Below are 140,716 nucleotides of genomic sequence, written 5' to 3'. Positions count from 1 at the left end.
GTTTCATCTTAACATTAGTTATATAAATTATTCTATCATCTCCATAGCCATAATTTTACTTTATAATCCTATAGTGAAATGTTCTGGAAATGTCCTTTTGATAAGAACTGCCTGATTCTGGTGACAGAATTAGGGTCTGTTAGGGTTTAGCAGGTTGGGAGTCTAGTAGCACCATCGCCTACATAGTCACGGAAACAGAAACTCAAAGCTACTAGGGGTCTGGAGATGCCCTCAGATAAATGCTGGCTTTCCTTCTTGCTTAACTCTTAGGTTTCCCATTTTACTTTGACTTTGGATTTGATAGATACCTTAGTTTTCTTGCTATTTCAAAGAAATACTAAATGTATCTTATACCTTTTTTCATTAAATTGTTTACATTGATTGAAACATTTAAGATAGCAAGTGTTCTATTGTGCGAGAGATCGTACAATTGTTCTTAGAAAATAAAAGTTTGGTCTGGTCTCATAATAATTTACCTCTATTTCCTTCCTGTGTAATATCAAAAATACAAACCTATCCAAGTAGCTACTCCTTTCCCCTCAGTCTGTTTCTGACTTGCAAACTTATAATATAAGAAGGGGACATTTTTGGCTTTTTTTTCTCTGTTTCTTCTAGTATTTGCAGCTCTTGCTTTAGACTCATCCATTGTCAAGCACAAGGGGGAGAGAGAGAGACCTATTTTCATTAGAGTATTGTCAGATTGATAAATTCAAATATGAACAGTCTGTTATTGCATTTGTACTTCGATAAGTCATTTGTACTTTCCTACAGTTGGTGAGAAAATTAAAAATTTTAATTTATATTAACATTAAAAATATAAAATACTTGAGTCATCTGTAATATGACGACTCAAATTACAAATTTAGAAATTTTAAATTATAATAATAATAAAAATAGAAAGTACTTGGGAATAGATCTAAAAGAGATATACAAAATATTTGTGTAGAAAATTATAAATAAATTATTAGAAGAGACCAAAGAACACTTTAATAATGGAGAGATGTTTGTGGATAAGAAGAGTCAATATCAAAAATATGTCTATTCTTCCAAATTTATCTATAGATTTAATAAAAATTCCCAACATACTGTTTTTGTTTCCTATTGCACTTGAAAAAAATCGTTCAAAATTTACAGAGTTGAACGAAAGTTCAAGAGTAACCAAGACTCTCTTGAAGAAGAAAAAGCTATGTCAGGGGACACCTGCCCCGTCAATTATCAAGCTACAGTGAATAACATAGTGTTGGACTGGTACAGACACAGGAGTACTGAGGCAGACGACAGTGCCCAGGCTGACCCACTACTACATGGATTTATGGCAGAGAGAGGATCGAAGACCAGAGGAGAAAGGATGGAGTATCAATAAATGGTTCTGTGACATTTAGGTATCTGTCACGTACCTACTGCTACATGACAATATTTCCTGGCTCCTATTTAGTGCTTAAAAGAAAAACCGTTTGTTGATTTCAACAGTTTGGGCTGGGATCAGTTGGGTGCTTTTCTCAACTGGATTAGCTCACTCACATGTCTCTGAGCAGCTGAAAAATCAGTTAGGCTGATCTGCTTCTGTGTTGGCTGGCTGTTGCTGGAGATGCCAGGTCTTCCCATCTGGGGCCAGGAACTATTTCTTGATTAGGTCTAATTTCATCTCTCTTCTCCAAGGCTCTTGACTGTACCTTTTGAACTCTTGGTTCTAACTTTTGACGTTGTTCCTTTTCCATAAGGAAAGACCCATATTTAGAGCTATAACTTTCTCTGATTGCTTCCTATCAGTAAAACATGAGGGTTCTAGAGGCTATTATGAACTTTGAGCAATCTCAGTTTCTTCAATCCAAGCATGTGGTAATTACACAGCTCTCTTAAAATTTCACGGTTTCTTTATGAGTCTGACTTGAGTCTACTTGGTTAAGGAAGTCCACACCCATAATTCCTTTAAAAGAGGCTCTTGTGGGCCTGTCAGGCCATTGTAGGATAATGCCCTTAAAATACTTGGACTCTCTCCCCCTTTTTTGGTTGAGAAGGCCTACTAGATATCATCTTACTTCTTCGGAATGCCTTAATAAGATTTGAATAGCCACACCTTGGTATGATCTTTGGCCTCAGGCTTCTTTCACTTGGAAGGCTTTTACAGGCTACACTCTCTGGGGTGTCCAACCTGCAGCCCTCAGGCCGCATGCAGCCCAGGATGGCCATGAATGTGGCCCGATACAAAATCATACATTTATTTAAAACATCATGAGTTTTTTTGTGATTTCGTGTCGCAATGTATTTAATATGTGGCCCAAGACAACTCTTCTTCCAGTGTGGCCAGGAGATGCCAAAAGTTTGGATGCCCCTGCAGGGTGAGCGGTGAGAAGCAGTTTTATTGTCTGTATATTCCCTCTAAATTCTTTCTTCAGCTCTTTTCTTTCTCCCTAGACAGCTAAAGGAAACCAATCAATACTTTCAAAATTTTGCCAGGAAAACATCTTGCAAGGTCCATAAAACCATTTTGCCAGTTGTTTTTTTTTTAACTACATGATACATATTTTCATTTTTCTGGCCTGCTACAGAAATTTCCTCACTTTTTTCCAGCTACCACTAATTGTTTGCTTGCTGTTTTTCTAGTTTTTGCTACTGGGTTATGAATGATTTTTCAGTCTCTGCACAATTCAGATATCCGAGGCCTCATGTTTTAGGTTTTTGTTACAACAGCACCCTGCTTCTAGGTACTAATTCCTATATCAGATAGTTTTTGCTGTGTAAGCACTCCAAAACTTAGTTGCTTAAACCAATAATTGTTGATTTAACAGCTCTTGATCCTGAGGGTTGGCATTTTGGCTGGACTCAGCTGCAACATTTTTCTGTTGGTCTCAGGTGGTCTTGCCTGTGCTTCCTGGTCAACTAGTCGTCAATGGCCTCACTCAAGTATCTGGCAGGTAGATGGTTTCCACGTGAGTTCTGGCCATGTGTCACCCTCCAGCAGGCTAACTCAGGCTCATTTACATGGCAGTGGCTACAGGGTTTCCAAGAGCAGCAAGAGAGCTAGTCCCAATGCACAACTACTTCTCAATCTCTGTTTGTGTATTTATTTCTATTATTCCTTTTCCCAAGTCCAGATTCAAGGAATAGAAGAAGAGACTTTATTTACTACTTCTTGGGAGTAACAGTGAAAACAAATTGTAAAGGACATGCATACAGGCATGGATAGACACTTTTGCAATCTATCAATTAAATGAAATAAAAATAGCCCTGGTTGGTGTGGCTCAGTGGACTGAGCACCGGACTGCGACCTAAAGGGTCGCCAGTACGATTCCCAGTCAGGGCACATGTCTGGGTTGTAGGCCAGGTCCCCAATAGGGGGCATGTGAGAGGCAACCACACATTGATGTTTCTCTCCCTTCTTTCTCCTCCCCTTCCCCTCTCTCTCTCTAAAAATAAATAAATAAAATATTTTAAAAAGTGAAATAAAAATAAAATATATAAAATATATATTTATTTTATTTTGTATATAACCATACATCATAATGATAATGCACATTAATTGATAATTCAGTAATATTCTTGATAATTTGTAATGTGTTTGACAAGAGCTTGTAGCAAAAATAGGAATTACAACTGAAGTTTTCTTACTATTTATCTGTACATGCATTATTAGCATTTTCAATTGGTTCCTAGAATATGTTTTTTTTAGTCACCAACAAAATCTTTCTTGGTTAGTCGACTTTTCTTGGTTAGTCAAACTAAAAGGGAATTTATGAATTCCTTTCTCCCTCCCAGAGCCAGTACAGAGCCTAAATTAACAAATTATTGTACCCAGGTCTGGGCAAACAGACTAGGGAGAACTTCTTGGTACAATGACCCTGAGCAGCCCTGATAACTAGGGCAGAGGGCAAAGCAGGGTGGCTGGGAGGCCCTGCGGCCGTCCCCTGCTCTTTAAGGGACTGATTTCCCATCAGCCAGACTGTTAGCACTTTTCAGTCAGTATCTGGCCTCACCAGGAACACTGCCAGCCTGGTTTCCTATTTGGCTTCGCTGTGTAAAGTCCAGAGGAAGCCTGTTTATATCGCCTCTTTCCGGGAACCAGCCACACCACAGGCAGGAATGGCATGGGGGCAGGGGAAACAAGAGCTGACGGCTGTGCGTTGACTGGAAGTGGTATCTGGGAAAGCTGTTTGGAGCAGGTCCTCGAAGGGGTGTAAGAAAATAAGTTAGACTAGGCCCTAAGTGCCTGAAACTGGACAGGAAGTTTGCTGTAATCAAGAGTCCAAGTGCCCTGGAGGAGAACAGGAGGCGGATGTGTCCTGGAGAAGGCAAACTAGGGTGATGCAATCCGTGGTTAGCTGCTGGATTTGGCTCAGTCTCCGCTAGCCCTACTGGCCGGCCAGAAACCCTTGCCCCGTGCTGTTTCCCGGGCTGCTCGGGAATTTATTCTGCCGCAGTAGAACTGACAGTAGTTACAGCTCTGTCCACTTTTATTTTCCCTTACCCCATATGTACATTTCTTTCTTTCTTCTTTCTCTGCTTTCCTCCTGTTACAGAAAAAGTCCATTTACCCGGAGCTAGCAGAGTCAGATACTAGACACCAAGAATTGCAGTGGAGAAGGACTGGCTATTTTATTACGAACATTGCCATTTAGAGAAGGGGAACGTAAGCCTCAAAAGCCCAAACTCCCTGATCCAGGGTTTGGGGCAGGTTTTCAGGGTATATGGGGAACAAGTATGCCAAAGTGCTGATGGGGCTGGTTTTAATTGGAAGACCATGGAACTTGGTCATTTACAGTAAGGGGAGTTAGCACAGTATCTTTGTGAACAGCGGACCCTCTGTTTCTAAAAGGAGAGCAAAGGGACTTAGACATTGAGCTTCATAAAGTGGGGAGCATAAGTCTGTTTGCTTCACCAGGAAACCACAGTTTTCACACTCCAGGGAATCACAAGCTTTGTGCTCTGCTAAGGTGACCAAGACTCTTCCCTTCCCCCACTCTGGTACCAGATTTCTGGGGGCCACAAGAGGAGGTGCTCCACCATAGAGGCCTGTCAGTCTAATTAGAGGGTGTGAACCCAACCAAAGCCCGCAAAAGCCTGGGAAATTGACTGGTCATTTTGAAAAAGCACTTGATCCATCCCAAGCTAACATAATCCCAGGGGAACAAAGAAGGTCTTGTTGCCTCTCTCCACTCCGCACGCCCCCCCCCCATGACCCGCACTCACATGGCATACATGCCTGTCTCCTCCATGGCCATGCAAACTCCACATGGAGGATCCAGGAGGGAGCCTGAATACCATGGCACAACAATGGATTGCAGCTGGAAACATGTGCTAAGCTAGACAGAGGCTGAATTAGACTATATTTTAATATGGAGCAGACACTCTGGGCAGTGGCCTTTATACTGGCCCTACGGAAAACAAGACTGCAACCTTTCCTTGGCAAGATGGACGGAGATGGGGCATTGGGAAGTCAGGAGAGGAACCCCCTTAATTTTATATTATCAATAAAGTGTACCACGGAGCCCCATCCTCCCGTGTGGGTTTCAGGAAATTCTTTTCCTCTCACCACCACAAGAACTCATTTTCCACTGATAACACTAGGAGAAACTGCTAACTTTACCGAGAAATAATGACGACTGTGACTAATTGTATGTGATAGATGCATGGTCAGGGCAGCTGGAGGAAGAACTGATAAAGAATTATGAAGAACAAAGTGTCAGAGTGATGGAACCACGCACACTAAGAATTATGATCAAGAATTACAAAAAAAACAGGATGTTGGAGAAAGCTCAATGTGACTGCTGAAGGTTTACTAAAAAAGGAAGATGATGAATTGTAGCTTCAAGGCCATATAAATAAAGCTGAAATTCCATTAGAGCTCTGCAGCCATTTGCTGGATACCGACATGGATTCAGGTTTTTGTTTTGTTTGGTTTGGTTTGGTTGGTTTTCCTTGATTATAAAATTAGTTCATTTACATTTATAAAATGGCCCATTCAATTGGGTTAAAATTTCTTTTTCCCTCAACAGTGTAGAATAAGTGTCATTATATTTGTTGGTTTAGGAATCAGATGAGCCTGAGCTGAAGTATACTGTTCTGCAATTTACCAGTGGGAATATAGGGTCAATTTTAACCTGAGTTTCAGTTTCCTCATTTGTAAAATCAGGATGATAATAGCTACCTTGCAGCACTGTTGTATGGTTTTAAGGTTGTAGGGTAAGTAGAAGCGGTCCGGCTCCCTCATCCAGATGCGTGGGTAACCGGAGGGAGCAGCTCTTCACAACTTTGGAAGAGTCTGATAAAGCAGTGTTCCCACAGCCTTGAGCCTGGGTCTCTTGGTCTTGAGCTTGGGTACAATAAACTGCCCCGTAGCCTTGAGTAGCCTCGCATGCACCGCTCATGCTAGTTACTTCACTTTCTGGCCTGCAGCCTGCTTTGTTTGGGACTAGTACTTAAGAGGTAGGAGCTTTGGGCGAGGTAGGGAGTGGCTTGTGCCGGTGTGACTCTCCCGAATAAAGTTGTGTCAAGCATCCTCATGGCTCCACGCATCTTCTTCCGTCTACATGAGTCTTGAGTGGACCTGCCCAGCCTAGGGAGGCTGCAACACAGAGGTGCTTTTGTAAAGCCTCTGGCCTATGGTGCTTACTACTTAGTAGGTATTTCATAAATGAAAGGAATGCTGCTTATTACAAGTTAAGTAAATTAGGATGTGGGTTTTTTTTTGCATAGAATAGTATGTCACCATTTAAAATAAAACTTCCAAAGACTATTATTATGGAACAAATGCTTATGGTAAAATATCTTTTTTGTGAGCAGTCATCTGATTTACAAAAAGAGACAACAAACATTAAAATGATACAAAATATCATTTTCCAAGCAACATCAAAAAGTGAGTGTATTTAACTATAATCAGCTCGTAACAGAGCAAATAGGTGAGTGGAACAATAATAATTCATTCTGTACCATGTTTAATAAACTGGCAACAGAGAAAGATAGTTGAAAGAAAGCAGAGGAACTTTGTCTTTTAAGTATTAGAACCGAGGGGCTCCACCATCCTCTGGCATCCGCTCCATGTTGCAGCTGTGGTTAGAAATGTATATGATGGGAACTCTAGGGATCTTCCTGATTCTTCATTTAAGGTCCTGGTCAACTGTGGCCACAATGTAACATTGTGCTGAGTTACTCTCTGTACTAAGCAGTCGTCTGCAGAGGTTCATTTGTGTGTGCACGATAATCGTTCAAATCTTGGATCCTTGGTGATCCTTAGAGCCACTCAATGATTCTACCCCAATTTCTCAACTTCAGCCATTACCCACTCAGTTATACAAGGGACACACTTGGCATAGAAACTCCCCATCACTGACTGCACTAAGTCCAGTTTAGCCCTAATGGAAAAGTTGATAAAGTTGGTATCAACCAGGATGTGGTAATATGGGCCTAGTTGTGTGTTACATTGGGAGAATAGCAGGAAGAGTATTGGGGGACTTCTATTTCCTTGAGTGCAGTAGGATCTTTCTTTTCTTTCTTTTTAGGTTTTAATCTATCCTTTTCTTAAGCCTCTAATCTCTCAGACTAAGCATTCTCTTCATGGCCACATAGTTCCTTCTTTTCTTTTGCTTCCCTGTGTTCATGCTGCACTCTGTTTCTCCCAGAATATGGTAAAATATTAAATATAAAGACAGGTTACAAAAGGGGCTAATCAGTGTGATTTAAACAATGCAGATAAGTCTTTCTTACTTTTGTAAGAAATGGTACTGGTACTGATCAGTATTAAATTGGAACCCTGAAGTTGATCCTAATTTTTGCTGTAAATCCAGAAAGGTGAAATTTCTCCTTACTCTGAGTGGGTCATACTATGATGATATGCCAGACTATGGTAACTTGGTGTTCATTTTTTTAAAAAATAAAAAATAAAAAATGTCCCCTATAAAAAAATTTTTTTTAAGACAACTGAGTTACCAAATAGTTTAAGCAAGTAGTAAAGAAAACGAGTTTGCTTGGGATCCCAACTATAATTTGGAGTTATGTACACAAGGCAAGGACAGGTGAATTAGGGAAATTAGACAGAAAAAAAAATAATCTGGTATTTCTTAGGAGTAGTCCATTGCTTTGGGAAAGAAAGAAGGAGAAAGAAAGAAAGAAAGAAAGAAAGAAAGAAAGAAAGAAAGAAAGAAAGAAAGAAAGAAAGAAAGAAAGAAAGAAGGAAGGAAGGAAGGAAGGAAGGAAAGAAAGAGAAAGAAAGAAAGAAAAGAAAGAAAGAAAGAAAGGAAGGAAGGAAGGAAGGAAGGAAGGAAGGAAGGAAGGGGGGAGGGAGGGAGGGAGGGAGGGAGGGAGGGAGGGAGGAAAAGAAAGGAAGGAATGTTTGGAAGGACACAGACCAACATGCAAAAGGAAGTGTGTTGGCTGCATGCCGCCTCTTCCTTGTTGGCTGGGTTTGGCTCCTGTGAGACAGGCTGGAAATGGCTGGTGCTGCTTTGGAAGATACCTTGCTGCTGGGGCACAGATAGAGCCATTTCTGGCCAGTAGAAAATATGGAGTCTGGGAAAGGCTTTTCTCTATAACAAAAGTCATGCATAGGAAAAAAAAACATCTGTTTTTGGGGGGTCCACATATTGTCAGATTTACACAGGGTGCCAGTAAATGAAGGAGCCATCTGCATGCATGAGGATATGGCGCCAGTGTAACCAAGGATGGTGGATGGGGAGTCCGGCGCCTGATGAAATTGTTGGATTGCTCTAACAAGCCTGGAAACATTTCCTCCAGACTTCTTAGATGTAAAGTAACAGCCCCCTATTTTATTTTTAGCCACTTTTATTAGTGTATTCTGTTACTTGAAGCTGAATGCAAACAACTGATTTGAAAAATAAAGCTACTTTAAATTTTAATTACATTTTTCTCAACTTTTCCACTTTTGAAGATTTTCAAATCTTTACATTGGAAAAAAGTATTTTAAATAGTAAGCTACTGAATCTTAATAAGTTATTGGTGTGATTTGACCTTAACTGAAAGATGGTTTTCAAGAGCTTCTGAGTAATTATTTCCTGTCTTCCTTCCACACCCTGATGACCCTCCCCAGAATATTTTAACTTTGTATTACCATACTGATTGCTATCATGGGAATTGGTAAAATGCATGCAACTGTCTTTTGTTTAAATTAACCATTTTACTTTTTAAAAAAATTTTTTTTTTGAGAGAGGGAAAAAGAATGCACTTGTTTATGCATTCACTGGTTGATTTTTACATGAGCCCTGAATAGAGACTGAATCCACAACCCTGGCACATTGAAACTATACTCTAACCAACTGAGCTACCGACTCAGGACTTGCAACTATCTTTTGATTATCTCAATTTTGACCAAACTGTGAGTTGTAACATGTCTTACACAAAAATATTACAGCATAACAAAGATGAATAACATTCACTGACTTGGCATTTATGGATGACTATTTTGTTTTATTTTGCTCAGTATAATCACCTGACATGTCTCTTGTCATTTATGGTACCAAGTAAAACTCAACAATCACGAGTAACATGTGAAGTTTTTTTTCTAGCAGAGTATTAGGAAACCTTAAAATACCATCAATTTTAAAGTTCCTTATGATCTAATTCATATTACAAGAGCTTCCTGCCTCATTTTTTGTAAGTTATACAGTCCTAAGATCTTTGCAAACATAGTGCCCAGAGCCTCATTTCACTGATCTGAAAATAAGGCCCAGAGAAGTTAGGGGCTGGGGCTCAGATTATACAGCTGACAGAGTGGGAGCTGTGGGTCAGGCCCTCTGACGGCCAACCCAGAAATGTTTTAACTAAATGTTGAGGAAAGAATAAAACTTCACAGCAGCTTCATTTCCTGTTTAGCTTTTTCTGGAAAAATTTTCTCATTAAATGAGTGGTGACACATATGTCAGGTATTTGTGGTGACACATATGTCAGGTATTTATGGTGAAAATCTTAAGACTCTGGGGACAAAGAATTTAATTTTATGCTTTTCAAAAAAGTGTTTTGAGATTTTCTTTTTTATGTCTTAGTAAAATTTTATATGTAATAAATTTGCAATATAATATTTTGAAATTAAGAATTTAATTCTTAGTTTGGAAATACAGACATGGTATTAATGTTGGACCCTGACATTTCTCTATATTAAGTTATTTTGAGCCTTATTGAACCTGCTTCCTTCTCAGGACAATAGAAAATAATAAGAATATAGAGGACATCATACAAGGGACAGATATTCTGTTCATTTGTTTTATAATCTGGGAAGATCTGACATCACACCCACAAGAAGACAAATCAGGCCAAAGTGAGACTTAAAGAGAACTGGGCTTTCCAGGACATATGTCATTAAAGAGAAGCAACATGGAATCTGGAGATAATCACTTATCCTTGAGACTCTTAATGTTCTCATCTGTTAAAGAGGGACAATAGAATAACAATTTTAGATGGTTGTTCTATAAATTAAATGAGACAGTTTTTATAAAGCACTTGGCAGAATGCTTGGCACATGTCAGTAACATTAAGGGGTCCTTATAGATGCCACTCTTCCAATTGTCACTTTCATTTTAATTGTCCTCTTTTCTCTTTCCTCCAATTAATCTTTATATTCCCTTCAATTTTTTCTGTCCTTTACATTTCAGCCTTCTTTTAAATCTTCTACTTTTCTTTTGTTCTTCCTTTTCCTCCCCAGTTCTTTTTTTTTCATTCTTTTCTGCCCACGTTATAACCAGAGCCCACCAGGAGCGGCAGTCACAGCTTAAGAAAGGTTTCAGATCCTTCATATTCTTCTGCCCTATAGTTAGCCTGGATTTTTTCCCCTGTTTCTATTATACTTCATTAAAAACAAGGGCAGGTATCCTTAATATATAATTTAGTGCCTTTGTAGATCTGTGTATTTATTAAGGCTCCTGCCTTTAAATGCAGATATTTTAAATTCTCGATTTATGAAATCAAGGATTTACTTTCCTATGCAGTAAATGTAAAAGCTAACATTTTTTTCAAAACAGACTATGAGTCACATCCTGTTCTATACCTTTCATGCTTGTTAACTCACTCTACCTAGTAGAGCACAACACCTGATAAAACAGCTTTTTAAAAAGTTATTTTAGAAAAAATTACATGCCCATTAAATAAAATTATGAAAATACAAATAAGTGCATGTAAATTAGCATGTACTCATAATTCCATGATTTGGATATAATTAGGTAACATTTTGGTATACATCCTCACACATACATATGTTTTATAGATATATGTACACTCATATATTTGAGATCATACTGCACACACATTTATTTTTATTCCATACACAATTTTGTGGTAAAACAGTATTTTTTGATGTTGACCTTAGTTTGAGGAACCATAATCATGCATATGACTTTACTGAAGAAAGGTCCTCTGTTCTTTGGAAATGTCATTATTTCCTATTGTTTTCTTTTGAAATTACAGTGATCAGAATGACCCATGGTTGTGATAAATGACAGGTTGGCAGAAAGCAGACAAAGGTTACTGTCCTAAAATCTCTGTGAACTTACTGTTATTTTGGAGGAAGCTAGTGAAACATCTCTGGATTTCCATGAGCTATATCATTAAGTATGCATCTATTAACACCCTCCAAAGGGTGATCTTTCTACTTAGAGGCATATCAGGTGCTCTGAGAAGTAGCAAGTGGAATAGAAGACCCTATTTAGAATTCCTAATACTTCCTGTTTCATAGTATATACAAATACTCTGCAGATACAATGGTAAACTTCTATAAGGACTAATGTCTTTGGTTTAACTTGGAAGAGGCTAAAAATTTCAGCGTTCATAGAGGTAAGTAATACTTTGAAACAATAGGTGGGAAGATTCTGAAATTTTTGAAGTTGCAAAGAGTTGAATCACAGACTGTAGGTTAAACCAGAGGTAAATTTGTAAATGAAAAAAGGAAAGGGAGATAATGATCAGTCTGAGTATACATGTATACATGTAAACATGTAACAAACCCTCTGTCTTTGGAATGATATAATTGGTAAATCTGGTGTCCTTCTTATATGGTCCAACAATGATTAGTGCTTTAATCAGGATGGAAATTTCCACTAGATGAGTAATGTAATCAGTGATTAATATGAGGACATCAATAGCAACTAGAGACTGAAAATATTGATTGAATGAGATCCAAAATAGCAGTGGAGTAAGTGGAAGCTATGCTAACCAACTCCCAGGATGAAAATGGAATTACAACTAAATTATAGAAAAATCATCCAAATAACCAACTGAACACTAGCTGGAAAGAAACCTTAAAACCAAGGACAAATGGAAGAAACCACTTCACTACAACATGATTGGTAGGAAGTGTGGAGGTGTGAGAAGGTGGGCTGGCTTCTCACAGCGGTCAGCTAAAGTTCCAAAGGGATATTTCACTGGCCAGGATGGGAGGTTCTCCCTGAGAAGTGTGGTGTTTAAACCCCAAGACAGGCTCCCCAGCCTACAGCACCAGAGCCAGGAAAGGAACCCAGATAACATTCAGACATGAAAATCAACGGAGTTTCTGTCTGCCAGGGAGAGATGGCTAGAAACACAGACATCCTCTGAAAGGACAAATGCACAAAATTTTATTTGCAGCCACTTACCTTGGGCTCAGGTAGAGGGAGGGCAGTGAATGCATACTAGAGATGTGTGAGTAAACTCTGGGGCTGGTGGCTCTGAGGAGAGAGCTGAGAGTCAGCCAGCAGGATACTTGTGCTCAGTCATTCCTGCCAACCCCCATACCACAGAAGTCAAATTTTCAGGCAGAGCATATCCTTCTATGTGGCAATAGTCTGGGAGGAAGCAATAGCTGCACCTAAAGGAATCCCTCTTTCCCCACCCTGTGGAGTTTAAGCCAGGATGCTGAGTACAGCTGGAGGCTCTTTCAGTGATTAAACCTAACAGACAGCCTGCAGGTGGATGTCTGGATGTCTTTAGATGACATGCCCCAGAAACTGTGCTGGTAAAAGCCGGCCTTGGTGCTGAACTTAGTCCTTACTGAATACACCCATGCCCAGCAGGGGGAGCAACAACCTGTGTATCACTGATAGCTCCATTAGGTTGCACAGGGCCAGTCACAGTCAGTGTCTGACATAGGTCTGAACTAGTCTTTGCAGATCTACCTAATATGTAGAAAAATCACAAAGAGGCAGCCAAAAGGAAAGGACTAAGAAAAAGACTCCAAAGAAAAGAATGAGAGAATTCTCCAGAAGAACAGCCAAAAGAAATGGAAGCAAGCAATTTATCAGATATAGAGCTTAGAATAATGATAATAAGAATACTCAAAAGTATGAAAAAAAGACATAGAAACCATAAAAAAGGACCAGTCAGGAAAAAAATGCATTGTCTGAAATAAATAATACATTTGAAGTAATAAACTATAGGTTAGATGAAGCAGAGGTTCAAATCAGTGATTTGGAAGACAAGGTAGAAAAAAAAAACCCACCCAAGCAGAAGGCCAAAAAGGAAAAGAGAATTTAGAAAATGAGAATCTTTAAGGAATATCTGGGAAACATGAAATATAACAACATCTACATCATACAGCTAACAGAAGAAGAAGAGAGAAAGCAAGGGATTGAGAATTTATTTGAAGAAATAATGACTGAAAACATTTTAACCTGGTGAATGAAAAAGACACACAAGTTCAGGAAGTACAGAGAGTCCCACACAAGATGTACCCAAAGAGGCCCACACCAAGACATCATAATTAAAATGGCAAAGGTTTAAGAGAGCAAAGAATCTTAAAAGTTGCAAGAGAAAAGCAGTTAGTTACCTACAAGGGAGCTTCCATAAGACTAACCTCTGATTTTTCAACAGAGGCCAGAAGGGATGGGCATGAAATATTCAAAGTGATGAAAAGCAAAGACCTACAGTGATGCGTACTTTAAACAACAAGGCTATCATTTAAAATTGAAGGAAAAATAAAGAGCTTCCCAGACAAGAAAAAGTTAAGGGAGTTTGTTAACACCAAACCAGTACTCCAACAAATGTCAAAGGGCTTGTTTTAAGAAGAAAAAGAAAAAGAGAAAGAAAGAAAACAGAGGAAAATGGTCTAACAATAAAAGGGCATTAAATACATATCTACCAATAATCACCTTAAATATAAATGGCTTAAATGCTCCAATCAAAATGGATAAGGTAGCTGAGTGGATATGAAAACAAGACCCAATATATGCTGTCTAAAAGACACCCACTTCAGATAGAGATACAGAGTAAAAGTAAAGGAGAAAAAAGAAATTTCATGCAAATGAAAGGCAAAAAAAGCTGGGGTAGCAATACCTGTATCTGACAAAAAGACTTTACAACCAAGGCTATAGTAAGAGACAAAGAAGGACACTACATAACAATTAAGGGACACCCAACATAGGGGCACCTCAATATGTAAAGCAAATTTTTACACATAAAAAGATACCTTGAAACAAATGAAAATGAGAAAACAAAACAAAACAAAACAAAAATCTGTGTGACACAGGGATAGCAGCCTTAAGAGGGAAATTCATAGCATTACAGGTCAATCTCAAAAAATAAGAAAAACCTCAAATAAACAATCTAACTGTACACTTAAAGGAAATTGAAAAGAACAACAAATGAAGCCTAAAGTGAGTAAAAGGAAGGAAATAATAAAGATCAGAGCAGAAATAAATGAAAGAGTCTAAAAAAGATTTAAAATATCAATGAATACAAAGCTGGTTGTTTGAAAATATAATAAGATTGATAAAACTTCCAACAAACTCAAAGAAAAAAAGAGAGAGGACCCAAATAAATAAAATCAGAAATGAAAGAAGAAACCTAACAACTGACACAAAAGAAACACAAAAGATTTTAAGAAAATATTATGAACAACTATATGTCAACTAAGCGGACAACCTGGATGAAATGAATAAATTCCTAGAAACATACAATCTTCCAAAACTAAATCAGGATGAATCAGAGAATTTGAATAGACAGATTACTTCTAGTGAAATTGAAGCAATAATAAAAAAACTCCCAACAAACCAAAGTCCCGGACCAGATGGCTTCACAGTATATTTTTCCAAATATTCTGTGAAGGACTAGCACCTCTCCTCAAACTATTTCAAAAAATTCAAGAGGAGAGAAGGCACACAAACTCATACTATGATGTCGTCATTATTCTAATTCCAAAACCAAATAAACATACACAAAGAAAGAAAATTATAGGTCAAGATCCCTGATGAACATAGATGCTAAAATCTTTAGAAAAATATTAGCAAACCAAATACAGCAATACAACAAAAGGATCATACACCATTATCAAGTGGAATTTATTCCAGGAATGCAAGGCTGGTACAATATTTGAAAATCAATCAATGTGATTTAATGTGATTCAAACGAAATGAAGGATAAACACCACATACTTATATCGATAGATGCAGAAAAAGCATTTGGTAAAATCCAGCAGTGATTTATGATAAAAACTCTCAGCAAAGTGGAATAGCGGGAACATACCTCAATGTAATAAAGGCAACAAATGACAAACAAACAATGCAACATCATACTCAATGGATGGAAACTACAAGCATTCCAGTTAAGATTGGAAATGTGACAGGGATGTCCTCTTTCGACTCTCTTATTCAACATAGTACTGAAAGTCGTAGCCATAGCAATCAGACAAGAAGAAGAAATAAAAGGCATCCACGTTAGAAAGGGAGAAGTAAAACTGTCCTTATTTGCAGATGACATGATATTGTGAATAGAAAATTCCAAAGAGTCCACCAAGAAACTACTAGAACTGATAAATGAATTCAGCAAAGTAGCAAGATACAAAATTAATATTCAGAAATCAGTTGCATATTTTCAATATCAACAATGAAGTATCAGAAAGGGAAATTAAGAAAACAATCCCATTCACAGTTGCTTCAGAAAGAATAAAATTCCTAGGAATAAACCTAAGCAAGGACATAAAAGACCTGCACTCAGAAAATTACAAGACACTGCAGAAGAAATTAAAGAAGATAAAGATAAGTGGATAGATATACCATGTTCATGGATAGAAAGAATTGACACACTACCCAAAGCAGTCTATAGATTCAATACAATTCCAATCAAGGTACCCATGACATATTTCACAGAACTAAAACAAATATTTCAAAAATTTATATGGAACCAAAGATCCCACACAGCAATAGCAATCAAAAGAAAGAAGAATAAAGTTGGAGCAATCATGTTACCTAACATCAAACTATAAGGCCATAGTAGTTAAAACAGCTTGTAACTGGCATAAAACAGATAGATAGATCAATGGAACAGAATAGAGAGCTCAGGATAGTATATGGTGGAGGAGTGAATGGGAGTCATGCTGATCTCCTCCCAAGACCAAACTGGAATTGCAACTAAATAGTGGAGTAATCACCTGGAAAACAATGGAACGATAGTGGGAGAAGAACCTTGGAGCCGTGGACAGTGGATTCGACTCTCACACATCCCAACGGGAGAGAAGTGTGGTGGAGGCTCAAGAGGGTGGGCTGGGTGCCCACGGGCACTAGCACCAGAAGGACATTGAAACTCCCAGTTAGCTTACCCTGAGAAGAATGAGGTCTGAATCATAAACAGGGACCCCTAAACTACAGCTAAAACCAAGAAAATACAGACAAAATGCAACCCCGAAAAGCTTAGGGGCGCTCTCTGCCAGAGATAGGTGGCTGGGGATGCAAAGAGACATTTAAAGGACCAACGCAAAAATCTGCAGGAGCAGCCACCCACCTTGATCTCTGGGTAGAGGCAGCAGCAGGGTGGGCTGGTGCCCAGGAAAAGACTAGTGAGGAAAACTTTGTGAAGAGAACTGACCCGGTGGCCGGTGGAGCCCGGGTGATAACGGACCTCCCATTCTGCAGCTACCATCTCACTCAGGCATAAGGGAATCAATTAACCTGCCTTTTGTGCTCTCCGCTCAGAGCTTGTGCATGTGAGCTGGGGGGCTAAGTGTAGACTGGCTGGGAGAGCCTTGAGGAGAGACTGGAGATGGAGGCGTTGGGGAAAGAAAGGGAGGAGGAATCCGGGTGTCCCGACTCCTTCTCCTTGCCGTAGTCTCCATTGCGTGGGAAGAGGCCACACCCCCAAAGAGCCAAAAGCCGAAAAGCACACATAGACACCCCAAAACCACGCAGTGCAGGTGCGCACACTTGCGCGGAGTGACCAGCGAGGGTTGGCGAGCGTGTGTGTGACCCGCATGGGCTGGCGAACGCTTCCACCAGCAGGCAAGGCCTCCCACAGATTGGCACCCATACGGCCTGCGAGGGAGTGCACAGAGCGGCAAGGGCAGGCGTAAATTGACCCGCCTGGCCGCGATTGCGGAGCGGCCCACAAAATTAGTAGATCCCCGGCCAAAGGGGTCACAGAGCTGCCCAGAGTCCCTGGAGGAGATACCAGAGACAGGATTAACTGGAGAGTCCTGGAGCTGACTTCCTCCCATTTCTGTAGTCCCCATTAGGCGAGGGCAAGCAACGCACCAAAAGAGCCAAAAGCGGGGAAAACACACAATAGAAGACCCTAAACTGACCAGTGCCATGGTGCCCACCAGCCAGGGGGGCCAGATGAGTACGCGAGGTCGTGAATGAGCCCCCTGGTCTGGGCAAGCACATGCGAGCCCAGGCAGGCGGGGAATCCTGCTGCTCAGGGAGCATGCTCAAGGAGTGGGCATGAGAGTGCAGAGAGATCCCAAAAAATAGCACAGCCCTGACTGAAGGGGTCACAGAGCTGCCCCAAGCAGGAGTTAGACACAGGCAGTAGACTCCTGGAAGGCTCAAACAAACAACCCAAGGTCCTATAGGGTCAACAACTGACATCATCAGAGGCAGGCCCAGAAAGAAAAGGACAAAAATACTTAACACACTCTCACAAAAATGGGAAGAAAAGAAGTTCCCCCCAAATGAGTGGAAAAGGGGACTCCCCACAGAGAGAGCTAAATGAAATAGAGGCAAGGGAACTATCAGATATGGAATTCAAAACAATGGTTCTAAGGAAAGTCAATGAGCTCAGCCAGCTCAAAGAGAACTATGAGAAGCTGCAGAACTATCAGGATCTTACAGCAAACTATATCAACCTGGAAAAGGACATAGAAACTATCAAGAAGAAACAAGAGGATATGAAGAATACCATTTCTGAATTGAAGAACACAGTAGAAGGAATCCAAAGCAGGCTGGATGAAGCCGAGGATCGAATCAGTGAGATGGAGGATATGGTAGAAAGAAGCTCCCAGAAAGAACAAGAAATGGAAAAATGACTCAAAAAGAATGAAGAGGCATTTAGGGAAATGCAGGACAACCTGAAACGCAATAATATCCATATAATAGGGATACCAGAAGGAGAAGAAGAGGAGCAAGGGATAGAGAACCTCTTCGAAAAAGTAATGATGGAAAATTTCCCTAATTTGAGGAGAGAAAGGCTCTCATGGATCCAGGAGGCACAGAGGACCCCACTCAAGAGGGACTCAAAGAGGTCCACTCCAAGACACACCATCATTAAAATGGCAACTATCAAAGACAAAGAGACAATCCTCCAGACAGCAAGAGAGAAGGAGAAAGTAATATACAAGGGGGCCCCGATATGGCTAGGAGCTGACTTCTCAACAGAAACACTACAAGCCAGAAGGGAATGGCAACAAATATTCCAAGTCATGAAAGGGCCTACAGCCAAGGCTGCTCTACCCAGCGAGGCTCTCAATTAAAATACAAGGGGAAACACGGAGTTTCCCAGGCAAGAGAAGGCTAAAAGAATACATCTCTACCAAACCAGCACTCCAAGATATGCTAAGGGGACTGGTTTAAGCAGATGAAAGAAAAGAATGAGAGAGAGAGGAACACCGGTACAAAGAGAAAAGATGAGTAAGTTTCTATCAGTAATATCTCTCAATGTGAATGAACTAAATGCCCCAATCAAAAGACACAGGGTAGCTGAATGGATAAGAAAACATGACCCACACATATGCTGCCTACAAGAGACCTACCTCAGAACAAGAGACTTACACAGATTGAAAGTAAAGGGATGGAAAAAAATATTCCAAGCAAATGGTCATAAGAAAAAGGCCGGGGTTGCCATACTTGTATCAGACAAAGTAGATTTCAAAACAAAGGCCATAAAAAGAGACCCAGAGGGACACTTTATAATACTTAGAGGAAGAATCTATCAAGAAGACATCAACATTGTAAACTTATATGCTCCCAATATAGGAGCCTCCAAGTTTATAAGGAAATTGTTGGATGACTTCAAAAAAGATATAGACAGCAACACACTGATAGTAGGGGATTTCAACACTCCACTGTCAAAAATGGACAGATCTTCCAAACAAACATTAATAAACATATTGTGGCGCTGAATGACGCACTGAATCAAAGAGACTTAACTGACATATATAGAACTTTACATCCCAAAGAAGACAAATACACATTCTTTTCAAATGCTCATGGCAGTTTTTCAAAGATAGACCACATGATAGGACACAAAGCAAATCTCAGCAAATTCAGGAAAGTTGAAATAATACCAAACTTTTTCTCGGACCACAAGGGCTTGACACTGGAAATCAGCCTCAAAGAGAAACTTGAAAAACTTGCAAACTCATGGAGACTGAACAGTAGACTATTAAACAATGAATGGGTCAATAATGAGATAAGAGAAGAAATAAAAAAATTTCTGGAAACAAATGAAAATGAACAGACAACAGTCCAAAACCTATGGGACACAGCAAAGGAGGTCCTGAGAGGGAAGTTCATAGCAATATAGGCTTACCTAAAAAAGATAGAAACATTTCAAATAAAAGACCTAACACTACAACTTCAAGACCTGGAGAAACAACAACAAATAAATCCCAGAGCAAGTAGAAGGAAGGAAATAGTCAAGATTAGAGCAGAACTGAATGACATAGAGATGAAAAGAACAACTCAGAGGATCAACCAATCCAGAAGCTGGTTCTTTGAAAAGATAAATAAAATTGACAAGTCTTTAAGCAGACTTATCAAGAATAAAAGGGAGAGGACCCAAATTAATAATATCAGAAATGAAAGAGGAGAAATAACAACAGATACCACAGAAATACAAAGGATCATCAGAAACTACATTGAACAATTATATGCCAAGAAATTAGAAAATCTTGATGAAATGGACAAATTTTTAGAAAAGTATAGTCCTCCAACACTGAAGGAGGAAGAAACAGAAAGCTTGAACAGACCGATAACAGCTGGGGAAATTGAAGCAGTCATCAAGAAACTCCCGGCACACAAAAGCCCAGGGCCGGACAGTTTCACAGGAGAACTTTACAAAACATTTAAGAAAGAGCTAACCCCTGTCCTTCTCAGACTATTGCAAAAAATCCAAGAGGAGGGAAGACTCCCAGACTCTTTCTATGAGACTAGCATCACCCTGATCCCAAAACCAGATAAAGACCCTACAAAGAAAGAAAACTACAGGCCAATTTCGCTGATGAACATAGATGCTAAAATCCTCAACAAAATATTGGGAAACCGCATCCAGCAATACATTCAAAAGATTATCCACCACGATCAAGTGGGATTCATCCCAGTCATGCAGGGATGGTTCACTATACGCAAATCAGTAAACATGATACATCACGTAAATAAAAGAAAAGACAAAAACCACATGATCATCTCGATAGATGCAGAAAAAGCATTCGATAAGGTACAGCACCCATTTATGGTCAAAACACTCAGCAAAATGGGAATAAATGGGGCATTCCTCAATGTAATAAAGGTCATATATGAAAAACCTACAGCCAATATCATACTCAATGGGCAAAAACTGAAAGCTCTCCCACTAAGATCGGGAACACGACAAGGATGTCCACTCTCACCGCTTCTTTTCAACATCGTATTGGAAGTCCTAGCCACAGCGGTCAGACAAGAGAAAGAGATAAAAGGCATCCAAATAGGAAAGGAGGAAGTAAAGCTATCATTGTTTGCAGATGACATGATAGTGTACATAGAGAACCCTGTAGACTCTACCAAAAAACTCCTCAACCTAATAAGTGAATTTGGCAAAACAGCAGGATACAAAGTCAACATTCAGAAATCAAAGGCATTTTTGTACACCAGCAATGCAATAGAAGAAGAAGAAATCAGAAAAAAAAATACCATTCGATATAGCAAGAAGAAAAATAAAGTACCTAGGGATAAATTTAACCAAAGACATCAAAGACCAGTACTCAGAAAACTATACAACATTGAAGAAAGCAATTAAGGAAGACACAAATCAATGGACGCATATACCGTGCTCATGGATTGGAAGAATTAATATCATCAAAATGTCCATACTACCCAAAGCAATTTATAGATTCAACGCAATCCCTATTAAGATACCAATGACGTATTTCACAGAAATAGAACAGACATTTCAAAAATTTATATGGAACCATAAACGACCCCGAATAGCCGCAGCAATTTTGAGAAAGAAACACAAAGTAGGAGGGATCACAATACCGGTCATCAAACTCTACTACAAAGCCACTATACTCAAAACAATCTGGTACTGGCACAAGAACAGACCCATAGACCAGTGGAACAGGATAGAAAGCCCAGAAATAAGCCCAGGTCTCTATGGGCATCTAATATTTGACAAAGAGGGCAGAAGCATAAAATGGAGCAATAATAGCCTCTTCAACAAGTGGTGTTGGGAGAGCTGGACGGCTACATGCAAAACATTGAAATTGGATCATCAGCTGACACCATACACAAAAATAAACTCAAGATGGATAAAAGACTTAAATATAAGTCGCAACACCATCAAAGTCCTAGAGGAGAACCTTGGCAGGAAACTCTCAGATATCCCACGCAGCAATTTTTTCACTGATATGTCTCCTAAAGCAAGGGACATAAAGGAAAGAATAAACAAGTGGGACCTCATCAAAATAAGAAGCTTCTGCATGGCTAAAGAAAACATCAGCAAAATGAAAAGGGAGCCAACCATATGGGAAAATATATTCACTAATGATACATCAGGTAGAGAGGTTTGATCTCCAAGATATATAAAGAACTCACTTGACTCCACTCTAAGAAGACAAACGATCCAATCAAAAAATGGGCAAAGGACCTGGGCAGATGCTTTTCCAAGGAGGAGATACAGAGGGCCCAGAGGCATTTGAAAGGATGCTCAGCATCACTAGCCATCAGAGAAATGCAGATCAAAACCACCATGAGGTACCACCTCACACCGGTCAGAATGGCCATCATAAACAGATCCACAAACAACAGGTGCTGGCGAGGCTGTGGAGAACAGGGAACCAAAGTACACTGTTGGTGGGAATGCAGACTGGTGCAGCCACTGTGGAAAGCAGTGTGGAATTTCCTCAAAAAGCTGAAAATGGAACTGCCTCTTGATCCAGTGATTCCCCTGCTGGGACTATACCCTAAGAATACCAAAAAGCCAATACAAAAGAACCCCAGTGTTCATAGCAGCACAACTTATAATAGCCAAGTGTTGGAAGCAACCTAAATGCCCATCAGTAGATGATTGGATCAAAAAGTCATGGTACATATACACAATGGAATACTATGCAGCAGAAAGAAAAAAAGAACTACTAAACTTCGCGACAGCATGGATGGAACTGGAGAGCATTATGCTAAGCGAAATAAGCCAGGGGGCGAAAGACAAATACCATATGATCTCACCTATAAGCGGAACCTAACTAACAATACAAATATGCAAGGAAAATAAGACCAGCAACACTGAAAGGAAAAGAAACCAACAGAGACAAGAGGGAAGGAGGGAGGGGGGACGAGGAAAAGGAAGGGAAGGGGAAAGTCAAGGAACATATAGCAAGGACTCATGGACAAAACCAAAGGGGAAGAGCTGAGGGAGGGAAGGAGGGAGGGGGCAAGGGAAAGTGGTGGGGGGGAGGCAGAGACAAATGTATTTGAAAAAATAAATTAAAATAAAATTAAAAAAATAAATAAATAAAATAAAATGATATTTGGCATGGCTGAATACAAAAATATATGTGCTTCAGGCATAATTAATTAAGGAGGAAATAATTCATTCCAAGAGGACTAAAACATATGTTAACTGAATTGGCAATTATTTGATCTTACTAATTATTTCATTTATAAGTCAAACCAGTTGTATGTGGAGATAATGAAATGGGCCAATTTATTTACTAAATAATACTGTAATTATCCATTTTGTTCTCTATGAGTAATTTTATACAGGATCAAAGTATTCTATGTTGTTGTAAAGGGCAAAATAAGAATATTTTTCATTAAATTATTTTATAAGCTGTTCTGACATGTTCTTATTGTATCTAAAGCAGGAATAGTTTCACAGAAATATTAATAGAATCAATAAATAGTGATATGTAATCAATATTTGCTGTTGATAACATTTTTATTGATTTTACTGAGTTGATTATAAAGAACTTGAGGGAACACCAGGTACTGTGTTCCTAAAATATCTGGCTTGTTTAAATATACAGAGAACAACACTATACGTTTATACACCAATATTCTAGATTAAGACAGCTATTTGTACAGTGACTTTGGCCTATATTTTTACAGTCTGATGCAACCATTCTTTGTCATGAATCCTTGAACTAACCAAGAAAATATTTCAGTGTCAGGAAAATAAATTTTGGTTTTGGGGGGGAAAGAAAAGAATAGAGAGCTCATATATAAACCCACAACTTAATAGTCAATTAATATTTGACAACGGGAAGAAGCATATACAATGGGCTAAAGATAGTTTATTCAATAAATGGTGTTGGGAAAATTGGACAGATATGTACAAAAGAAATGAAACTGGACCATCTTCTTATGTCATACAGAAGAATAAATTCAATATGCACCGAAGACTTAAATGTTAGACTTGAAACCATAAAAATTATGGACGAAAACATATGCAGTAAAATCTTGAACATGACTCATAGCAATATTTTTTTCTGATATAGTTGTTCAGGCAATGGAAACAAACAAACAAAAATAATAATAAATGTGACTATACCAAAGTAAAAAGATTTTATATAGCAAAAAAAAGAAAAAAAATTAACCAAATGAAAAGAGATCCCACTGAATGGGAGAATGTATTTGCTGATACTTCTGATAAGGGGTTAATATACAAAATGGATAAAGAACTTATAAAACTCAACACCAAAGAAACAAATAATCCAATTAAAAAAATAGGCAAAGGATCTGAATAGACGCTTCTCCAAAGAAGTCACACAGATGGCCAATAGACATATGAAAAGATGCTTAACTTCACTAATCATCAGAGAAATGCAAATTAAAACCACAATGAGATATCGCCTCATACCTGTCAGAATGGCTATCATCAGTAAATCAACAAACAACAAGTGCTAGCAAGGATGTGGAGAAAGGGGAACCATTCTGCACTGTTGGTGGGAATGCAGATTGGTGCAGGCATTGTGGAAAGCAGTATGGAGATGCCTCAAAAAATTAAAAATGTATCTGCCTTATGACCCACACATTCTACTTCAGGGAATTTAGTTGAAGAAACTCAAAACAGTAATTTGAAAGAACATAAGCACCCCTATGTTCATTGTAGCATTATTTAAACTATCCAAGATATGGAAGCAGCTCAAGTGTCCATCTGCAGATGAGTGGATAAAACAACTACGGGACATTTACACAATGCAATACTACTTGGCCATAAAAAAGAAGAAAATTTTACCCTTTGCAACAATGTGGATGGACCTGGAGAACGTTATACTAAGTGAAATAAGGCAGTCAGAGAAAGACAAATACAATATAATTTAACTCATGAGTGTAATCTAATGAACAAACTAAACTAAAAAGCAAAATAGAGACAGACTCATAGATGGAGAGCAGGCTGATAGCTCTGGGGTGGGGGTTGGTGGGTAGCAGGATTGAGCAAAAAGAAAAAGAATCCATGCACACAGACAACACTGAAGTGATGGCATGGAAGGGAGTGGAGTGAATGGAGGTGGAAGAGGGTATAAGGGCATATATGGTAATGGAAAAAACACAAAAAGAAACCTATTAAAAAGTGGTAATAAATTTTATTTTATTTTTTTTAATTTTATTTTAATTTATTTTTTCAAATACATTTGTCTCTGCCTCCCCCCCACCACTTTCCCTTGCCCCCTCTCTCCTTCCCTCCCTCAGCTCTTCCCCTTTGGTTTTGTCCATGAGTCCTTGCTATATGTTCCTTGACTTTCCCCTTCCCTTCCTTTTCCCCACACCCCCTCCCTCCCTCCCTCTTCTCTCTGTTGATTTCTTTTCCTTTCAGTGTTGCTGGTCTTAAAAGTGGTAATAATTTTTTAAAAATAGAATATCTTGACTGAACTCATTTGAAGGGTCACTCTAAGGAGTGATTTATATCTATAGCTGAGAATCTGACACCTGGTGTTCTACCAATTTTTCTGTAACATTAAAGTCAACTAGTTTTAGCTATGTTTGAGTGTTAATGGTACATGATGTTAATATTTTATATTTTTGTAATAAAATCTTTAAAAGATAGCAGTGTTTTTTTTTTCTCTTTTCCAGTAACATGGAGTAGTTTGTTGTGGATCAAACCTTCCCTTAAGAATTAGAAATGCTGGACAATAGATAAAACCATCAGTTTGAAATATTAGGGAACTACAAGGCCATCAAGGGCTTTGAGGGGTCTTGATTCCTCGGAGAGGGTGCACTGGATAAATTTAAAAACCACTTTAAATATTCTAGGTCTGTAACTGGCGAAACTAGGACTTGGCTACATGGTGCCTTGAAATGTGACCCAGCAGTTAGTGTTGAAGGAAACAAGTTTTTATTTACAGGATTCCAACCACGAGGATCTGAGTGCATTCCTGCTCAGAGCTCTCCTTTCCCCCAAGATCCAGTACTTCCCCTGCTCTCTAAAAGGCTATAAGCCAAAACCATGGCCAGAATTTCCCCATATCCTTATCTGTTCTTAAGCCAGTTATGCAAACAGGTCTCCGTTCCTTCCGGAATGTGCACTTGTGGGTTTCAAAATCACCATCATCTCACAGCAGTTCTCTCCTTCAGGATCTGGGGTACATTGCTCTCAGCCTTCATGTAGTGGTTTAGGGAAAACATGTGCCGTGTTACGCTAGATCATGTTGGAGTTGAGGGAAGCACATAGCCCAAGACTGTGGCTTCTCTGTACGTCTTTCTGAGGAGCAGAAGTTTGAGACTCAGTGTTCTTGGTCACAGTTCAGTTCAGCTCCAAGCATCTCCCATGAATCCATGGCTAGGTAGGCAGGTCCCACACGGCTCTTGTCAGCTCTCTCTTTACATCCTTACCTCCTGTGTGATTTCTTCCTTCTCTCTTTCAGATCTTATGGTAGAATCCCTCACACCAGACCACATGACCTCTTTCCTTACTATCCCAGGCCACCTGGTGGAATCTGCTTTTTCCTTCCTACCTCCAGGCTGCATGGAGGAATCCCCTTCTCTTTCAGCCCACCTTTATTTTTAAATGCTTGGCCTAGAACTTCCTATGTGACCTCATATCCAGCCCCTCCCATGATGTGCTACTTTTGTCAGTTCCCTCTTATCTTTTACATTTTTGGGCTGCCATCTTTAATCAGAGCAAGAGTTCTCAGTGACGCATCTGGGTCCTGCCACTTGTGCAGGTGCTATATAAGCTCCCCTGACTATGTTATGGGCCCCTGAATGCTCTGAAAGTCATGTACACCTTTTGCTGGTGGTGGCAGCACAGCTATTAACTTACCATGGTTATGCAAAGTATCTTAAATGCTGTATTATCCATTTTCCCTTCTCCCAACTAACGTTTGTGGGGAATATGCTCTGCTATTTTTAGGGACCCCGACTCTGTACCCCATTACTGGTCCTATCTCCCAGATCCTCAAACTTACCACTGATATGAGCTTATTACCATTTCATCAATAAGTTTAGCTGCAACCTGAGCTTCTCCCAAGGTAAATGGTAATCTCCAGCATGGACTCAATTGTACGTGATGTAGTATGAATCACAGCAGCTATGGCACCAGGCCCCATTGTAACCACTGAGGATCTGACTTCTATCAGTTCTGGAGTTGGATGAAGCATCATGCTGCAGGGTATAGGATGCTGTTAACCTAGTAGATATGAAGAGGCCAGTTGAAAATCTGGAAATGCATAGACATTAATGTCTTGTAAGGTAAATTTTGACCAATTAAATTTATATCAGGAGGGAGTCTTTGCATACATTTCTCTTTCTTCTTCTAATACACTATTTTAAGACATTGTGTTTATATACAGTGACCTGTGTCTCCTGAGGAAGTTGTGGTCATCTGCGGTAACACACTAGTTTGTATTTGCTTCTCCTTTTATGCCCTCTTCTCTTTTTTCTTTACTATTTCAAGTTATATTTCCAGTAAATAACCTATACCTTAGGGTTTCTTTTCTGAGAAATGTAAGCTAAGACAGAATGGAAGTCTAGAAAAGTAAACTCAATTTGGCTCTATTTTCTCCTTTTGGGAATTTGTCTGTTTGTAAGTAGAAGTCAAGAGGCTGAGCAGCTAAGCAGAGTTTCCAGCCCCCTTACAATGCTGGTGGGCAAAAACTGGATTTCAGGCCTACCAAGAAGGAGAGCTCTGGCAAGCACTCCACTTTCAACTTGTAACTCTAGACATCTTCTCAAAAATAAGGAAGACTGGCATCAAATCAATCAAATCTTTGATTGAATAAAAATTAATCTTCCTTTTATCTAATTGCCAAACAAAAATGGATTCTCTCTTGAAGATAACATTTTTTAGAGTCTTAAAATATCTCTATAATTTACCTTATATATTGTGTAGTTGCCAATAAAAAATTACTAGGCATACCAGAAGATGACTGCATAGGCATAGGACTGGAAAGCAAGGACTGTGGCTGAACTAACCCTTGTGGTTCTTATTGCAAAATACACACTAGCAACAACCATCAGGGAACCTTGAAAAGACAAGGTTTATTACTCACAGGTCCTGGAGGGTACAGGGCATATTCATGGCCTCACAACAAAGTCACCAGCAGAGAGAGAGAGAGAGAGAGAGAGAGAGAGAGAGAGAATGGACCAGGGGTTCTGCCTTTATTAGGGTTGAAGGTGAGGCACCTAGGGTTTTCTGGGTTCACTCTTTATTGGTGAATTTAAACATAGGAACTGAAATTAAAGTGTGGGACAGGAAAAGCAAGGTCACTTGAAAGGTCAGTGATTAAATCAACCAGGGCTTCCTGAAAGGGGAACTTTATGGGTGGGGCAGCCTGGATCTTTTCCAGTTGTATGGCTGGCAACACATTTATCCAACAGGGATGTCTTTGAAGTGGATGCCTTAGCAATCAAAATCTTAATCTCAGGCACTTACATTACAATAAAAAAGGATAATTGTCGGGTACTGAAACTACAATGATTCTCAAAATAGCCATAATAGGACTGATGCTGGATATCTCAACAAAGCAAGTAAGCCACAAACATCAAAAAAGCAACCAATGTCAGAGCTAGAAAAAAAATAACTGCATATTCAGAAAATATCTGTCTGACGTATAAGTGAAATAGAGGAAATTAAAAGAAGCTAGTTGTGGTTATGATAGAGGGTAAAATGGGTATGTATTGAAGGCCTTGTACCTATAAGTATGTTTTCCTTTTCTTCTTCACCATAACCTGACAGAAAAAAAAATACTCAATATCTCCATTTTACAAAATAGCAAGACTGAGAGAGAGTAAGCAATTTGTCCAAGATCTCACAGCTTGTTTTTCTGTCTCCACAGCTTTTGTTTTCTACACTATATTTTGTCCATGTAAGAAACGTCCAAATCTGTAGGAATGTTTGAGCTTATCTGAGCCATGGGGAGAGTAGGACCTGAAGCTGTGTTCAGAGGATGCACAGTACAGTGTGGCAGGTAGCATGTGCTTATCTGAAGGGTGACACCACCCTCTCAGAGAGTGAAGTAGAACACATGCCTATTAGAGCTGATGCGTATAACATGTGCCTAAATGTCACAGGTGGGCACAGGTAACCAGGCTCTTGGTGACTGCAGACAGAAAAATGAGAGCACACAGAGTTTATAGCAGAAAGCAAGAGAAAGCAGATTTATTAAGCTATACAGAACATGGGAGCAGGCCAGCTCTGAGCGGAGCAGAGAAGAGCAGAGCAGAGCCTAATAGCCCCGACCTCAGGGGCTAGGGAGCTTTTATTCCTGTAGGGTGGGTCTCCCATGATTTCCTTGATTGGCTACTGGGAAGGATGTCCCATAATGCTAATTTATTATAATGATATTATAATGAAGTAGGGGTCAGGTAGCATCTTCTGCACTGGTGCATTCCTGATTTACTAGGATTCAGTACTTTTCCAGAAAACAGGAATAACCAGTGTTAGAACAGAGTCTCCGCCCTTTATCTTAGCCCTGGGGCACCTCTGGAGTTTCTTCCTTCCTGATTATCTCCTGCTTCTTAGTGGGACTGGGGAAAACAATAGGTGTTTATCCAAATTAAGGAAAACGTGTATAGGAGAAATTGTGCAAAATCAACACGACTTTGCAACTAAAAAAGCATAAAAGCAGAGAACTTCAGACCATGGGAGACACATCCAGAGAGCAAGTCACTTTGAGACATCCTGCACGTTCGGCCTTGGGAGAGAAAGACATTGTGTTTCTGTCGCTCTGACTGCCCTGCAGGACTCCAGCTGCCCAGCCCTGTTGCCTCCCAGACCCAGATTTGATCTGTACTCTTGGGACTCGGGTTCATTATCCCCCAATTCTCTTGTGATATGTTATTACTGATTGTTTCTGAATATTATTGTTATTAGTTTAGTATAGATTGAGATTGAATCGGCATGAATAAGAGCTGGGTGAATAGCATAGTCCCCTGTGTTGGCCCACTGTTATTCTCCAGTGCCGATGTCATCTGTAGGGCTGGTGGTAGTATAGGCAGCCCAGTGCTGTCGGTTCTTAAGGCCTGGGTCAGACAATGCAAACGGGGACCAAAGGCTGACTTATAGGAAAGACTCTATCAAGAAACACACTCATGGCAAGCCAAACTGACGACAGTTACTGGGAAGCAAAATCTCAACAGATTGAGAAACGCTTCAGAGAATGGCAGTTTTGCACCTTATTTTATACATTAGAATGAAAGAGGGAGACTTAAGAGGGTTACATGAACTCGCTGGTGATAGATTAGGGAGGGAAGAAAAAGCAAAGTGGGGAAATCTCTGGGATTGAAGAAAATGTCAAACAAACAGACACATACTTCTTTTACATAGAGGGGTTAATACGATAACAATAACAAGGAGGGGTTCTGCGGTCTCCTACTCTGGTGCAGTGATTGTGCTCTGAGGGGTCTGGGAATGGACTTACCTTGACATTCCAGAGATATGTTATCATAGATGCAAAAAGAAAATAGGTTCAGTTAAGGTAAAGACTGACCTTTGTTAAGGAAGATACTGGCCTAGGACATGACTACCCAACATGACTCCCCTTTAGTTAGAAAGTTTTTAATTTTGGACCATCCTCTGTGGTTACTCTAGGTCACTGACTTTGTAAGGCCACCGTGCAGGCCTCCCTGACTGTGTCAGGTTTGGTGTGTGGCCTGTTTTTCATCCAAAACTTACCGTATTTTGCCACATATAACCACATATAATGCATACCCATGTTTTTGTGCACATTATACACAGGATTATTATACCCATTATTATATATCCAAGACATATAATCATTATACCCATGTAAAATGTACATCCTTATTTTCCCCTCAAAATTTAGACAAAAAGGTATGCATTATACATGGCAAAATATGGGGTGTATCATCTCTTGTATTTTGTTTCAGAGTTCAGAAATTTCCTGGTCAGAGGGTATCTCATTTGAATAACCTAGATGGTGAATATAATCATGTAAACACACTAAAAAAAAAGGATAATTTATTTCACACAAATCTGTCGCTGGTTTTCAGATAATTCCTTGAGAATGCAACTTCTCAAGGTAACAGAAAAGTTAATAAAACTTCTCCATAGTGAGCCTGGGAGTATGTGCTGGAGCTGAAAGAGTTGAATGCAACTGAAGTAGAAAAGTAATCAACCTGATTCATTCAAAGTAAAATGTAGCTTTTTCAAATTTTAATTTTTCTACATCAATCCAACCTGTTCTCTCCACACACATCTATCAAGGTTGGAAGAAAATCCAGTTTTTATCTGGCAGAAAATTAAACTATATTCATGGAGTAAGTGGGTGGGGCCTGTTCTATTTCAGGGTTCTATAACAAATTTTGGGGCTTATTGGAAATCTGAGATGGACCTCTGAGCTTGGTTTTCATTGTCACTGTCAAAATGTTCATTGTCCAAACGGAGCTGTATATGCACACCAGACTTCACAGCCAGGAACCCCACTGCCCCTCGACCATGCCGGCGCCCCCCGTGTGAGAACTGGGTAGCCCCAGCACTTGTGGACCCTTTCCCACCGCTTCCCTCCCTCAAGTCCAGCCACTCCACTCTTTTTCGGCCCTGACCTTTTCTGACAGTTCAGCTTCTAGACACCATGTTAGAATTTTTGAAAACAAAGCCTTTATCTTTTTTGTAAGCTTTCATATACTTTTTATAATTTTATTTTTCAACTAAAGTTTACATTAATATTATTTTATATTTGTTTCAGGTGTAAACCATAATGGTTAGACAACCATACACTTTACAAAGTGTTTCCTCCGATATACCCAGTACCCACCTGGCACCATGCATAGTTATTACAATATTATTGACTATATTCCCTATGCTGTACTTTACACCCCCTTGACTATTTCTGACTACCAATTTGTACTTTTTAATTCCCTTTACCTTTTTCATCCAGCTCTCCTACAGCATCCCCACCCATGTCCCGCCCTGCTCTGACAACCATCAGTCTGCTCTCTGTATCTATTTTATTTGTTTGTTTGTTTGTTTTGTTCTTCAGATTCCATATATAAGTGAAAACATGGATTTTTCTTTCTTTGACTGACTTATTTAACTTAGCATAATAAGTCCATCCATGCTGTTGCAAATGGTAAGATTTTATTCTTTTCTATGACCAAGTAGTATTCCATTGTGTAAAGTACCACAGCTTGTTTATCCACTCGTCTATTGATGGGCAATTGGGTTGCTTCTCATCTTGGCTATTATAGATAACACTGCAATGAACATAGGGATGCCTATGTTCTTTCAAATTAGTGTTTTGGGATGCTTTGAATATATACACAAAAGTGGAACTTCTAAGTCATAGGCAGTTCCATTTTTAATTTTTTGAGGAAATTCCATACTGCTTCTCACCATGGCTGCACCAGTCTGCATTCCCACCAACTGTGCATGAAAGTTCCCTTTTCTCCACCTCCTTGCCAACACTTGTTTGTTGACTTATTGATAATAGCCATTCTGACAAAAGTCTTTAACTTTTTTCCTGGAAAAAGTGAAGCTTGGGCTCTCAATATCCAAAACCTTGCGAACTCTCTGAAGAACAGGAAAAAAATGTTTCAGGGTCCATATCTAAGAAACAGGCACATACACAGACACATACGCCCAGTTACAGGAATGCGGTTAGAAGAACCTGAGGGATTTATAACCAAAATGCTTTGGGCAGCACCTTGGGAACAGCTCAAAACTGTTTGGGACACAATTTAAGCAGGTATGTATGGATAGGAGTGTGGAAATTTCCAGCAAATAGGTTGGTGGTAAGGCAGAAGTTTAACTTTGTCCTATAGTCACAGGCTTGTGTGTCTGGGTGTTTCCCCAAGGAACAAGATCACCCTTTTAAAAGCTGGGGCTGGGGAAATGCAGAGCCATGTGCTCGGGTTGGGGATGGTCTTTTGGCAGGGCAGGTCATCAGCACTAGAGGCAGATCAGTGGCAGAGGTGCTGCAGGTGCAGAACAGCCCTGTGGGCGTGCACGCACGCACCCGGAGGTGGAGAAGGTGGCGGACTCCCTTCTGTTCTGGAATGGAACATGGCCTGAGTGGTGGTGCAAGAATGGTCCTAGAAAAGGGGGGTGGGGTGGCATTGAGATCATTCCTCAGGAGTCATGTGTGCTCTTCATTGGTTTTCTCAGGGTTGGTGTGGTCTGAGAAATAGGGCTGGTGTGTAGTTGGGTTAATGCTAATATAACAGGATTAATAATTACTATAATTACACCAGTGAGTGAACCTCACCAACATTTCAGCTCTTGTGTGCTAAGTGTTTTTTATTCATCACGTCAGTTACCAAACTATATTAACCCAACTTTACAGGTGAGATAACTGGGGCAAGTAAGCCTCAGAGTAGTTAATAATTAGCAGAACGGGGATTCAAATCCAAGACTAACCCCAAAGGCTTTGTGTTTACTGTTATTCCTCATTCATTCTTATGAACAGAGCCAATGCCATTCCCTTCTTCTTACCAAATGCATTAGAGACTGCGGGCCCTGGAAGTGACATTAGAGATGCTGGATTTAAACTTTCAAGGACCAGTTGGTAGAGAATGCAAATCCTAAATGAGTTGGGAAATAAAGATGTAATTTACTGCCAGCAATGGATTTGGATTTTTAAAAAATCCTCTAAAACTGCCTGCATATCCATTTGGACATTAGGCAGAAATGATGTTTGTTGCATGGGTGTAGTGGCAACAATTTTTCAGTAATTCTAAAACAAATTAAAATGTGACTCCTCTTTCTTTGTTTCAGGCAATTAGATCTGCTGATCTCTTGCTTCATCTTTAAAACCAAAATGGAAAGTTTTAGTAATCATAGAATATAAGCACTCTATAAATGTATTTAAAACCATTGAATTATACACTTTAAACAACTGTTTTATGTAAATTATATCTCACTAAACTGTTAAAAATAAAAGTATACTTTCATATTGAAGTCATTCATATCTCTACATAGCTTCTTCAGTCATACAGTATATACATGCATTGACTTTAGTCATAATTACTTATGTTTGTTTGTACTTAAGTTACTTTTGAATTTACTTTTCTCCAATCATGTATTTGTTGTTAACGGTTTGTACAGATTATTTCATATCATTTGTTTTTGCTCAGTCAGCCACTGTGCAGCTGTTGCACAGGTAGATTGTTTCCAGAGCTTTGCCCTTACAAATGCTACTGTTTTACAAAGGTATTTACATAAGTTCCCAATAGTGGAGGGGTGGCGGGAGGGGGGGGTGCGGGGGGCGGGGGGGGGGAAGCTATGACTCTTTAGGTTCTTGTTATTTGTTGCTTGAAAGTGCACTATTTTAAATGCCAATGACATCTTGGAGTTTACAAATACCTTGCAGGTTTTTCCAACCTCTTCCTTGATTGATGTGGCTAATACTCTATAATTTTGGAAAAGTTCAGCTAGTATTGCTTATTTTCCCCCGTATACAAAGAAGTCTTCTGCAAGTAACTATTTTAAAGATAAAGTATTTCTAAGTCTTGTTTGAGCTAAAATGAAACACATTTTTTGTTTGTTTCTATTTTTTTATTTTTTTAAAAATTAATTAATTTATTTTTCCAAATACATTTGTCTCTGCCTTCCCCCCACCACTTTCTCCTGCCTCCTCCTCCCTCTCCCTCCCTCAATCCTTCTCCACTTTGGCTTTGTCCATGAGTCCTTGCTATTTGTTCCTTGATTTGCCCCTTCCCTTCCTTTCCCCTCTCCACCCCTCCCTCCTTCCCTCTTATCTCTGTTGGTTTCTTTTTCTTTCAGTGTGGCTGGTCTTATTTTCCTTGCATCTTTGTTTTGTTGGTTAGGTTCCACTTATAGGTGAGATCATATGGTATTTGTTATAACCTTTCTTGTATTTAAAAATAATAAAAATAATTAAATACTTCCTTTTTCTTTCTTACTGCTTCCCCCACCCCATGTAGTACAGTTCCCTCTTTCTTTGTTGTGATAAAGATGTTTATAGCATCTCCAAGCAACTAAGACAATTCTGAAGACTTTAAAAACAAGCATTCCAGTTTCCACACTGCGTTGAATGTTGGTACAAATGTCACCAGTGTTTGTTCTTTGGCTGTTACCTTCACTCTATGCATTTAAATAAGAATTAGTTTATTAAAAAAGCAGAAGAATAAATTTAAAAAGAGAGTGGGAAATTAATGTGACTTTTGCATTAGGCACCAAGGAGCTTAAGACTCCAGAGGAAATTGTGGCAATGTACACTTAAACAATGTTTTATTCTTATCTTGAAATTTTCAAAGTACATAATAGGTCCTTAATAGGTTCTCATTTTTATCCTTTTACTGTTCTGTGACATTTACCTTTGTCACCTGTTGTCAATCTTTCCAACAGACCACAGAGCACCATAAGATTCTATGGAGTGCACAGAGAATAGATACTTTAGCTTATCTGCACTTTGTGAACATAAACATACTGAAGAAATAGCACTGAACACTGGGGACTAATAAATATCAGTTCTAACTAAATGGTAGCTCCAAATCTTACATAAACACTTACATAGATTACTCCACTAAAAAGGAAATAAAATTCACTTGCTGGATTTTTATTTGGTTCTTATTCAGCTCTCAGCTTACTGTGTGATAGATCCTCACGGTGCTTTAAAATAAAATATTAAAAAATATGCAGTCCCTGTCCTGGCTGGTGTGGCTCAGTTGGTTGGAGTGTCATCACATAATCAAAGAACTGCAGGTTCAGTTCCCAGCCAGGGCACATACCTAGGCTGAGGGTTCCATCCTCTGTCCAGGTGCATGTGATCCCTGGTCTGGGTGTGTCTGAAGGCTTCCAGTCGATGCTTCTCTCTGCCATTGATGTTTCTCTCTCTACCTTCCTCTCTCTCTCTCTAGAAGCAACGAATAACACGTTCTTGGGTGAGGATTTAAAAAATGTAATCCAATTTACTACCTGAGTTAGGAGTTGTCTGTCTCTCTGGGTCTGAGTAGAGAAGAGGAGAAGGTGGCAACCTAGAAAAACCTGGTGGGGCACATGGTTGTGATATCTCCTCTCTGTCCATGAAACCCAGAGGACATCCCCAAACTAGTCCAACAAGTTCTGCTTTCTGCTGTGGCTACTTGTTTCTCTTTATTATTGCCCCTCCCTTTCTTTCCTTAGGGAGCTTTCCTGTTGCTCATTTTTCAAGAGTGCACTTGCACCAGGAATCTGAAATCTTTATCTGTTGGTTTCCCGAATGCTGTACTTAGCTCTTTCCAGGAGATGACACGTTACTGTTTAAGTAAGAGACCACATGGACTGTTAGTGTCAGTCAGTGGCAGCTGGCTCGGCCATTCTTCATCAAGGTCACTGTGCACGGAGCACTGTGGACAGAAAAAGGGACTCTGTAATAAATCTGACTAACATAACCTCACAGGGTGATCTGATCATAAATTCCTAACTGGGCAGGTCATGTGGGTAGTCATGTCCCAGGCTTCTAAAGAGATATATCTTTGCCTGAAGCAAGACCTGTCTATTGTTATTGCGCATCTAGGTTAACACACCTTTGAAACACCAGAGTAAACCTCCTTTTTTCATCCTTCAAGGGAGCACACAGTCTTGTTAATTATCCTGTAACCTCCCACTTTCATGTAACCTTCCTTACATTCTCTCCTTAATTCCAAATGTATAAAAGAAACTGCAAAACTGTCAGTCTCTGGAGCATTTTGAAATCTTGCTTCCCAGCATGTCATTGGTTTGGTTTAAAGAAGCTCATAAAAGTCCCTACAGGTTTGGATGTTTCTTACTTTGACAGCATGGAGCAGTGAACCCGCTGCTAAGGGAAGGGCTGTCAGCCTGCACACATCAGAGAGACAACCCAGAAAGAAAACATACCAATTCATAACAACTATTAAGTGAGTTATTACTTTTAAAATTGACACTGATAGCCTGGCTGGCCCACTGGGAACAAGAGGAGAGTGGGAAACAGAGGGGTCACCAGAGGAAACTGTGAACCACTTGGTGCCATGGTTAGGCAGTGGGAAGGGCCATATTGTCCAGGTAACTAAGTTTATGCCTTGCAAACATTCTGACTCTGTGGGCAGCATCATGCTCCTGGGGGCAGATTCTTTCACCCCCAGGCAAGATGGTGGCAGGAGGAATTGCACTGAGCATGTGCAAGCCTGGTAAAATAATTGGATAGGGGGAAAAGCCCTTCTACCCTCTTCCAGTATGTGACTGGGGGTGGGACCAGGGCAAGGCAGATATGTGTATCATAGAAGTCAGAATGGCAGCAGGAGGAGGTGCCAGACCAAAGAGATCTGTCATTCTAGCCTGGGAAAGAAGGGATTTGTTGGGGGGTGGACCCTCCCAGAACATGGAAGTTTGGGAAGTTAATTAGCTTCCCATTCAGAGAAAGCACATGATCTATCCCATACCTGAAACTTATATAAATCCATAGAAACAAAGAAGGCTCTCTCGTGCTTGTGGCTGGTGCTTGTGGCTTCTGCTTGGGACCTGCACTCAGACAGTGTGCTGGCTTGCCCTCTCCATGGGCCTCATGACTGCACTCCTGTGGCCCATGGCCTCCCTGAAGGAGCCTCTCTTGCAGACCTGGGAGGGCCTTTGCCAGTTCCTTCACCAGCTCCAATGCCCAAGAGCACAGGACCTTGCTGCTAGAAGCTGCATAGCCCACATGCCACCTCCAGGGAGGAGCCTGAAGCCAGAGAGCAGCTGGGAAACAAGCTAACCTACATGGATGACTTCTTAGCTGCCTGGGGCTCCAAAGGACAGTACTCTAAAATGGAGAAGGAATTGTGGGCACTGCCTTTGGTTCTGGTCTTGTGGGAGACAGCTGTGTTTTGTCTGTGTATTGTGGAATGATGAGCCTGGAGATGAGGAGTCCCTCATCCTCTCAGATTGTTGAGCCTTTGAATAAAAACCCCTTTCCTTTCTTACGAGCCTCTGCTTCTAGAGTTTGCCTTATATGGTTGCGCACACCCAAATCCCACTTTGGTTCAACAACAAAATGATTATAACAGTGCTTGGCAACATAGTAAGGGTTTGATGAAAGTAAAACATATCAATTTAGAGAAGACACAGGGGCTGTTAGGGTCTTAGTTACAAAGGGGCTTTACAGATGCTATACGAGGTTAAATAATGTCCCTCCCAAAATTCATATGCACCCAGAACCTCAGCATGTGATTTTATGTGAAATGAGGGTCTTTGCAGATGTAATTAGAGTAGGGATTGAGATGAAATCATACCAGATTAGGGGAGGCCCTAAATCCAATGAAAACTTTAAGAGATAGAAGAGGAAAACACAGGGAGACAGGAGTGGGAAGGTGGGGGCAGAGACTGCAGTGATGCTTCAACCAGCCGAGGAATGCCAAGAATCTCTGGCAACCACCAAAAACTAAGTGGTTGAGCTACAAGCATGAACTGGTATTTCCCTCAGAGCCTCCAGGAAGAAGTAACCCTGCCAGTTCCTTGATTTTGGACCTTTGGCCTACATAACTGTAAGAAAATAAATTTCTGTTGTTTTAAGCCACCAAGTTTGTAGTAATTTGTTGTGATGGCCCTGGAAAAGTAATTTGGATTTCTAGCGTAATTCTAGACAAAGTCTTTGCTAGGTCACAGAAGAGTACACACAAGTTTTGCTCTGGAAGGATGGGTTGAAGAGTATATTATTTTACAAATATTCTTTTGACTTTAAAGAGACTTGTATATGCAAAGGATATCAATGCAGTGAACACATATACCAGTCTAATAATAGATGCATTTTGGGTTTTCTGCCAACCCATACACTTCTCTGAAAACTGAAAACTACCTCCTTCTTTTTTTTATCCCTTACCCTAGAACATGTTCATTGATTTGAGAGAGTGAATGAAACATCAATTGTTGGCTCTCATACTTGTCCCAACCAGGATGAAACCCACAACCTAGGTATGTGCCCTGACTGGGAATTAAAACTGCGACCTTTCGGTATATGGGACAATGCTACAAGCAACAGAGCCATCCAGCCAGAGTGACTGAAAACTATAATATCTCTTTGAACCCTGATGGCCATATCTATAATGTGTAACCTTGCCTTCCTCTCATAGCCATAGCTATTCGTCCCCAGGGGGAAGGGACCCCTGAGTTCTCAGACTAATTACCATATTCTGCCATGTGTAACGTGCACTCTTTTTTGCCCAAATTTTTGAGTGAAAAATAAGGATGCACATTATACATAGGAATAATGATTACATACCATGGATATAATAATGGGTATAATAATCCCATGTATAATGCACACAAAAATGTGGGTGTGCATTATACATGGCAAAATACAGTAAGTCTTTCTCAGAATACTTTGGAATTGGGATTCAAAGCCAGTGGTCAGTTTTTGCTAGTTACTTAAACGAAGAACATAGCAAGTTGAGAGGTCTCAGTTGGCTACGAGTTTACAAGGTAAGAGAAACTGCTAAAAGAAAAAGAAACAAATACACAGAATCAGGTAAAAGACTACATAGCACTCGAGAGCAAGGGAACATGAGATTATCTGCTTTTGTTTCTAACTCAAAATCACTAAGGATCCTCATAACAGATTCATTACCACTGAGAGGCAATTCAGGTGGTGTGGTTAAAAGTGGGGGCTCCAGAGCCAGCTGGCTTTATGTGTGTTACTTGACCTCTCAATTTCCTCACTGTATTTGGGACTAATAACAGTATACTGATCAAAGAGTTGTTCCTTCGATTAAACAAGTATTCAGGATGAGTAAAGATAAATCAAGTGCATTAATGTGAAGCACTTAGAAGTGTACATCATGTGCACTGGTGGTAATCTGAAGTGTGTTTCACTAAAGGGAAACAAGAAACGAGATATCCTTGGGCCCAGTGATAACTGTAGCAACTTGCAGAGAATGAAAGATTAACTGTTCAACCTTTGACATCTCTGTAAGTATAATGGGATGAACATTACTGTCCTGATGGATACAAAGAGCTCTATGAAGGAAATATGGAGACCTAGTCAAAAAATGTAGCGTGCAAATATCAGCATCTGAAGGTTAGAGGAAATTGGCCTTCCTCTGTCCTCAGCCAGATGTTAGGAAAATAACATTGCTCTGTAAAAGCAATTATGTTCTTAAAGTTATTATTGAAAAGTATACAGAATAGTATAATAAGCTCCCAAGGACCCCATTACCAGTTTCCACAATAATCAATCTTGTTTCATTTTTATCCCATTCTCTCTCTCTCTTTTTTTTAAACAGCTTATATATATTTTTAGAGAGAGGGGAAGGGAGTGAGAAAGAGAGAGAGAAAAATGTCAATGTGTAAGAGAAATATCGATCAGTTGCCTCTTGCTCTCTCCCCACTGGGGACCTGGCCTGCAACCCAGGCATGTGACCCAATGAGGATCAAACCAGTGACCCCTCAGGTCACAGGCCAGTGCTCAATCCACTGAGCCACACAAGCCAGTGCTTTCCTTCTTTTTAATTTTATCATTTCACTTATAAATATTTTAGCCTGTATTTCTGAAAAGTAATAATTATTGTTTTATACATAACCATAATATAATGATCAAACCTAAACATAATTGATAACAATTCTTTAATATAACCAAATATTCTATCACTGTTCAAATTTCACTGGTTGTCTCATGTTTATTCTTTGAAATTTTTTAAAATTTGTTTTATTCAGGATCAAATGAAGGTCACTCTGATATTTCCTCCTATGTTGTTCAATATTCTTTTCTCTTATATTTCCTATAGGTGGCAGTTTAATCTTGAGGCTTGATATGATGTAGTTGTACCTTTTTTATTTCTTTTCAAAATTATAAATAGTGTATGTAATTTCATCTTGAGGCACAAAATGTCTGATTGTTTTTTTTTCTTTTCTGTTAATAGTAGCCACTGATTATCATTGTCCAATTATTTTTAAAAGATTGGCAAAATGCTAAATTCGTGCTATTATTTTGTAGAAATTGTTATTAACTATTTGATTATTCTAAGGTAGTTCATGTAGAAAAGACAGGTTAAATTCTTGATTCTTTCCTTCATCAGTTTTTATTTTAATTTTATTAAATTATCATATTACACGTATTTAATACTTGTTTATTATTGTGTATTTATTGCTATTTAATATATTTGATATTTTACTTATAAACTCAAGCGTATTTGGCATGTTTCAATTGTCACAGTTATTTTTCTCATTACAATGACCGCCCTTACTCAAAAGAAGCCTCTTCAAGTTTGTTCTGAGTTATTTTGGATAGTCTTGCTTTCTGATATGATAACATGTTTCATGATTATTTAATGTATTTCCTGACTCAGAACTACAGACAGCCATTTCTCAAAGAAGCCCTTGTTCCATTTAGTAACCAATGGTAATTAGAGACCAAAATTAGGGTACAGGGGTACTGGTTGCTACTTGTTTCCAGGTCTTTTCAATAAACAGGTAGGACTTTTTCATAAAGATAAATACATTGTTAGCTTATTCTGATATTCGCAATTAAATATCTATAGGATTTTTACTTAACTTCATTGATCCTATATTTATATCTTTTGTATCCCAGACAGAAAATCCCAGTTCTCAAAAACACCAGCATAATTACTTATTTGTTTTATCACATGATATACACAAATAGCAGTGTCAGAATACGAATACCACCATCAGCTACTGTGCTACTAGGGTCTTTGTTTTGAACTGCAAATCCGATCAAGTCAAATCTATATCTAAACTCCAGTTGCTTTCCCATCCCCTGAAGAACAAAACCCAAAACATGTTAACATGCAATAAAGGGCACTTCTTGATCCGACCCCATACCACTGGCTAAGCCGAAAATGCTCTACTCCTCCTTTTCATTTTATTGAGTCATCCATCCAAGTTCAGAGCTGAAGCTTTTTCATGCAAGGTGCCCCCTACACGGGAACAAATGGTCACTGTCTGTGTTTTCCTCTACCTCCTACAGGCTCTTATGGGTGCATTTATCAAGCTGAATTTTAATTATTTACATATATGAGTATGTGTGTTCTCTCCTAGATTGTGCATGTCTTGATGGCAAGGCCCATTCCATTTCGTATTTCTAGCATCTAAGTTTTAAGTCCATGATAAATAGAAGGTACTCCATAAATACTTGTTTAGTAGAGCTGATTTGATATGACTAAAGAGGTACAAAATCTAGCAATTTTGTTCTCTCATGTTTAAGAAGCTATTTCTCTGCAGTATTTTTAAGAGATTTCTTGCCTGCTGCTAATACCACATGGATAGGAATTAAACAGAGACACAGAGAAATTATTTGCAAAAGCATAAGTGCTCTTGTATCTTGCATGATTAAGGTAAATACAATGACAATGGTAACGATAATATCTGTGAGCTCTAGCACACCTGCATTCAGTGACTCAGTAAGTCATGTCTGTAATGCTAATAGGCAGGGCATTGAAGGGTCTTCAGTGTGTGTCTGTTGCCCTTTTAATAGACTGCATTTGTGCTTCCTCTGAATCAGGCTCAGTTCTTCCCCCAGGGGACCAAGGCAGAGAATAAAATAAAGTTATTCTCTGATACTCTTTTCTAACAGTTTAAAACATGTGCTTTTGATAGTCATCTGGGAAATGCTGATTTAAATTATACTGGGATGCACTATATACCCACTAGAATAGCTAAAATTAAAGTGTTTGTTTATAGTTTGTGACTGTTCCATATTAAAGTATTTTTCATATGCTAATAATTGTGCTTTAGTTCCCTTCCTTCTTCCCTAGGGACATCTATACAAATGCTATGGCAGGTCTTCTTCCCCTTCACCCTCCTTCTTTTGTATTTCACATTATCGTCTGAGTTGAGAACTTCTGGATCATATATTTGCAAGAGTTTCCTGTAGGTGAGATGAGGCTAGGATAGCAATCCAGACTAAGTGATTTTGATTTTTTTCTAATGCAGTGTCTCTTTTCTGTACTCCTGAAATCAACTTCCTCCAGTTTAGTTTGTATTTATGATCCTTTATGAAGAAGACTTGCCTTTTTGCATTTATGAACATAGTGGTTTCAAGAGGGCCTCCTGCCAGCCCAGTCCTATTCCTGAACCCTCTGTAGCAGACAAAGGATATGGCTTTTGCGCCAAAGAGATATTGCTCCATTTAGGAAGTAAACATTTTAGTGTGTGCGCTTTACAATATCTGTTAGTACTGCGTTCTCTTTTCTTTCCTCTTTTTCTTTGTGTATCTTGGATGAAATCAGCAGTTTTAGCTCAGGAAGCCATGAAAGTGCTACGGGTAGTTCTGAGGAGAACAGGATGTGAGGAAGAGCCCTAGAACTGCCTGGATATCAGAAGTCCACAGTCAATAATCACATGGAAAATGACAGGGTCCCCTTTTCAGTGAGCACTGCTGTGATCAGAGAAGGCTGGTGCGGCCCTGACGGATGAGGCTCAGTTTGCATGGCTCACAAATGAAAAGGTAGCTGGTGGGATTCCCCATTGGGGCACATGTCTGGGTTGCAGTCCCCTCCCTGGTTGGGGAGGAGGCGGGTGAACCGGAGGCAATTCATCAATCTTTCTCTCTCATATACATGTTTTTCTCCTTCTGTTTCTCCCTCCTTTCCTCTCTCTTTAAAATAAGTAAATAAAAACCTTTTTAAAAAGGGGGGGCAGGTGCAAATGGAAAGTTGGGAGACAGATTTAGAGTGTGTTTGGGTGAGAAGTCACACAGCAGTGGCAGATTTAAGTAAAAAACACATGTAAAAGAGAGGAGCATTTATAAGTGGAAAGTTGGAGCAGGATCCCTTGGTGAAAGTAGCTTCTTCACGAAGAGGTAGTAAAGTATCATAGAAGTTTTGAATTGATCATAGGAGCCTTTCTGAACCAAGTTAAGATTTGAAACTTAGGTGAGGTTTGGTACCAGAAGTGGCATTTATTAGAGCAATACAAGAGGGAGGTCTTGAGAGGAGCAAATGGGAAACCTACCCCTTCCTTCCCTTCAAAGGATCCTTCTTGTGGAGCACTTGAGATCTTGCTCCCTGGCATATGTGGTCATTTTGTCTCAAATAAACTCATAAAAAATAATTTTAAAAATTGTCCTTCTAATTAAGAAAAATCCAACCCATTAAATTAAAATTAACAGAGTTATCATGCAACTACAACAGCCAAATAATGCTACTTTAGGAATACAAAAGAGAAAATAAAATGAGCTAAAAATAGATATAAAACTTCCCTGTAGACCAAGAGCGCTCATTAGGAAAGTATTGCTCCGAAGCAGAGGGAAACTGCAAAACTGGAACACAACATTCCAGCATGAGTGGAAACTGCAACACAACATTCCAACACAAATGAAAACTGCAAAACAACATTCCCATGTGAATTGCATCATCAAAATAAAATAATGCAATTGCAGCCGGGAAAGAAGATTATAAAAAAAAAATCAATACAAGAATTCAGGGGAGACATGGCCAAAAAAGGGAAGGCAAGAGTCAGTCAATAGGAGCATGTAAAGTGATGACTAGTAAAATATGGGAAAGACAGAGGGAACAATTATTTTGCAATAAAAACTAAGTTATAAATAAATTCATTTTGTAAGTAAAGACTAGGTTACAAGGAGCAAAAAAGGAAATAAATGATATAGAAGACAGAGCAGGACATGGAGTATATACCTAGGAAAAGGTATTTTTTTTTTTTAAAAGAGACTTGAAAGATGAAAAAGATAGGCAAAGGTGATCCAAAATATGAATAATTAGAGTTTTTCCAATTGAAAGAAAACCAGAAGAATAGAGTAAAACAAAAAAAATGTTTTTAACCTAACAATCATTTATTGCTGCCATGCATGCTGCTGAGGGCTCCACTCCATGTGAGGGTCACTCAGGGGTCCATGCTAATGGTGGTCTGCCTTCGGGCAGGTTCTCAAGGAGGATGAAGCCTTCTCAGGGCCGAGGATAGAAAAATCGCACGTGTGCTTTTCATGGCTTCATCGTGAAAGTGATGACCATCATCTCCACTTATATTTTATTGGTTATCTCTTATTTTCTTTTTTTTATTGTCATTCAATTACAGTTGTCCCCATTCCCCCCCGCGCCGTACTCTCCCCTGCCCTACCCCCACCTCCCACATTCAATCCTTCCCCCCCCCCATTGTTTTTGTCCCTGGGGCCTTTATACATGTTCCTTGACTTGACTCTTCCCCTTCTTTCCTCTGTTATCCCCCATTTAAATTTTAAACAAAAAATTAAAGTATTCAAAATAAGACTTTATTTTTATATTAAAAGGCAATCAAGACATGAGAAAACTGTCTCAGAATGATCAGTACCAGGGTATACCCTATTAATACATATTCTACAACTACCAGATGTATGTAACTAACATTAATAGCAAACTTTGGGCATCTGGGCAAAGATAGTGTATCTTTGGTTCCAAGCTAGTTTTGTTAGAATTATTCCTAGATATTTTTTGTATTTGTGAATATTATAACCAAATTACGTTTTCTAAAATGCTTTTGTTTTATGGGAAAGTTTCATTTGTAGATATTTATCCTGTATTCAGCAACATATTAAGCTTTCTTTTAAGCTGCAATAGTATTTCAGTTCTAGTTATAATCATATCACTTTAATAAGTCTTTTGCAGATAGATTTATCTTCTTTTCCTTTAACTTTTCTACTGCATTGTCTAGAATAGTTGTTCTGAAGCATGGTGATTTTGCCTCTCAAGACACATTTGGCAAGTGTGGAAACAGTTTTGATTGTCACAACTGGAAGAGGTACTATCTAGTGGGTTGAGGCCAGGGATGCTTCTAGACATCTTACAATGCATGGGACAACTCTCCTTGACAGTCATCTGGCTCAAAAATGTCAGTAGTCCTGAGTTTGAGAAAGAGAATTTTCAGAAAAAACACTAAATAGTGTTGAAGATAAAGCAATCTTGTCTTACTCTCAATTTTAATGGGAATATCTGACATTCACTAATACATGTAAAATTAAATACAAACTAGCAATGATTATAAAAGTGGGAATTTATTCAAGGATGCTTTGTGAACTAGTAATTCTGCAGTGGGAACAAGCTCACCATGGTTCTGATTTTCAAGAAGGTGTGGAGATAAAGAAGTTCACTTGTGACTATACCGGGGCTTCCTGTACCCCACCAGAATGCTAAAGTACTATTCAAGGTTAGTTAATATCTGGTGGGCTACATTGGACCTGCATGTAGAAGACCTTATGTTTTACTACTAAAACAATATTGTTCAGTGAAGTTCTTCTTCAGGTTAAAAGCTTCTGTGAGCTTAATAGCTGTATATTTGAATTGGTCTTTTCTGCCCTAACTCTTAATTTTTCCCCATCAGCATTTTGCAGATTTTTTCCATTTTCTCCTTGCATCTAATATTGATGAGAAAGCTGTTGGTAATATGGAAGTTTTCATTTTTTGGTAAGTAATATCTTTTATGGTGAGTTTTTTCATCTTTGAGGCTTTAAAATTTTGCTACCATGGAACTTTTTCTTGATTTCTCTTTTCTCCTGGAGCTCTAAATTAGATCTTTCATTGGAACTCCATGTCTTAAAATTTAAAACACCATTTTCTATTCCTTTGGCTGAGAATGTCTTAGCTTGCTTCAACATCATTTGTTTGATTAGTGGTGTTTATTTGATCATTCAACCCATTTGTTAACTAGAAATTTAAAGATATATCTAATTGGATTTTTCTATGGCTCCATATTCACATTCCAAAAGAAATTTTTAAAACAACTTTTTCGTTATTGTTGACACTGTCACAGATGTTCCCTTCCCCCTCCCTTTGCCCCCTCCTCCCAGCTCCAGCTCCCCTTTTCCTCTGGCTATCATTGCATTGTTGTCTGCGTTTTTTGGCTAATCCCTTCACCTTCCCAGAGATTCTTCTAAGATTAAATGTTCTGAGTGCTTTTACAAGGTTTGGGCTGGAGAGAGGCCTTGTAGGCACAAGCCACTGAGGCTAGATCAGCTCTGAGTAGGAGCTTCTCCTTGGATCTGAACCCAGGGACCCATGCCCGCAGACCGGCACTGACAGTGAGAAAACTGAGGTTTCAGAGAGGTAAGTAACATTTCCAAGGTCAGACAGGAAAAACTGAATATGTTTTAATGATACCACCCAGCTAGAAATCAGAAGATTGGCTCCTTGGCTATGTTTGGAGGGAATCCCTGATGGTGGAGGAGGAAGTGAAAGCTACACTACCTCCCCCACAACCAATCTGGAATTACAACTGAATTGTGGAGAAATCATCTTGAATAATCAACTGAACACTAGCTGGAGAGAAGACTTATAGCCATGGACAGACACAAGAAACCGCTTCAGCACAATGTGACTGGTAGGGAGTGCAGAGAAGATGAGAGAGGGCTGGCTGGACTCCCAAGGTGGGCAGCTGAAGTGCTGGAGGGATATTTCAAAGGCCAGGAGTTTCTGCCTGAGAAGCGTGACATCTTAAACCTCAAGCTGGGCTCTTCAGACTATAGCACAAGAGCTGTAAAGGAACCCAGATAACATCCAGCTGTGAAAAGCAGCAGGGGTTCTGTCTACCAAAGAGGGACAACTAGAGGCTCAGAGAGCCTCTTAAAGGGCCAAAACACAAAATTTCATTTGCAGCCACTTACCCTGAATGCTAGCAAGTAAGGGCAGAGTGGACTAGATACTCTTGAGGAGAGTCTGGGGTTGGCGGCTTGGGGAAGAGAACTGAGGGAACAGCTGCAAGGATCCATGTGCTGAGTCACTGCCCACAATGCAGGAGAAACATTGCTGAGCCACCCCTCTCAGGCAGAGCACTCCTCTCTGAATGGTATCAGCCTGAGGGGAAGCAACAGCCCCACCCACAAGAAATACTCTGCCCTGCCCTCTGGTGCTTAAGCCTAACTCCTGATTAGTAGAACAACTAATTAGTTTAACATCTAAGAAAGAAAATACAAAGAAGGAACCAAAATGGGAAGACAAAGAAACAGATCCCAAATGAAAGAATAAGAGAATTTTCCAGAAGAACTAGATGAAATGGAGGTAAGCAATTTATCAGACAGAGAGTTTAGAGAAATTTTTAAAAGGATATTAACAGCATTAAAAAAGACATAGAAACCTTAAAATAGGATCAGTCAGAAATAAAGAATTCAATTACTGAGAAAAATAATACAGGGATAGGTCAGATGAAGCAGTGGACTGACTCAGTGTTTTGCAAGACAAGGTAGAAAAAAAATAATCAGGCAGAGCACCAAAAAGAAAAAAGAATTTTAAAAAATGAGGAAAACTTAAGAAACATCTTGGAAACATGAAGCATAACAACATCTGCATCATGGCAATACCAGAAGGAAAAGAGAGAGAGAGCAAGGGATTGAGAACCTATTTGAAGAAATAATGACTGAAAACTTCCCTAATCTGGTGGAGAAAAAAGTCGCACTAGTCCAGGAAGCTCAGAGAGTCCCAAAACAGTTGGACCCAAAGAGGCCTATACCAAGACATATCATAATTAAAATAACAAGGCTTAAAGATAAGGAGAGAATCCTAAAAGCTACAAGAGAAAAGCTGGTAGTTACCTACAAGGGAGCACCAATTACACTGTCATATGATTATTCACTGGAAACATCTCAGGCTGGAAGGGACTGGCATGAAATATTCAAGGTGATGAAAAGAAAGGACTTACAACCAAGGCTACTTTATCCAACAAGGCTACCATTTAAAACTGAAGGAGAAATTAGGAGCTTCTCAGACAAAAACCTAAAGGAATCTGTTAACACCAAAGCAGTACTGCAACAAATGTTAAAAGGGCTTGCTTTAAGAAGAAAAAAAGGGGGGAAAACCCCTAGGAAAACAGTTTAATGATAAAATGGCACTACATAGTTATCTATCAATAATCACCTTAAATACTCTGACCAAAAGACAAAGTACTTGAATGGATAAGAAAACAAGACCTATATAGATGCTGCCTCCAAGAGACCCATCTCATATTGAAAGATACACAAGACTAAAAGTAAAGAGTTGGAAAAGATATTATATGCAAATAGAAAAGAAAAATAAGCTGCGGTAACAGTGCTTATATACAACAATATAGACTTTAAAACTAAGGCTATAGTAAGAGACAAAGAAGGACACTACATAATGATAAAGGGAAGACTCCAACAAGAGGACATAACCCTAGTAAACATTTATGTACCCAACATAGGAGCACCTAAATATGTAAAGCAAATCTTGATGGACCTAAAAGGAGAGGCTATCAGAAATACAGGCATAGTTGCGATTTTTAACACCCCATTGATTTCAATGGATTGATCTTCCAGACAGAAAATCAACAATGAGAGAACAGCCTAAATAACACACTAGATCAAATGGATTTTATTGGTATCTTCAGAGCATTTCACCCCAAAGCAGCAGAATATACATACTTTTCAAGTACACATGGAATATTTCCTAGGATAGACTACATGCTAGGACACAAAACAAGTTTCAGTAAATTTAAGAAGATTGAAATCATATCAAGCATCTTCTCTGACCACAATGCTATGAAACTAGAAATCAGTCCCAAAAAGAACACTGAAAAACATGCAAAGACATGAAAGCTAAATAACATGTTACTAAACAAAGAATGGATCAGCAAGATCAAGGAAAATTTCAAAAGATATCTTGAAACAAATGAAAATGAGGAACCAACAATCCAAAATCTGTGGGACACCGGGAAAACAATCCTAAGAGGGAAATTCATAGCATTACAGGTCTATTTGAAAAAACAAGAAAAAGCTCAAATAAGCAATCTAACTTCATATTTAAGGGAACTTGAAAAGGAACAACAAAGCCCAAAGTGAGTGGAAGGAAGGAAATAATTAAAATCAGCAGAAATGAATGAAATAGTCTAAAAAAATGATACAAAACATCAATAAATCCGAGAGCTAGTACTTTGGAAAGATAAACAAGATTGATAAACCTTTAACCACGCTCAAAGTAAAAAAGAGAGAGGACACAAATAAAATCAGAAATGAAAGAAGAAACCTAACAACTGACACCAAAGAAACACAAAAGATTTTAAGAAAATATTATGTACAACAATATGTCAACTAATTGGACAACCTGGATGAAATGAATAAATTCCCAGAAACATATCTTCCAAAACTAAATCAGGATGAATCAGAGAATTTGAATAGACATTACTTCTAGTGAAATTGAAGCAATAATCAAAAAACTCCCAACAAACCAAAGTCCCAGACCAGATGGCTTCACAGTAAATTTTTCCAAATATTCTGTGAAGAACTAACACCTCTCCTTTTCAAACTATTTCATAAAATTAAAGAGGAGGGAAGCCTCCCAAACTCATTTTATGAAGCCAGAACTACCCTAATTCCAAAAGCAGATAGACACTACAAAGAAAGAAAATTATAGGCCAGCATCCCTGATGAACATAGATGCTAAAATCCTCAGACAAATATTAGCAAATTGAATACAGCAATGCATCAAAAAGATCACACACCATGATCAAGTGGGATTTTTTCCAGGAATTCAAGGATGGTACGACACTCACAAATCAATAAATGTGATTCAGCACATAAGCTAAATGAAGGATAAAAACCACGTGATTATATCAATAGATGCAGAAAAAGCTTTTGATAAAATCTAGCACCCATTTATGATTTAAAAAATCCTCAGGAAAGTGGGATTAGAGGGAACATACCCAAACATAATAAAGGCCATATACAACAAACCTACTGCCAGTGTCATACTCAATGGGCAAAAATTACAGGCATTCCTTTTAAGGTCTGGAACAAGACAGGGATGTCTGCTTTCACTTCTCGTATTCAACATAGTACTGGAGGTCCTAGCCTTAGCAATCCGACAAGAAGAAGAAATAAAAGACATCCAATTTGGAAAGGAAGAAGTAAAACTGTCTTTATATGAAGATGACATGATAGTGTACATAGAGAACCCAAAAGATTCTATCAAGAAACTACTTTAACTGATAAATGAATTCAGCAAAGTAGCAGGATTCAAAATTAATATCCAGAAATCAGTGGCATTTTTATATGTCAATAACAAACTAACAGAAAGGGAAATTTAAAAAAAAACAATCCCATTCACAGTTGCTTCAGGAAGAATAAAATGCCTAAAAAGAAATTTAGCCAAGGATGTAAAACACTTGTACTTGAAAATTATAAGACACTGAAGAAAGAAATTGAAGAAGATACAAATATATGTAAGCATATACCATGTTCATGGATAAGGAGAATTAACATCATTAAAATATCTATACTACCCAAAGCAATCTATAGATTCAATGAAATTCCTGCCAAGTTTCCAATGATGTATTTCATAAAACTAGAACAAATATTTCAAAAATTTATATGGAACCATAAAAGGCACCACATAGCAACAGTGATCCTGAGAATTAAGAACAAAGTTGGAGGAATCACACTACCTAACATCAAACTACACTGCAAGGCCATGTAATCAAAACAGCCTGGTGTTGTCATAAGAACAGACAGATAGATCAATGGAACAGAATAGAGAGACCAGAAATAAACCCACACCTTTATAGTCAATTAATATTCAACAGAAGAAGCAAGAACATACAATGGGCTAAAGATAGCTTTCTTAAATGGTGTGGGAGAAATTGGACAGATGCATGCAGAAAAATGAAACACCACCTTCTTACACCAAACACATGAATAAATTCAAAATAGATCAAAGACTTAAATGTTAGCCCCTAAAACCATAAAAATCCTAGAAGGAAACAGGCAGCAAAATCTCAGACATGGCTTGTAGAAATTTTTTGTCAGATATATCTCCCCAGGCAAGGGAAACAAAAGAAAGAAAAATATAGGATTTCATCAAACAAGAGTTTTTTCACAGCAAAGGAAATCATCAACAAAATAAAATGGCAGCCCACAGAATAGGAGAACATATTTGCCAATACCTCTGACAAAGGGTTGATATCCAAAACTTATGAAGTACTTATAAAACTCAATGCCAAAAAAAACCAAACAGCCCAATTAAAAAATGGGTAAAGTACCTAAAGAGACACTTCTCCAAAGAGGATATACAGATGACCAATAGACATATGAAAAAATGCTCAAGGTCCCTAATCATCAGGGAAAAGCAAATTAAAACCACAATGAGATACCATATCACACCTGTCAGAATGGCTATCATCAATAAATCAAAAAACAAGTGCTGGCAAGGGTGTGGAGAAAGGGGAACCCTTTTCCACTGTTGGTAGAAATGCATACTGGTGCAGCCATTGTAGAAAGCAGTGAGGTGTGGAAATATCTCAAAAATTTAAAAGTGGATCTGCCTTTTGATTCAGTGATCCCACTTCTGGTAATATACCTGAAGGAACCCAAAACACTAATTCAAAAGTACAAAAGCACTTCTATGTTCATTGCAGTGTTATTTACAGTCACCAAGATATGGAGGCAGCTCAAGTGTCCATTAGTAGATGAGTGGATAAAACAACTATGGGACATTTACAGAGTGAAATTCTATTCATCTGTAAAAAAAAAAAAAAAAGACTTTACTCTCTGCAACAGTATGGATGGACCTGGGGAACATTATGCTAAGTGATATAAGCTAGTCAGAGAAAGACATATATACCTTATGATTTCACTCATGCATGGAATCTAATGAACAAACTGAACTAACAAGCAAAACAGAGACTGACTTATAGATGGAGAGCAGATGACAGCTAGTAGGACAGTGGCGGTATTTAGAGGGTGGAGGGATTGAGCAGAAAGGAAAAAGCACTCACGGACATGGACAACAGTGTGGTGTTTTCTGGGGAGAGGGTGGTTCAAAGGGTCTAAATGGTAATGGTAAAAATATAAAGATTAAATTTTTAAAAAAGATTAAATGTCTTACAATTCTGTCTGTTTCAGTTATCTGTTGTCCCAATGCAAATTCCATGTATTGGCTTTGCTCAAGTTTAAGAAGTGGCACTATTATATAAACTATAACATAGAATCTGATCTGTTGTAGATACTTTACATATTAATTTACTTAATCCTCTTGTTTGCTTTATGAACTAAGTACTCTTAACCTCACTTTAAAGATGACTAAACTGAGTCAATGAGTGAGGTAAAAACTTTCTGAAGTCCATGGAGCTACTAAGTTTTGGAGCCAGGACACAATGCTATAGAGCCTCCTTTCTTCCCAGATGGTACTAGCCACTCAGACTTGTGTGCCCATTTCTTGCCCCTGAAAGCAATTTCCCAAGTAGCTGCTAGATCGCCCACAGTGGAAGGGGGTAGGCACACCCAGATGCATTTGCTGTCTTGGTTGCCTGTGTGCCCTGCTGTTCCTTATGCATGTCTCAGGCTATTTGAAAGGGCACCTGGGTTGCAGCTGCTTGTCTACTTTAAGTCTTTCAAGTAAGTCACCAGTTCAAGTGAGTCACCAATTCTAGGCCAACAGCTCTTGTTTCCAAGTTTAGTTTTACATTAATTATAAGAGAATCCTACTATTTTGTAAACTTAATATATATAGGATACAAGTTGAGGGGGCAGAAAACAGTGAGAACTAAGGTTTTACTGGTTAATTTCTACTATATCTACCTGGACTGTTTGAAATTTCCGACTCCTGACCCTGCATCTAGGTGTTGTTGGGGTCATGGAAAATGGGGCGGGGAGGAAAGCTTTGTTTTATTAAAGTCTAATGCACCCACTCTCCTCAGGAAGCTTTTGCCAAACCCACATTGATGGAATTATCCCTTTGGGGGTGGTGTGTGTGTGTGTGTTCCAATAGCAATCTCTTTACACATAATTATAATGCGCAAACAGGTTTATTTGTATACACAACAATGAAGAAAAGCAGTCTTCTGCCAAATGGAGATTAAGATTCTTAAGTAGTTGATTTTGGGATCTACTACAGTGGATTTTAGCATCTACTACAGCAGGGAAGACTTGCTTTATTGTCTTCAGATGTTAGTCTTTACCTGACACCTCAGCAGGCTTTTCAAATGGTTCTTCCTGCTGGGCCTGCTTTTCTAATCTCCTATGATATATAAGCTGGTGTTCCAGGTAGCTTGTGTTCCTCCTCTGTTTATCCAGGTACTTTCCCATGAAGCGTACAAGCTACAGAAATAAAATAGGGAAGGACTCTTAAGAACCTTGTCCGCAACAGGAGGCAATCTAAAATCTTGCTACCCTTGCTCTGGCTAGTGTTGCACAGTGGGTTGGAGCATTGTCAAAAGGTCAAGGATTCAATTTCTGGTCAGGGCACATGCCTAGGTTGCAGGTTCAGTCCCTGATCAAAACCTGTGATAGAGGCAATTGATCAATGTTTCTCTCTCCCTCCCTTCCCCTCTCTAAAAATCAATAAGCATGTCCTCAGGTGAGGACAAAAAATTAAAATAAAATACAATCTTGCTACTGAAAGTATAGCTCATGGACCAGCAGTCCTGGAAGCTTGTCACAAAAACAGAATCTCAACTACTGCTCCAGACCTTCTAAATCGGAACCAGCATTTTTTTTTTTTTTTAAAGAACTTGCCTTTAAGAAGGGACTAGGTAGTTCATACACACATAGAAGTTCAAACAGCACTGATCTAAGACATTCATGACCTCCAGGTAAACACAAATATCCTCTTTCAATGAGCATGAGTGTTAGGGCAATTCATCAAAAGTACAGATTAATTTAAACAGGCTACTGCTGCAGTGGTTTTCCACCCTGTTTTTTTTTTTTTAATCACATGGAGCTTTCAAGTTGGTGCCCAGATCCAATTCCCAGGGATTTAGGCTTCAGTAGCCTGGCATAAGGCTCAGGCATTTGTACCTCTCCAGAGTTCCTATATAAGTCCAATATGCATCATAACTTTTGTACAAAAATGCTAGGGGGTTAGTGAGAAAGAAGTTATCAGTGCAAGGTAGAGTATTCGCCATTAATCAGGGAGACTTCAGTGAAGTCTATAGGATAGTAAGTCACCACTGACATTCACTTTTGCAGGGGCTGTCTAGGGCAGTGGGTCTCAAAGTCTGGCCCTTAGCCAGCACACCTTGGATGCCACATGAAACTAATCGAATCAGAAACTGGGGGTGATGCCTGGTTTGTTTTAGTAAGCCCTTCAGGTGATTCTGGTACCCATTAAAGTTTAAGCACTTCTTGTCTAGGAGATTTAAAAGCCAGCAACAAGTTATTTTGTTGTTATTTTTTAAAATTATACAGAGTGCATTTTTCCTGGGATGTCTCCCCCATCCCGTGTTGAGTTGCATTTCATCTAACCAGGGCATCTGCTCCTCCCACCTCCAATCGACTCCCAGAAGTAAGTTCATATGCTTCCTTGGGGGAAAACAAGCACATGCTGGATGGTCCACTGCCTTGGACCCACTTCCCAGAAGCAAGTTCTAACCTAGAAGTGAAAGATGACACTGTATTCAGAACCGGTTAACTACTTACATCCTTATCACTGCTGTCTGAAGCCACGGTCTTCAGGTCCTGCAGAAGCTGGGTTAATTTGTTCTCCAACTCCAGAGCAGACTCTAGAGCCTTTATACCAGTTCCCCAGGTATCTATATCAGGCCTCTGTTGGAGGGAAACAGGGAAGTCACCTTGGCCACAGTGTTATTACTTTCTACATCCTAGGTAGGATGATGACTAGGTTTCTATAGCCCAATAGTTTCTAAACCTTGTGGCAAAATAGAGCATCATAAATACTGATGTCTGGATTTCAACTACAGACATTTGGACTTAATTGGTATGCAACACAACCTCAGCATCAGGATTTTTAAAGCTCCCCGTGTAATTTTAACATGCTTACAAGGCATGGGTGCCACCAGCACAGTTACGTGCACTATTCCATTAGCTTTGGAATTCCATGAAGGTGGTTTAGTTCAGTTACTACCAGACATTTAATAGTTCTCTCTATGAAGCTGGACTTAAAAGTACCCCTCAGATAAGTAGGGACGTTTCTAGATGTAATACCCCCAACTAAGGTTTAGATTAGTTCTTCTAAGTGTCCATCCCAGAGAATAAAAGTTTGTTTCATTACACTGAAGAGGTAGTCATTTTAAACACCTGAATATGCATCTAGATTAGACTAAAGATCTGATATAGGATGCTAATTGTTCTGGGAAAAGGCCATTACAGCTGTGCTTCTCAAACTATACAGAGCATTAGAATCACCTGGGGAGCTTGTAAAACTACAGCTCCTTGGACCCCGCCCCCCCTACAGAATCTCATTTGGTTTGACCATGAATCTGCATTTCTAACCAGTTCCTAGGTGATGCTGATGCTGATGCTGCTGGTCCAGGGACCACACTATGTGTGGCTCATTGAAAAAAAACTAAATGAGCATTAAGTGGCTACAATTTACCCAAAATAATGTGAAGAGGCTACGGAGAAGACATGCGCTTGCCCTCAAAGTCAGTTAATATAATCCCATGTATACTATGAGTAACATAACAAGTTATATGGCACCTAATAACTTAGTTCTCTGGACCCAGCAAAGGCCCCATGGAAATCATTATGACAAATTTCACAGTCACCTTAATCACTGGAAGACAGATTTGACCCTCACGTCGTCTTAGATATCTTAGGAACTGCTTCCCATGTTCCCTTTTCACCTCAGCTTGGTCTTCGAAGAATGCGGCAAAGAGAGGTGCTTCGGTGTCTTCATTGTAATAACAGGCCTGGGACAGGGGTGAGAATGGGAAGACATTGGAGGTGAGACAAGCTGACTTTTAAGACTAGAAATCTTATACAAACTCACTTTACTGTCTCTGTGGTTGTCTAAGAGAGGCCTTCTTTGTTCGGTCGGGGGACCTTGGTTTGTCCTTTTACTTCCAGAAGGCCCCAGCTGTCTTTCAAACCCAGGATACCTCAAAGAGAAGCCACCCAGATTTTAAAATGCTGGGGCCTAATCTTTGGCTCAGATTTGTGAAGCCCATATGCTAGCACATATATCCAGTAATTGTGTAGACACAGCAGAAGTCCAGCATAAATTGACATTTTAAAGTCAATATATTGCTCCAATCCTAACACATGTATATTAACTCTGAAATAGAATATGGCTGAAAAGTGATTTATTCAGTCTACCACCAGTGTCTGATGCCCATAAAGTTTTGGGAACCCACTGAAAATAACTGTAATTCTTCCTATTTTAGCCCATAGTTTGTAATCACAGCTCTAAATCATTAGGCCACAAAGCAGTAAAATCCTAGCCTCTAAGTTGCTGTTACATCTAGCGTCATACCACAAACATGGCCATAACCACCAATACTAAGAATATACAAGATAACAGACCAGAGTTGAAACTCCCTCACAGGGGCTCAAGAACCCATACTAACCATAGATAAATAAGCATCACTGATATGCAGCTCATAAGATGCCACATGATTAATAGCAACCCGACACTCTTCAGAGATGAGGTTCTGGGCCTGGTATGCCATCTCAGCTTTAGAGAAAACCAGGCATAAACAGTGCTACCCAGCAACCTATAGGATTCCTTAAATACTAGAAGGTAGCGAGCCCACTTTCATACAGCTGAAAACTAGATGAAATTCCACCCAGCTGAGGTTAACAGTCACTGACGTACTAATGAGGATATTGTTTCTGTGTGAAAAAACCAATCTAACCAGAGAAAGGGGTGAAAATAAATTTAATTCTCCTAAATATCCCAGCCAGTGTTGAGTGCTCTCTCATGTTTTGGCTGTGATTTGAGAAGGCTGACCTACTTCTTGAATAGAAAGGCAGTAACAGAGTAGATGCATTAGTTTTAATTTATTCCTTTCTTCAAAAACTATTTATGGCACAGCATGCTAGGTCCAATGGGGAATCTAGGAAGACTAAAATACACTCTTTGTCCATAGGGATATAGCTTCCACCCCATAAAGCTGCAACACACGTAATTGATCTTAACACAGGATATGATGAGAGTTCTGAAGTGTCAAAGTATATTTAGCTGAGGGAATTATGGCAGATTTTATTGACAAATTGGCATTTGAAATTGGCCTCGGAAGGTGGGGAGGAATGTAGATAAACAGAAATGGAAGAAGGGAGTTTCACCTGGAGAACAGGGCTTCAGGGTAAGACCTAATAATGGTTCCTCCATGCCACAATGAGACTGCTCCATCTGGGAACCTTTTGTCTCCTTCCTCAAACAGTCTCCCAAAAGTTCGTACCTGCCTCAACATACACCTTCTTTATTAGCCTCCTTTGAGAGTAGACATTGTTTTACTTATCTTGGTAGTCCCACAGCTCATAATGAAGTGTTTTATATGCAATAGGAATGGAATCAACATTTATTAAATAGAATATAGTTTACATGTATGACAGTGTGATTTCCCATAGCCTGGTGGGTGCTGCCACTGTGCCTGTGCCACATCTGGCTGAACTGAAATAGAAGTGGCAGGTCACCAAAAGTCCATCTGTTGGAGGCGGTGAGGAGAGAGGGGGTTTCCTGATGCGCAGCTCACCTTGGGAGAAGGAGCCACGCATTCTAACTTTGGCCCAGTCACAAAGTTAAGGGCATCAAAGGGAAGAGATTATTACAAAAAGTCCTATTATTTGTCACTTTTGTTTCTTGACCCAACCCTGCCCTTTTCCCTAATTGAATTCATGCTTTTAGTCCTTGAAGGTACTTTACCTAGGTGCTTCTCAAACTGTAATTTGTATATAAATCACCTAGGGCCCTTGTTAAGCTGTAGATTCTGATTCACCAGCCTGAGATTTCACATTTCTAATAATTCTGCCAAATGTTGCTGGTCCAGGGACCAAATTTTCAGTAGTGAGGGTTTAAGTATAATCCTAAAAAGTTATTTGAATAAGTTAAGTAAGACATGGGACACAAATGGTACCATGGGGTGCCGCGTAAGAGAGGAGAAGGGGACCCGCCATGCTGCTACTCCACAGACCGCCGCACTGCTTGGCACGTCAGAGCTCCCGAGACCTCCGCTGCCGCGGCCTGGGGCGTGGGGCAGGCAGCAGGGCTGGAGCACTTAGGAACGTCTGGCTTATGAAGGTTACAGCAGAAGAGGAAAGAAGAGGGTGTCTGATTAGATAGTTAACTGGCTTTGCTCATGATATGTTAAAACATCTCCTGAACTCCCAAAAGGATTTGGGGAAACTTTTTAGGAGATTGGGGTCTCACATGAGCAGTGTGAACAAGTACCAATAAGATCTGAATTATTATTATTAACATGACCCCATCTACACGATAGTAAATCTGAAAAATAAAAGCTCCACTTCTGGAAAATATCATGAGAGTTTGGATATTTCTGGGTAGATCATCTTAAAATCTTAGGAAAAGATAATATCTCTTCACATGAACATTCCATAATTCTAACATTCATTCCATCTGTACCAAAACACAGTACAAAATGCATGTGAAGAAAATGTTCTTGTTCTTGTGGGTTAGATATTATTATGAAACATTGCTATCTAATCATTTATTTTAAAATTTTCTTTTCATAATAAGATTAATACAAGTTAATAGAGTACTAAGCTAAAAGTTAAAATAAAACCTATTTTGCTGAACTTTGGAATGAAATGGTTTGATGGAGACATATTTTCTTACCACTTATTAACATCTTCAGTTGGCCTCAACTCTTTCTGAGATAGATTCATGTCTTTAAGGAACTGAATAGTCTAGATGTTTTTCTTTCTTTTCTTTCCCCCACAGATAAATGGCTAATGATTATTTGTTGATGTTTGTAAGTTCAAAGAACTTTACATACACAGCCTGTGAAGCATTAAATATTTTAGCTGGACATTTGGGACTTGAGGTTATTTTACATTTGCTACATAATTATTTGAAAACAACCTCACCAATATACAGGAAAAAAAAGAGAAAAGGAATATACCACCAACATTAGTAACAGTTGTGTTAGTATGGTAGCTTTGCAGGTGATTTTTTTCCCTATTTTCTATATTTTTCAAACTTTTATAATTATATATATATTTTTCATTTTGAAAAAGGAGCCTAACAAATCCTTTTCTAGAGAATTAGCAAATGGAAGCTCCACATACATACATATTTATGAACATATTGTTTTTTTCTTATTACAAGTATAATGCTTTATCATTGTAAAGTATTCCAAAATTATAGAATTATATAGTGTAGAAAGTGAGAGCCCACTTTCTACACTATAAAGTGAGTGCAGCACTGTAGATCCAATATATATTTTAAATTTAATTTGATTCACTATACTGTTATTAAATTTTGATAGCCTTATGAATTGACTTTTGAATGATGGGATATGCTTGGACTGGTTTATGCACTCTCTTCCTTGGAATGTGCTGAAACATAAAGGCACCTTTAAAAAAAAAAGAAATTGTTGAATTTCTTTAAAAAAATTTAACCTAATCCAAACTTTCTGTCCTTACAGTGTTACTTCACCTTGTCATCTCCCTGACAAGTGGCTCTCTTCTGAACTTAATTCTAAACAAGAAATTTTTATCTTTAAAATAAAATATCTTTAGTATTTTTCATCCCCTTTATTGTGTTCCCTCATTAGTTTATAAGCTTCACGGGAAACAGCCTAAGTCTTAGTCATCTTTGTATGTCCCAGAGCATTTAGTACAGGCCTTGTCCACACAAAGCACTCAATAAATTATGTTGACTGGACAATTTGAAGGAAAAAGAAACCTGAAGAAAAGGCAGCACTTAACATAGTCCAGGGCAATGAGTGGGTTCTTCAATGTTTATGGATGAAAGAGTGAATAAATGAAGTAAGTTGCGAAGATAGCAAAATAGCAAGCTTTAAAAGCTAAGATGCCACAAGTGATTCTGGTGACAAGAAGAACAGGCATCTACAGAAATGTGCCCACACACATATCCTGCTGCCTCTACTTCCAGACTTAGTGCAGCTATCTCATCCTCTGCAGCGTGTTTTCTGACTTTCACAGTCTGCGTGTGGTAGCCCCACCTTTCTGCTACTTGGTTATAATAATTCTTCCTAAACCTTTGTAAACCTTACTTATCTGTATCCTCTCTACTAGTTAATGAATTCCTTGAAGGCAGTAGTGTTAGGATGTAGAGATGCTATCATCTATCACAGAACAGGGAACAGCAGGCCACCAATTGATATCCATTTGCTATGAATAAATAAATGGTCAAACATTTAAAGGGAAAACACAAAAATATAGAAGACAAATACATGAGAATAAAAATGAAAAATAAATTATCAGGAAATATAAACTTTCATGTGTATTTGGGGTCAGAATATATATACATATATTTTAAAGCTAACATCAACAAAAAGAGTTTTTTGAGGATAGAAGTAATTTTTTGACCAAAAAGAGCAAAGCAGGAAGAGACAGATTCACTGATGGGACACGAAGTGCAATGTTAGCCAAGGACAGAGGGAAAGTGGAAGTGCTATATCAAAGAGAAACAAGTGTAAATAAACAAAACCTCAGATATTAATAGATAAATGTAAGTAGATGGGTAGGGGAGTAGGAAGTAGTAGGAAAGCCCCAGTAGAGAAGTAGGGAATTAAAAGGTACCTAGGTTGTTAAAATCGAGGTTCATGTTCAGGTTGAGGTGAACTTTATTCTTTGGTTGAAATAATGACATTTAGAAGTGTCTTAAGAAGCACTGTTGGTAACATTTAAACAATATTGGAGGGAAAGACTAAAATGCAACTAAAGACTTTTATGTTTTGATAAAAAGATGCAGACATTTGTACTAGGTGATAATATCATTATGCCAATTTGCATCTGAAAATCAAAGGCAGTCATTTATTGCATGGAAACTAATTAGCAAAAGCTCTGGTGACATGTTAAAGGACATTATATTTTGCCATATCTTCTTTTCCTTTCATCTTTCTGTCTTTTTTTTATCCTTATGATGTCTTTTAACTGAGGACAGACTTGATTTTAGAGGGAGGGGAAGGCGGGGGAGAGCGAGAGAGAGAGAGAGAGAGAAACATCAATGTGAGAGAGAAACATTGATTGGTTGCCTCTCATGCATGTTCCAGCTGGGAACTGAACCTGCAACCTAGGCATGTGCCCTGACAAGGTATTGAACCTGCAATCTTTTGGTTTATGGGAGCCAGCAGAACTTAACAGGATAAATCAAATTGTCTGAAGCTAATATGATGAAATTTAATTAAGATGAACATAAAATCCTATATTTCAGTTCAGTAAATCAACAACCCATAAACAGAAAGAAAAAGACCTTGAGGAGCAGCAGTTCATGTGAAAAAGACTGGTAGAATGTTCAACATGACCAAAGAGTTGACAGAAAACAAAAGCAATTCAACCTCCACCTCTAACAGGCATATAAAAGACTTGCTTTATTGACTAATGGATCTATACAATTGTCAAGTCACTGTGCACATGAGAAGTGAAGCTTCAGTTCTTGGTCTCAGTCTTGCTGATGTCTTTTTCTGTGGCTGGAACTATTCCTCACAGTGCTTTATGTGATTCTTTGATGTTAGACTTGGGGACCTCAGCCTGGTCAGCCAGAAGCTTCTTGCTGGCCTTCCACCTGTGGATGTATTCTATGAGAATTTGTTTGTTTTTTAAACACATTCCCATTCACCTTCAGCTAGATACATGCGCTTGTTGATCTTCTTAGATTTCATGATATCTTCTGAGCAGCCGGCACAAGAATTTTCATCCAGGTTATGTTCTCATGCATTTGAACATAGGCAGTGTTCTTCTGCATGCCATGCCCATATGCCTACCCTTATGGCAGGCCAAGCGGTTTCCAGCATCCTGTCTAGAAACGGACGTCACAGGCTTCCAGATGATCAGCTCATCTTTGATCAGCTTCCAGATCCACCAATGGTAGTTGGCATCGACTATTTCCTTGGTCCAAGCAGATCTTCCTTGTGCCACAGTGAAGGATGCTGAGGGTGAGCCTTTTCTGAAGTCTCATGGCTCCAATTCAGTTTTCATTAAGCAATCTTAGTAATCAGAGAGAAGATAACTAGTCCTGTTGTAACTATGAAGTGACTCATGTTCACAGGGTCCACTATCCAACGTATACTCACCTAGTACCTCCCACGAGCAGCTGAACAGGGCTATGTGGTAATAAGGGTAATCAAGGATATGAGGGGCTTTCTATCTAAAATGTCACCATATTTGTATTTAATTTTGGTGGCACATTTTTGAGATATTGATGAACTGTAGCATAAGGGGATAAAGGAGAGGTTTATTTATTTTAATATTTGTATTATAAAGCAGTAGAATTTACAAATGCTTAAATGCTGATGAAATTGATGGATTAAAAATCCTCAAAAGAACCCCCAAGGGCATATGTTTTCATTCCTTCTTAAGTTGAAAAACAAAATCTAAGAGAGGTCAAGTCACCTGCCTACAGTCACACAACTAGTTAGTGGTAGAGTCTAAATTTGAACTCATCTCCCTTTGACGCTAAAAATCCAGGCTTTTTCTAATGTGCCATTCATCCCATTGCAGTTAAATAAGTGCTTTCTTTTTCTAATTTATTATGTAGAAACATAAAAATACCTACAAACCCAGAATCCAGAAATAAACTAATGCAAATATGGCCAATTAATTTATGACAAAAGAAAGAATATACAACAAGGAAAAGACAGTCTTCAATAAATGGTGTTGAAAAAACTAGACAGCCACATGCAAAAGAATGAAACTGAAACTGTCTTACACCATACAAAAATTAGCTCAAAATGAATTAAAGATTTGAATGTAGACCTGAAACTGTAAGACATTTACAAGAAAACATAAGCAGTAAGCTTCTTGACATAAGTCTTGGGGATAATTTTCTTGAATCTGACACTGAAAGGAAAAGCAACAAAAACAAAACAAAACAAACAAAATAAGTGGCACTACATCAAAATAAAAAGTTTCTGCACAGCAAAGAAAATCATCAACAAAATAAAAAGGCAATCTACTCAATGGGAGAAAATACTTGCAAACCATATACCTAATCAGGAGATAATATACAAAAAATATAAAGAACTCATACAACTTAATAGCAAACAAACAAAAAAACAACAAACAACCAATTAAAAAAGTGGGCAGAAGATCTGAATAGACATTTTTCCAAACAAAACATACATGTGGTCAACAGGTACATAAAAATGTGCTCAACATAATTAATCATCAGGGAAATGCAAATGAAAAACATAATGGAGTATTACCCCACACCTGCTAGAATGGCTATTATCCAAAAGATAAGAAATAAAAAGTGTTGGGAAGGATATGGGGATAAGGAAACCCTTGTATACACTGTTGGTGGAAATGTAAATCAGTGAAGCCACTATGGGAAACTATGGAAGTTCCTCCAAAAATTAAAATAGAACTACCATGTGATCCAGAAATTCCACTTCTGGTATTTATCTGAAGAAAATGAAAACACTAATTCTAAAAGATATATGCATTTCTGTGTTCACTGCAGCATTATTTATAATAACAAATATGTGGAAATAACCTGTGTCTATCAATGGATGAGTGGATAAAGAAATTGTGTGTATATAAACATACACACAGACAATGAAATATTATTCAGCCATAAAAACAAGATCTTGCCATTTCCAACAATATGGATAGATCTTAAGGGCATTGTGCTAAGTGAAATAAGTCCAACAGAGAAAGACAAATGTTGTATGATTGTTCCTATATGTGGAATCTAAAAAAAAACCAAAACAACAAGAACAAAACAAAAAACCAAGCTCATAGATACAGAGAACAGATTAGTGGTTGCCAGAGGCAGGAAGTGGAGGGATGGGTGGGAGAAATAGATAAAGGGAGTAGGAAAGGTTAAACATAAATAAATAAATAAAGTTTGTCTGGAAGGGCAAAGGACCTAGAATAATCAAAATCTTCTAAAAAAATTTTTAGAAGAAAAACGACCTGATTTCAAAGCCTGCTTTAAAGGTAATCAAGACAGTTTGGCATAAAGATAAACATACAGATCAATAGAGCAGCATAGAGTTTAGAAATAAATCTATTCATATATAATCAGTGATTTTCAACAAAAGTATCCAAGGTAATTTTTAAAAATACACTGCAACATTTTAATACCAATAAAAGTTTCTTAAGGGTGTGCCTCAAGAAAACTTTTTCTTGTATAAAGTTTTGAGATTTAAAATGGAAGATAGGAAACGTATAAAAGTATGCGACTACCAAATCATGGTGAACATTGTCTAAAAAATATACCAAGTCCTTGGCAGCACTGGTTTCAAAAGTATTAGATATAAAAAAAGTATAAATACACATACTTTTGTTAGATCAAATATCAAATGCTCTGTTATATGAATAATTGAACTGATGATGAAAGAAACCATATTTCAGAGATTTTCTTTAATAATTTGTTAACATATGATACTTTTATTGCATATCTTGCATCATATTTATTGTACTTTTATCAGATCTGATTGGCACCAAAACATTGACAATGGCATAGAAATTGACCACAAAACTTGGGACGCCCAGGGCAACTGAATAATATGCCTATAACAGGATTGAGGAAGATGAGATGATAAAGTCCACCCAGTGCACGACCATAAAGACACTCACCTGCAGTAAGAGGGTCTGTGTGGCCCTTCTCTCTGGGGAGGAACCTGGGGGCAGGCTGGTGGTGGTAAGGTGCTGGGACTGCCTTGGACGCCTGCACCTGAGAGCATGATAAATCCTGAAAAGGAGGGAGCTCTAAATCGTGGCAGTATGAAACGCAGGCTCCAGACGATGTAGCTTATAAAGGAAAGTGACATAAATTAATTCAGGAAGACCCACCTTCACAGAAGGATGTGTTAACCAGACACACACACACACACACGCAAGACAGTTTGTGGAACCCTGGAACAGGAGAAAGGGAGGCCAGCCGCTGCTTAAAGCCTCCACCAAAACACACACACATACCCCCGCCCCCTGCATCTAGAGATCCAGCCCACTGAGGATGAGATGTGGAAGGAGCAGCCTCCCACTATCAAAGTTTTAGGATCCTAGAATGATTTCATGATGTGATGTAGTTCATTCCACTCCCAGGACCCGGGGACACAGAAGAGGTTGTGAGGAGGCTCCGATGGGGCCCGTGTAGGCTCCTTCTCCACTGTGGAATTGTCAGTGTCCAGAAAAAAATCATCCAGACCTGAGTCCCCCAGGTACCAAGAGCTCAGGGATTCTAAGAAAACTGGATCAGGTTGGGGCAGCACGTCCTTTTGGGGGCTTGGGGGAGCCACTTGATTCTGAGGGGTCCCGGTCTCGTCCATGGAATTCTCCAGCTCCCTGAGAATAGAACCCATGGTAGTAGACAAGGAGAAGCCTTCCTCATCCAGGAAGAGGGGCTCAGGGGGCAGGGCAGGTGCTGGAGCCAGGCAAAGCGCAGCCTGGAGCTACTGGAGGGTGTTGTGGATGAGGCTGTGCCTGCAGAGGCTGGGTGTTCGGGGGGCCCAGGCTTCGCTGGACTTTGTCTAGGGAGATGTGGAGCAGGGCTCACTGGTAGCTTCGCAGGCCTGATGCACTCCAGCCATAATTTTCATCCCCCTTTTCTTCCTCTAAGTCAGAGTGTTTCCTCTTCAAGCCTTCTACTGATATTTGGCAGGTTGGTCTAGTCACATTAGAAGCCACAGTGTAGGAGATAAGTTTACTACTGAAAGACAAACTGAAAAGAAGGAATGGAAGAGGTAACTGGTGGGTTTCTGTTTAAACCTGGCCAACCAGGAGATGGTGGAGTTGATGTTAATGGCCTAGAGCATGCTCAGGAGGCAGGTGTTGCAGATGGAGAGGCCCCTCATCACCTTGTTTGTGTAGAAAAGCACTTAACGTCTGAAGGCGTTCCGAAAACGCAGTGACTCCCAGGCGTCTGGAGACATCAAGGACACTGTGGTGAGGGGCGGCGCTCTGTGGACAAGGGCCAGGTAACAGGGCATCAGGAGCACGGCAGGAGGCCTGAGAGCCAGAAGGAGTGGAAGAGAAGTAGGAATGTGTTGGCTGAGAGTCCAATTCCAGCTTGGAACAAAAGGCATTTTTTAATGGTAACGTAAGTGGAAAGTGACCATCTTAATGGTAAGAGGAAACATTTTATATTTTAGAAAAAATTAGACCCCTCACCATCAATGTTGTTTATTTCATAATAAAATTAACATTGCCATCATCATTTTAATTTTACATATTTATTCTTAGCTTTATAAAATTTTAATAATACAGACTTGGCATGAGTTTATACACCAAATAATTTATTTATATATCAAATACCAACACATCCACAATTTTGCCTAAATTGGCACCTAATGTTTGAAGGCAGGTGATCTATACTTTTTTAATACCTGGGGCTTACTTTTCTGGAAGCACTTCTTTGCTTTCTGCATTCCTTCATCTCATTTGCAACCCAGTATAGTGTCGTGCAAATAAAAATAAATCATTAAGTATTTTGTACAAATGAACTAAGTAAATTTTATGCTAACAGGGAAAGAATCAACAAAGAGATTTCAGGAAAAAAAATGTTCTGTTGAATCTATCTGACATCGCGTCACTTTGACATTTTTCTTTTTCAACCTTCCTCCACATTTAAGTGCCCTCGTATCATTACTTGTGGTTCATCCTGATAATTCAGAATAATTGCCCTATCATAAAGTTAGCAGATTATTAACCTTGATTCCATCTTCGCCTTAATTCCCTCTTTTTCATATAACCTAATGATATGTCAGCGGTCTGGGGTGTGAGGTGTGGACACCTGTTTACTAACTGTATCTTCTGAAGCTGATGTTGGTTCTCTTCCTACGTTAGTTTTCATATCAGAGACGCCTTATGTAAACTCTCTTCATTTCAGAAGGGGATTGTTAAATCCTCAGTTTTCAAGAGGACAAACAAAATCCCTCCACACATTCAATTATACTTATGAACTCTTTTATTTTGGGAAAAAAATGAAAATATAGTAAACAAAATATAAAATTTGATGAATAGCAAATAATCTTGTGTACAGTTAAGATATTTGTTCTTTAATTCTCAAGATGCGTCTATTTTTTTCTAAATTGTTTCCTATGGGCTGAAACTTTATTACATACAATTCTGGTAATAGTATGTAAAATTATAGCTTTAATAATGAATATAGTTTTTGTGGCTGAATAAAAGATCACTGTATAAACTTAATGTATCCTAGGAAAATGATAAATTATCTACTTTCAATAGATTCAAGGAAATACCAATAAGCAGGTATTGTGATTTGTTATGATAATGAATATATACATAAATATACATCATTGGAAATAAAATGCAGAAGGAATAGGAATACATTACCATTTTAGACTGCATAGTTTCTCTGGAGACAAATCACAAGTGCCAAAAAACTTGTATCTAAAGTCACTATAATAGGCCCTGGCTGGGTAGCTCAGTTGGTTAGAGCATTGTCCCCAGACGCCAAGGCTGCGGGTTCAGGCCTTGGTCAGGGCACATACAGGAGTCAACTAGTGAATGCATGGATAAGTGGAGCAATGGATTGATGTCTCTCTCAAATTAATAAATAAAATTAAAAAAATAAAGTCACCATAATAGCCATTTCTATGATTTCAATGGACAAATCTGTGGTCCTTAATTTAAGTGCACAGTTCAATGACAGACAGATATACCACTTTTTAATATTCCCCTCACCTACCAAAAACAACTTGGCCACTTTCCAACAAAAGGGCAAGTGTGTTTCTTAAAAGAAACTTTTATTATATGCAATTATTATATGCGATATAAGTGTCTTTATTATATGCAATTATACTACAATCATTTTTCTTAAAACGAGAGGAGACCATTGCACGAACTTTTCTGCGTGGGTTTTAAACACACTCATCATCATCATCAATCATCATCATCTCCCCACGACCACTCCCACTACAACCACCTACAGCAACAAAAAAAGCTTCTGAGCAACGATCTCCAGTCTGGCCAATACATTCCTTGGTCAGCATCCCTGCAGTGCTAGAGCTCCTGGCCTGCTGGGGACACGATGTTGGGTATTGAATATGAAAGCTGGCTATCTGTTTTTTAGAGAAATATGTGTTTGGTTTTGATTTCAGCTTAATTTGACTCAGTGGCTGGAAACACAAGTGCTGCTCTTACAGCCAACACCAACATGTCTTTCAGCTGAGAGAGGTTCACGCAGGGCTTAGCATGGGTGTTGGGAGAGGGGTCATGAGGTGGGTTTCTGTAATCTATAAGGTTCATTGGCAAGGGCTAAAGTGCTGACTGTTGATGGCAGAGATATGATCTTACACAGATCTAGTGGGGAAGAGAAGTATTTTTAAACATTCTTCAGGCTTTGGTTCCTTCTATCCTCTAAGCAATCTAGATTAATGAATAAAATCTTAAAATTAATTTTTATTTTCCTATACTTTTATTATCTTTATTCTTTTTAAAAAGACTTTAATTACTTATTTTTAGAGAAAGGGGAGGGGAGAGAGGAAGAGAGAGAGAGAAATATCAATGTGTGGTTGCCACTCGCATGCCCCCAACAGGGGACCTGGCCCACAACCCAGGCCTGTGCGCTGACGGGAATTAAACTGGTGAACTTTGGTTTGCAGGCCACCATTCAATCCACTGAGCCACAGTAGCCAGGGCTATTATCTTTACTCTTATAGCCTGAACCTGAATGAGATTTGAAATTAGTGAGTGACATTATGAGCAGTAATAATAATAATAATACTATTAATAATAACAATAATAAGCCTTGGTTAAGAAAGCAGGCTTTACTAGAAACAGTCTGAGTTTGAATCCTGTCTGTCACTTTATTCAATTAAGAGGTGTTTTTCTAGGCACTGGGAATGTAGCTATGAACAAACCAGACAAAAATCCCTACCTTCATGAACAATACTTAACAGCATTAGGACATTAACTACTCTGTAACTCAGCTTCCTCCTCAGTGGGGATACTGTGATAATTTAAGGATGAATAATGTGATCACGAGAATACCATTTTAAAAAAGCAAAGAAGTATAGCTAAAAATACAGTTGAAAAATTAGAATATTAAAATTTTTGATTAACTCAAAAGAAGGAAACAAACTTCCCAGTTCTAGCATTTCCACTTGATAACGGATTAATTTTAGATAGGTGACCATATGCTTATCTGCAGAGATACTTACACTTGGCCAATGTTATAAAATGTATTATATAAAGATAAAAGATGTTCTTTTCGGGAAAGCGATTTTTTAAATTTTATAACTAAAGGTAAACTATGGTATTGAATATGGGTATCTGATTTATTCCCCACTTTTATTCTTTTCTTTATGAGTTAACTTCCACATTAATGAAAGGTGATCATAGTAATTTCAGAATAAAAAGAAAGGAAGAGGAAGGGAAAAACAAAATATAACAGAGCCCTAGAGTGGATTCTAAAAAAAAAGAAAAGAAAAGATACAGAAAGATAAATTTAACCTCTCTCAAATTCTTATGAATTTGACATGGTCTATCAGAGATCCATGCCAGAAAAGAAACTAATAGTTTTAAAATAATTGCTATGTATCAGGCAGTGTGCTAAACACACGGTATCTTATTTCTTCTTATTCACATAAAATCACTTGAGAAACCTTTCTTCTTATCTGTACTTTACAGGCGAAGAGCAGAGGTTCAGGGAGGTAAATAAAGAATAGAAGTTGCTAAGCACAATAATGAACTGAGTCAGGTGGATAGACATTCCTGGACCAGGTAAGTTTTGCGTTTGATTTTGAGCACAGAAAGGAAAGTAAGAAAGTTTGGAACTGGATAGTGTTTCTCCCATGAATCATCAGGAAATTGCCACAAATATTGATTTGCACAGCTGGAGTCCAGGGGGTGGAGAGTCCCTGTGGGTTTAACTTGTAAAGCCCTTTAGTGTATGTTTGACAACACCAAGAATGATGATGACTAATGGCTGGAGGGTCGAAGGTTTCCACCGCCAGGCAGCATTGTAATTAAAAGCCAGCCTGGATTCTAGACAGATAACCAGCTTGCCACATTGAACGGATTCCAGGCCGCAGACTTGGAAGCTCCAAAATTTGCATCCATTTCTATTGAAATCTGTCTCTGGGTCTAAGTTAGACCTTCTTCTCACCCCCACACATCCCAATTTGTCTTGTTCTTCTCCACTCACTGATCTAACTCCAAAGAAACAATTAAGAATATCCTTTCCCAACTCTATTCACTACCATCACTTTGAATTGTAACCTTCCATTTTATTTCTATGCATTCCCCTATTGCTTTTACGTTCTACTCAAATAATTATTGGCTCTGGGACACATTTTTGTCCCCTATAAAATGGAAGAATTGGTTTAATCATACCTTTCAGACTTTGCCTCTCTAGGTTCTAGGTGTTCATAGAATTAATTCACTTGATAGGTTGTTGGAAGTATGACAAACAGGAGAGGCATTGCTCAGCCAGAAACATCCTTGAATGGAGGCAATTTTGCTTTCTGTCCACATATTATTTGGACTTCTTCATAGGATTTTGTTTGAAGGGATTTGATAATAAAACAAACTGGTAAACCATTGGATTAGGTTCTTTCTATCTCAGTTTAAGATAGTGATACCCTGTGATTCTGCAACCTTAACAACTCTAACAGAGGAAAGAGCTCTTCTGTGTACATTTTGCATGTATTAAGAGACTTAGAAACAGATCGGTTTCTAAGAGACTTAGAGACGAGATCTGTGGGTGATACCTAACACTTGGCTCCCTGAACACACAGGAACTGATTCTGACAGAGGGACCTCCAGGGATAACATTCCTTTGCCATGAAATCATTCATAGTCCTTTCTCAGGTACCAGGGAAAACAAAACAAACAAATAAAACAAAAGAAGTAAACTCATGTAACTATTTTCCCTGGCACTGTTGACCCTGCTATTTGATGTCGCAGAACAGGGTTGGTGAATTCCAAGTAGAGCGCAAGAGCAAGGAATAATCTTAGCTCTCCGCTCCTCCTCCGCCACCCCCGCTCCCGCGGCAGACCCTCCCTTTCTGCCTGAGGACAGGAGAGAGCAGAAAAGTTTATTTCAGCACGTCTTAGATCAGACACTCAAAGTTACCATGGTTACTGGAAACCAATCTCAACATGATCGCAGGACTAGAGGTAGAATGTGCCCCTTCTCAGCTTCTGGGCTGTGGAGAGCAGCCCAGTGTTTGCTTGGTGACTGTAGCTCACAGGAGTTCTGCTTGCTGCCTAAAACCTAGGGAGAGTGCCTGCTGGGTACTGTCTACTATGTGGTGTGTATACATCAGGGTGGAGTGGGGGCAGAGTTTTATTACAAACTTGACTCTACTTTAAGCTTCTGAAAAGAAAGAATTTAAAAGGTTCAAATTGTTATTATTAGAATCATTAAATGTGAATAATTGTAATGCTTTCTGAAGGCCTTCCTGAGGATGGAAAAGGAGCAGCATTTTATCTACCTGGGCTCCCCTATCCATCTACTTCCAGCCTCACCTCTCACATTCCACCCCCTGCTTAGGAGTTGATCTATCTTAGGTGTAAATCTGACTGCGCCATCTTCTGCCTCAATGCCTTTGATGGCATTCTGTTGACTTCTGAATAAAGTACAAGGTCTACGGCAGAACATACAAATGAGCAGCCTCATTTTGCTCTGTTCATTCTGCACCATTGGTTCCTGCCGTTCCAGTACCTCTTCAGCTGAACCCAAAATCTTAGCCTGGCTGGGTAGAGTACTGTGAGAGTACTTCTTTCATTCTTTTATAAATAGTCTGTGTTTCTTAAGTCTCCCTACAACAAAATCAATGAATGTTTCTATTAAAAATAATGCGTGTAATAATAGAGTGAATATTTATTGCCAGGCACTAGTGTGTTCTAAGTTAACTCATTTAATCATCACAATAATCCTAGGAGATAGATACTATTTCTAACTTAATCTGTTGAGTGAGGAAAACAAGGCACACAGAGGTTCAATAATTGTCCAAGTTCACAAGTCACAAAGCCAGGTTTCAAATTCCGGCAGGTTCCAGGAGCCATCCTCTTAACATGCTCTTGTATAGCCTCTCATTAGAAATGCAGAGTCACGGGCCCCTCCACAGCCTACACTTTTAAACAAGATCCCAAGATGTCTTCTACACAGGAATTCAAAAACTATTATTGTAAAAATGTGTTCAAATAGAAAATGATGGAAGGTGAGTGCCCTCTAGTGTGTACACATGAGTGTCACACATCTATTTGTAGGTGTTGAATCAGATCTGTTATTTATTTCTAATTGTATTTTTATATCACAATTGTATTTTATACCCTCTTACACTCTCCCCAGTCCCTTACCACCGAATCAGATATTTTACCTGTTCCTTACAAACAAGACAGATTTCATGCTGTACAAATTTTAAGGGCTGTATCAAGATAAATTATTTCCACATCAATGACTTAACTGATTAATACTAACTTAAATTTATTTTTACCACAAAAGCATTATATGAACATTGCAGATAACTGTCATTCTTCACACCTCAGCAGCCTCTGTGAATTCAACTTAAATATTGGAAGACTCTATCACAACAAGTCTGGTTATTAGGAATGGAGCCTCTATCCTTAGTGTACAGAAACTGCTAAATGGGGAACACCAAATCCATTCTGTGCAGGTGGAAGATTTCATTCATCTTCTCTGCAATAGCTGCCTTACACTGTTAATTGTCCTCAGTAGGTGCTTCTCAATTTATTACGTAAGAAGCGAATTAGACTTTGGGCCTTTTGTTCTTCTCTTGTTCTCTTGAAATGAAAGTTGGAAGGGAGGAGAACCCATTAACTATTTAGTATGTTGTGTATAAATCCTCTGAATTACTGTGTTAGGCTATTGTTTATTCCCAAGCAGCAAAATGTCCATACATATTTTAGGTTGCAGTTAAGTGTCTATAACAAAAAGGCATCAAAAATGTAGTGGATAAAACAAGATTGAAGAGTATTTTCTCTGATATAAATGTCCAGAGACAGCAGTCCATGGAGTAGGGCTCTTATATCTACACTCAACACACAGGTTCCATTTCTGGGTTCAAAGTGGCTGCTCCACTTCCTGCTCTCACATCTGTATCCCAGCCAGTAGAGAAAAGGCCAGGGAAGCACATGTCCCTTCCTTTTAAGGACAAACCCAAAAGTGGCATACAACAGTGTTGTTCACATTCCACTGGCCAGAATTTGGTCATAAGCTTCAAGAGAGGGTGAACATGTCTTTAATGAGACAGCTATATGCCCCACTAAAAACTGGAGTACCATCGTTAAAGGAAGAAAGGGAAAATGGGTTTTTAGTGGACAACTAGCTGTCTCTGCCATAATCTATTTTATATATTTGGACATTTTAAATGTGATTCTCTAAGTAGATAGTACTTCACAGAAAATAGATAAGAAAATAAGTACCAGGTATTTCAAGAATGCCAGTTAATGAAATGATGGAATTTTTACAGAGATGCTGCTGATTCAGCTAAGAATGTTGTTTTCTTTCCTTTAAGGTCCTTCATGGTAGAGACTTCTAAATTATGGATCTAGACAATTGGTTCAAAATTTTGAACCAATTGTCTAGATCCATAATTTAGAAGGCAGTCCTTGCATTGCATCGTTTCAGTATTTACAAAGTTCAGTGTTACCATCGTTTAGTTCAATATGCCCAGTTCCCCAACACCACAGTTCAAATTTCAGTTACCATGTTATATAACTGTGGGTAATTGTATCAAGTACAAACTTTGTGCCAACTCTTCAGTCCACGAACCACTACATAAATAACAGAAGCATTTAATGGTCACTGGTCCATCATGTTACTGTTTTCAGTGATTGTTAAAGTCTGTCAGTGATTGGTTGCTACACATCCATTACTGAGTTTATGCACAGAGAGTGGTGTGTAGCTGTGTTGCTTCCTTGTTTACCAGTGATTAAACCCATGTGATATTTTTAGAAAAATGAATAACTGAAAGAAGAAATTGGCCAACCAAAATGAAAGTGCAGCAAGGCAAAAAGTGCTAACACTGGCAGTGAAATTCTAATCAAATATAAATGGAATTATAGAAGAAATAGCTGATCACAGAAATATCATCACTGTCATCCTTTGAGACACTTAAATCTTCAATCAGAGGAACTGTATCTTTCAGGGTTCTCCAGAGAAATAGCACCAACTGGGGGGGGAGGTGTGTGTGTGTGTGTGTGTGTGTGTGTGTGTGTGTGTGTGTGTGTTCAGGAGGGAGAGGGAGAAGGGAATAGGGAGAAAGGCAGAGACAGAGACAGAGACACAGAAAGAGAGAGTTGTTTTAAGGAATTGACTCACCTGTTTATGGAGGTTGGCAAGTTCAAAATCTGCAGAGTGCTCAAGCAGGCTGAAGACAGGGGACAGCTGATGTTACAGTTCAAGGTTTGACCAAAACTCTAGGCCCCATGGCCCAACCAAGGTGATACATAAAATTAAGCATCATAGAAACTTAATGAAATTGAATTTATTGATGTACATTAAGAAAGTGGCTATGACAAGCCAGATAAAGATGTCCCAAAGGAAGTGATGGTGGTAAAAACAACAACAAAATTCACATTAAAGGATCTCTTGGGATGTTTTACAACATTTAAACCACAAAGGATAAAATCTTGGAAGCTAAGTTGAACTTAGAAGAGAGCATGAGAGGGCTCCAGGGCATAGACAAGATGCTCACTCCACATCATGTTATACAATAAAAAGAGGAAGGCAAGTTCTGTTTAAGCTATTTTGACAAGGAAAAAGAAATAAAACACTAATTCTGAATATTTCTAATTCTTTAAATTTCAGTATACTGAATTAGTATTAGTTTTGATATTTTTTCATTTGGACAGAAATTTTAAAGATCACAGAACAATCATAATTATTTCACATTGATTATTAAGATTAATTTGTCTGCCCTGGCTAGTATGGCTCAGTGGTTCGAGTGTTGTGCCGTAACTGAAAGTTTGTGGGTTCGATTCCTGATCAGGGCACATGCCTAGGTTGTGGGTTCATCCCTGTTTGGGGAGCCTATGTCTGCAACCCCTGGTCTGGATGTGTACGGTCCCCAGTTCCCATGCAGATCCCTGGTCTGGGTGCGATGCTTCTCTCACATCGATATTTTGCTCCCTTCCTTCCTCTCTCCCTTCCTCTCTCTCTCTAAAAAAGCAAATGAAAATGTCCTTGGGTGAGGATAAAAAATAGAATTAAAAATTGATTTGTCTCACTTCAGTTTCCAAAGTCATTTTTATGATCCTTAAGTATCATGCAAAGTGGGACAACTTGTATAAGATTTCATTTAAAGAGATTCTCTGGTGGCTCAAATGAAAACTGTTTCTAGGACAATGGGAAAAGGGTGGTAACTTCCTTGTGTACCCTAAATTCCTAGTAAGGTGTTGGTGTTTAGAAAATATTGGCTTTGTTTTTTCAGTGAACAGTGTTTCTGGGTCAGATGAAGAACAATGGAGTAATGTTAAGAGGACATTAGAAACCAAGTCTCTACTTGGTCAATGCCTAAACCCCTAAACCTAAGCTTCAGTTTCCTGATCCAGCACGTAAGGGTAATAATAGTGGTCATATCTATTATAGGGTTGTTATGAACACAGCACATAGTGCTAAATAAATGTCAGTTTGACCAGGAGTAGTTAGTCCCCAAAAGTTCTCATAACCCACTGATTATAGCTGAGGCTAGGACATGAAGGCTGCCTAGGTGCTGGTTGGGGGTGGGGGTGAATATTTGGAGCAAGAAAGCCAAGTCCCTTGAAGGTACATACATGTATACATTTGGACCAAACATATTTAATACTTTGCCCCAGTCCTTAATCCCATTCCCTATGACATTTGTGCTCTCTAAATGGAGGCTGAAAGGTTCAAAGTTGGAAGAGGAATAAAGAAACTAATCTTAAGTCTGGCCATGGGTCTCCTAGTGGTGCATTGCATACTCTTACCTTTTTAGTTTCTCTCTGTCATCTATACTCCTTACCACAAAAAAAAGTAAAATAAAATAAAAACATGCTCAAGTCTTCCACCTCCAAAAAACTAACTGCCCACCCTGAGCTACCATTGTTCTCTATATTCTGTCAGTTTCAATTTAGCTGCCACCTCTTCCAGTTTTCTGAAGCTCGTCTTCCCAATTTCCAATGTCCAGTAGTCGGCACTCAGGTTCTCGGATCAGAGAGCAGCTCTCTAGCCACTACTGCACTGTCCTCCTTGACCCCCCCTTCCCCCATGCTTTTGGGACATAGCACCAGGTCCTAAGACTTCTTGTTTCCCTTGTCCCTAAATGTCTCTGGTGCCCAGTCTTCTGAATTTGAGCCCTTTATCATTTTGTTCTAAAAGTTCTTTTGTGTACTTTTCATCATTCCAGCTGTGGGTATCTCATATATCTTCCCTTCCAGCCCTCACCCGTCTCGGGACCCACATTTTAATTTATAGAGTCCACCAGCATCTCAAGTTCAAATGTGCTTTTCCCTCCTTCTGCATTCATTCAGTCTCATCACTTCTAGAAGCAGATCCTGGTCCCAGCCAAACAGTTAGACATGGAAGAAAAGGTTACTCTAGATAGATATAGAAAACAAAAGGAACTGATTTTTGACTCCTAAATTTGTAAAGGTGTTGATATGGGTTTAAGTTAAAAGGTTTTAAATGTTTATGTATTTTCCCAAAAAGTATTCTAGTCTACCAGATGAGACGAATTCTCCATGACATGAGTGAAAGCAGCTTTTCATCTCTTTTGCAAATACCACTGGTTGCAAGGACTGTGAAGCCATTATGGAGGCAGGTACCCAGGAACAATGTTGAACATCTTTTTTCTTGCTGTAGAGTGAGGACTACTCTCAACACTAGCCCAAAGCTCATTGTTCCTTGATTGCGTAACAGAAGGGACTCCTGCACATACCCCAATACCTTAGTCCCAACATTTTGAGTAGAACTATGACATTCTTAGGTCTCCTAGAATGGATGTTGAGAGCATTGTATAGTAAAGGGGTGGGTGGCCCCTCAGGAAACTCTTGTATCCAGGCAAATGGACAACTGGAGAGCTTTGGCTGTTTGGTGGAAACAATTTTTAATAACTATGTGGATCAAATTGATTATCTCTTGTTTCCCCCCATATTTCTAGTTCTTCTTTCTGAATTACATGTTTCTGTGAATCTTCGATCCACAGGCTCGATACTCTGGAATCATCTTCAAAAATTTCTCTCTATACTGGGCATCTATGGAATTGTCTGCTCACCATCTTTCCCTTTTTTAAGAAATGACTCACTACCTACCTTCCCCAACACTAATTGCAGTGGGAGGTTCCCATGTTCTAACATAGTCCCATCCATCCCCTACCCTTAGCCACTGTAGATTTGTTCTAGAGGGGCATCTGAACCAAGATAGAATAATGAGAGTATTAGGAAGATTTAAGTTGTATGTAAAAGAAAACCTGATGAACAGTACCCTCATTTATTTTTTGGTTCATGGTCCCGAGCTCAATCCACTGAGCCACACCAGCCAGGGCCCTTAATTATTTTTTTCCCACATAACAAGAACTCCCAATGGTAGGCAGCCCAGGGCTGGTGCATCTGCTCAAGGATGTCATCAGAACCCAGCCTGTTGTTGTTCTTATTGTTCTACAAACTTTTTTCATGGGACTTTCATAACCTAGATTACAAAATGGTTGCTGGAACTCCAGATACCAAATGCGTATTACTGTAGGGGAGAATTATTTTGGTGGGGGGGAGCTAAAGACAGAGAAGGTAAAGAACTTTAGGGACTTATAAAGACTCTCTTTTATAAAATGTTTCTAGAGTATTTGAGTGGTATATATACCTCTATGAAAAAGTAATTTTAAAATTACTTCATGTTGGGGACCGCTTTGTGTGGTATCAGGAACCGCAGCCCTGTGCAAGCCAGGCCGTGAAAAAGGGCTTGTAAGTCTCCACCATAAAACTGGGAACGCTGGGAGGCAGATACAATCGAAGGTTAACACCGTGGGTTCTCGTGGGAAATCTGGCCTAAAGAATACATTGTATCCACTGAAGCTTGCTCTGCTTTGCACTTCCCTGATAAGGAAAAACCAGATGTTTAAGCTCCAAACAGAAAGAGTAAATTCCTAAATTCAGGAGCCAGACCTTAATGACCATCTGATGTCAGCATGTCTAGCAGACCCTGACTTGAGGCAAATCTCTGTGTTCCTTCAATTGTTATCTATGATCTATCTGCTTTCTGTAAATATAGCCTTTAGGCACTGATTGATAAGCTTTGCATGCATGCTGTATATGTTCTTAATAAAAGCCACTTCAGAGAAGAGCTCAGGGCATTCTCTTCTAGAGGAAATTGTCTTCTTTTCTTTTCTTTTCTATATATTTTATTAATTATGCTATTAGTTGTCCCACTTTTTTCTCCCTTTTATTCCCCTCCACCTTGCAATGTCCTTCCCCCAGCAACACCCTGTCCCCCAACCAAGTTCATGTCCATGGGTCATACATATAAGTTCTTTGGCTTCTCCATTTCCTATACTATTCTTAATGTCCCCCTGACTATTTTGTACCTACTATTTATGCTGCTTATTCCCTGTACCTTTTCCCCCATTTAACCCCCCTCCCTGCCCCTCCCCTCTGATCTCCATTTCTATGATTCTGTTCCTGTTCTAGTTGTTTGCTTAGTTTGTTTTTGTTTTTGTTTTTTTAGGTTCAGTTGTTGATAGTTGTGAGTTTGTTGCCACTTTACTCTTCATAGTTTTGATCTTCTTCTTTCTCTTAGCTATGTCCCTTTAACATTTCATATAATAAGGGCTTGGTGATGACAAACTCCTTTAACTTCACCTTATCTGGGAAACACTTTATCTTCCCTCCATTCTAAATGATAGCTTTGCTGGATAGAGTAATCTTGAGCGTAGGTCCTTGCTTTTCATGACTGAATACTTCTTTCCAGCCCCTTGTCTGCAAGATTTCTTTTGAGAAATCAGTTGATAGTCTTATGGGAACTCCTTTGTAGGTAACTGTCTCCTTTTCCCTTGCTGCTTTTAAGATTCTCTCGTTATCTTCGATCTTGGGTAACTTAATCATGATGTGCCTTGCTGTGTGCTTCCTTGGGTCCAACTTCTTTGGGATTCCCTGAGCTTCCTGGATCTCCTGGAAGTCTGTTTCCTTTGCCACGATGGGGAAGTTCTCCTTCATTATTTTTTCAAATTAGTTTTCAATTTCTTGCTCTTCCTCTTCTTCTGGCACCCCTATGATTTGGATTTTGGAACATTTAAAGTTGTCCTGGAGGTTCCTAAGCCTTTCCTCATTTTTTTTGAACTCTTGTTTCTTTGTTCTGTTCTGGCTGAATGTTTATGTCTTCCTTCTGCTCCCAATCATTGATTTGAGTCCCGGTTTCCTTCCCTGCACTATTGGTTCCCTATATATTTTTCTTTATTTCACTTTGCATAGTCTTCACTTTTTGCTCCATTTTTTGACCATACTAAACCAATTCAGTGAGCATCCAGATTACCATTATTTTGAACTGTGCATCTGATGGGTTGGCTCTCTGTTCATTGGTTAGTTCTGTTTTTGGAGCTTTGATCTGTTCTTTCATTTGGGCCATATTTCTTTGTCTCATTGTGCTTGTTATGTTGGGAGGGGCTAAGCTTTCAGTATTGCCAGGGTGGGGCAACCGAGGTCCCTCCATTGTGATGTTGTGTGTGGTGGAGGGGTCCGAGAGGGAACAGAGCTGCTTGCTCAGCTCTCACCTGTCTTTCAGTCCCTTCCCCCACTTCCCACAAGCAAATTGGACCCTTCTGGTGCTGATTCCTCGGTGGGTGGGTTTGTGTACGTTCTAGGACCCTGTGGGTCTCTCCAACAGACTCTCCTGTGAGGCTGGGAGTTTCTCCTGCTGCCACAACCCCCACACGTTTTTACCTCCAGAGGTCTTGAGGCTTTCTTTTCCCCTCACTCAAAGGCTGTATTGTGCGGTCGGCTTCTGTCCCCCGCTGCTCCTCATGGTTTATCTGCATGCAAACGTGGGAACTCCCAGACCGCCAGCCACCACCTCGCCTGCGTTGTCCTCCTGCCACTGGCTTACTGCTCGTCCTCTCCGCCCCAGCTGCCCGTCTCTGCCCCTCCTATGGGTCTGGATGAATGTTTCTTCAGTAGCTCCTCGTTGGACTTCCATACAATTCAATCTTCTGGCAGTTCTGGTTATTTTTTGTTTTTAAATTTGTTGTCCTTCTTTTGGTTGTGCAAGGAGGCCGCCTTTCCCTCTTCTTGACAGCCCTTGGTATCTGGAATGACTTGTTATTTCATCTGCAGCGAATTAGAGGACTCCAGTTGAGGTCCTCCACAACTTCATTAGAATTCATCACCCTCATTAGAATTTTGAATAGATTGGCAGAAGTGTCCCAAGGCAAAGATATCTATTTGGAAATACTTTGTTCATAATTAGCCTGAGTTTCTGAACTGAAACATAACTGAAACTGAACTAACTGAACCGAGTCACTGTAATAATATATTTCTAAAGTTTGACTTTCAAAATTTGAGAATTGGTGAAAACAGCACAATTCAGTAAAGCTAGTGGGAATTATGGATGTGTGTGTGCGCCTGTGTTTAGAAGGCAGTAGAGCTGCCTGTCAGAGGGATGTCAGAGTCCCTTTTAATTTTCTTTGGCAAAAGGGCAGATGAATATACCATCAGCAGGCCCAAAGTCAGTTATGTTCAACAGGGCTTTGGAGAATAGAGGCCGGGTAAAGTTCATAAGGATTCTGAGAAGCATGTGTAATTTGAAAAATGATATTTAATATACCTATACCTCCTGAGTGTGTATAAATCTAGTCAGAGTCTTTTCGGCTGGTGTGGTCACATAGGACATAAAGCATTGCAGGAAACTGGGTTTGAAAATTGATGAGAACACCCACCTTATACATTATGTTTCATAACTTAGTGTAAACTTTTTATCTGTGTCTGCGAGTTTTCTAATGCTTGAAATTGCTTGAATGGGGGTTCCCTTTTACTCTTCACTGACAAATCAGGTTTGAATACTAGTATCCTTCCTGTAGACAATTTGAACCCCCAGGAAGGGTGATTTAAACTCACATTAACCAGACTGTTAAGATCTTTTTTAAACATAGCAATCTAAGGTGAAGGTAGGGAGAGTGCTGGAAGCCAGTGTAGGAAATGAGAGAGGCCCTTTGCACAGAGAAGCTAAAGATAGGGAGAGATGGAAACCTGGAGACTAGCACACAATTGGCTTAATACCAGCCTATCTGACTAAACAAATGTTCAAAACGGCCTGTGCCTGCTTATCTTTCACTAACTTTATGGGTAATCTTGGAATCAGAGCAATAATGAAAGGGGTTCTTTAAGATGGACCAGAGAGGTTTCTTCCTGATGAAATTCACATTATCACCAGGCCCAGCCAAACCTCACCACAGGCATCTAGAAGAGACAAAACAAAACTCCTAGAGTGATGGTTCTTATCTTTCCTTTCTTCCCCTGGGCCTCTCAGCAACCATGATGAAAAGCTTCCTCCAAAGCGGTTTATTCACTTCTCAGCCCAGGCCTTTCCTTTTCACTAAGAGTCAGCTGTGCCCACCCAGCTAACATCATCTCCACATGTGAGAGTTGCCAGATGCAGCTGTAGATGGACAAACTACACTGCCTTGAACAACTGGTTTGCGCATAGCTGTTGAAGCTCCATCACTGCATCTAGCCATTAAGAAAAACTGGTAGAAACCACCACCAGTGGCTTAAATATATACTACTAGAAATTAAAATCAGCCCTGACCAGCGTGGCTCAGTTGGTTGGGCACTGTCTGCAAAGTGGAAGGTCACCAGTTGGTTCCATGTCAGGGCACATGCCCTGTCTGGGTGCATAGGAGAGGCAACCAACGGATGTTTCTCTCCCTCTCTTTCTCCTTCCCTTCCCCTCTCTCTAAAAACAAATAAATACAATCTTAAAAAATAAAATAAAATCATTCTGTAGACATAAGGGGCAAATTAGCCCAGAACAATCATTCTTACACTTTTATGTTCAGACAACATGGGACTGCAATATGGTTACGGGAACAAAAAACCTGTCTATCAGATCTACATTAGCTTCTTTTCCTATTTTTTTAAGAGTGTGTGTATATGTGTGTGTTTGGGGGTTGGGGTAGAGAAAATGTCAATGTTTTTCTTGCCTGTTTTACAGGAATTGTTCGAAGTACTAAACTTGTGAAATAGTTGGCAGCATCCTACAACTGTAGGATGGTGATAAATATTTTTAAATCTCTTATTTATCACCCAAACACATCAGGTCATAATTTTATGTTGGTCTAGTAAAACAATCTCTATTAGAGATAGTTTTCCTATCTCTAATCAAGTGGGCACTACTCTAGGAGCAAGGCCTGGTAATATTTTAATGATAGAACTGTGATATTAAGTTGATCCCAGAAAGTATTTTCCCAGGAATTCTTAGGAACCTTTCACAATCTTTTTCAGACTTCCTTCAGAAACTCACCCATAGACAAAAAAATCCTACAAGTTCCACAAGCTCTATGGGGCTAGAACCAGGGACCCAGGAACGAAGTGGTCTTCCAAAAGTCAGGATTTGCAATCCTGTTTGAAAATGTAGGTCGGGCGGGGAATCTCAGGCCATATTTCTGTCCCAGTCAACTCGCCGGTGTCCAGCCTTCCTCTGCCTTCTTCCTGTGGTTGATTGAACAGCACACCAGGGCTGTAATTTACAAGCCTCTTTTATCTCTGCCTACGCTCCCACTGTGCTCTGGCACCCTCTGCAGTCCGGCTTTCTTTCCGTCGACACACCCTTCGGTGGAAAGCGGATCCTTTATCTTTCCCCGCAGCAGTCTTGGAGGCGGCGATAGGAGCCGCACTACAGCTCCCAGAATCCCCCGCTCGCCAGCCACCGCCTCCCGCGGGTTACTACCCGCCTCCCAGGAGCCCAACCAGGTACAAGATCTTCTTCGCTGAAAGTTTCCTGACCCATCGCGGCGTGTTGGCTCGGGACTACTGGGAGCGCCCCAGGGCCGATCTCCGGGACGAGGGCACTGCCCAGGGTGACGACGCGAGAGCATGGCCTTGCACCTGGGCAGGCTGAGCGCAGGCCCCTGCTGGCGCGTGGCGCGTGGCGGCTGCGGAGAGCTGCGCGAATGGTCCCGACGCTGCCCGGCCCGACGCTTCTGCCGGCCCCCTGGCGTGGCCAGCGCGGAGCAGACCCGCGGGCTGGGGCGGGGCGCGATGGCCAGAGGCGGCTCTCGGCTGGGGACCGGGCTGGCCATGGCGCTGGCGGGGCTGGCGGGACTAGGCGCCGCCGCCTTTGTGCACTCAGAGCGGGCGGAGATGGTGCCCAAGATCTCGGGGGCGCAGGGCCCCTCGCCGGGGAGGCCGGAGGAGGAGGACGAGCTGGCCCGCCGTTGCAGCGGCTTCATGGCCTCGCCTGTGACCGACCTGCGCGAGCTGCAGAGGAGGCCAGGTGACACGAAGACCAAGATGGAGCTACTGATCCTGGAGACCCAGGCCCAGGTGTGCCGGGCGCTGGCACAGGTTGATGGCGGCGCCAGCTTCTCTGTGGACCGGTGGGAGAGGAAGGAAGGTGAGGAGGTCGGCATGTAGCGAGAGGTGAAGATGGGCAGAAGGGGTCGGGCTTTAGGTGGCCGGCAGAAAATGACTCACAATAGGGAGTGGGAGTAGGAAAGGGGTGTCTGCTAGATTAAAAGGGACACGGTTAAAAAGATTGGAAGGGTCTTCAGCCTTCTTCTGACAGGTGTGGAACCAGATCTGCTGTCACTCTAGTACTGGACATTTCAAAGTTTTTGCAGTTGTATAATGGTGTTTTTCGTAGAAGTCTTAGGGTTATTTTAGCCAACAAGCGTGGATGTCCAAATTTGTACCTGAGCGTAGATGTCCCCCATATTTCATCTCTTTCTCTTGGTGCATTTACACCTTCCCGTTCTTTGGAGATGGAAAGAGAAAATGGGCCCCTCTTTGCTAAGTGTCAGCCAGACTCCTCTAGCCAAGGATGCCATTGTGTCGCTGTCCCAGATTGCACGATATTTGATTGGTTTGTCAGTAGTTCTACAAAATGCACCAATCCGTTTCCTTCCAATATTAAATACCTTAGTATTACAACCCAGTTCTTACATATTCATGACCATTTTATTACTTATACAGTGAAACCCCACATCTTGGTCCTAAACTTGAAGGATTTCTGACTTTTCTGCAGCAACTTCTCATCAGCTGGTCTTGGGCTTTGATACTGCCATATTTCTATTAAGTGAAGTTTAACCTGGTTTTCCATCTTGTAATGTTTTCAAGTAAAGACCATTGAACCAGGACACAAAATCTCAAGTACTAGACTAGCTGTGTGACCTTCAGAAGTTAACCTTTTTTGTGTGTGCCTCTGTTTCCTCAGCTATGAAACGAAGTTAGAAATAACATATGAGGGTATTATAAAGATTAAATGAGATAAATGTCAAGTGTGTAAAATAGTGCCTTGATGCATATTGGTTTGGCCAAAAAGTCTGTTACATTTTTTTCTGTATGGTCTTTCTAGAAACAATTTTGTTAGATTGTATTGTGACAGCTGTCATATCAGCTTGCACTTAAAAAAAAATAACTTATCAAAATTGGTGAATTTTTGTGCAATCATTTTAATATTGAAGGTGGAAGAAATATGCGACATTTTCAGCATATTATTTTTTATTTCAAGAAAGGTAAAAATGCAACTGAAACATCAAAAAAAGATTTGTGCAGTATATGGAGAAGGTGCTGTGACTGATCAAATATGTCAGGAGTGGTTTGCAAAGTTTCTTGGTACTATTGATACTTTGGCCAAATAATTCTTTGCTGTCGGGCTGTCCTGTGCACTGGAAGATGTTTAGCAGCATCCTTGTCCTCTACCCACTGGAAGCCAATAGCGGGAGATAGCTGATATACTCAGAATATCTGAATGAACAAAGTTATTGGTGAAAATGAAAAATGTGTGTTTTATTTTATGGAAGAAATGAAACAGACTTTTTGGCCAACCCAAAAGAAAGCACTGAGACAAATTGGGCCACTTGCCAGGTACGTGTCCTTGGATGAGGTGTTTTGCCTTTCTGTGTCTCTGTTTTCTCATTTGAAATATACAGGAGTTGTACTGGATCGTCTTATGTCTCATCAGCTCAAAAAAGTTTTAGAAATAAAACAAGGCAAACATGAACCTTTATGAAACAGTTGCTCTGGTGGAACCTCTAGTGTTTTAAAAAAAACAAACAGACCTGCTAATGTTAGTAAAACTTATATACTTAAACGACACTTTGTATCTCAGTTTAAGGTTCCAAATCCCTTACATGGTCAAATATCTACTGTTTTTCAATTGCATGTAAACAAAATTAAAAGGCAAACAGCACACTGAGAGAAAAAACAGCAGAAACAACATGATGCTCTCTAATTCGGTAATAATACAACAGTCTTCAAGTATACCTATTCCTGTTTTAACCTTAGCTTTCTTTCATATATTACAACCACAGCAGCATTATTTGACGTTCCAGTGACTGATTTTAGATAACAGCATAAAAATGTAGAAGAAATACCCAGTTTGGTGATTTGGGGAGATAATTTTTGCCTGCGGTCAGTAGCAAAAGTCGTAAAGCTAAGCTAATTATCTAATTTTATTACACCTGAAAATTGTAAATACACAGAAATTATAGAAAATACAGGAGGAAAATAACTCCTAATCCCACCACGTTATGCAAGGGTTGTTTTCAATTTTGCACTTTGTTTCCGATTTTTCATTCTCTCCTCATTTTACATTTCAATAAATAGGAGGTGGTGGCATCAGCTGTGTACTTCAAGATGGGCGTGTTTTTGAAAAGGCCGGGGTGAGCATTTCTGTTGTTCACGGAAATCTTTCTGAGGAAGCAGCAAAGCAAATGAGAAGCAGAGGAAAAATGCTGAAGACTAAAGATGGTAAGCCAGTCTCAGCAGCCTTTAATAGTTGTTGCAAACCATTCTTCCCACAAGTTTTACTTGTAAAGTAAATATTGCTTCTGTAAAAAGCATTTGGGTGCATATGCTTGATAAGCATGTTCATAATTACTTTTCTAAAGTTATATTTTAAGAAAAAAATTAAAAAGCAGCTTTTGGAAACTGATCCAGAAACCATGTTGGAGTTACTTTGCATCAAGTCAGGTGACTGAGTGTAGCTCACTGTGTGTTTTACTTTCCAGGTAAATTGCCATTTACTGCTATGGGTGTGAGCTCTGTTATCCACCCCAAGAATCCTCATGCTCCTACTATGCATTTCAATTACAGATACTTTGAAGTAGAAGGAGCTGATGGTAAGTGTGCCTGAAGCTGTGGAAAGTCTCACTGTGCAAAGTGTGTATTTTAAAACAGGTTAGAGTTTTAACAATAACAAGAAAGAATAAATATAATTTTAACTAGGTTTTTCAGGCTTATTCCTTGACAAGGGTAACGGACCATGCACTGAACATGAAAAGTGAATATGGTATTGGCTGGACCCTGACCTCCTCCATATTTCCTCCAGCACAGAAGGAATGATTTAATAAGCCTCAAGTTAAAGTGCATGCACACAGGGTTCTTTGCAAATATAAAGTGATTACATCTGAAGGAAAACCTCATGCTCAAGGTTAAGTTGATTGAGAGCTTGCTTTTGAAAAATATCTCCCACATGCATAGCCTCGTGAGTCACCAGTGCGTTATGAGATGGGTGGATTCTGCCTCATTGGGCACAGGTCGTTCCCCCCTGGCTCCCCCGTTAGCTAGGCCAGCTCTTCTCACCCGGCAGAGCATCTGTGCAGTGCCTCGCTCCGCCTGTTGGTGTCTCTGCAGGTGAAGCATTTAGAGTCAATGTATTTAACTTTTCATTTTGAAGCTACTTAGTTTGTTCAACCTTTTAATGTTTAAAAATTGGTAACTGGTACTGGCAACCTGTAGACCTAATTAAGCATATAAAGTAGTTATTCTCAAATGGTAACTTGTCTCCCTCAGCAGGTGCATTTTACCCTTTCCAGAGGAAAGGGAAGAAGGTGGCAATGGTTTTTAATAGAGGGAAAAGATCTCCTGGGTTTCTTTCTTTCTCTTTGTCTTTTTCTTTCTCTTTCTCTTTTTTCTTTCTTTCTTTCTTTCTTTCTTTCTTTCTTTCTTTCTCTCCCTCCCTCCCTCCCTCCCTCCCTCCCTCCCTCCCCCCCTCTCTTTCTTTCTTTCTTTCTTTCTTTCTTTCTTTCTTTCTTTCTTTCTTTCTTTCTTTCTTTCTCTTTCTTTCTCTCTTTCTCTCTCTCTCTTTCTTTCTTTCTCTGTAGATATCTGGACCAGAGACTTGCTTTTTTTTGTGACCTAGCAGAGACATTTTAAGCTTCTCATGTGATTCTAACATGCAGCCAGAGTTGAAATCCACTGCCTGGTCCACCCGTGTGGTGTTTGATCGTTCCCTTCCCCGTGTGTACCATTTCCCTGCCTGGTTCTACTCTCTCACTTTTTAATTTCCCACTTCCTCTTCTTTCCTGTCTAGGCCTTACTGGTCCTTCAGAGCTAAATTCAGGTTTGTTCTTTTTTTGGGGGGGGGAGGGGTTTATCATGCTTTATAAAATAAGCTGATAAATTAATACAGTGAGTAGTATGCCATATCTCAGAGTCCAGAGTCCAAGTCACATTCACATGTCTTGATTTGATAGGTACTAGGCAGTGGTGGTTTGGTGGTGGATGCGACCTTACTCCAACATACCTGAACCAAGAGGATGCTGTCCATTTTCATAGAACTCTAAAGGAGGCTTGTGACCGGCACAGCCTGGATCTCTACCCTAAATTTAAAAAATGGTAGGTAAAGGTATTGAACTTGTCATGATACCTAAAGTGTATTCTAGTCCTCACTAAATAACTTTTTTAGCTAATGAAGGTAGAACTGTTCCTTTGCCCACCAGAATTGGGATACCAGTTTTAAGTGGTTTTCATAAGTTATTTAATTAGGAATATTTGAATGTCTGCAGTAAAAATTGGGTAGCAGCATCTTGCTTGATGCCAGATGATTTAAGGTGATTTATACTTGTGAACCCAAGGCTTTTTAATACTATGGTAGGATAGTCTCATCCTAGATGAGAATTGTCTTTTTATTGCCATGGGAATGTATGAGGGCATAGGAAGGGCCGCAGGACTGCTAGGGACAGATGCAAATGGACTAGAGCTTTTGGACAAGGAGAAGGGTGGAACTGGACACTTTGTGAAAGAAACTCTGTAAAGAAAAGAAAAACAAGAATTGTGAGGAGACCCAAAGTGCTTGGTAGCTGTGACATGGAGACTAGGCATAAATTGTTTGGAATAAAAGCACTCAAACTGCTTAGAGCTAATTGGCATACTTGAAAAAGGGAGAACAGAAAGGTTTGTTTGTTTTTTCTTTTGCTTTTATAGCTAATAACTTTGGAATCTTGATGTCCTTTATGTAAGAGCATGGGGTTCAACTTTAAAATCTCCAGAAAGAGAAGGCATTTAAATATTCTTTTCATTTGATATTGCCACTGAAAACTGCACATCCATAGATGCACAGATGTAAGATGAAGGGTATTTTTTTCTCCCACAAGCCAGCATCCTTCTAGCAGGAACACTGGTAGGGTAGACAGTCCCTTTTTTTGGTTTTCTCTTTTTGTCATTTTATCCGGGTAATAGTACTTAATATCTAGGATGGAGGCTAGTTTTAAAAAAAGGACTTTTTAGTGTAAGTATTTAGCAAATTTCTGAATTTCATAATTAAGAGAGGTTTTGAAATAATGTGATTTGGTTAAAGCTGAGTTTACAGCCTTGCTTGGGATGTTAACACAGTGTGCATGTAAAGGAAAGCCAACAAGTCACCGTTGAGGTGACTTATACCGGTGCAGCAGTTCTGGGCATTTATATCTGCTGGCTATTTTTAAGAAACTTTTAAATAGCTGTTAGTTTTCTCTTGTACAGGTTTTTCCACTTAGAGACCCTTATTCTATAGAGATCATCAAAAGAACCATTTCTTCAACGTAAACTAGTCTACACATTTAACATTGAGGAAATGACTTCTTATGAAAGGTTCTCTAGGAGGCATAGGTGGGGAAAAACTCAAGAACAGCTTGATAGTTTCATGTGCTGGCTCACAAGGGTAACCTTTAATATGTTGGAAGACTCTTACGCTCTGAACGTGTCCTTCCAACATCCCTTCTCTCAGTCATGCATGCTATCGAGTCATCAGATTTTATTGCTAAGGGAGACCTTAAAGATTATTTACTATACCTCCTTTGGTGAATAAATAATTGATTCAGAGAGCTGAGGGGCTGGTGCCCAGTCTTGGGCCTGGTTGTGGTTTTGTTGGTAGAAGATTCCTCTCCTGCCTCTTTGAAAAGCAGCAATGCTACTGAGGGTAGCAGCATCACTTGTTCCCAGAAATATAGCACTAATACTGGGCTGTTTGTCGTTTCACTAAAGGTCTTAGAATACTGTATGCTCTCAGGGTTGTCCAACCTTTTGGCGCCTCTGGGCCACACGAGAAGAGTTGTCTTGGCCACACATTAAATACATTGTGACATGTAATCACAATAAAATCTCATAATGTTTTAAGTAAATTTACGATTTTGTGTTGGGTTGCATTCATAGCCCTCCTGGGTTTCATGTGGCCTATGAGCCGCAGGTTGGACACCCTGACTGCCTGCTTGCTTTGCACATAAAAGTAAAAGCACATTCTACATTGGCGCTAACTGCAGAAAATCTACCTAAAGTCCTAGTTTTACTCTCATAGTTGGACAAAGAGTAAGGACACTATGCTGGCATTAGTAAAGGATAGTGCTCTAAGTTGAAACACTTACATTGATTCTCATGCCTTTGGCTTTTTCCCTTTGGTCTCTGATTTGGCCTTGCTCTGTTTTCCAGGTGTGATGATTACTTTTTTATAGCCCATCGCGGGGAGCGCAGGGGCATCGGGGGTATCTTTTTCGATGACCTTGACTCTCCATCCAAGGAGGAGGTGTTTCACTTTGTGCAGAGCTGTGCCCAGGCTGTCATTCCTTCTTATATTCCCCTTGTGAAAAAGCACTGTGACGACTCATTCACCCCTCAGGAGAAGTTGTGGCAGCAGCTCCGGAGAGGACGGTGAGTGAGGGAAAGGAGAATAAACCACCTCATTGTATAACTGCGGGGGAGCAGCTGCAGTAATGGTGGTGTGTTGTCTTGGGCAGATACTTGGCCAGTGCTGTGTTAGTGCTCATTCTGACTTCTTTCCATAACTAGATGAATAGTAAATGAATAAAACATTGTGTAAAATACTATTATAGAAAGGGGAAAATTTATTTCTTTAGTCTATAAATCAGAGATTCATAATAGGCATGTAGTAAGTCCTTGCTGAATTTAATTCAGCTGGTTTCGTTTAGGTAGTCTTCTAGCAATACCCTGCAGCCTTATGCCAAAATAACAGGTATCATTTAAGGTTTTTGCTACTTTTTAAATTTGGAATCACACCTTTTTTTACGGTCATTGTTAAGGGTTCATAGAAATTGTTTTAATGAAAATAATCATTTTAGAAATTATTCACACTTAATGATAACATTTACTAATTAAGGAGTCCTTACTATGTGCCAACCAATGTATGAGTCAGTTTGCATCTAATTTTTTCCACAAACCAATCATTAATCATTTTCTAAATGATAAAACTGCTCATCTAGAAAGACAAGTTCCTTGCCCAAGATTATACAGCTGGTAAATAAAAGATGCCAGGTGTACGACCAGGTTATCAGGACTTCAAAACTTGCAGTCTTTCCCATTCATGAAGGAAGTGGTTGAAGCGGGTTTGTGTTTCCTACCCTGATGCTCCCCCTTAGCCTGCCTGCTCTGTGCATTGAGCTTGGTGAGCTCACTCGGGTGATCACTGTAAAATTATCTTCACTGGGGTACACTTGTGACTCAGCTGCAAATTACCCACTCTGGCAGCTCACGTGTGTTTCTCGGTGCCATCTGAATTGTCTGTATACTGCTGGTCCATAGCTGTAAAATGGATTTTCTCATTTCAGTTCATTCTGTCTCAGGCATATGATACTTTGGGTACTTAAGGAAGTAAGGCTAGAGCCTAGGAAAGGTCAACTTAAATAATGTCCCAAGTCTAAAGATAAATGTTGGTGTTTATTCTACCTTAGGACTGCCTGTGCTTTCTGGGTGTCCATTTATTACCTTGCGAAAATGAGGGTTGATTAATTTTTTTTCTTAGAAACTTCTTCAACAATGCGTCTGTTTTGGAACGTATTTGTTGTTCTTCCTGTGATTTCTCAAATACACTTTTACTTGTTTGTCCTCTTTCCCTTGACTCCTAGGCCCCCAAGGGCTAGGCTCTGTGTGGGCTACAAAGGTGAGCATAATAATAACATGGACCTGTGAAAAGAAGCTCACAGTTTAGTGGGGAAAGTATATCTAAGAGGATAACTGAAAAAGAAAAAAAAAAACCTTATGGAAAGTACAGTATTCTAGCTTTGCATAAGATTTCATATGCAAAACCGGCAGGGTTTGTGAATACTAAGGATGTGAAGCCTTTAACACTTCTTAGACATAGGAATAATGTATTTTTGTGGGTCTTTTTGGTTTTTTTCTTCATTATTTAATGGCAAGACATTTTGCAGTTCCATTTATAAATATCATTGCAAGTAGTCTGGTTTTTTGAGATAGAAGTGTGGGATGTTAGATTAACTTTCAGTTCTACCACCACTGGTCAAGGAGAGCCCCCTTTTACCACCCTTATCTCTGGGCCTTAAGCTGGCAGTAAACTCTGGGGCTAAAGATTACCCTAGCTCTTCACTGCACTTATCAGCACTGTCTTCACTTTGTAACACGTCATTTACAACAGCATCTGCTCCTTCAGAGGTCACTCTTCCTCACCTCCTCCTGCTCCGAAATGAGTTTCCCATGCAGTGGTCACACTGCTTCCCTTTTGGCTTTACAGTGTTTTATTTGACTCGTTTAGTCTCTTGCCTTCAGATACTATTCTCTTCTCAGACTTTGAACTTCAGTTAAGATGTTATAGTCTCCCCACCCCCTCATCGGAGAGCAGAAACTAAAGATTTTTAACTTACTGTTGTTTTGTTGTATTTTGGGGAAGGGAAACAGGATACAGTTTAGGCATTAGTTAAATTGAAGGGAATGATGAAAGTCCATAATCCATAGAGAGGATTAACATAGGGAAAGAATCCAAAAGCTCTGGTCTAAGTGAAACCTGGTAGGAGTCAGAGAGGCTACTGGAGGGGGAGGGGCATCATTCACTGGAAAGGGAAAGCAGCCGGGGATCCTCCAGGAAGCTGATTTAGGGAGCTCCTGACAAGGCGCTTTGATAAAGACATCAATACAAATTACAGAACCACAGCCATTCCTTAAATCCCACGTTTCAGAAAGGGAACATCAGGCAGGGATGGGAAAGGGCCGAGAGACTGAAGGTCTTTTCTATGGTCTTAGAGAGGAAGGAGTTAAGAAGATTTGCTTAAATTATATTTTGCATACTAAATTATATTTTGCATAGTAATAAGATTCTCTTAATTATATTTTGCATACTAATAACTATTTAATACCTTATTATACAGGCATAAGGCATGTCTGTAGAATAAAGTTGAGCACTGCACCTCAACCCGCTATCTTTTATTATGATTGCCATGAATCCACAAGAAGACTGAATTATATTACCACTTATTAATGTTATTTAACTACTTCAATAGAAGGAAATATCTAGAATATGTTAGTAAATATTAATAGATTGCTGTTATCTGCATGTTATAACATGTGAGTTATAGGCAGTGAAATGAAATCTTTGAACTCTTTGACTTCAGGCTTATTATACAGGCATAAGGTTTTAAATAGTTATTAATTTACAAAATTCAGTCACTGATAAGTAAATAGTGAGGACTAGAAAGAGATTTATAGATATAATTTATTTAAATTTACTCAGAGCCTTTGCCAAGTTTCCACATACAATAGTGCTGTCTAAAAATTGAAATATTCCAGGATTCTAGAAGATGTTTTCTTCTATGTGTAATTAAAGACAGTAAGAAGTGGATAAAAGAGAATATTGGATGAAGTTTAGAGTAAGAGAGTAGTTTCTAAGTTGAGAAATGATCTGAAAGGGGTACTATTTATTGACACTTCTACATTTATGGATCATTCTAAATTCCTGGGTAGTAGAACTTACTACTTTTTTGAAATTGGGAAGAAGAGACCCTTTTTCAAAGGATCCAATAAGGTAGAAGGCAATCACAGGTTTTTAAGCTAGACAGAGTTTAGATCTGACTCTATGACAGTTAATGGAAAACTTGTACTAAACCAAGTTTATGTTGATGCTAAGGATATTTTTCTGAGAAAATAAAATTGAGTGCTGCAACTCAACCATTACCTTTTATTATGATTGCCATGAATCTACTGGAAGACTGAATTATATTACCTCTTATCAATGCTATTTAACTACTTCAATAAAAGGGAATATCTAGAATATGTTGGTAAATATTATTAGGTTGCTGTTATCTTCATGGCCTTTTGATTAGAAGACTTTTACCCTGTATTAGAATGTGTAAGTTATTGGCAGTGAAATGAGATCTTTGACTGAAATATCTCAGGCCATAGAGCAGGACCGGGGGGAGCTGTGTGCTATCCTCATCAAGGTGCCCTTTCATTTTCACGATTCTTGTGACTTAAAGTTCTCAGCTTTGTGTTCATACTTTTTATTTATTGGAAAACAGCCTTCTTATTTTATAACTGCTCTGTGTTGGGACCAAATCTGTATCCTATTGTTTGCTGAATAGAGTACCCTTTTATTTACGCCTGTCCAGATGGAGAAATCTCAGCTGACTGTAGACGGGTGTTTCCCGGACTAGCTCCAGCTGATGGAGGGTGGGCGGGAAGAAGCCCTCACCCCCTTTAAGAATTCTTTATGGACTTATCCTTAAGATAGATTTTACTCAGCTCACCCTTAATACTATTTGGTATCTTTATGTCAGGTATGTTGAATTTAACCTGCTGTATGATCGGGGTACAAAATTTGGCCTCTTCACGCCAGGATCCAGGATCGAAAGCATCTTGATGTCTTTACCTCTAACTGCCCGGTGAGAATAACATATCATGATAATTATTCCCCACACCCAACCCCCTAACTCCCATCAAGCAGGAATGTTGACAGTGCATATCTTACCTGAAGACATCACTGGTTTTGACTTTGTTGATTTTATAAGAAAATCATAGTCAAGTGATTAAGGAAAATCAAAATGGATATTTTAAGCAGTGGTGGGACGAATGATAGAGCTTTGTGTGGGAGCAGGGAAAGAAAGGATAGAGGGAGTGAAGGGGTGATGGTGTCTAAGGGGCCAGATTAACCTTCCCTACTTGGTTGTTTTCTCAGAAGAGGTATTTATTTGAATGTATCAGTTTTTTATACTTAATTTCATTAGAAATTATTGCACTTGGATGAAATGTCTTATTCTCCATTATGGAGAATTAAGCTTGTTCAGAAGTATGAGAGATCATTTCAGGTGCTCGGCATTCCTTCTTTGCTTTACATGCTGCTGTGAGCTTCCTGAAGGTTAATTAATTTGTGTGGGAAATTTTATTTTGTTTTATTTAAATTTTATTTTAGTTTTTATTTTTTTAAATTTTTATCCTCACCTGAGGACATACTTATTGGTTTTAGAGAGAGGGAAGGGAAGGGGAGAGAGAGAGAAACATTGATGTGAGAGAGAGACATCAATCAGTTGCCTCTTATATGTGCCCTAGCTGGGGATGAACCCACAACCTAGTCATGTGCTCTGAACAGGAATTGAACCCATGGTTTACTACACGACACTCCAGCCAACTGACCTACACTGGCCAGGACTGTGTGGGGAATTTTAAAGACATATGTTTATACTGGTGCTATTAGGTTAATGAAGATCTACAGTTGACTTTGTTACCTTTAGGAAAATGAGAATCATGTGTGTCCAGACTGAAATAGAAAAGATTAGGAAAAAACCAAAATTACTATTGTTTGCTTTACAAGAGCTAGAATCTTCTTTTCTCCATGAATTTAAATGTCCAAATAAGAAAGAACTACTGGGCGACATGGACAGTGTGCCTTGTGTCGTTCTGCCATGCAGATCGAGCCTTGTGAGATCAGTGCCCTCTGTGGTTGTCACGGCCTTCACAATGGCATTGGCTCTGTCTTTGCTTAGCTGATTGTCTTGGGAGTCTTATGTCCTTGGCTAAAAGCTTACATACATCACTGTGAGGTATTTCTGCCACTACAGAGAGGAGTGTGATGAAAAAGTAGAGATGAGTTCTTAAAGCCTCTGGCAATCAGCCTTATCACCTCTGGCTCCTAATCATGATGCACATTCCAAGCAGATATGGGTGGATTAGAAGTTACTCCCTTGCTCAGTTGAATATCATTAACACAGCGGGTTCCTTTTAGCTTCTCAAGGTCTATACTAAGGGGTCTGCAAACTTAAGGCTGCAGGATAAATCCAAGTCCAATTGTAGTTTGCCTATGTACAGCACTTGAGCTAAGAGTGGATTTTACATTTTTAAAAGATTTATTAAACACAAGAGAATATGCAGTAAACCATATGTGGCCCCACAAAGCCTAAAGCATTTGTTATGTGGCCCTTTATAAGGAAAGTGTGCTAACCCCTGGTCTAAGCCACTGTCTGCCAGACTTCATACTACAAGCTAACCATTTTGACCATATGTATATATTATCTGATATATTGTTTACTTTAGTTTTATACTCTTATTTTTTTCTGAGAGTTTATTTAAAAAGGCAAACCAATATTGCAATAAATAGAAATTAACACATAATAAATGTGTAAGTGTGAAGCTAAAAAGAGTTTGCCCATGGATCATCTCAGGTTCTATACTTTATAAAACCATGGTTTATAGTAAAAGTGCATTTTGGTTCTGGGATGTTAGTATTAGCCAAAGTATGCTTAGGAAGTAGGAAACATTCCTTTAGCAACAAATATTTTTTAAAAGCCTAGTGGGTAAAAGGCGTATTAGGCACAGTGGAGACAAAGAGGTATAAGATATTTTTCACTCCTTTCAAATTTTATTTTTCATTTATCTTAAGTAAAGAGGTATGCGTGTCAATTATTATATTTTTATTATTATATTTCTGCTTGTTTTGAATGTACCTAGCTGGGAGTACATGCATTCACCGTCAGAAAACTCCAAAGAAGCTGAAATTCTGGAAGTTCTACGCCATCCAAGGGACTGGGTGCACTGATGCAGGCAAAGCAGCCTCCCTGGGGATAGGGGACACAGAAGGCCTGCCCCCACTCCGCTGGCCAGCACCGTTGCCACTGTGTATCAGTTAGTTACCTGCATCTTGAGCCCCAGCCCTCACTCTGGAGTCTGCCTCCTTGGTGGGTGGAGAGATGTGTTTTAAGCACCACAGGTTTCCATTGGATGTTGTCGGGGGTGAGTGGGTGAGATGGCAACTTGTCAGAGTCCATTCGTGGGTATAATTCTCAATTACGCTTTTCGAACCACTTTATATGACTAGTTTAGAAAATATAACATTGGGTTTCCTGTACTGAGTTAAGGGAATTTAAATATTTTGTATCAGGGAACTTCCCATGTTATTTTCATTTCATATTTTTTTTTAAAGTTTTAGTTTCTATGAAAATCTGTCTTGGGATAAATTTATTTTCATTTATTCAATAAGGTTGAGTTTCTTAGTAATTTTAGAAAGCAACTTCAAGGTTAAAGTTTTACTTTGTGATTACCAAAGTTTCTTTAATCGTAATGTTTATATTTATGTATCTTGCTGTAGAAATCATAATATTGTATAATACTCACTTTTTTATAACAATAGATATTTGAGAACACTTGAAATTTTCTTAATCTCTGCATGCATTACAATTTAGTGATTACCTGTAGTTGTTAAGTCTACATCACTGTTATTTAATAAGGAACTTCCAATTTGTAACTTTGATTTTTGTAGAACTATAATTTGTTAATGTTGGAATTCTCTGCACTTTTGAATGTGAAAGCTTATAACATAAATTCTGGTATTTAAAATGTTCTATTGCAGACAGTTCTATATGGAAATCTGAACAACCCTAGGGATGTTATAAATATAGGTAGGAAATGTTATGAGTGTGAGAAGCATGTAGGCATTTTATAAATGTATTTTTCTTTTAAAATAAAATCAAAACAAAATTCTTAATATGGCTTCTTTGTTTATATCATATTATGAACATGTTTGGGTTTTTTTTAATCCATAATATGTTAAAGTTTGTAAGGAATAGTATCTTCCTACCTAGTATTAAGCATTATCTTGGAACATGCCGAATATATGTAACTGTGTGTGACTCCTTAGGGCTGGAAAATGTGTGACTTCTCCAGCTGTCCTACAACAGATCTGCTGATTAAATTTTATTATGGAATGTGTCTATATTTTTCACTTTTTTTCAGGATAATTGACATAGAGAAGACAAGTATTTCTAAGTTCTAAAACCCTAGTTTCTCATTCCTAAGTATTTTACTCCCTAAAATGTGAGTTTTGCACTCAGATTTTCATGGCAGCTTTATTCACAATAGCCAAAATTAGAAGTAGCACAAATGCCCATCAGTAGGTGAATGGATAAAGAAATTGTGATATAGCCATAGGTTAAAATATTAAGTAATGAAAAGGAATGACTACTGGTAAACATAATGTGGATGAATATGAAAAAAGCATAGTGCCAAGTGAAAGAAGCCAGTCACAAAAGAGCTCTCACTGTTTACAGTATATGCAAACCTCGAAAAGTCAAAACTAACAACAGAAAGCAAATCAGCAGTTGCTAGCGTTGGGGGCTGGGAAATTGAGTGAAGGGGAACAAGTGAATATTGAGGTGCTGGAAAGGTTCCGTGTGTTAATTGTGGCAGTGCTTACCAAACTGTATGCATTTATCAAAATTCACTGAACATCACACTTAAAATCATGGAATTTTATTGTGTATATAGTTTATACTTCAACAATGCCAATTAAATTAAAAACCTATAATATAGGCATAGAGGAATGAATAAGTAAAACTCAGTTTGCCTTTTACAATAAAAAGTCCTTTATCATACAGATCTGCTAGCATATTTAGTTGTGGTTTGGGCTTTTGGGGTCTGGGCATTTGACTAAAAATTTCAAATATTTTCTGTGCCTATCTGTTTTTCATACCCTTTGGGATGTATTTCTCTGACAGATGAGACCAGGGAAGAAAAAAACCTAATTGCAGAACTATTGGAAAAAAGGTCATTCTTCTGTTATTCAGTGACATAACTTGGGGGGGGGAAAAAGGTCGTTCTGTTGTTATTCAAGGTGAATTTCTCTAAGCACAACTTTTTATCTGTCAGTATACTCTGCCTACTTACCTATTGAACTGAATGTTTGAAATACAGAACTTCGGCGTGCTAACGTGCACCAGATTAGAAGGCCAAATAATCTGTTCCTTTTTGACTACTTATCCTTCTAAATGTTTTTTCCTGTTACAATCAAGGCTGGAATTATCTGCAGGTTTTTACTCATACGTCAGTGCTTAGGCTAGGACCACTCGAAGGCTAGGCTCAGTGTGGGCTGTAGACCTCGATGTCTACAGGGGGCTCAGAACTCACATTTCACCCAACAAAGTATGCATGGCTGCCTTCTGACCTAGCCCCAGAGATTATGTAGTGTCTCATCCACATTCCATGAGTTAAGTGAGTCACTAAGCCGCCTACAGATTCAAGGGGAAGGGAATGAAGAGTGTCAAAGGGTTTGTGGACATCTTGGAAACCACCACATAGCCTTTCACACCCAAAACCACAAAAGTGACTTGACTCTTTCCCTCATTGTCCTAATGAACTCCTGTTGAGACTACCTTTGACATGTATTCTGATTTTCTTCCTCTGTTCACTGCCCCACATTCCCTCTTACCTGAATTTCTGCAATACTATCAATGTAAGAAATGTCCTAGCCTGTAAGAATTTTTATGAGTTTGTTTGAGCCAAACTGATGACAATTCCCAGAAAGCAAAACCTTGATGAATTGAGAAAGTGCTCCGGAAAATGTCAGTTTTACACCTTATTTTATACATTACAATAAAAGAGAAGATGTAAGAGCGCTACATGAAATCCATTGGTGGTAGATTAGGGAGGGGGGAGAAAGCAAAGCCAGGTAGGGAAGTAGTGGGGGAGAACCTCTGGGATTGGATAAAAGAAGTGATAGACACATACTTGTTTTCCATAGGTGGATAACAGAATAGTTAACAGTCAAGAATTAACACAGTAACAATAACAATGAGGAGATCTGTGGTCTCCCTCTGGCGTGGTGCCTCTGCTTTGAGGGGTCTGGATAAAAGGAAATTTGACGTTCCAAAGGTATGTTAATGATAAAAAGATCATAGGCTCAGTTAAGGTCATGGTTGACTTTTGTCAGGAAAGAGTCTAGCGTAGCACGTGACTGCCTCCCGTGACTTGCTTTTAGTTAGAAAGTTTCTAATTTAATTATGGCAGGTCTCTGAGTTTGTAAGTCCACCATTCAGGCCTCCCCTGGACTTGCCAATTTTAGTACATGGCTCCTTTTCATCCATACATCCCCCTTTTGGTCATAAATCAATCCAAAGGGTGCATTTGATGGCCAATCATTCTTTGTTGGTTAACAAGGTCCCGCGGTGTTCGGAAGTCTCATTCCTGGGGTGTCTCAGTGTCAGTGTTTGTCTTGCTGAACGGTGAACTGTTAGGGATGGGGCAAGACCAAAACCTTGGTTGGAAGTCTAGGCTGAATTTTTCTTAAAAGTGAAAAGTAGGTAAGTGGGAGGCAGCCAGGTCTTATGAGCTTTTATTAAGAAAAACACCCTCGATCATTTCTAACCTAGAAGCTATCATGATTCAAGAATTGTTGCCTATCTTACTTTTCTATATTTTTCATCTAATATAATATTTACTTACAGTTCAAGGGCACACCATACACATACATACTTTTTCAATTTTCACAATATCACCATGAGATATGCTCCTATTCACTATAGCCCATCTACTTCCAATTGGAAGCACTCAGTTGCTGTTATCAATTTGATTCTCACTAGTTGTGCAATTAGAAGCTGTAACTGTAACTTTTAATCAGGGCCAAGCTGTAAGAACAAATGCTATAAATTACAATTATCATCAGGAGAAGAGTAAGAGTTTCATAAGGGAATTTCCTGTGCCTCAGCAGCAGTTACAGAGGGATACATTTTTATAGGCATTTTAGCTTCTATCAGAGTTGACGTAGTTGTCTTTTTTGGGTTAAGGGGTAACCATATTTCCATAATTGGATTCTAGTGTTTATACATAAAATTCCTTACTTCACAGTTCTTTTCTGCTAACTTTCTACAACTTCCCTTGTTCGTAGTTTGTTTTTTCTTTTTCTCATTTAGAAGTATCCACCTTATTAGGAAAAACTACTTTTAACTTCTCTTAAAAATATACACATCTCCCCATAGCTGGTGTGGCTCAATTGGTTCAACTGTCAGCCCATAAACCAAGAGGTCACAGGTTCAATTCCTGGTCAGGGCACATGACTGGGTTGTGGGTTTCATCCCTGGGAGAGGCAACAATCAATGTTTCTCACATTGAAGTTTCTCTCCATCTCTCTCTCCATCCTTCCCTCTTCTCTAAAGTCAATAAGCATGTCCTCAGGTGAGGATTTAAAAAAAAAGGATAAATATACATATTCAACCCTGGATAGTGTGGCTCAGTGGGTTGAGCAACGTCCTGTGAACCATAAGGTCGCCAGTTCGATTCCCAATCAGGGAACATGTCTGGGTTGTGGGCCAGGTCCCTGGGTTGGGGCGTGCAAGAGACAACCACACACTGATGTTTCTCTCCCTCTCTTTCTCCCTCCCATCCCCACTCTCTAAAATAAATAAAAAATTTTAAAAAATACACATTTTTTTCCTTCCTTTTGTAAATAGAATTTCTTCTAAACTTCAAAAAGCAGCCACAAAAAAAGTATTATTGATAATACATCTAGATTCATAGGGCAGCTAGGAACTATTTCATAAGAACAAAGTCTATGTTGACCATAGATTTCAGGTTGAGGAGTACTATAAAGAGAGCTTTTGGGCAAGAGAGATTAAAAGTTTTTGAAAATTTACTTAGTTGAGTTTTAATTGTACATTTATATGTCCTACCAATTCAGAGAACTGGGGATGATAGGCACAAAAAATATTGTAGAATAGGGCAAATGTTACAAATGGTTTACATCATTTGAGTCACTGTAAACTAAGTAAAATGAGTCACTGTAATTAAGAGGGAATTCCCCAATAGGGAATCATTATTTTTTCCTTTTTTTAAATTATATTTTATTGATCATGCTATTATAATTGTCCCAATTTTTTCCCTTTTGCCCTCCTCCACCTAGCACCCCCCACTGCCTCAGGCGATCCCCACATCATTGTTCATCTACAGGGCTCATGCATAGGTTTTTCGGTTACTCCATTTCCTACACTGTGTTTTACATCCCCATGGCTATTATCAAACTACCTACTTGTACTTCTTAATCCCCTCACCTCTTCACCCATTTTCCCGTACTCACCTCCCATCGGTCAACCATCAAAACATTCTCCGTATCCATGATTCTGTCTCTGTTTTTCTTGTTTGCTTATTTTTTAAGATTCAATTGTTGAGATATATATATACATATATATATATAGCCATTTTATTGTTCATAGTTTTTATCTTTTTTTTTCCTTAAATAAGTCCTTTTAACATTTCATATCAATAATGGTTTGGTGATAATGAAGTCCTTTCATTAGTTTTTCTGGTCTGGGAAGCTCTATGTCTTCCTTTCAATAATAAATATCTTTGCTGGGTAGAGCAATGTTGGCTGTAAGTCCCTGCTTTCCACGACTTTGAATATTACTTGCTAATCCCTCTAGCCTTCAAAGTTTCTTTGGAGAAATCAGCTGACAGTCTTATGGGAACTCCTTTGTAGGTAACTCTCTGCTTTTTGCTTTGTGCTTATATGATTCTCTCTTTATCTTTAACTCCTAGCATTTTAATTATGATGTGTCTTGGTGTGGTCCTCTTTGGGTCCAACTTGTTTGGGGCTCTCTGTGCTTCCTGGACTTGCATGCCTATTCCCTTCACCAAATTAGGGATATTTTCTTTCATTATTTTTTCAAACAGAATTCCAATTTCTTGCTTTTTGTCTTCTCCTTCTGGCATCCCTATGATGAGAATGTTGGACCTCTTGAGGTTGTCCCAGAGGCTGCTTATACTACCCTCATTTTTTAAATTCTTTTTTCTTCTTGTTGTTCTGATTGATTGTTTTTTGCTTCCTTATGTTCCAAATCATTGATTTGATTCTTGGCTTTATCCACTTTTCTGTTGCCTCTCTGTAAATTGGTCTTTATTTCATTTAGTGAATCCTTCATTTCTGATTGGATTTTTTTTATGTTGTTGAGGTCCTCGTTAAGTTCCTTAGCATCCTTATAACCAGTGTTTTGAACTCTGCATCTGATAGATTTCTTATCTCCATTTTGTTTAGTTCTTTTCCTGGAATTTTGGTCTGTTCTTTCATTTGGGCCACATTTCTTTGTTTCCTCATTTTGGCAGCCTCCCTGTGTTTGTTTCTATGCATTAGGCAGAGCTGCTATGAATTTCCTCCCTTGGTAGTGTGGCCTAATGTAGTATGTGTTCTGCAGGGTCCAGTGGCACAACCTCCCCTATCACCCAAGCTGAGTACTCGAGGTGCACACTCATGTGAGCTAAGTACACCCTCCTCTCATAGTTGAGTCTTGATTGCTGTTGGCAGGTCTACGGTAGGGATTTACCCAGGCCAGTCAGCTACAAAGATTGGCTGTGACCACTGACCACCAACCTCCACTGTCCGTGGAGGATCAGCTGTCCAGGGATTGGGTGGCGGTGCTCCAATGTGGTCTGTAGCTGTCCGCTGAGTGTATAGGCTCTGGGGTTTCCTGTATGGTGCAGTCCAAGGTCAGTCCCGACCTGTAGTTTATCTAGGGCCACTCTGCATGAGCTATAAAGCAATCTGAGATGGCTGCTACTTGTGCTGGGCTTGGAGATTCCCAGACAAAGCCAAGCTGTGAATCTAGGCTGGTTGCTTCTAGTGCCAGGCCTGAGGCCACATAGCAAGAGGTGTGAGGGCTGGGGCTCACTGAGGCCGGCTGTTGCTTATTTGATAGGATTTAGAAAGTTGTGAGGCATGAACCAAGACCAGTCATTGGCATGGAAAAACAGCTTGGGTGGGCCTGCAAGTTGGGTAGGTTGGAATCTCTAGAGATCTCCAGGGTGGGGTATATAGTGTTAGCCAGGTGATGGCTAACACTGGTGTCACATATGACACCAGCCTGCTGGCTCTGTGGCTCTGTTGGTAGAGGGTTCAGAAAAAGGACAATGGTATCTACCTACCTTTCTGTCTGGTAGAAAGCTGTTCCCTAGCTCTCATCTTAATGCCAGATACTTCATTTTCTCCCTGTATGCCACTGGTCCCTTTCAAGATGCTATCCTGGTGCTGGAGCTCAGAGGGAGAGAGTCTGAGTAAGTCCATATGTGGGTTCTTTAAGAGGAAATGCTTGGTACTCGAAAAGTTTCTTCCCCTGACTCAAACCCCACTGGTGTCTACAGCCAGAAGTTATGAGGACTTATTTTCCTGGCACTGGAACCCTGGGGTGGGGAGGCCTGGTATGGGCTTGGGACTCCTTGCTCCCAAGATACCCCTTCCAAATTTTTATCCACCACACGTGGCTGTGGGACCAACCTGTTCCATATCTCTGCCCCTCCTACAAGTCTGGATGGATGTGGTTTCTTTCATTCCATAGTTGTCAGACTTCTATTCAACTCAATTTCTGACAGTTCTGAGTGTTGGTTGTTCTATATTTTAGTTTTAATTTTGATGTGGCTATGTTAGGAGGTGAGCCATATTTACATATGCTGCCATCTTGCCAGAAGTCTCAATCCTTTTTTTTTCCTAATAATTTACCCACCATTAAGGTTGTTGCTCTCCTGCAAAGAAATGCCTCAATCCATACAAAATTATAACTAGCACATATTTGTATTCTTGAGATGATGGCACTTAGATAAAATCTCATTACTCTACCTTGATCTAAAGAAAATGGGAAATGTCCTTGGGACCCATGGAATGATTTTCATGGTTCTATTTCAACAGATAGAACCTGTGCTATATACTTTATAAGTCACAGTTGCAGTAATATTATTTACTCCATGAAATTACCTTTCAGGACTTTAATATTTAGCTCATGTACATGTTAAAGTGTAGGTAATTAAGCCTCTATAGGTAAGATTGGCTTTTGATTGGGTCCAAGCCATATCTGTTCTGTTGCCTTATCCTCTTTTCCTCTGCAGCTGTCCATCAGAAGATAGCATTTTATTGATTAAATAGGAAGCAAGGAGCATTCTTTGCTGGATAATTTGGCTGTTTAATGCTGTCTGTCTAACTGCAGTATCAGCTAAATAATTTCCTTTTGCTTTAGATAGCTCTGGAATTTTGATAATTGCCAATTGTTTCTTTTTCTGTATGACATTAGTAACTTTGCAGTCTACTTTCCATTCTTTATGGGCTGGCCTTGTAACCAAAAGGCAGGTCTGGCAGCCTGCCACTACAAAAGGCAATAATCAAGAGGCAGGTGCTGAAATAAAGAAAAATGCTTAATTTTCAGGTGCCAACCTCCTGAAAGATGGGGGACTCATATCTCAAAGCCCATCTCCACCCGTCAGTGGAAGCAAAGGTTTTTATAAGGAGGGAGAGGGGAACAGAACAAAGAGATCAAGGGATAGGTTGGCAAGTTCTCTATGTGCAGAGGAGCACAATCCATTCTGATAAGGCGAGTGATGGGCTGGTGTGCACCATCCTGGTTAAGTCATCCAGGCTTCCAGACATCCCAGCTTCATGTCATCCTGGCTTCACAGCTGAAGGTCGGTAAATCCGGAACTGGGATGCTTGAAGGTCAGAGTCTTCACCTTTTGAAGTTAGTTCCTAGGATTCTTATATAAACATCCTGTGTAACTACAAGCTACATATTAGTCAGAGTCAGCACTTACAGAAACAATGTCAAAAATAATTGTGGGGTGGGTTACAATTTCCCACCGTTACAATCCTTACTGTCAATTTTTTCTTCCATTTCTATGGAATTTAGATGGGTGTAGTCAAAACATTTCAGAAAACTAGAAAAGTTAAGGATCCAATCTAGTTCATGGGTGAAAAATAAAATTTTACAGACAATTCACTGAGAGTCTAATTTCCATAATTGTGTGTAATAGATGTTATTGAAACACAATTTTTGTCCTAAAATCACCCTCATTTTTATCAAGGAGCAAAATCAAGGCCAATTCATTAAATGTATTAAGCCCAGTTTCAGTTTGGCCTGATAATTTGCATAAACACCACAGGCATAACAGTTGATCATGTAAGCTTTCTTAAATCTACTTTGCTGGAATGTTACAAGGAATTTTCAGATTGATCTTTAATTAGCTCACACGGTAGAAAAGCCAAGCCATACAGTTGCCATCAGGCTTTGCCTATACTACTTAGAGATTTGTGTAGATTCCCCAAGTTCTCAAGGTCCGCAAAATGTCTTGAGGTTTTTCCTTGCCATCTCCAAGGAAAGCAATCTATGCTCTTTACCCTGAAAGTCTACCATGAACTGTGTGAATAAGCAAGTTACCAGGCCATTTCTCCGAGGGGCTTTTATCAGTTGCAAAGAAGTCTTTCTTCCTTAAAGCTTTTTGCTGACATCAAGTCTAGACAGGTCTGTGAATCCTATTTAGTAATTCTGTTGCTTTTGCTGCCTGAAGTCAGTAGGTATATTAATTGGAATAGGTCAGAATAGCCAAGATTACATATCCTAACAGTTAAATTAAATTTCTTTGTGAACCTGCCAGGAACACAGAGAAAGTGGGGAAAGTTTTTAGGTAGATTGATTAATTCTGTTCTAGTCCAAAAAAATATACAATTGCTGGCTCCCCTCTGGCTGAGATGAGCTTTTCTCCAAAGGGAAGTACTAGAATTCCTGGATTATCCTTGTCTCAATTCCTGTCTTCTTTTTCCCCAGGTCAGTAGGGAGTGGTATGTGGAGGAGATACAGAGGAGATGAAAGGGGAAAGAGAAAGGGAGGGGGAGGGCAAGCCTTGACAAGGAAGCGCAGGAGAGCAAATGCAGTGGAGGAACCATAGAAGGGAAGCAATGAAGAGTTTGCATTTGTCAGTTTCAGAAGCCTCCTTTATTTCAGAGACAGTCTCTAAAATTTCTTAACTTTTTTTTTTTTTAAAGAATTTATCTGTGCTCCTCCTAGAAGCTTTTAGTTTCCAAATCAGTATATGTTTCCCATTTATTTAGTTTAGTTTTAGAGCTGGCATTTCCTAATTTTGCATGCAAAAAATTAATGTAGGTGCCTGACAGAAAATTGCATTTTTGGCCATGTTAAATTAATATCATTTCCAGTTAAATCTTTCCATTTCTGTAAAGTATTTGTAACTCAGGTCCTTCTACCAGGGGTATTAATGAGGGCTGAGGTCTGGGAGTTTCTGGCCATGGAGGCACAATTTCCCATGTTACTTTTACTTTTATGTTGGGATCTGTAGAGCCTGTACTTCAGACTCTTGGAAAGCAATTTCAATGGGAAAGCCCAATTTTTTTCCTGCCACCCATTTTTTTCCTGCAGTCCCGCCTTAGCCTGGGTTCTTTCAACCCTTAACCTTAGTTCCACTTTGAGGATTTTAAAAAGGCAGCTCAGATAAATCAGAGCCGGTTTGATACCTGGTCAGGGCACATGCCTGGGCAGCTTGCCAGGTCCTGACTGGTTGATGTTTCTCTTCCTCTTTCTCCTTCCCTTCCCCTCTCTCAAATAATAAATATAACAACTTGATCCTTTCCAAAGAAACACGCATGTAAAATTTAAATTTTATAATAAACCTAAATTACCGCATTTAAGTTAGTGAAGCTTAAACATTTACAAATGTCTTGACTAAATCCTGAATTTAGTATTGTTACCTGAAACAAAATCATAGGTCATACAATTTAAAACCTCACAGACTTGTTTTTACAGATGGTTTAGTACCAGATACACATCAGCATATACTAGCAGAGCAAGGTAATTAAACTGCATTCCATCTTCCAATCAATGTGCTTGGTTTTGATTCTAGAAGTTAAACTCATTCATCAATATTTTAAAGAGCTCTTCATCTATTAATTCCCATTCATATTTCAACACACATTTGAACATAAACTTGGTGTAATCTAATCCTTCACAGTTTCAGTGAGTTTAATGAGTTTCAGTGAGTTGACATAAATACAGTCATTTGGCTTCGTAGTCATTTAAAGTTACAACATCGACTCAGTGTCTCTGTCATGGATTGATTTGCTTATGAAATGGTTGGGGAAGTATCAAATTGAAGTTCACAAATAAAGTTGTACCAGTTGAATGCCTCTATTATTTAACAGCAAGTGAATAATGCATTAATAAATAAAAGTCTCCATAGTGATCTATGCTCAGGTCTGGTCAAAGTGGTTCCCGATTTCTGATTTGGTGAGGCAGCCTGAGTCTTCTAGAATGTTCCATGCCTTCTGTTTGACATGCTTCTACCCATATAAATAATATGCAAGCTTTCAACCCAACTTATCAATTTCTTATAGTTCAAGTTGTAATTTAACTTAAAAAAATAATTCAGTAGATATTTTCAAAGAATAAATAGTTTTATTATTTAAAATTTTAAATCATATCTACATCAATACAAATAAACTTAATAACTTCTGCTGAAAGTTTTAATTCAAGTGTATTTGGTCTTACATACTATTCAACATGAATAATGTGAATATTTCTAGAAAACAACAAGGTCTTACTTTTCATCTTCCCCTTCCTCTCCTCCATCATTTTAGGAATGTGAGGGAGATAGGGGATCTCCCTTGTACCAGCTAAAGTGCCTTCTTACTGGCACTCCAGCGTGTGGAGTGAAGACAGAGCCGTCCTTTCTGTGCCAGCCAGAATTCCAACTTGCAGAGTTTGTGAGCATAATAAAATGATTGCTGTATTATGTTACTAAATTGGGGTGGCTTGTTAAACAGCAGTAGATAATTGGAACAAGTTAGAGGTCCTTCACAAAAGAAAGAGGAGAGCAGTTTTGATGAACTTTAAATGTCTATGAGCCATCCATGCCAGTATTTAGACATGTGAGTTTAAGACTCAGGGGACAAGATAGGTCTAGAAACATATATTTACCACTTACTTGTGTAAAGGTGATCATTGAAGAAGTAGAAGGTGAGCTATCTGATGAGGTTCCTGCAGTTTAATAAGAGAGACTTCCCTGGCTAGGTTGCTCAGTTGGTTGGATCGTTGTCCCCCTACACCAAAAGGCTGCAGGTTCAATTCCTGGTCAGGGCACATGCCTAGGTTGAGGGTTCAGTCTCCAGTTGTGGGTGGATATGGGAGGCACCAATTGATGTTTCTCTTCACGTCGATATTTCTTTTTCTCTCTCCTGTCCTCCCTTCTTCTCTCTCTAAAATCAATAAAGATATCCTCAGGTCAATTTTTATTATAAAGGAAAAATTTTTTAAAAATCAAAATAAAAAATGAAAGGATAATAAAAGACTGAACTGGGGGCAGAGAAATAAACATGGGAAAATTTGTCAGGGAAGGAGGCCGAAAAGCAGCTCATTGAATGAATGGAATAGGGAAGAAGGAAATTAAAAGGGACAAGTTGGATGTGATTGTAATAAGGGTTAAAACATTACAATAGCTACGCTTTTACATACAGAGGCTATTACAATAATATATGCTATATATAATATGGTGGATAGATTAGGCATTAAATTCATATTTTGAAGGTATTTATTTATTTATGTATTTATTTATTTTTAGAGAGAGGAGAAGGGAGGAAAAAAGAGGGAGAGAAACATCAATTGGTTGCCTCTCCCACACTCAGAACTGGGGATCTGGCCTGCGACCCAGGTATGTGCTCTGACTGGGAATTGAACCAGCAACGTTTCAGTTTGCAGGCCAACACTCAATCCACTGAATGACACCAGCCAGGGCGAGTTCATATTTTAGAAATAACCCTAGTCTTTAAATTACCAAGGTCTTCTCAGGTACTAAAATTTAGGTAACAAAATTATTTCCATTAACATTATCGGGTAGTTCCTCAAATTGTGTTTACATATGAAATTCTTTAAAGAACCAGTAGGTGGAGCACATTTGTTTAAGAAAATCTAATTCTGGGCTGTTGGGTTTTGTTTTTTTGGTGGGTGGAATGGGAGTGGAGGAGAAAAAGTGACTGGGAAGGAGGGAGAGGGAGAAGGAAGCGGGGGTGAGAGAGAAAAAGCCAGATAAAAAGGGAGGCAAAAAAGAGAGAAGATGAGAGGGAATTGTTTGAGGTCTGTCACTGAATTGTGGTATTGTTGGAGAGATTTTCTAAAGGAATTATCACATATTTAATCAAGTAATGTTGACTATGATGTTTATATCTCATCAATTGTCAAATGGCTTATGTTTCATATCTCCCTTTATTATGGAGAGATTCTGAAATTGGCAATGTTTATAATCCCAATAATGTTGAATGTCTAAAGCAGGAATCTTCATTTGAGTTCCCAGGGAGTTGCTGAACTGTGAATTAGCTGCTTGAAATCATGAGAAAACATGTGCATTTTTCAGAGTCCATAATGTTAATTTGACTCTTGAAAGGATGAATGATGCTGAAAAATCGAGGACTACTTTTATAAATTGGGAAGATGTCTACACTTTGGGGCAGCATGTAATGATTCAGGGAGGAAAGGTAAAGAACCATTTTTATCCTTTCAAAAGTTCTATTTTTGTGCATAATTTAATTATCTGTCCATAATAAATTAATATACTAATTTATATTGCATTAATGCATATATTTATATGCATATATTTATAATACATTAATGCATATATTTAATTCACAAATAAACAAAGGTACTTGGGGGTAAATATTAGCAGTACAGTCAGAAAACTTTAAAACTTGATTGTTCCAATAAATATTGTACATTTGTACGCTTACAAGGACTAAAAATGAAAGCAGAGAAATCAGAAAGTAGAATATCTTGATAAATCAAAGAAATAAAGCATAATAAAGCTGGAACTTCTTACCTTTGGTTAAAGTTACAGAGGAGGAAATGGAAATAAGCTAATTTCTCATCGGTTTTAGAGGGAACTAATAGATACTGTCTATAAAGAAATGGAGAGAAGATGTTAAATAAAGATGTGACAATACAGGCATTCACTAGGATTGAAATAGAAACCAGAATTATTCACAAAACTAACAAACATGGAGTGAAGAAAAGCAACCTGTAGAATAGTACATATAGCATGATTCCATTTGTATAAAATCAAAAGGATGCGAAAACTAGGTCATAAATTGTTTTTATTTTTTGTATTTTAAAAAGATTTTAATTATTAATTTTAGAAAGAGAGGAAAGGGGGGAGAAAGAGAGGGAGAGAAACATCGATGTGAGAGAGAAACATTGATTAGTTGCTTCTCGCCATCACCGGGGCTGAACCTGCAACCCAGGCATGTGCCCTGATTGGGAATCAAACCAGCGATGTTTAGCTTTGCAGAACAACACCCATCCAAGTCACATGCGTCAGGACATATAGACTGTTTTCAGGTAATGAAACTCTAATGAAAAACCAATGACAAACACAAATTCAGGTGAGTGGGGAAAATGATTGAGGTAGGACTTTAAGGTTCTTAATGCTTTTTTCTTGACCTGGATTCTGGTACACAAGTGACATTTTCAACGTATCAATATATCAATAAAATACTTCTTAATATCCTACTCATTTTTTCTAAATATTAATATATTAAATATTTAATTACAAACCTTTTAACCTAGGAGCAGAAAAACTCTTTGTTATCTACATGCACCTCTGGATTTTCTTGTCATCCTAATGTGTGTTTCTTTAAAAATCAAGTATTGCTCCCTATTATTAAACTAATGCCTATACTTTGTGGAAATTTTGGAAAATAAGCAAAAGTATCAAAAAGAAAATAACCATCACATTTTAAACCTCCATTCAGAAATAACCATAACCACTCAATATTTTGGTGAATTTCTTTGTAGCTCCTTCATGCATATTTGAATACAGATAAATCATACTGTATATATAATTTTGTATGCTGATCTCCCCACCCTTAACTTTACATATTAAGCATTTCCTCTTTTATTTAAAATCTTCAAATGCAGAGGACAGGCTGGGACTGAAAATAGGGTGTTTCCTGAAAATGAGCTACATACTGGGGCCTCTACACCATTGTCCACCCTCTTCCTCCAGGGAAATTTGTCTTCCAGATGGGCAGGAGATTCAACAGCTCTTTTCTAGAAAACTATTTCCAGAATAGTTCCCAGAATAGTTCTAGAGAAAAAACAAACAAACAAACAAACAAAGTTACCACTGGGAGCTTTGGTGTTTTCAACAGGAAATGATTACTTCTATCCTTTGCACCCTTCTCGTTCCATCCCCAGAACTTCCAGTTTAATTATTAGTGCCTCTATAAAGGAATGGATTATCAGGTATTTGAGGAAAAATCTCCAAATATAAGAGAAAGAGAGAGAGACAGGCAGACAGAGAGAAGTAGCAAAGAGACAGCAGGCAGACCTCTAGTTAATATCCTTAGACAAACAACAGATTAAACTTATTTAGAAATATAGAGGTAAACAGAAGATAGACATAATAGATTTTAAAATGGTTGCTTTTTAGAGAGCAGAAATGGGACAGAGGATTGCTAGTTTTCTTTATAAGTCTTTACTACTGTTTGACCTTTTTAAAACTGCAAACATTTATTAGATTAATAAAATATTAAAAAGTAAAGGCCATGGATTTTTTTAAGATCTCAAAATATTGTTTTCACTGTCCATATTTTCCCATGACATTGGTTTTTATTTAATCAGAAAGAACTTTCCACTCTGTTACATTAGTTTTGTTTTTTTTTTTAATCACAAATTGCCATTACTTTATCACTTTCTGAAAACCTCTTCCTGTTTTTAACCGTATTGTTAAGATTAATTAAGTGCAGGATCCCTTCTAACTGGTTCTAACCCGATGAGATCAGATATGCTTAGAGAAAAGAACTACTTAACGGATTCTAATAATTCTTCAAAATTCATAGAATTTTATGCATGGCACTCAAGTGTCTTTTCTATTTATGCTAATAAGTAAAATTATTGTTCGTAAAATTCAAACTGTATCATCAGAGATTTCATACACATCAGGTACGTGGTGGGGAAAGTATTTCAGAGGGTAGGTCCTGGACAATGTCCCATATATGTGACCTCTTAAATTTCTTGTTTGGTAGTTTAGAAGTTAAATTGATCAATGACTATCTAACAAGTTGACCTCTGTTTCTGGGGGGTTATGTCTTTTAAATATAGCCGCCCTCTAGCTCAACCACAGAGGCATCTCATGAGTTATAGAGGAATTTGAGCATGTTTGTGCTTGTGAAGAAACCTATAAAAAAAAAATTCCAGTTTTATAGCTCTGCCTTAGGTTTTCTTCAAATGGTATTTTAGTGACAACTTGAAGGATTTGCTACCAATGGCTGAAAAACCTCAATGTGGCTTGGAAATGGCTAAAATAGGGAAATGAAAGGAAAGTTACCCAGTTAAAGTACAAAAACCCACAACCCCTCACGGTTTTTCCTTGATCCTCACCAAATTAGAGGAAGTTCAGTGGAAGTATAAGCCAACCTGATACCTGGAGATGTCTGACCTCCTCCACATTCTACTTGCTGCCACTGCAATGTCATTGCTTCGTGGTCAGATGGTGTGAGATACAATGCAGGTGAGCCAAGAGGTTAAGATTAAAGGACACTTTCTGTTCAGGTCCTTTGACCATTTTTTAATTGGATTGTTTGTCTTCCTGGTGTAGAGTCAAAAGAACATATACAAAGGGCACATGGACAAAGACAACGGGCAAGAGGGGAAAAGACTGAATGTGGGAGGTTGGGATTAGGTAGGGCCGGCGACAGTAAGTGGGGGGGAAATGTGGACAACTGTAATTGAACATCAATAAAAAAATTAACACAAAACAAAACAAAAAAAACAAAGAACACTTTCTATTTAGCAAAAATGAGTTGCAAGATGAGGAATGCTTCTTCCTCAATGTTGGTAAATGGTTTGCTTTTCACCTGGCCAAGTTCTTAAGTGGACAGATATGGTGAAATCCTCTCATTCTTATTCTGTTTTGGGAGTGTAACTTTCTGAGTTCACTGTTGTTTGTTACTTATAATTTTTTAGTGCCTTGTGATAATCTTAAAGTCAGAAATGGATTAACTTTCTTAATGATACAGCATGAAATTCTACCTGAATTTTTATTAATTCAAAATAAACAGAAGTATACACATTTTGAAAATTATATGTACAAAGAAAACATAACATCATGTTTTCGTTACTTATAGGTCTTAGCCTTAAACTCATTTTCTCCTATCAGAAAATATTTTAATTCTATAATTCTCATAAAAATGTAGGTGGACATACTAATGTAAAACTCTTTTTTCCCTTTTTTTTAGTGTACAGTTTTTGACTCTTGCTTACATTCTGTAGTTTGATGTTTTATCCCTTGGATTATTTTTAATGCTTTCTGTTCTGTTACTAAAATACGTTCCCTTGCACAAACACTGGGACATCTATTGCATATCTCTTAAAATTTCATGTCATTTATTATCTATATTGCCTCATCATTTTCTTCTAAGCTTTGGATAATTCATATGTTCTTTTCTCATATGTAGAAATCTAAATCTAGTCTTATATAATTGCTTCAAATGATGAGAAGCTATTTATTTGTACTGTTAACATATCCTACAAAGGAATTAAGGTGATTTATAACAACACATATAATATAATGGGGTAAATTCAGTTAAAGTAAGAAAAGTTAGAAAACGGAAACTATTATTGAGAAATTAAAAGAAATCAAGAGTGAGTTCAGTACTCAAATGCTTTTCAAATAAACCCACAGTTTGATTTGACGCTATATTCCTGGTTTTGTTTACCAGTTTCAAGTCCCCTCCTTGCATTCTGAAGACTACAGTTCCCTTGTATTAGTCAGGGTTCTCCAGGGAAACTGAACAAATAGGCTGTCTGTCTATCTATCTATCTATCTATCTATCTATCTATCTATCTATCTATCTATCTATTATCTATCATCTATCATTTATATTAAGGAATTAGCTCATGCAATTGTTGAGGCTGGCAAGTCCAAAATCAGCAGCTCAATCCGGAGGCTGGGTGGGCCTGGAGACCTAAGGAAGAGCTGATAATGCAGTTCAAGTTGTAACAAGGGCCATCTACTGCAGAATTTCCTCTTGCTCAGGGGAGATTTGTCTTTTGTTCTACCCAGGCCTTTAGCTGATTGGAGGAGGCCCACCCACATTGTGCAGGGCAATCTGCTTTACTCAAAGTCCATTGATTTAAATGTTTAAATCAACATTTGAACCAAGACACAGCAAGTTTCACACATAAAATTATGAATCACACCACTGAAGCTTGCTCTTTGCCTTTACCCTCCACTTGCTGTTTAGTTTAGTTTTGTTTTTTTTGAACATGCCCCTTTTCCATGTTTTCCTACTCCATGAAACTTCTCTTAATCCTTTTTTTCTCATGCTGAAGAAACAGAGTTCCCAAGAGGCCATCAGGCCACACGTTTGTATTTCAGGATTGGGTGAAATTCCCCACCTTTTTGGTAGTCAAACAATTGCTTATGAATAGGCACGTGGGTTATCCTGGGTTTCTTTCTAACCTCTTTTTCAAAGACCCTGTCCCTACGCCTTAGCCCTCTGTAAAAATTCTTTACATTGTTACAGGCTATCATGAACCACCACTTCTGCTAAAGGGTTTTACAGTAGCCAATAGCTTTGCTAGCCTAGCCCACATTTTCTGGGTACTAATGATGCCAGTACATAGGGCTGTGCCTTTAACAACTTATTTTAATCTGCAATGTGGATGACGCAACAGGACGGGTCCTGGGAAAAGTTTCCCAGGACCTAGCGGTCCAGTGTGTCTTTGCTGCTAGAGGGGTTCATATTCCATTTCTCCACCCCTTGCTCTCCTGAAGAATAGAGTCAAACCACAGTCAGGAGCTTCAGGAATTAGTTACTCTCCCTGGCAAGGTTCTGAAGCTTGGGAGGAAAAAAACTCTAGCTTTCTTTCAACAGGAAAAACAAAAACAAAAATGAAGTAAAAAATAAGGCAAATAAATAGCAACACAAAAAAATATTTATAGACGAAGACTCCCTACTTAACCTGGCACCAGAGAACATTTTAAATGCATAACATCTAATTCCAAAAACTTTTGGAATATTTCTGTATGATCTGAGCCCAGATCTCAGATCAAGTTCCACCTGTATGATTGAGGGAAAGTCACACAGACTGTCCTCTTAAGATACCTCATTGTAAAATCGGGAGGAAGAGACATGATTAGTCAGGAAGAAGAATTTAGTCATTTGCACATTATGCTTGCTCCCCTTCCAATGGAAAATATAAATGTGCCTGTATGTTTATAGTGTGTAGATAGGTGCACCAGTAAATTGCTTTCCACTTTCTTTGGTCAACATCAAAAATAATAATAATTTTTTTAAGCTAAGAAATTTGAGTATTGTGATGGAGGAATTTAGCTGGAAAAGTGGAAAACTATTGAATGATAAGTATTTACACATAAGTAAAGATATTAAATGTGTATTTTTATATGTATATATGTTGTATTTGGGAAGGAAATAAAATGTTACTTACTGTGTTTTAATTCTTTTATTTACCTTCGACTTCCTACCCATTGTTTAACTTCTTGAATCTCTTCTTTTTTTCCTTTGTGGTCAGGTGTACATCATCTACCACCTTTGCTTAACTGAGAATATCATACTCGTGATAGCATTTTAAAGTACCTATACCACATCAAAGGTGGGCAAATTTCTTCCCTGTCTCTGCTCAAGTCTTCTCACCCTGAGAGTCTGCCCCGGTGGCCCCAACTGCTCCACTCCCATAACCATCCCGTCCCACTTTGAACCCAGCCATGTTTACTATCTGTAACTCTCATCAGGTTCTCATGTACCACTCAATAATATTACTTATCTCTTTGCAAATTTAGAGTACCACTTACATGGCCCATTTTCCCTCACACCAGCTAATGTTAATAGCTGATGTTGATCAGGGATTTAATGCATGCCAGGCACTGTTCTAAAGTTACATGAGTTAACTTATTTAATATTTGAAATAATCTTGTAAGAGAGGTACTGCTATCCCCATTGCATATGTGAGAAAAACTAAGTTATAGATGGATGAAGTATTTGCTCGACCCCACAGAGCCAAGTGTCCAGCCACAGGGAGTCTGACCTTGAGGCCGTACACTGAACTACTACCGAGTTATGAAAGCTCCATAGGAGTCAAGATTGCCTCACAGCTGAGGAACCTCCAGGGCTTAACCATGACTTATATCCAGTAAGGTACCTGGAAATGTCTGGTGCTTGTTGCTCTGTGAAAACAAATCATATTGTTATGGAAAAAAAAAGAAAGAAAAAGAAAAAAATCTAGGGAACTTTTATTCTATTAATGCTATTTTTACTTTTTTTTTTTTCCTGTATACATCCTACCTTAGGTTTATTTGTACAAATGACACAGGAAACACTAGCCCCATGCAAACAGCAGCCCAGGTGGTCACACTAGTCCTCACGTTGGCAGACAGAGGCCTCTACTGTGGAGCTTTGCTGGGGTCCAGGGCACCTGTGAGAACCTGAGCCTGAGCTGCAGCTGCAGCCTGAGCTTGAGCTGCAGCAGCCGCCTAGGGCTTAGTTTGAGCCTTGGCCTTGGCTTTTGGCCAGCAAAGCCTGAGATTCTTGGCGATGCGGGCATGAACACAGGACATGAACACAAGTTTCCCAAGCTTGAGGTGAGCAATATAGGTAAGTGGATTGAGCTTGCCTGCCACTGCCACTGTTTGGGATCTTGGGCTTGACCTCTTTGGGCTTTAAGAGGACCTTGATAGACTTGTCATGTGCACTCATGGTCTTGGCATAGTTGGCTTGCATCTTCCTCAGAACCTTCTTGTTGTGCTTCTTGGCAAAGCACATGTTCTTCAGGAACTTGGGGTCTACCCCTTAAGAGATTTTTAATTTTGGGATCTAGATTTCTTGATGCCATTTCTGTGTCATTTTCAGGACTTAAGCGTGATGAGATTCTTGGGCTTGACCGTATCTGCACCGAAGACTCTGGCTCCCAAAGCCTCTTTTTTCCCATATTAAATTAAAATTTTTAGATTAAGCTGACTTGTAATGAGTTCAGAATCAAGGAATATTAATGATATCAAGGCTTTTCTGGCACTGATTTTTTTGTTTAAGTATCATCCTGTGGTTTGCTGACTTAACTATAGAAACATGGATAGAAACTCCCTGTTATGCAACAAACCACTTCCTTTGTCTGTTTATTTATTTATCTGCAGTGTTTTAGCTAAACTTTTCTCCACTTGCAGTGCCCTGTGATTGCAACTGTCTCTCTACATGGAGCATAAATGTCTCAGGTATGGACTTGGTGGCCAAATTTAGAGGTTAGAATCCTCTGTGAATAACACCTCATTAGGGTGGTAGAAAGGACTACCTATGTTAATATATGTGAAGCATTTAAAACAGTACTAAGGACTTAATAAGTGCTTTTAAAGTGTTTATTATTCTTATTGTCAAACCCCTACAATCTTAGGAAATATACTTAGTCCAGTATTTTGCAATCAGAAGCTTCAACTCTGTTCAACCTAAAGGATAAGAAAGTGAAGCCTCTAGTTTCCTAAGAACATAAAATCTTAGATTTGGAGGCAGACCCAATGGTATGCTGCTCACACTTCTCTACAATATACCTAAGAAGTGATCATTGTGATTCTGTTTGAACATTTCCAGTGATGGAAGCTTACTACCTCTCAGGCTATTTCATCTCATGATCAGACATCTTAATTCTGAATAAGCTTGTACTGTATATTGAACAGAAATTTACCCTTCTGTAAATTCTATGTGTGTTGATGCCAGTGGTAGAACAGTAAAGCAGTAATTTTCTAATTTCTTGGACAAGAGTGCTTCAGGAATCATTGAAGTGTTTGATTCAAACTTTATTTTAAAAATACATTTTTTAGTTACTTGTTAAAGCTGAAATTCCCAAAAAATGATCATGGAATATCCTTGGAAAGATGCTTAGCTTTTCTAATTCTCAGGCTTTTAATCTGTAAAATGGACAATTAGTAGATGAATAATAAGTACTCAGTAAGTATTAATTGCATCTTTAGAATCATTATCATTAGGTTATTGATGTTTTAAAAGATAAAGCTTCCTTAAATCTCTGTGATTTTAATTTGTTCCCGTTGCAAACAGTTCTCAGGTATCTTCTTCATTAATCTAGTGAAGGACTCCTTCCAAACTTGGACTTGAAATGAACTGACCATGAGCTTTCTTAGGTTCACATCGTTTTTAAGATAATCCAAGAAGACTGAACACTCAGCTTCCTGCAGTTAGTCCCTGAATATCTTCCAAGACAGCTGTTCACATACCCAGCTTTCCTTATAGCAGGGACCCCCTGGAGCTGAGTTTTGCTAACTGCAGTGCTGAGAATCTTCCCATGGTCATGTGACCCATGTAACTGCTGTCCATGGCAAACCCTGCCATTTCTGCACTGTCTCAGCTGCCAGACTCCCCAAAGGACCCTATGACATTAGAACAGTGAAAAACCCATCACAACAGATTTCTACTTTGAGGATTATTCCTGTCACATGTTAATCTGGCTTTGTAAAGTCTAAAGACCTTCAGACTAGGGAGACTTGGTAGTACTCTGGCCTCACTCAGTCCTCAATTCAGAAAACTATCTTGTGTTTCTCCTGCTTACCACACAGTTCCTCTGATCAGAAGATAGCGTGAGGAGGAGGCCTGTCTGAGCTTGGCTAAAATGATATTGCTCTTTGGCTATCTGTCCTATAAATATCGGTGGAGAATATTTTAAATTAGTTTTTAAAATTATAAATATAATATACATGTGTGTTCATAGTAACATTTTGTCAAATATTACTAGTATAAGTATACAACAGAAAATAGTTATATATCCTTAACCACTATCACTCAAATTTCACTGCCCACAGGTAGGTCTCCTTATACCTATGTTCTTATGCATATTGTTGGGAACAGTCCACCTGGTTTCAGGGACTGTAGCCTCGCAGAGAGGCAAAAAGGTTCCAAGGCTGGAGCTGAGCAAGGAGGCCTTGGGAAAAAAGGCCACTGAGGAGACAAAACCTATTGCCCTGGCAGGGATGCAGCCCCTGCCTCCCTCACATCACCTCGCTTGGCCCTGGAGGATGGCTGGTTAGTCAATGAGGGGTAAGACCCCTCGATGACAGAGCAACTTAAGACAAGCACAGTTGCATGGAGGCCATAAGGGAAGGACTTGGGGGACACGGAGAAGGGGCAAAAGACCCTCATCCCTCAGTTTTGTCATGATTGGAGTCCTCATTCAATCTGAAAGAAGTCTCCTTATCTCTTGACTGCTTTGCCTGCTAACTGACCGGGTCAGTGAAACAATACTAAAAAGGCAGATACAGCCCTAAACTGGATCAGGTGGTTCCTGCAGACAATTAGGCCTGGAAAAGGAATGCATTAAGTCCTATGAAACTTTCTTTGCAAAGAATGCCTTTGAGATAATGAGTACTGATGTTTGGGGTTGACCATAGAATGTGATCGGTTTCCCAAGGTTCAGGGCCAAATGGGCTCCACCCTGTCTACCAGACCCTGACCTGAGGCAAATCTCTGTGTTACTTCAATCATAGCCTTTTGACATTGATTGGTAAGCTTTGCTGTATATCCTTGTGCATCTCATTCTCAATAAAAGCCACTTCAAAAGAAGAGCTCAAGGCATTCTCCACTAGAGGGAATTGCCACCCCTTTTTCCTGGCAGACCAAGAAGTGTCTGGAATGACTTATTTTATTTTCTTCCATCCGTGGTAATGCGGGGAGACTCTGTGCATGATGTGAAAACCCCCCACCAGCATATAATTATGCAAATATGCCCGTTTGTATAAGAAAATCAAGGCAATTTTATTATAAATATATAAATGTGTGTCTCACAAACTTTATTATGTATTTGGGCAATTTTCCCTTAGCAGCACATAGAGGTTGCTTTCTTTTCAATGGTTCTATAACATTTCAATAAGTTAAAAATTTTATTTAACCAATACCTTATTAATGAATATTAAGTTTTTTTATTGTTATTCTGAACTGTGGTAACTAGCTTCAAAAGGTAGCCTCCAATGAACCTCATCTCTCAGTATTCGTGCCCTTGTGTATTCCCTGCTCTCGGTGAATTGGGCTAACCTGTGTAACATGATGATATTGTGGTGATGATGTATGACTTCCAGGACTAAGTCATAAAAAGCATTGCAGTTTTTCCCTTGCTCTCTCTTGGATCACTCACCCCCACATTACGGGACCCAACAACAGTTCTACTTGAGTGAAAGGTCTGTGGGGTAAGGAACTGAGGCCTTACCCCTGCAACTTGTCAACTACTTGAGTGAGTCACATTGGAACTGGATCTTCAGCCCCAGTCAGATCTTTAAACTGCAGCCTTGGCTGACATTCTTGACTACAGCCTCATGACACACCCACCCAGCTAAGCTGTTCTGTAACTCCTGAGACACAGAAACTGCATGAGATAATAAGCTTTATTTTGACTTTAAGCTTTTAAGTTTTGGGGTAAGTTCTTAAACAGCAGTTGATAAATGTTATACAAACAATGCCACAATAATCATTCATATCTACTCATTTTTGTAAGACTATGAAAGTCTATAAAACAAGTTCCTAGGAGTGGAATTACTGAGTAGAAAAGAATACAAATTTTAAATTTAATTTAATAATGTCAAATTTAATTTAACAATGTCCCACAGTAAATTAATGGGTTTCCCTACATCTGCATCAATGTCACATCTCACCCTAGATTTTTTCCATTTCATAGGTTTAAAAATATTTCTTTTTCAGATTGGATTTCTTGGTTATGCATGAGGTTGAGCACTTCTCGTATATTTATTGGCCAGTTATCTGTATATTTCTGTCACTTAATGTTTTTTACTCAACTTATACTGAATTGTTTATTTTTTCCTTTTAATTTGCTAGAGGTCTTTATACAAGAAGAAAATTAGCCACTTAAAAATAAGTGTACAGAAGGATCCAAGATGGCAGAGGAGTAAATGGAAGCTACATTAACCTCCTCCTGAGAAAAACTGGAATTACAACTGAATTGAAGAAAAATCAGAGATGTCTACTTTCATCTCTCTTATTCAACATAGTACTGGAAGTCCTAGCCACAGCAATTGGACAAGAAGAAGAAATAAAAGGCATCCAAACAGAAAAGGAAGAAGTAAAACTGTCTTTATTTGCGGGTGACATGATAGTGTGCATAGAGAACCCAAAAGATTCCATCAAGAAACTAGTACAACTGATAAATGAATTCAGAAAAGTAGCAGGATAAACAATAAATATTCATAAATCAGTTGCATTTTTATATGCCAATAGTGAACTAATAGAAAGGGGAATTAAGAAGACAATCCCATTCACAAATGTTCCAAAAAGAATAAAATACCTAGGAATAAATCTAACCAAGAATGTAAAGGACCTATACTTGGAAAATTGTAAGACACTGAACACACAAAGAAGATACAAATAAGTGGAAGCACATACAGTGCTCATGCATAGGAATAATTAACATTATTAAAATGTCCATACTATGCAAAGCAATCTATAGATTAAAGATACCAATGATGCATTTCACAAAACTAGAAAAAATATTTCAAAAACTTATATGGAACCCCAAAAGGCTCTGCCTAGCAACAGTAATTCTGAGAAAGAATAAAGTCGGAGGAATCACACTACCTAATATAAAATTATACCATATGGCCATAGTAATCAAAACAACATGTCACCAACATAAAAACAGACATAAATCAATGGAATAGAAGAGAGAGCTCAGAAATAAACCCACACCTTTATATCAAATTAATACTTGCCAGAGGAAAGAAACACATACAATGTGTTAAAGAGAGTTTATTCAATAAGTGGTGTTGGGGAAAATTGGACAAATATATGCAGAAAAATGAAACTATACTGCCTCCTTACACCACACACAAGAATAAATTCAAGATGGATTAGAGTTAAATGTTAGACTCCAAACCATTAAATCATAGAAGAAAACATAGGCAGTAAAATCTCAGACATTGCTCATAACAAAATTTTACCTGAAATACCTTCCCCAGGCAAGGGAAATAAAAGGAAAAAAGAAATACAAATAGGACTATATCAAACTAAAAAAGTTTTTGCACATCAAAGGAAATCATCAAAAAATAAAAAACTCACAGAGTGGGAGAACATATTCACCAATACATCTGATAAGGGGTCAATCTCCAAAATTCATAAAGAACTTACAAAACTGAACACCAAAAACAAACAAACAAACAAAATCCAATTTAAAAATGGGCAAAGTACCTGAATAGACACTTCTCAAAAGAGGGCATACAGAGGTCCAAAGACATGAAAAAATGTGCAACGTCATTAATCATCAGAGAAATGCAAATTAAAACCACAGGGAGATATCACCTTAAACTGTTGGAATTGACTATTATCAACAAATCAACAAACAAGTGCTGGCAAGGATGTGGAAAAAGGGGAACACTTTTGTACTGTTTGTAGGAATGCAGATTGGTGCAACTGTTGTGGGAAGCAGTATGGAGATACCTCAAAAATTAAAGAGATCTGCCACTGACTCAGTGATCCCACTTCTGGGAATATATCCGAAGGAACCCAAAACATTAATTCAAAAGAATGTAAGCACCCCTATGTTGATTGTAGTGTTATTTAAACTATCCAAGATCTGGGAGCAGCCCAAGTGTCCATAAGTAGGTGAGTGGATAAAACTACTACAGGATATTTACACAATTGAATGCTACGCAGCTATAAGAAAGAAGAAAATTTTACTCTTTGTGACAACATGGGTGGACCTGGAGAACTTTATGCTAAGTGAAATAAACCAGTCAGAGAAAGACAAATACCGTATGATTTCATTCATATATGGAATCTAATGAACAAACTGAACTAACAAGCAAAACAGAGACAGACTGAGAGGTAGAGAGCAGACTGCCAGCTCTTGCCAGAGAGGTGAGGTGGTAGAGGGATTGAGCAAAAAGGAAAAGGGCTCATGGACATGGACAACAGAGTGGCGCTTGCAGTGGGGGAGAGAGACTGGTATGAGGGGCCTAAATAGTAATGGGAAAAAAATACAATTAAATAAATAAATAGATACCAAATTATAAAAATATGTGTACACATTTTTCCAACATTTTGAAATTTTTATTTTAACCTTAATTATGGATTACTTCCAGGGTAGAAGATTTTTACTTTTTGTAGGAAACTGTATTTTAAAAGTATTTTGGGTTTTATAAAAAGCTGTGTGTACCACCTCTAAAATTATTAAAAGAAAAACTCTCATATTATCTTGTGTTTCATTTGTTATATGTTTCTTCCTACCATCAGTGGTGCAGGAAAATTTGGTCTCAAAAAACCCTGATTTGTAGTATTTGCCCATTTCTGAAGTGGAAACACTCCCACCATGCCCGGTTGCAAGTTATCAATGTGACTTCATGGGACACAGAGTTAGCTAGGAAGAGAAGTGCACAGCTGGTGCTGCTGGCTGGTCTACGCCAACTTTAGCACATCAATGCCCCAGAAATGTATTCGACATAAAGGATGAAAGAAATCCAGCCTTTTAAATGGCTTTATTTTCCCCCAAACGACAAATTTATTTTTTTTCTATACTGAAGTGCTCATCTTTATCACATTCATATCTCCTAATGTGTTTGGGTTTATATCTCTACACTGTATTCTTTTTTCATTGGTTGACTGTCTATTCCAGAACTCAAACAGTGTTAATTATTAGAGTTGTGTAATACCTTTTTAATATCTGGCAAAGCTAGCTTTCTCCAATAGTCTTTTTTTCTAGAGTTTTCCTTGGCTTTGTTCATGTATTACTCTTACAGAAATGCTATTGATTTAGAAAGGTTTATAGTTTTGCATTAGTCATTTAATAAATTTAAGCTTATAAATGTACATAACTAAAAGTATAACAGTGCGCACATGATCATTTTCCTGGTTAGACTCGGGGATACTTTTTTGGTGACTGCCTCTTCATGCACCAACACTCAGTTGAATAAAAGCAATTGAACATAGATCAATAACTTGGTTGTAATTTGATAACATTTTCACATAAATGGTGTTAATGCTGACTGTACATTTTAGGTGTATGTCAAAATTTTATATTCATACTAAAGAATGCAAGCAAGTTGTTAGTGCCCTTCAAAACCTCTGATTCATTTTAATGGGAGTAAACTGTAATGATTTATTTTAAAGAATCATTTCTGAATATTTATGGTTATGAATTGGATTTTTCTCAATGCTATTTAACTAAATAAAAATAAGTAAGTGGATTGGATGTTGCCAGCAGAGGTAGATGCTAAGGTGCATATAAGATTATAACTTTTATTAAAATATCTAAACTTTCTAACATAAGTTTATATTGATTACTTAATACATTATATATATAATTTTAAGCTTTTATTTCAACGTATGTTTTCACTGTTAAAATTGTTTGAAATCTACTGAGCTGAGTTTTTTTGCAAAATGTGGGGAAGGATGGGACAGAAAGAGGTGTGTCTCTAACTCACTTAAAAAGTCGCTAGAGTTTCTCTTTAGTTTTTCAATTTCCCCTAACGTCACCCCATATACCCTAGATGCTAAGTGCCCTCATCTTCTGTGCTTTCTGTTTGATTGTTCTTTTTCCTTTCCATTAGGATTTTTAAGCTTTTATTATATTTTTCCAATCACGGTTTATATTGATTACCTTTTATACTAATTTTCATTCCCTTCCCCGCTCCCCCATCAAAAACTCATCTCACAGTATGAAGGTAAGTGATTGCCAGAGGTCTGGAGGAATCAGGTAGAGTATAGACTAGGTAGAGGATGGGGGATTTTTTAGGGCAGTGCAACTATTCCCTATGATGCTATAATGGTGAATACATTATATGTTTGTTCAAACCCATAAAATATACCTCACCCAAAGTGAACCCTAATGGATTTTGGATGACAACGATGCATTAATGTATGTTAATCGATCGTAATGAGCATACCATTAAATGGGGGATGTTGACCACGGAGGAGGCTGTGCCTGTGTGGAGCTGGGAAACCTCTGTGCGCATGCCACTCAATTTTGCTGTGAATCTAAACTGCTCTAAAAAATAAAGTATATTAAAAAATGATCTCAGAGCCTGAGATCATGTGATATTAATGTACATATGACTAGTGCAAGATTTAAGTGCTGCCTCTCCCAGGGGCCTTTATGTTTTATCAGGGAACGATGCTGCAAATCTGATGAGAGCAAGCTATGGTTCTGGCTGTAGGTGGATGTGAGAGTTTATGGACATCATAGCCTTCTCATGAATCATAAGGAGAGGAGGGGGCAGAGATGAAAGGCAAGAGACAAAAGGAAAGAGCAAAAGAATTGAGGGTACAAGATTTGTTTCTGTTCATGACTCACTCACTTCCTAGCTGAGTGATCTCGAGAACTCCCTGAAATTCATTTTTCTCACCTGAAGAACAAGCCTGAAAATAGAGCTTCCTATCAGTGCTTTAATGAAGATAAATTGAGATAATGTATAAAGACAAGCTTCATTAATTGAAGTAACACAGAAACGTTGATTGTCACAAGGAACACAGTAGTGCTTTTGAAACATTTGGACTCCAGATTGACAGAGGGAGCAGTCTGCCTGGATTCTAACAGTTTTACTCTCTTTTTCCATGAACTCAGTGTCTCTATTTTCTCACCTTTAAAATTGGGATAACAATATTTATTTCTCTGGGTTGTTTTAAGTATTAAAATAGATATGCTTGTAAAAGTATTTAGAAAAGTATCTGTTGCTCCCTACTCCTTTCCAGTAAGTGCTCAAGAAATGTTGTCTCTATTTTCTTTCCAAATGTACAGGAAAGACAACAGTTTCTGTCACTGAAGTTCAGCTCGATCCAAACTCTCGCCCCTCTGCCGCAGGAAAAGAGGAACTCGGACTTTCAACACGGCTTCTCCCGGGGCATTTATCGCTTTCCACCTTCCTCTGCTCATGGCTCCCATCGGTCATGCCTCAGCCCTTTGGGTGGGTATGTGGCTTTTGCCCGCATCCTCCTATTAAAATTATACTTGTTTTAGAGGAAGTAAGCTCATAAAGGGTTTTTTAGACAGTTAAAAGTGAAGCGATACATTTAAAAAGGTAGTGAATTTTTAAAACCAGCCATCATTTCTATTTTAACTTGCAGTATATAGTTTAGAAGATCAGTATAGGTGAGAACTAGAATAATCCTGATTGTTTGTTACTGTTGATCTATTTCTGAAAAATGTTTATTCTCCTTTTTTTCATGTTTGTATTTTCAGTTGCCACCTGTCTTCTTGGATAGAAATAACTCCCTTTCTACAAAATGGTTGGGTTTCACGGGGAGGAGGGAGGCTCTGAACCTTGCGTGTAATTGCTTCTCTCGGTTTAGTAAAGAGATCAGTCACCAAGTCACCCTTCATTCCCCAGCGATGGTTGCCACCTCTCGTTTTCACAAGACATGTAAAAGCAAATGAGTCAGCTCTCAGGACTCTTCAAGAATGGCACGCAATGTTCAGGCTAATCTCTATCTTCTAGGTAACTAAAGAGATTTCAAAAAAAAGCCTACAGAAGCCCTTCTTCCAGAAATATGGACCCACATTTGGCTTCTTTCTTCTTTATTTTATTTGCATTTTGAGAGTTCATTGAACTTTTTTAAAACACCGAAGTATGATTTTTAGTTTGATTAAAATAACAGTGATAGAGTAGCTTGCGATCTTCTTCAGGTAAGATTCTGGGTAATTATGTATAAATAGGAGGTATTTTGAATAGTAGAAGAGGTCTGGTTGTTTATTCTCCTAATTATTTGTCATCTCCTAGTCAACAGTATTAGAAAGATCTTTTTGCTTATGCTGCATTATTGCTTTCCTTTTGTTTCTGAGATCAAGTTTGTTTCCATGGCCGTTTCACAACTTGTACCATGTTTTCTCCTCTGTTGTTTTTGTAACTACATTTTTTTAAAAAATCACAATTTTTGTTTTAAGTACCTGGAATAAGATGTACAACAAAATAATTCTTAAATAATAGGAGAAAAACAAAATATGCGACCAAGAAATTCTAAATGAAACCCAAATCTAAACTACTTTTTAAATCAGTTTTGTAAATAGCCCCTTGTTTATAAAGGAGGTGGTGATTTATGTGGTGGGAGGGGGGATAAAGATTTTGGTTACTTTGAACTCTTGTTATTGTCCCTGCATATAGATCCTTTAGAAAAAAAAATGTAAATCAATAACATTTTGAAATTGTTTACTCACTGATCATCATACTCCATGAGCATTGTTTCTTGTTGGTGAGAATTCAGTGTTTTATCATCAGACTAGGTAAAGTAAAGCTGTGGAGATAAGGACTTTGGGCAGTAGAGTTTAAAGTTGGTTCAAAAGAAAACTTTGAGATTAGAGAAACTGATTTAGCCCAATACACAGGATAGAAAAAGTTAACTATTTGGCTGAAGTATCCATTTTTTAAAAAATAGAACTTTCAGGTGAACAGGTAGAACTTCAGTCAAAATGTTTATTTTTGTCTATGTATTTACATTCTTCATAATTGCTCAGATTAAAGGGTTTGGATTATAGAGTGTCATGCTTATGTATTTGAGTAAATCAACAGCCATGATAAAAAATGTAAGATTATAAGAAATGACAAACGGCCAGATCTGTGATCCACCCACCCTAATACTATCTGTTGCAGACTGATTCAGGCGTAATGTGTGTAGTGGCCTGGTGGTTGCCCTCCTGACAACTTCTAAAGTTTAGGGAGAGCTGATAAACGATGCTGATAATAGTGCCTGGAAAATATTTGACTTGGAAATGATGAATATTTGTTGAATAAATGAATGAGCTACAGAGTCAACCATCATATAATTATCTACATTCTCTTGAAGTTAATCTTAGTTTATGTTACTTACTGCACATGACAAGTTTTTTGTTTTAAGTGCCTCACATTACCTTAAAAACCATCTGTCTTTAGCACCAAGAAAAGTGGGTTCGTTTTTTCCCAACTCTGGTATTCCAGAATTTGATTGGATTGGTCTTAGAGCATAAAACAGAGAAATTATATATTCCCTAGCTGATGTACTCCCCACCTCAGCTGAACTCCAGTTTCACCCAGAAGTGGAAGAATTCTGGCTTAGGTTGTTAACAACAAACCCATAAGAAAACAAACTGTTTACCAGCATGTGTTTGCTGCATGACCTACCTGAGGATAAGTGTTAATCAGTTATGACTACTCCTTAACACCAAGGATGTAACAAGATTAACAGAAGCAGATAAGAAAGAGAAGCATAATTTGTAAGTATTACTGGCAAAAGGTTAATTACAGCTGAGTGATCTAGTACTATGTGGTAATAATTTATTGCAACAGACCCTAACAAGGCTTTTTATAATACATATTAATAGCATTTTGAAAAGCCTTGAGGGACTAAAAGAGGAAGAAAGCAGAAGCTGATTCCTTTGGCCAACAGAAAATTTGTTGAAAGAAATACTCATGACCGTATTTCACAATTTCCAGGAACCAGAAACGGCTGATTAGTTTTATCTGTTGTAACTATGAGAGTGAAGAGTAGGACTTTCCCATATATCTGTTACCCTAGGTGAGATGTGGGAGAGAATTTTGCTTATTCTTTTGGGTAGAAATATAATTAAGAGTATAGCTCCAGCTGTGGGGTTTTAATAAAGAAATATACCAGATAAAGCAGGACACAGTATTAGATAGAAATAGCTCTACGTACAGCTGCAGAAGTTTGACCCCGATGGACTTCTGAAACAATGCTAGGTATTTAAAAAGGGGGCTTGAGAGTGACTTCCCTCCAGTTTTGAATGTAGGAGTTTGGTCATGGGTTAAATATGGTTACACTAAGTATGCCCAAAGAAAAACTAGTTTCTCATGTATTTAATTACAAAGAATAACAAGTAGCAAACCTTTAGAACTTTTTTTTTTTTTTTGGAGGGTAGGGGAGGTCAACCTTTTAATCCCTGGAAGAGGGGCATATTCTGTAAGAATCATTTTGGATTTGTATTCTTAAACCTATTCCACACCAAAAAGTCTGCCTCGCTTTAAGAGTACATTGGTAAGAATTTTCTTCCTCTGTTTTCTCCTCAGTAAGGAGAAGTACACTTTCAACAGTTTGGGGACATTAAGAAAATTACTTCAGTTAAGTACTTCAGAATGCCTTGTATTGGCTTTAAGGATATTCATTCCCCTGACTGCCTCCCTGTGCGGTTGTGTTTAGAGACAGTTTAGAGAGGGCTGCACAGCTCTCTTCTTTAGAAGTCTGGTAACTGTTCTCTCTCCTCTTCCTTCTGGAAATAAACACAAACTTCATTGTTACCAACCTCAGGCTAGTTGTGCCAACCTGTCCCAGGTGACTCCCTGTTACTAAGTGTCCCCCTTCTTGAATTAGCATAATTTTGGCAAGCCATTCTTTTCCTCCTGGGATCCTAATAGATCGCCTAATATCATGAAAGAATATAAGAAGCACCTTCAGTGTGAAGTAAGAGTTTCATGAGAGGGAAGATGAGAGAGAGGCAGAGCGACAGTCCACTAATGGATCATCCAATTTATGATAGGGATTTTTACTTAAACCTGATAGAATGTGGAGGGCAGAAAGTGGGCCAGGGAGAGTGAGAGACACCAAGGTCTTCTTGCTCAATGGGTCCCATTTCTTAGGAGTGGCTTGGCCTACTGCAAGTAGAAGTCTTACTCCTCTATTTCCATGTAGACTTGAAACCTGAACACTTTCCTTAGGATTCTTCCATAAAAACCCTCTACTTTCCATTGGTAATGTCACCGTCTTCTCAGTGAAAGTTCTTTTTGATCTTCCTAAGGTTAACCTAAGGTGTGAGATCATTGCAGCATCTGGGAACTACTCCCTTGTGAATTTAGAATCAAAGCCATAGGATTTTCAAGTTGTTTGAAGCCACGCAGTACAGCTTCCTCCTTTCACATAGAGCAAACTGAGGCCTCTAAGCTGATCCTGAAGGCCCTATGCAAAGCCCCATAGATAGTGGTCACTGCATGTGTCAGATCCCCTGAAACCCCCAGCCCTGTTTTCCCTTGTCTACTCTTTCTGCCTGAAAACTAGGGACTTGACACATGCCACTATTCAGATTAGAGGCCTGAGGAGGAAAGGCCTCTGGGAGTTTTGTAGACTGAATAAGGAGAAGAGAACAATACAGAAAAGCAAAAATGTTTTTAACTTCTGTGGGAATTTTTTGAAGTATGTTTTGAGGACTGTGTTTTATCAGGAACCCTACAATTCAGCCACCAAAAATTTCTGCCATTTTTTTTTTTTTTTTTTTTAAATAGAGAGGGCATTTTCAGCAAATAGTCAAGGGTCAGGGTCATGTATGAGGAAGGTAGCCCAGGAAAGCAGTTCACTTCCTCCTTCCACTTCGCTTTAGTCATGAGCAGTAAGTAAGGGCCTCAGGGTGGCTCAGAAGGCTGGGGTGCACTGGAGTGAGCTGGGCTCAAGCTTTGGCCTTTTCCTGAGACTAACCCTCTGAGCAAAACCAGTAAATCAACAAATGTAGTTTTGCTATCATTGCTTGGATTGCAGGATTATTCATTGCAGTTAAAATGTATTCTTAATGTGACAAAGCTGGGCTCTAACACTAATATTTTATTTTTAAATGGTGCAACCTCAGAGGTAGGATATACCTGTGACCACCTCAGTAAAAGTGATGCTTTCTTAACCATTTGAAATAAAAATAGAGAATACTAAATGATAGTCTTGTCAGTTTATCTCCTTTTTATCTTCATGTTTTAGGGGTTTTATATATACATTTCTACTAACTTCATACAGGAGATCTTGAGATTTGATGGGCTATTAGAAGTGGGCAGATAAAGTATTGGACAGCTGCTCTTAAAAATTTGCATGTTTGGAGGGATATACTTTCATGCAGTGTATTAGTTTCTTAGGTCTGCTCTAACAAAGTACAACACACTGGGTGGCTAAGAACAACAGAAATTTATTGTTTCTCAGTTTGAGAGGCCAGAACTCTGAAAGCAAGGTGTCAGCAAGGCCATCCCTGAAGTCTCTAGAGAAAGATCTGTTCTTGGCCTCTTTCGTAATTTCTGTTAGCTTCAGGAATCCCTTAGCTTTCAAATGGACATCTTTTCACATCGTGTAGATACTCCTCCTTGCCTAACATATTAGGGGTTAGGACTTCAACGTATCTTTTTGAGGGGATGCAATTCAACTCAATACAGTCTGTTGAAACTGTGAATGAAATTGCTACTCAAGGCCTCTGAGCTACACAGAACTAAGCGTTCTGGTTAGGACTTTACATCAGCTCATCCGGGGTCTCCCTTGGTTTGGTGTGCTGCTTACCACAAATGAGGGTTGCAACTTTACTTTTTAAAGTAGTGTTTTTGAGGTATGTGCTGGTGGGGCTTGCTATTTTTCTCTCTGCTCTTTTTGAGTCTCATGCATAAGTGAGACACCATTTAAAAAGTAATGACAATGGTGTGCATGTTTTTCACCCTAAGTCATAACATTGTGGCTTCAGGCAGAGCTGTATGATGTGAGATATCACAAAATAAAAATGATTGCACATTTTGGAAAATTTGGTTTTAAACTAGACAACTTTGTGTTTTGCATTTATAATATATATTCTAACCCAAAGTTGCTAATGATTGTTTTCTTTTGGAAAAAATATATCTTTTTCACTAAAAATTACTTAATGGTTATGATAAAGGTAGTTCTTAATTATAGGTCTTCTAACTCTGAAAATGGTCAACATTTCAAAAAACATTTTATGATTAAATATAAGAAATAAAAAAATTACAGTATTATTTAATGGGCTCTGGAGCCATCCTTATTTCTTTATCTATATTCAAATGTATGAAAATATTTGGTTTTCCAGACCTGTAAAATCAGGAACATGTGAATTTTCAAAATGATACAAGTGTCTCATAACTAAAACTCTGTTTATCATTTTATAATCATCATGCAAGCAGCTCAGTACTACTACTTTTACTGCTCCCAATGCTGATTTTCAACACTTACCAAAACACATGAGCTATGTGGGAAAGAGCAGGTAGAAAATTGCCTGGGGGTGGAAGTAGAGTATAAGAATGGATTCTGGGCCCATCAACGAATGTCCAGCAGAGCTGGGAATTTACATTTCTGTCATTAACTGCATGGAGGGATGATACTCAAAACTATTTAACAACCTGCATCATCATGGGCACCAACCGATACGAAAGGATGCTGTTGTCAGAACAGGAGCCTGGCCCCCAAATGCCTCTTGCTTGCAAAGCATTGACCCTATAGTTGCTTGGTGTTTAAGTGCCCAGAGGCTTGTAGGGAAGGTGAGAGATGGCTACAATAGGTGGGCATTCAGGGGACTCAGGGCAGTTGCTATATACCAGCTGGAAGAGAAATATATCATCTTAACAAGATTTATATTGTACCCATGTGCAACAGCTCAATGATTTTAAAAAAAAAAGTTTTTTTTCCTCTGAGTAAAACCCTTCATTTAATTTCCTGATTTGAAAAATGAGTGGGTTAAAATAGATGATTTTACAGTTCCTTTGACAGCAGTGTTTGTGTTGTATTTCATTAAAATTTATATAAATAAGCCATAATTCTATCATGCACATTGTGATATATCTGCATTAAATTGAATATTGTACAGTTTTTATGAATTATAAAATACAATCAAATTTCCATTTGAAATTTGGCATGTTAATTTTAACTGAATTTAAGTTTAAATATAACCAGATTCTTTTTTTAAATCCTTGCCCGAGGATTTTTTTTTTCATTGCTTTTAGAGGGAGAGAGGAAAGGAGAGAGAGAAACATCAATTGATTACCTCCCAGATCTGCTGAGACAGGGGATCGAACCTGCAACCCAGACATCTGCCCTGACTGGGAATCAAACCTTCAACCTTTGGCTACAGAATGACATTCCAACCAACTGAGCCACACTGGTCAGAGCTTAACTAGATCTTTACATTGAAAATTTCAAATATATTATTTCTGAAGACCATGAGGGGCTTCTTGTTGTTTCTCATTTTCTGTGTTTTGCAGTAAAACATGGGAAGACACAACCATTTAGCATGTTAAAAAACCATTAATGCTGTTTTGATCTTAAGGGAAAGTAGAGATGCATGAAAACAAAGATGGCTAAATAAAAATTGGAGTTAAGATGGAAGCTATGCATTCATCTGAAGATGGTTCAGGGGCCGAAGTAATTTGGTCACAGCAGCCACCATTGGCAGGGTTACCCAAAGGTGGAAGGATAGGTAAGTTTGCGTTGGTGTTGGCAGGTCATTTCCCTCTCTCACTGTGGGAATGCCCTCACAGGGCGGAGCTGAAGCACAGTTAGAGAACACGTGTTTGCTCCAGGGCTTTGCCTGCCTGCTCTAACCTTCCCTGAGAAGCCTTCCCAACCTCTTAGGTTCGCAGATGACTAGTCAACTTAGATACAAAATACCACAGGGGAGGTAATTTTTTCCTAAAATAAATGGAAAATCAGCAATAATGGTGATGCTCTTTACTACCTCCCACACCTTTCCCTCAGCCCTGAAACAGTTGATTATTAAGGAGGGCAGTGTTGTAGACACCAGAATTACAGGTAAGAGGGAAGAATATTATCTCTGTATCTTTTTTTTCTACATAGAGACATGCATGAAATATTTATGATAATTTGAATTTTGGGTACCTCAAGAGCAATTAAACATTTGTAGATCTATACAGTATTTATAAATTTTTCTGCACATTAAATCATCAGAAATGTCAAAGCCAAGAAAGCTTGACCTTCAAAGAGAGAAGTTTTTGTCTATATCTAGCACTTTTTCCTATCTTCAGAGCAAAATCATGGCTTGGTAGTTCCTTAAGTCCCTCCCTCCCTCCTTAGATATAATTTCTGATAGTTATATGTATACAAAGATTTGTGTTAATTAACCTAGCTGAAAAACTGTACTTACAGAGACTTCTAAGGATAGACCTAGAGTCACAGGGAGAGAAACTTAACATCTTATCCCTTTAAAGGTATTTTCTGTTATACAACAAGTTAGAGCTAGATAAGTAAATGTATACTTTGAATAAAAATAGTTCTCAAATATAATTTATAAAATTTGTTGCCCAGAGGCTAAAATAAATTTATGAACCTTGAATGAGGACCCTGGCTTTTGGGGTCTGCATGTTCAGACATGTAGTAGTATGCTTAATATATGAGATCTGTCTGGATAAAGTCCAACCATTGTTAATATAATGAGAATGGTTTGAGCAACATCGATGTCACCTTGCAGCCAAAGAGAGTGGACTAGAATGCACATACTTGAACAATGACAACTTCACTGTACTAGTCAGTGGGGGTGGTAGACGCTGTTCAGAAAGCATGTGTACTCTGTACATTAAAAAATGATTGAGTGAATAGAGCAATGAATCTGCATCAAATTTTATATTAAGCACTTGAAAACTCTTTCACAGAAACTATTTGGATAATTCAGAAGGCCTCAACTATGGGCAGCTCATGATTGGTAGCTTCACGACAATGCGCCCATTCATGCATCACATCTCATGCAGAGTTTTTTGGTGAGACATCAAATCACCAAAGTGACTCAGCCCCTCTACAGCCTAGATTTGGCGCCCTGTGACTTTTGGCTTTTCTCAAAACTAAAATCACCTTTGAAAGGGAAGAGATTTCAGACCATCAATGAGATTCAAGAAAAATAACATTGAGGCAGCTGATGGCAATTGGGAGAATGGTGTGAGGTCCCAAGGTGCCTACTTTGATGGGGACTGAGGTGTCATTGTCTTATGTACAACATTTCTTGTATCTTATATCTTCCTCAATAAATTTCTCTATTCTTTCATATGACATGGCTGGATATTCTGGACAGATCTCCTATAACCTTATATATACTCCAGTAACAACTTGATAAATCTTGAATCTCCACAATTAAATTACTTTAGATTAAAAATTATTTTAAAGTATGTAGTCACACAGACTTTACTAGTAGTTTATCTTTATGGTTTACAATTCAATTTTTTCTGATTCTAAAGCCTTTATGATTTTCATTGTATCATACTATGGTTTTTTTACTCCATTATTTTAAGGCATTCTTATTTTAGTTTCCAAGGAAGAGGGAAAAATATTGAAAATAATAGAAAGGTATAAATAGATAAAACTGTAATAATAACTACAATATTAATCATCACTATATAATAAGAATTATGACCTATTTTACCTAAAGCATCATTGAGGACTCTTTATTTTTTAAAAGATTTTATTTATTTACTTTAGAGAGAGAGGAAAGGAAGGAGAATGAGAGGGCGAGAAACACTGATTGGTTGGGATCTGGCCTGCAATCCAGGCATGTGTCCTGGTCAAGAATCAAACCTGTGACCTTTGTTTGCGTAATGATGTCCAACCCACTGAGCCACATCAGTCAGGGTGAGGGTTTTTCTTAAACCAGCTAATCAAGATACTTTTAAGAGGCACATTTTTACAATTCTCTGTTTAATATATGATTTTTAACAGAATGAAATCACTTATTCCACTGTATAACAAACTCCATCTTTGACATACCAAAAGATAAAAATCTTCAGACAACCTCAAGACTAGAAACCTTCCTGGGTAAATTCAAGTGAAGAGAAAAACACTAAAAGTTAATATTTTTCATTGTATGACTGATCAAATAAAAAACTTAGTACTTGTATTTTAGAAAATTTTCACTTGGAAATATTTGTACTTTTCTAGAAATAGTATTATTTGTAAATATTTTAGATATAGCATTTGGAATAAATGGCAAAACTCACAGTCAACTATTATCCTATCCAACCTGTTCTAATTTATACTTAATTAAAAGTTGAAATATTTAAAAATAAGAAAAAAACTGCATCTATATATACAAACAAGAGTGACTTTGGACTTAATGGATGAGTTAATGTACTAAAAGTAAACTGGAAGCTTTGAATCAATAACTTTTTGCATTCAAATAAAATTTAATTTTTCATTGATAAGGCTTTTTCTGAAATTAAATCATTGCAAAGTTATGTATGTTAAATTTAAAATTGAACATGGCATTAAAGAAATTCTTATTTTGACTTTAGAAGATAAAACAAAATTATGCTGAAATATTAATAATAGATGTTTTATGCCACATGTGACATTTATTTGGCATGTTTTACCTTAAATTCAAAAAAAGAAATACATCTGCATTATAAAAAATGTAAAATAATCATAAAATATTAAAAAAATAAATTAAAATTAAAAGTTAATTTTTCCTTTGTTCTACTACCTAAAAACAGCTGTCATTAACATTTCAATGTACTCCTTTAGTAAAGCAAGCTGATGTTAAAAAATAACAGGTTTAAGCCTCAAATACCAAGCTCTCTTATTCTTAAAAATTTTTTCCTTTTCTTCTTAATTGTGAGTCAGTAATTATTAACCTTACTAATATTTTGCTTCATAACATTCTTAACTCCCCCTCCTGAAAATATCTGCATGGAAAATATTATTTCTCATTTACAGTAAATTTAAATCAAGTTTTTACTTTATGTTTGGGACAGCTTATAATGTTTCCAATTTGAGAAACACATGTTTCTTAAAACTACATTTGGGGTTGTCTATTAAAATCAGGAAGTCATTTATACAAATACACTTTTTGAAAAGTGTAAACAAAGTTCCTGAAAGTAATTTACTGAATTTCTTTTACACACAGTGCAGCTTTTTTTTTTTTTTTTTCATAACAAATAGAATTTCATAAGGAAGATAGTGGACATCTTAACCTTCTGATATCAGTTTACATTGCATACCCCATAGGCACACAGGCATTAGATTTACTTTTTCTTCTTGCTATAGGTATGTTATAAGAAATTTGAAATCTGTGACTAGAAAAATTTTCAGGGATAAAGAAAATGAGACTATAATTCTTAGTACACATATGCTTAAAAAAAAAAAAACAAAGAATGTTCCTGTGAGGGTCACTGTGAAAGGTGCTACTATCCTTTAATGTGGGATTGGGTGTGAAAGGAAAAAAGTAGAAAACTCTCTATTTCTTACATGAAACATACATTTGATTTTCTAGATAAAGATTTTTAGTGACCACTGGAAGAAACAGAAGATACCATTTCTGATAGATCACAATTAAGAGGTCATGCTCTAGGGAAATGTGTTACAAGACAACATTTTTCTTCAGAAAAAAAATTGTATTTTCAATAAAATGGATTTTTTTCAAGCAATGTCAACTTTATGTTAGTCATGAATAAGCAAAGGGTTTGGTTATCTGAGATATTCTCATTAGAAAAAAAAATACAGTTTGAATTTGAGAAATTATTGAGAGAGCGAGAGAGAGGACTAAACCAAGGGGGGGTTGTGGTGTTAACAAACTATTAAAGACTCTTGGAATCATGGTAAAGTGAAGAAAGTATGAGCTTTGAAGTTACATAGACCTGGGTTTAGTTGACATCAGAGTTTCATTTTTAGTTCCGTTCAATAAGAATTATGTGAAATCTGATTTCTTTGAATCCTATTTTTTTTCACCTAGAAAGTAGTTTCTTAACTATCATTTATCAAGCTTTTAATATGTACCAGATACTGTGTCAAATTAATTATACTCTCAGTTCAATTAATTCAAGCTGTCACTATCTAAGATATAACTGTCCCCACTGCATAGAGAAAAATAGACTCAGGAAAGTGAATTTATTCAGGTTTGTGTTCTTTAGCCACAAAGCTATACTCCCCACCCAGTGGTAGAGCTACATCATGAGGAATATTATAAATCAATGATTTAAACATTTTATGTGATGGTGTTTGAGTTAGCTGTGTTCTTTTCAGGCAGTGTTGGTACAAGAATATTAACTTGTATAGTGTTTTTCACAGTCTTTATGTAGTATACCTTCCAATCAATTATTTGACCCACAGACTGTTCTGACTTTCTCCCAAAAGTACAGAGTCATATAGGCTTGGAGTTTGTGAAAAGACATAAGAGTCTGGCAATAGCTGGAAGAACTTTTGACTATCACATATTTATAATTGGCAATCACTATTTTTTTAAAAAGATTTTATTTATTGTGGAGAAAGGGGAAGGGAGGAAGAAGAGAGGGAGAGAAACTTCAATGTGTGGTTGACTCTTGTGTGCCCACTACTGGGGACTTGGCCTGCAACTCAGGCATGTGCCCTGGCTGGGAATCAAATTGGGAACCCGCTGGTTCACAGGCCGGCACTTAATCCACTGAGCCACACCAGTCAGGGCTATTTTTTTAAATTACAAATCATATTGGATTTACATTAAGAAAAGTCTTCCATTGAAATAGGAAATCAATATCACAAAGAGAAAAACCTGAATAGGAATCAAGTAAAAGTTACTGCTTCACTTATTTCTCTAATCATAACACAGCTAGAATTACTTAAAAAGTTAAATTATGTGTCTGTCTAGTTTTTCTAACACTACTAACTGAAGACACTGTCATTTCTCCATTGTATATTCTTGCCTCCTTTGTCATAGGTTAATTGACCAGGTAAGCAAAGGTTTATTTCTAGGCTCTCTATTCTGTTCCATTGATATATGTGTCTGTTTTCATGCCAGTACCATGCTGTTTCAATAACTATAGTTTTGTAATATGGCTTGAAATCCAAGCACATGCTACCTCCAACTTTGTTCTTCTTTGTCAAGATTGCTCTGGCTATTCGGGATCTGTTTTGGTTCTGTATAAATTTTAGAATTACTTTTTCCAATCCTGGAAGAATGTCATTAGTATTTTGATAGGGAATGCATTGAATCTGCAGACTGATTTTGGGTACTATGGACATTTTAATGATATTAATCCTTCCAATCCATGAGCACAGTATATCTTTCCATTTATTTGTGTCCTCTTCAATTTTTTTCTTCAGTGTCTTAGTTTTTAAAATACTGGTCTTTCACTTCCTGGGTTAAATTTATCCCTAGGTATTTTATTCTTTTCAATACTATAGCAAATAGGATTGTTTTCTTAATTTCTCCTTCTGATTGCTTGTTATTAATGTATAGAAATATTATGAATTTCTGTATATTAATTTTGTGTCCTGATACTTTACTGAATTCATTATTTACAACAGAATGGACTTGGTATTATACTAAGTGAAATAAGTCAGAGAAAGACAAGTATAATTTCTCTTATATGGGGAATCTAAAAGAAATGAAAAACAAAACAAAACAAAACAGTAATGGATTCATGGAAACAGAGATCAAACTGATGGTTGTCAGAGGGGAAAGCCATGGGGGGAGGCAACTGGGTGAAAAAGGTAGAGAGAAATATAGTCAATAATATTACAACTTTACCTGGTGACAGATGACTCCTAGACTTCGTGTGGAGATCACATCGTAAGGTACATATGTTGAATCACTGTACTCTATACCTGAAACTAAGATAATATTGTATACCGACTATACTTAAATTTTTATAAAAAGTTAAAGGAGAGCAGCAAGATTACTCTTCCTAAATGAAGTATGACTGGTGTAAATTTCTAGACCCCCATAATTACAACATATCAAAAGCAAAAGACAAAATACAAAACTTGAATATTAAACATGTGTAAAAGGTTTTCATTTTAAATTTTAGCCAGGGCCATGATATTTCTAGCATGTTCAGGTTAGTTCAACAATCAAGTGTGCCTGATGTGAAACAAGGATATGGACATAGGGAACTGAAGACATGCCTCTGCCCGCCCCTGCCAGGGAGCTCCCTCCCTGGCCGGTCAGATGACTTTACATGCAGGTTACAATAGCTGCTGTGCTAAGGGAAGGCACAGGGGGATGGGACTCTTGCTTGAATGCTGGAGTAGTCAGCCCCTTATGATCATTTTAAATGTATAACAGTTCTAAAATTGCTGCTCTTGAAGGATCAGGTATCTGTACACGTAGTAGAAAGGCCATCCTAAAAAGAATCAGAAGATTATTAGGAAAGGGCTCAAGGCCACTGTAGGGGTTATACTCACTCAGAAGTGAGAAATACAGTACAACAAAGAACCAGACGACCTATGATTCAGAACTGATGTTTTATGACAAATTTACTTTAGCTCTTATTTTTATTTTTAAAAGTACAGCTTTTTTCTTACTATAAAATTAATGCATGTTCCTTTTGGGAAATACAGGTAATAATAAAAATAAAAACACTTGTAATCTC

At 38.6% G+C, this 140,716-nt stretch overlaps 2 protein-coding genes and 2 pseudogenes across 3 annotated transcripts; 1 reads left to right on the top strand and 3 right to left on the bottom strand.

Moving 5' to 3' along the window:
• Nucleotides 1–6,995: 6,995 nt before the first annotated feature.
• On the bottom strand, nucleotides 6,996–7,580 carry LOC129073596 (rRNA-processing protein FCF1 homolog; annotated as a pseudogene).
• Nucleotides 7,581–29,760: 22,180 nt separating this feature from the next.
• On the bottom strand, nucleotides 29,761–57,057 carry LOC129073648 (ferritin, heavy subunit-like). Its single transcript, XM_054577262.1, has 5 exons — nucleotides 56,956–57,057; nucleotides 56,155–56,298; nucleotides 55,067–55,192; nucleotides 53,608–53,746; nucleotides 29,761–29,834 (listed from the first exon to the last, which is right to left on the bottom strand). Exons 1-5 carry the CDS (start codon nucleotides 57,055–57,057, stop codon nucleotides 29,761–29,763), a joined length of 585 nt encoding a protein of 194 aa, XP_054433237.1.
• An 8,484-nt stretch (nucleotides 57,058–65,541) lies between these two features.
• LOC129073647 (uncharacterized) lies at nucleotides 65,542–83,508 on the bottom strand (annotated as a pseudogene).
• Nucleotides 83,354–97,723, top strand: CPOX (coproporphyrinogen oxidase). 2 transcript variants are annotated; one of them, XM_054577348.1, is made up of 7 exons: nucleotides 83,354–84,026; nucleotides 86,240–86,383; nucleotides 86,644–86,754; nucleotides 88,111–88,252; nucleotides 90,320–90,538; nucleotides 94,408–94,512; nucleotides 96,572–97,723. In XM_054577348.1, exons 1-7 carry the CDS (start codon nucleotides 83,507–83,509, stop codon nucleotides 96,657–96,659), a joined length of 1,329 nt encoding a protein of 442 aa, XP_054433323.1. In that variant the 5' UTR covers nucleotides 83,354–83,506; the 3' UTR covers nucleotides 96,660–97,723. The 2 variants fall into 2 exon arrangements, with proteins under 2 accessions (XP_054433323.1, XP_054433324.1); XM_054577349.1 differs by lacking the exon at nucleotides 86,644–86,754.
• Nucleotides 97,724–140,716: the final 42,993 nt, after the last annotated feature.

This window comes from Pteronotus mesoamericanus, unplaced genomic scaffold, assembly GCF_021234165.1.
Source record: "Pteronotus mesoamericanus isolate MK-2021 breed Mesoamerican mustached bat unplaced genomic scaffold, CSHL_Meso_final contig_42, whole genome shotgun sequence".
Classification (NCBI taxonomy): domain Eukaryota; kingdom Metazoa; phylum Chordata; class Mammalia; order Chiroptera; family Mormoopidae; genus Pteronotus; species Pteronotus mesoamericanus.
The sequence above is the reverse complement of the archived record's forward strand: the minus strand, read 5'-3'. Positions and strand labels throughout refer to the sequence as shown.

Coding starts and splice junctions, on each gene's coding strand:
- LOC129073648 (XM_054577262.1), bottom strand. CDS start 57,057: ATGGCATACCAGGCCCAGAACCTCATCTCTGAAGAGTGTCGGGTTGCT. Junction 53,747..55,066: donor CAGACAGCAGTGATAAGGAT/GTAAGTAGTTAA, acceptor TTATTTCTGTAG/CTTGTACGCTTCATGGGAAA. Junction 29,835..53,607: donor AAAGCCTGCTGAGGTGTCAG/GTAAAGACTAAC, acceptor TGTCTGACCCAG/GCCTTAAGAACCGACAGCAC.
- CPOX (XM_054577348.1), top strand. CDS start 83,507: ATGGCCTTGCACCTGGGCAGGCTGAGCGCAGGCCCCTGCTGGCGCGTG. Junction 86,755..88,110: donor TGAAGTAGAAGGAGCTGATG/GTAAGTGTGCCT, acceptor TTGATTTGATAG/GTACTAGGCAGTGGTGGTTT. Junction 90,539..94,407: donor CAGCAGCTCCGGAGAGGACG/GTGAGTGAGGGA, acceptor TCTTTATGTCAG/GTATGTTGAATTTAACCTGC.